The 138,036-nt window shown below is 37.9% G+C and overlaps 4 protein-coding genes across 4 annotated transcripts; 2 read left to right on the top strand and 2 right to left on the bottom strand.

Moving 5' to 3' along the window:
* Positions 1–17,513: 17,513 nt before the first annotated feature.
* RPF1 (ribosome production factor 1 homolog) lies at positions 17,514–33,986 on the top strand. The gene is made up of 9 exons (XM_061411439.1): positions 17,514–17,780; positions 19,186–19,242; positions 21,320–21,400; positions 27,875–27,970; positions 28,536–28,689; positions 32,151–32,233; positions 32,667–32,848; positions 33,026–33,152; positions 33,696–33,986. Exons 1-9 carry the CDS (start codon positions 17,553–17,555, stop codon positions 33,735–33,737), a joined length of 1,050 nt encoding a protein of 349 aa, XP_061267423.1. The 5' UTR covers positions 17,514–17,552; the 3' UTR covers positions 33,738–33,986.
* Positions 33,987–34,666: 680 nt separating this feature from the next.
* On the bottom strand, positions 34,667–42,775 carry GNG5 (G protein subunit gamma 5). Its single transcript, XM_061411440.1, has 3 exons — positions 42,582–42,775; positions 38,483–38,627; positions 34,667–34,884 (listed from the first exon to the last, which is right to left on the bottom strand). Exons 1-2 carry the CDS (start codon positions 42,660–42,662, stop codon positions 38,502–38,504), a joined length of 207 nt encoding a protein of 68 aa, XP_061267424.1. The 5' UTR covers positions 42,663–42,775; the 3' UTR covers positions 34,667–34,884; positions 38,483–38,501.
* Positions 42,776–42,911: 136 nt separating this feature from the next.
* On the top strand, positions 42,912–113,072 carry SPATA1 (spermatogenesis associated 1). Its single transcript, XM_061411441.1, is given in 16 exon segments — positions 42,912–42,997; positions 47,983–48,162; positions 57,957–58,063; positions 60,049–60,166; positions 68,081–68,134; positions 68,227–68,458; positions 76,402–76,522; positions 77,366–77,426; positions 87,152–87,263; positions 88,158–88,283; positions 95,874–96,052; positions 99,168–99,266; positions 101,606–101,664; positions 101,666–101,693; positions 105,484–105,553; positions 113,055–113,072. Coding segments are annotated over 13 exon segments (1,332 nt in total). The 5' UTR covers positions 42,912–42,997; positions 47,983–48,126; the 3' UTR covers positions 105,484–105,553; positions 113,055–113,072.
* Positions 103,575–118,560, bottom strand: CTBS (chitobiase). The gene is given in 8 exon segments (XM_061411442.1): positions 103,575–104,852; positions 104,855–104,945; positions 110,206–110,352; positions 110,700–110,797; positions 113,052–113,223; positions 116,354–116,562; positions 117,043–117,181; positions 118,347–118,560. Coding segments are annotated over 8 exon segments (1,131 nt in total). The 5' UTR covers positions 118,524–118,560; the 3' UTR covers positions 103,575–104,754.
* Between the last annotated feature and the right edge of the window lie 19,476 nt (positions 118,561–138,036).

Raw genomic sequence — 138,036 nt, 5'->3', positions numbered from 1 at the left:
GTCCTACCAGAATACTAGTGCAGCAGCGAGACCCAGAGATCAAAGGCTGCCTGCTGTGTCTCGGCTGGGAGAGCACAACAACCTAAGTACAAAACTTTCAGATAAAGTCCGTCAGGTCAGGTCAGGTCAGTCGCTCAGTCGTGTCCGACTCTTTGCGACCCCATGAACTGCAGCACGGCAGGCCTCCCTGTCCATCACCAACTCCCGGAGTTGGTAGCTAAAGGTAAAGCATATCATTCCCACAGGTGATGTATAAATTAAGGTTTTTAGCTTGGCAGCATATTGTACCTGGTTTGAGCAAGAAAAGAATGTATTACCTTAAAAGTGGAATTTATTGGAAGGTTATAGGGAAGTTCAGGCTTTCCAGATGGTGCTAGTGGTAAAGAACCTGCCTGCCAATGCAGGAGAATGAGAGATGTGGCTTCAATTCCTGGGTTGGGAAGATCTGGAGGAGGGCATGGCAACCCACTCCGGTATTCTTGCCTGGAGAATCCCACGGACAGAGGAGTCTGGCAGGCCACAGTCCATAGGGTCACAAACAGTCCGACATGACTGAACCGACTTAGCATGTACGCATGCACAGAGGGAAGTTCAAGGAACCAAAAGCAATTTGGGAAGATCTAGCTTCAGAAGGGGAAGATTGAAGTAATTTTGATAACCTGAGTAACAGGAAGTACGGGCTTCCTTCAGGGTGTTGACACCAAGTTCATCAGCTACAATTTTTTCCCATCCTGAGTCACTCCTCACAAAATTTAAATTCCAGGAAAAGCTGGATGAAACTTCCTTAGATCCCTTTTCAGCTAAAGAGGGTAGAATAACTTGTCTGATACTTGCAGGAGATGGTAGGTATTGGAAGCGTTAATTCCTGAAAGGAAAATTTAACTGCTATTACAAAACATGACAGAAAGAATGGATGCTGGACAGGCATAAATAATACATGCCAACTATAGGTGCCAACTTTATATATACATAAATCTCATATGGTTGATCACTTTTTTAAAAAAGTATTTATTTATTTGATTGTACTTGGTCTTAGCCAGGGCATGAAGGATCTAATTCCCTGACCAGGGATGGAAACTGGGCCCCCTGTGCTGGGAGTGTGGAGTCTCAGACACTGGACCACCAGCAAAGTCCCCTGGTTGATTACTTTTTGATACACTGTTCATGTGTAATAATCAACTGGAAGAAGTTGAGGTTCAATTTTTTTGAGTATTCATCATGTCACTCTCCTGTTTACAACTATTCACTGATCCTTCATTCTTTCCAATTCCTTTATATTCTTCCAGTCCTTGCCTATCCCTCCAGCTTCGTCCTCAGGCCCCTTCCTTCAGCACTGTACATTCCCATTATACTAAGGGACATGCAGTTCCTTGAATACATTATCTTAATATTCACAAGTTTTTACACATGCTACTCCCATTGCTTGGAATGACCATCCCTATTCCTTGTCTGCCTGCAGAATCCTCTCACCCAAATCAAACACTTCCTCTTTAGGATATCTTTTTCTCCCTAATATCCTTTCCCCATCACTTCTCTTCATCATGGTTCAGTTCAGTTCAGTTGCTCAGTCATGTCCGACTCTTTACGACCCCATGAATTGCAGCACGCCAGGCCTCCCTGTCCATCACCAACTCCCAGAGTTCACTCAGACTCACGTCCATCGAGTCAGTGATGCCATCCAGCCATCTCATCCTTTGTCGTCCCCTTCTCCTCCTGCCTCCAATCCCTCCCAGCATCAGAGTCTTTTCCAGTGAGTCAACTCTTCGCATGAGGTGGCCAAACATCATCATGGTATCCCCAAATAAATTCATTTTTCTATTACAATTATTTGCTCATATATTTGCCTCACCTATAGATACATGAGCTTTTAGGAGTAGTTTCTGAATATATAGTTGTTGAATTGGGACTTCCTTGGTGGTCCAGTGGTTAAGACTTCGCCTTCCAATGCAGGGGACTCGGGTTCAATACCTGGCTGGGGAGCTAAGATCCCACATGCTTCAGGGTCAAAAAACCAAAACACAAAACAGAAGCAATATTGTAACAAATTCAACAAAGCCTTTAAAAAAAATGATCCACACACCAAAAAAATCTTTAAAAAAAACTTGTTGAATATATTAGTGAAATTTTCCAATTATATACCACTATTCACCCAGGGCTCACTCTGCTTGGAGTTATACACAGGAGATACAGTAGGGATTCATACAGAACATTTACTACCACATTAATTCCCTGTTAGGGGTATGCAGTGGGGAAGGAAAAGTGTTCTAGGAAAGACATAGGTTTTCATTAGAATCTCTTAATATTCACTATTCCTTAATTCCCATGTCTACTTGCAAGCACAATGCACCATTTCCTGCCTATTTTATTTGCTGATATTACTTTTGCAAATTTTATTTGTCTTCATTTCATTTCTGAAATGGTAAAGTTCATACTTCAAATTATTTATAAATTACTAATGAAATACTGGTTTTACATTCCACTGTACAGCACTGTCCCCTAAGAGCATGCATGCAGGAGCCACATGGCCTGGGTGTGCATCCTGGCACTGGTCAGGTGACTCTGGGCCAGAATATTCGAACTCTGTGCCTCAGGCACCTAACTGATAAAAGTAAGGTCTGTAATAGCACCCAAAGCATTGAATCATTGAGAGGGTTAAATGGGTCACAGATGTAAAGCACTTAGAACACTGGTTGGCAGGTAAAAAGTGCTAAATAAATGTTAGCCACCATTCTTATTGAAATAAAATGTATACCCTACCACAGTATCACAATTTTTTGTCATGAAAATAATACAGTACATGAGAAGTATAATTACAGAAAGCATTCAGAAAACATGAATTTGTTTCTATCACAGTAGGATTCAGGTTCTTTGGTGTAATAATCAGGACACAAGAAACAGTTCAAAACCACTGTAATTTAAAACCACCCTTAGGAGCTAATGAATGAATGGGGGAAATAGGATAATATGCGGACATGCTAATTCACCTCAGCCGTGTCTGACTCTTTGTGATCCCATGGGTTGTAGCCTGCCAGGCTCCTCTGTCCATGGGATTCTCCAGACAAGAATACTGCAGTGAGTTACCATGCCCGCCTTCAGGGGATCTTCCCGACCCAGGAATCGAACCCGCGTCTCCTGCGGCTCCTGCATTGGCAGGCAGGTTCTTTACCACTAGCGCCATCTGGGAAGCCCAAAATAGGGTAAACAGAAATCCAAACCCACTCAGGGATGCTTTCTCACACAAGAGCTTAGTAACTGGGAAATAACCAAATAGGAGCCCAATGAGATTATTTAATCTGAAGTGGCTAAGAGAGGAAGGGGATTGCCTCTAGTTGGGAGAATTTACTATGAAACTGACCTTTGATAAAGGAAATTTAAATAACTTATCTACTCACTGTAAGTCCAGTTGAAATGAAGTTGGTACCATATAAAACTGGCTTTCCTAGTTTTCTAAACATGCTGGTCACTCAGTAAGATTTATGTAATAAAATATGTTGTAATCTTGTTCAGGAGTTTCCAAATTGTCACACTATTTATATGACAAGATGCTTGGAAAGACAAACATTTCTGTAGTTTGTGCTTACTACAAATTGATTAAGGACACTGCATGTTTTTATAGTCATGAAAATAAGCATTGGCCCTAATGTCCAGGATTAAAGCCAATTGATCTTAAGGACAGACAAGCTTTAAGACAACTTAAATCACTAAAATACCTTCCCTCCTCCCTAATCTCTCAGAGTTTATCTTTTGATGGGATGTGTATTAATGAGTCAAATCAGATTACTGGCTAGGGAAAAATAACTGTGCTATTTTGGCATGTTTGGAATAACATGAGGATGACTTACTCGGTGAGTAAGATACCTTACTCTGTAAATTATAGTATAGAATGAATAGTATTCTATAGTATATCTATAGTATTCTATATTATTTATGGAATGAATGAATGAATGAGTACTAGAACAATCTTAATAAGATTGTTAATAAGTAATAATCTTAATTAATCTTACTTAATAGTTTATATGGACTGAATGTACTATATTCATTAAACACATTTCTAAGTTTAGGAAGACTTCCATTTTTAATAAAGATGCCTAAGAATCAATGCCATGACTCCTATTTAAGTGTTTGATATGACAATACAATCATCCTCTGGAAAAGACAACACACTGTATTTTCTCATCTAGAACATCAAACCTGAGCAATCTATGTTAGATGTTAGTTTCAAAACAATTGTAGCAACGTTTCTGTTAATTTGAAAGTGTAAGTGTGAAAGCGTTATTCGATCAGTCACGTCCAACTCTTTGTGATCCTGTGGATTGTAGCCTGCCAGGCTCCTCTGTCCATAGAATTCTCCAGGCAAGAATACTGGAGTGGGTTGCCATTTCCTCCTCCAGGGGATCTTCCTGACCCAGGGATGGAACCTGCATCTCCTGCACTGGCAGACAGATTCTTTACCACCAGGAAAGCCATGTTAATTTGAAATAAAATATTAAATAGATGATAACTTTTATTAGCTATGTACAGTACATTAGGTGCATCTTCATCTTGTACAATGCAAGAAGGCACTAAATCTCCCCATAAATGGTGTGAAAGTAAAATCATATTCAGGCATTTAAAAAAATAATTTTATTTATTTATTTTTGGCTACGCTGGGTCTTCGGTGCTGCACGGACTTTTTTCTAGTTGCGAAGTGTGGGAGCTCCTGTCTAGTTGTGGTGCTCCACAGGCTTCTCTTTGCAGTGGCTTCTCTTGTTGTGCAGCATGGGCTCCAGGGCACTCCAGTTTCAGCAGGTGCCGCACATTAACTCAGTCGTCGTGGCTCCCGGCTTCCATAGCTGTGGTGCATGGGCTTCTTAGTTGCTTTACTGCCATGTGGGATCTTCCCAGACCAGAAATCGAACCTGTGTCTCCTTCACTGGCAGGCAGATTCTTTACCACTGAGCCACCAGAGAAACCCCTTATTCAGGTATTTGAAAACTATTTTGTTCCTGAGAAAGAAATCTGGAAGAGAATTTTTCCTGGCTTCTGACCAACAATTTTGTTATTGTGTCAACCAAATAATTTTCAATTTATTATGTCAGGAAATCATAAAGATAATTCTTTCCCACTTTTTACAACTGGGAACCCCTGAGGTTAAATCTCTTTTTAGTTATAGATATGGGAAAGTGAAAGGGAAATCACTTAGTCGTGTCCGACTCTTTGTGACCCCATGGACTGTAGCCTACGTCTCCTCAGTCTATGGAATTTTCCAGGCAAAATACTGGAGTGGGTTGCCATTTCCTTCTCCAGGGGATTGTCCTGACCCAGGGATCGAACCTGGTCTCCCGCATTGCAGGCAGATGTTTTACGATCTGAACCACCAGGGAAGATATGGCAAACAAATACATCAAATATATATACATATATATATACATATGTATATATATATACATATATATATATATGTATATCACCTCCACAAGAAAAAACATGGTTTGAAATAATTAAATGAAAAACAAATATTGTTTCAAACTTCATGCATCTGTCTCTATTACAGGATCCACATTTGACTTCATCAAGGGCTTTGTTCCTGAGAATTCACTGCAGTCAAGAAAAGAAAATGAGTTATATGCAGCTGTATGGGGTTGTGTTCAGTTAATCATTTACTCTAAGTCGTATGGACCGAAAGGCATGACCCATGGTAAATTAAAAGAGCAATGGACTAATAATTCATAGCTTAATCTGAACGCTGTTTTAAATCTCTTTGAATTTCCATTTTCCCACTGGAAAAATGGTGAAAATGCCTGCCTTGCAGGAATTTTAGGAGGACTGAGATGCTATAACAGAAATACTTTGAGACTATCTAAGGTTAGTTGTATCATGCTGTTGCTATGTCGCTTTAGTCGTGTCTGACTCTGCGTGACCCCATAGATGGCAGCCCACCAGGCTCCACAGTCCCTGTGATTCTCCAGGCAAGGATACTGGAGTGGGTTGCCATTTCCTTCTCCAATGTATGGAAGTTGTATCATAATTCCAAGTATTTTTAAACAGCTTTGGTTTTTTATTTTATATAGATACTAGTAAGGAAGACTGGGGAGATGATGAATGGTTCCTTCTACTGCAAACCTTTTTTAGAATTTCTTAACACATATCAGCGACCAGAACAAGATAATATTTGTGATCCTTGATTACTTTAAAAAACAAAACACAATTTTAAAAAAGCACAAAAGTTAAGACTGGTAACTTTCCGTTCAGCTCAAAATTTATTTTAGAAATGATAACTTCACAACGAACTATTCACCTTCAGTCTTAAGCGTATTTCATAGGGATGATTTAAATTTCTGATATTCTGGTTCCCACTGATGAATTCTCCATTTTCACAAGTTTTGATGAAGTCTATTCACTCTAGACAATTTATGCAAACCTAACTTGAATAGCTGATTTTTACTTTATCCCCTTGAGTTCCTAGAACTGCCCTGATTAAATTTTAAAATATAATTACAGGTAGCACATTGAGTCAGTCAGTTAGTCAGAGAAATCTGAGCTCTGAAAGCCTACTTCCTGCACCACACTGCATTAAGTGCTCTGGAGGAGGGCGGGGGTGGATGGGAACAGTCATCATGAAATGATTTAAGGATTATTATTAACACAACAGATCACCAAGCACAAAGTACTCAAGTGGAAACTCTATACACAAAAGTTCAAGAAATGGAGGATAAAAGCAGCACCTTTCCAGCTTTAACTGTTTGTCCTATATATTTAGTAAATGTGTTTTATAACTGCTAGTACTTTGCTGGCATCCCAACAAAATAAACAACATTGGTCTACTTAACAAATGGGCAGTCTGGGTTGGTGGAGAGCAGTTCTTTAATTTATTTCACTTGGTAATACTGCTACCGCTTTACTAAGTAAAGGGTCAGGGAGACATTTTTTTTAAAAAACAAAACTTTTTATTCTGGAATAATGTTCAGTCAGTTCAGTTCAGTCACTCAGTCGTGTCCGACTCTTTGCAACCCCAGGAATCGCAGCACGCCAGGCCTCCCTGTCCATCACCAACTCCCGGAATTCACCCAGACTCACATCCATCGAGTCAGTGATGCCATCCAGCCATCTCATCCTCGTCGTCCCCTTCTCCTCTTGCCCCCAATCCCTCCCAGCATCAGAGTCTTTTCCAATGAGTCAACTCTTTGCATGAGGTGGCCAAAGTACTGGAGTTTCAGCTTTAGCATCATTCCTTCCAAAGAAATCCCAGGGCTGATCTCCTTCAGAATGGACTGGTTGGATCTCCTTGCAGTCCAAGGGACTCTCAGAAATGTTGCAAAAATAATACAGAGTGTTCCAATACACCATTACCCAGTTTCCCTTAATGTTAATATTCTACATTGCCATAGGACGTTTTTCAAAACTAAGAATCAACATTGGAATGTTACTATTGACTAAACTCTGGAATTTATTCTAATTTCATTTATTTACACTAATACCTTTTTCTATTTCAGGATTCAGTCCTTACACCCTACATTGTATTTCATAGGAGTGTCTAATGTCTTACTGCTGAAATTTAAAAAATCAACTGTTTCTGGGCAATGAGGCTAATCAGTCAAAATACTAATGTGGAACAGTAATAAAAATAAATTGAGTGTTCAAGAGCCACCTGGGCACACCATAGTATCAGATTCTTAACCTTAGCAAAAAGTATGTATGATTTTGTAGGTAGTCATTAACCTCTTTTATTTACCTAAAGATGATTGTATCAAGACAAGTTCTACCATCATTTCTAGAGGGCTCTTGGTCATTGTTGTTTGGTTTTTGTTTGGGGTGTTTTTTTTTTTTTTTTGTATATCCATGAGAATGTTTTGATAAGATTACTCTTTTGCTATCACCTACTGTAGACACCTAGATTTTCCAAAGACATGAGAAGAGGCTCACTTGGGTCCCAGTTAAGGAAACTTACCTTAGATACTAGAGAAACAAAACCTTAAGTAGTCTGCTAAACATGTATCAGGGGGCTTCCCTGATGGCTCAGTGGTAAAGAATCCTCTTGCCAATGCAAGAGACATGGGTTTGATCCCTGGGTAGGGAAGATCCCCTGGAGGAGAATCCCCTGGAGGTGGTTGCCACCCACTCCAGTATTCTTGCCTGGGAGAATCCCATAGACAGAGGAGCCTAGCGGGCTACAGTCCAGGAAGCCTCAAAGAGTTGTATACAACTTAGCAACTGAACAAAAACGGAACGTGTATTAGAAGATAATTATGAGTCAAGACCAATGGGTTTCCAACTTGGGCATGCACAAGGATTACCAGAGGGCTTGTTAAAATACAGATTTCTGAGTTCCATCCCCAGAGTGTCCAACTTAGAGGGTCTGGGCTAGCCCAGGTATTTGCATACTAACAAGTTCACAGGTGATGTGGATGCTGCTGGTCCTGGTACTACACTTTGGGAATTACTTTTGTTGATAGTTGCATGAAAGAAAAATAAAGCCATTTTGTTCTGATGAGGTTAAGTATAATCACAGGTCTCTGGATTTATCTGCTGCCTACCAGTTTGATAAGGGATCTGTTAAATCTCATTTCATGTCTGTGCGAGGGCTAAGTTAGAAAAATAAAACAAAGATATGAGCTTTCCACAGCAGTTCTCACAAGTCTATCTTCCCTTCAATCAATTCAATCATTTTTAAAATATTTGTTGACAATAAATTATTATAAACCAATCATAAATTTTTGGCCTGAAACAAGGCCTCTGATCAATGAAACTTAATAGGGTTGGGGGATTAAACACACATCTTCGGCAGTGTTTCTGAAACTCTGCTGTGTTTATGGATCACCTAAGGATCTTTCAGGTGGTCTAGGTGTGGACCCTGAGATTCTGCATTTCTATCAAGCTTCCAGATGATGCATTGCTGCTGGGTCATGGATCATACTTCAGGTTAGGTATATGCCTTTTGATGATTTTATCAAATACAAGATGTTCTAGCATCTAGTACTCTCTGGAGAATCTTGGAACTTCCTAGTAATGCTCTGTCATAGAAATAGTTCTTTGGGTGCCTGATTCACTTTGCTGTACAGCAGAAAGTAACACAACAATGTAAAGCGCCTACGCTGCTGCTGCTGCTGCTGCTAAGTCGCTTCAGTCATGTCCGACTCTGGGTGACCCCATAGACGGCAGCCCACCAGGCTCCCCCATCCCTGGGATTCTCTGGGCAAGAACACTGGAGTGGGTTGCCATTTCCTTCTCCAAAGCATGAAAGTGAAAAGTGAAAGTGAAGTCGCTCAGTTGTGTCTGAGTCTTAGCGACCCCATAGACTGCAGCCTACCAGGCTCCTCCATCCATGGGATTTTCCAGGCAAGAGTACTGGAGTGTGGTGCCATTGCCTTCTCCACCTATACTCTAATTTAAAAAGAAAGAAAGAGAGAAAAAACCAACAAACAAAAAAAGAAATAATGCCTTTGACTAAGGCAAGTTTCGGAATATACAAATCTGCATCCTGAACCCAAGTCTTTAGAATAAAAGGATAATTGTAGGGAAACTAAGTCAACAAAATCTCCCTAGAGTGCACTGGTACACGGTGGAAACTTCTTGAATCTGGTCACTTACTGAGGGATCTTTTATCTTTAATCTCTACTTTTTTACCCTAGTTAATCTACTAAGTAGGAGTGACCTAGGGAAAAAATACACAGAGTATAATCCAGTTCTGCAGTTTCTGCCCAGGTCACTGCCATGAATGCTCATCTCATGAACATGTCTTCAGTTCCTGAGACTGTTCTTCCATCTCCTTAACTGTCTCTGTCTCAGAGGTCCTCCTGGCTCTTATGATGGAATTTCCAGGAAAGCTACTGACTTTTGTTATTCCCCCTAAATGAAGTTTTAGCCAATGACCAACAATATATAAGAACTTATCAGACCTTATCCATCCCTGTTAGAATGTAAAGGGATAAAGGATAAGGAGTCTTTTATATCTATTTCATCTGGTTGCTACAGAGGGAAAAAAAAGGAAGCTTCAGAAAAATTGAAAAGGTTTGCTGATTGCCTCAAGACGAGGAGGACTGGCTATGAAAATGCATTCTTTTCCATAGTGGGTTGGAAGAGAAACCTTACTCAGAATCAACTAATAGTATAAACTGTGGGTCTCCCAAGATGCTGCCTGAGGATCCATCACAGCTGGGATGGTAGCATGCATCCTGAATAGGGTAGAAGGACCCCCACAAAGCCCCCCTCAGACTGCCTCTATAACTAGACTCCCAGAATATATTCAGGTGAATGAAAAGGTGTCTCTAGCTAACTAATGGTGGCAATGGAAAAGTCAGGCAACTTTCAGGGGTCCACAGATGAAAAAAGGTAACAGTGAGATGGCCTAGCCCTGGGTGGTATACATCAACAAAAGGCCCTCACTACTCACAAGTCTAATTCCCTGCTTCTATCCCTGCATTGCATTATGGGCACTACCATCAGTAACCTGGAGCCAAAAGAAACCCCTATTCAAAAAAAGCAGAACTTCAGAAAACTATTCACTACTGTAAGCTTGACAACTTATTAGTACCAGAGGACTTCTCTGATGAAACTAGTAGTGATTTCAACATTGTGATTTTTTTTGATACTGTATAAAGAGTGTGTCAACGTATAGAAGAAATGCATAACTCAGTGAACCAATATTTTTCAGATGACCAATGAATGCATGATGTTACAAAATCATGCATCAGTAAAAGATCCATTCAAAATGCAAAACAGACCAATGGATTTTAAGGTAACAGAACATAAAGAGCTTGTTGATATGATTTTAGATTATACGGTGCAATTAATCTTTAAAATTCAGGATTTTCTTGATAGCTCAGTGGGTAAAGAATCCTCCTGCAATGCAGGAGACCCTGGTTCCATTCCTGGGTTGGGAAGATCGCTGGAGTAGGGATAGGCTACCCACACTGGTATTCTTGGGCTTCCCTTGTGGCTCAGCTGGTACAGAATCCACCTGCAATGTGGGAGACCTGGGTTTGATCCTTGGGTTGGGAAGATCCCCTGGAGATGGGAAAGGCTACCCACTCCAGTACTCTTGCCTAGAAAATTCCATGGACTACACAGTCCATGGGGTCACAAAGAGTTGGACACAACTGAGGGACTTACATTCACTTTCAATCTTTAAAAAACTTACTAGTCAAATATTAATGTAATATCAAAAAGAACATCTTTGGCTATCTGCTAAAGTTCTTAAACACTCCTCCCTTTTCCAATCACAGACCTGTTGGAGGCCAGATTTTTCATTATATTCTTTAGCCAAAATGGTATGCCACAATATGTTAAACACAGACATTAGATACAAATGCAGTATCTCCCATTAAGTCAGACATAAAAGAGATTTGCAGAGCATGTAAAATGTCACTTCTCATTGGCCTTTTTGTTTGGAAAAATATATTTATTTTCATAAAGTGTGTATATTACACATAATTGGTTTATTGTTATCATTTTTAAATAAATTTTTTCTAAGAAAATTGAAGGAATTAAAATTTTCTACATGGTAAATATTGATAGATATAAAGCATATAAACAAATGTTCTTTGGAGTCCCCAATAATTCTTTTAAGCTTTTTATTTAAAAAAATTTTTTCCAATAATTTTCAAGGATAAAAACTTAAAAACTGCTAGCCTAAGCTATGGGTTTCCCTTGTGGCTCAGCTGGTAAAGAATCCGCCTACAATGCGGGAGACCTGGGTTTGATTCCTGGGTTGGGAAGATCCCCTGGAGAAGGGAAAGACTAACCACTTCAGTATTCTGGCCTGAAGAATTCCATGGACTGTATAGTCCATGGGGTAGCAAGGAGTCAGACACAACTGTGACTTTCACTCCACTTCACTTCAGCCCAAGCTAAGGACTACGCTTCTATCAGCTTTCATTTTTGTGTCTGATAATTATACAGAATGCTTGCTATATTTTGTTTGTGAAATGGTAACAGTAGAATATATTTTACATCACATTGTAATTCTATGATAATGGAAAATTAGAACATAAACGTGGCGGAAAATAAACAGTATTGGTTGTAAACAACTGATATTTGTATCTCTGCTTTGGGTGATCTAATCACAACACATGGGTTAACAGATATGGAAAATATATTCTGAGCTACCACAAGTAAGTGAAGTAATGAAGCGAAGTTGCTCAGTTGTGTCCGATTCTTTGCGACCCCAGGGACTGTAGCCTAACAGGCTCCTCCATTCCTGGGATTTTCCAGGCAAGAATACTGGAGTGGGTTGCCATTTCCTTGTCCAGGAGATCTTCCCAACCCAGGAATTGAACCCAGGTCTCCCGCGTTGTAGACAGATGCTTTACCATCTAAGCCACAAGTGACTTACAAATACACCTAATCTGGTTCTTTGAAGAAGATGTGAGAAGAAATTTGGTCTTGATTATAAAACATGGTAATGGTCATAGAACCTCTCATACTCTGGGGATTTGATTCTGTACTTGGGCTCTCCCCATTGGAATTCTTTGAGGACAGGGAGTTGCTTTTTGTTTTTTAATTCTATGAATACATATATTAAAAAAGCCAGAGGATCTGGCATTAAGTATGACTTAATAAATATTTGTTGAACAAATCAATCAACAGAATACTAAATACTCAGATATACAAAAGTCATGCCAGGCTGATTTCTAAATTATATTTATGCTTGTTCCATAGTCAGAAATATCATCCAGAAGCACTGAATACCTTACAAAAATATAAATAAAAGCTTTTGTGATGAACTCAAAAAACAAGAAATCACTTTGCTGCTAAGTCAATTCAGACGTGTCCGACTCTGTGCGACCCCACAGACGGCAGCCCACCAGGCTCCCCCGTCCCTGGGACTCTCCAGGCAAGAACACTGGAGTGGGTTGCCATTTCCTTCTCCATACTAGCGTGTGAGATGAGTGCAATTGTGCGGTAGAAATCACTTTAGGAGATGATATTTTAGTGAAACTGGATTTCTATTGTGGTGTTACTTTTCTTGTTAAGGATCAGAAATGTGTATCAACATTTCTGATATGGTGGAACTACATGCACTCTGCAAATATTAGCAGGCAGAAAAAAGAAAAAAAAAAACCCTGTTTATGCAAACAGCCCACCTTGAAAGTGAAAGTGAAGTCGCTCAGTCATGTCCGACTCTTTGCGACCCCATGGTCTGCAGCCTGCCAGGCTCCCCTGTCCATGGGATTTTCCAGGCAACCATACTGGAGTGGGCTGCCATTTCCTTCTCCAGGGGATCTTCCCAACCCAGGGATCAAACCTAGGTCTCCCGCATTGTAGGCAGATGCTTTTACCATCTGAGTCACCAAGGAATGCTAAGGATAAGACTACTCAGAACATAAAGTGAGGACTGTCCTTCCATCCAACACCATCATGGCCAAGTTTAGTGTCTACTGAAAAAACGTTAAAAGTCTCAAGGAAATTATTACAATCTATAAAGACTTCTGGAAGAAAACTGTTGGTTTCCTAATATATTTCTGGTTTCTGGAAAGGCCAGGATATGCATTATGTCTATTTCATAGTGTGGAGTACATAGAGATGACAGTATTAACCATACAGTTAATCTGCAGGTTTTCAGTATTTGAGAAGTCATCGTATTTGAGTCATTCTAATTCAGTTTTGGGTAGGAGTGTGTGTGGCTCTAATATCGCCTCACAAAACTGTATTCATTCTACTCATTGACTTTTTTAACTTCTTTCAAAGGAGAGCTGACATCCTGAGAATTGTACTGACACTGTGAATTCTTGTAATAACTTCTCTACCATCTTCATTAGTCACTAAGACAATTTAAGGTATACAATAAACAAAAAAGAGGCTTCTCAAACTTCTATGAGATAAGTAATTTAATTGCCAAAAACAGGTCTTAGATACCAGGGAAATATTCACAAATGAGAAACTAGCTCTGTAATAGTTCTACTGTCCTGTCAAAAGAAAATTTGGAGAGCTTTACTTGATATACGCATTTTATTGAGCAAGAAACACTGCTCAAAACAGGGCAATTTTGAGCTGAAATGTGGTTAGAAGCTCAGCATGCAGCAGTGACAGCTGAGTTTAAAAAGCATGAATGAGGGAGCACATTTGTGTGTGTGTGTTGTGTGTGTGACTGGTTACTAGAAACTTACAGTCTTTATATGGTAGCAGCACTGTGTAAGCTTAACTGTCTATAGCAATTCGCTGGGAAGCTATAAGGTCATATTGACCTGAAAAAAGCTGTTTTAGTTTTAGAGCAGAGTCAGACTTTAGGCAAATCTGGACCGTTTAAAAGTTTTAGTTATATGAGTGTTTGGTCTAAAAGTATATTCAAAATGAGGTCTCTATTTTGGTTTTTCTTTAACCATTAACAAACTGAATGACATAATTCAAGCTCAGAGAGCATTAATTTATTACTTTGTGTTTCTTAAATAGTTATAGCACATTGTAAACAAAAAAATTTTTATCCCTAAACCTTGTATTTCTTTTTCCTCATTCAATAGACTAATATTTTGTACTTTTGGAATGGTTTCTGTTATGTAAAGAGCTTAAGTCATACTGTAAACACAGATCAAATTTTCTCAGCAGAATCTTAGGTTATATTTGTTTGGATCACTGAACTCATCTGGTGTCCATGTGTTGTATTCCAGGGTATTCTGGAATATCATGTATATTTGTATTCTCACATATCAAGTAAAAAAAGTTATTAACTATCAAAATTAAGTGTGTTATTTTAAAATAATGTATACTCTATTAGGAGTAGGCCCTGCAAATAATAAACAATAAGGCAGTTACTGAAAAGAAGTGCATGGAAGAAATGGACCTCAAACTAAGGAGCACTCAACATCGAACACTACTGAATACTTACACTAGAATTCTGTTTTATCTTCTTCCAAACTGTAAGCTACTTGAGGGCAAGCATGATGTCTTTTTTCCTCAACAATGTTTAGTTTAGCCTCTAGATCTAGAAGTAATAAAAATAATTAGTTAGCATTTATTGCATGTGTATGTTTCTTTAATGCACGTTATCCAAAGAAACTATGTGGTAATATTAGCCCAGTTAACAGATGAAGAAAATGAGGCTCAGAGAGATTATTGATTTAACTGAGACTTTACAGCATCTACGTGACTGAATCAAAATCTAAACACAGATCTGAACGCAGAGCCCACTGTTTCCATCACACTTGCTCTCCCTATTCATTTGAGTAGTATTAAACACACTTTTGCTGAATTGGTCAACACTTTTGTGATTTCTTCCAGATAAGAATTCTATTCTGATCATAGAAATCATTTTATTCAACTCATACAACCATCATTATCAACAAGTAAGGAAGGCAATAAGCAATGAAGGCAGCCTCTATAAACAGCTCATGTATGGCACCTCTAAATAAATAAAGACAGTTATCCACTTCAGGATTATTTTATTTTTACAAGGAAAGAATGTACTATATGTAGAGAGACAGAAAATATTAAGACTAGAAGAGACTTCCAAAATATTTCAGTCTGTTTTTTAAATAAAGGTTGGTCTGTCTCCTCCTGCTGCCCCACCCCCACCTCAATTACAATCTGATTATTCCTTTTTAAACAAGTCAAGTAATATTTTCATGACTACTTGAAGCTAAACCTGTAGGCTAGTGACTTTTTAGCTCCACACTACTTTTTCCTTTTTATTGTACTGTATAATTCAAATCCAGTTTTGGATCTAAACAGACAGGTTTTGTTTTCTAATCACAATTCTAGACTTGTAGCTTGGTAGAAGGTTTTGGTGGGGCTTGTATTCTAAAATACAGTTTTGGTATCTTTAATATCCTGTTTGAAAGAACTTGAAAAGGTGAAAATGAAGGATGGAAACCAAAATATTAGACTATCAAAACACCCAATGTCAATATTGAAACATACAACTTGAAATTATGGTAATTTCTTGAAAATCAACTGCTGACAGTAAACCAAAAAGATTGTTTGGAGGTCATTTTCCTAAAATTAGAATGAGGAATATAGCAAAATTTAATCACTGGGAAAACACGTTTGCTTTCATGACACGCTACTCTCTTGATTTTTCCTTCTCATTCTCCTTTACTAGGTCCTCCTTTTCTTTCTAGCTCTTCATGTGAGACTGCTTCAGGGTACAGTCCATCATTCTCTTCTCTATTTCAGTTCTTTATCTACACTCACTATAACAGTTTGAATTACTATCCATTAGCTGATGACTCCCCAGTTCTGATCTCCAGCCCATACCTCTCTCTCCAACCTTCCAGTCATTCAGTCAAAAATCTGGGAGTCATCTGTGACTCTTCTCTTTCACCTTTCATTCAATTGTCAGGAATTCTACCTCCTAAAACAATCTGTTCACCTCTTACCACCTCTATTAGAACCACTGGTTCAAGACATTCATTTCTCCCCTCCTGTCACTTTCCCTCCCCTACAGTCTACTCTCAGAAGAGTCTGAGTGATGCTTTTAAAATATGTCATCACACCATTCCTTTATTCAAAATCTTCCAAGAAATCTGCATCTCACATAAAAGCCAAAGTCCTTACAAAATCTTACACAATCTGTCACCCTAACCTCCCACGCCCACTCCTGCCCACCTTTACTCTCCTCTCTCATTGACCTCTGGCTTCAATGTTTTCTGAACAAGCCAGGCTCGCTACTGACTGAAGCCTTGGAGCTGAACGTTTCCTTGGCCTGGACAGCTTTTCTCCTAGATAAAAAGCTTTGCTTTTCTCATATTAACAGCTCTTCCCCCAGATAACTGCACTGTATACTCCATTTGTTGTTACTGTTCAGTCACTAAGTGGTGTTCCACTCTTTTCCGATTGCATGGACTGTAACGCACCAGGCTCTTCTGTCCATTTGAATTCTGGGGCAAGACTACTGGAGTGGGTTGCCATTTCCTTCTCCAGGGTATCTTCCGGACTCAGGGATGGAACCTGGGTCTCCTGCATTGCAGCCAGGTTCGTTACCCCTAAACCACCAGGGAAACCCATATGCCCTTCAAATCTCTGCTCAATAATTAAGACCACTCTCAGAATCCTATTTAAGAGCTGTAACCCATCCCTTTATCCCCTCAACACTATGCATATTTAATAGCTTACAACAGTAATTATTTGGGAGATCATTTTAGTTTCTAGTAGAATGTAAATTCTATATTGTTTTGTACTTAGGCCATAGGGGCTCAGTGGTAAAGAATCCGCCTGCAATGCAGGAGACCCAGGTTCTATCCCTGGGTGGGTAAGATCCTCTGGAGAAGGAAATAGCAATCCACTCCGGTATTCTCGCCTGTAGAATTCCATGGATAGGGGAGCTTGGCAGGCTACATACAGTCCATGAGGTCGCAAAGAGTCCGACAGGACTGAGCAACTAACACTTAGGTTTGAAGGGCTCTCACATTGATAACAGTCAATAATGCATTTCAGCAATTCATTTCACAGTTCACACGCCTGGGCAAGCTCCGTATACTCTCCTCAAGCCTAAATTTCAGCACCTCCTTAAACTGATAAAACTCAGCAAACATACACTTTCCTTTAAGAACTTCCCGACCCCGGAAATACTAGCTTAAGGACGGGGGTGGGAAGAGGAAGCTACTTCCGTTTCCGTACAGACCACAAGGAGCAAAAATACCATGGCGAAAGCCGGAGATAAGAGCGGCGGCAGCGGAAAGAAAGGCCTGAAACGCAAAGCCGCTACTGAAGAATCTCAGGAGGCTGCAGTCGGTGAGGATGGGACGACGGAAAGCGGGGTCCAACCCCCAAAGACGGCTGCCTTTCCTCCAGGATTTAGCATTTCGGAAATTAAGAACAAACAGCGGCGACACTTAATGTTCACGCGGTGGAAACAGCAACAGCGGAAGGTATGAGGCGGCGTAGTCGCCAGGGCGCGTGCGCCGTGTCGCTCTGGAGCCAGTGGGGTTGGGCGGGCTGGATGATGCACATGCGTGGTCACCCCTGCCCGGGTCGCAGGCGGCGCTTATTAATCCGGAAGGGGTAGGGGCCAAGCAACCTTGCCCTGGTTCCTGCACCCTCATTTTTACCACACTCTCGGCTCAGCTTTCCGTCTGAGCAGCAAGGATTGCTTTCCTTGTCAGCTCTGTTGTCCTCGGTTGCGAAAGAAAGCAAGAAGTCTTGCTCTCCTAGTATTAAAAATTACTTTCCTGCCTGGCTCCTCTGCCCCCCGCCCCCACCCGCCAGAGTTAAAAGGCAAAAATCATGGTCTCCGATTTACCTCGTCAACCTAACGTTGGTTAATGCCTAGAATCTGCAATACAGGCAGTACAAACATCCAAAATGATCCTTCTCTGATTGCTGTAGCCGCTCTTACCGAAGTTAGACTGTAAAGTTTATAGAAATTGGATTTACTCTTTCCCGCATTGTCCTACAAATCTAGGAGGTAAACATATAGAGATAAAGCCCAAAGTCACGGTGCTTACTTGTGGTTAAATTACGCTTTGAAGCAAGTTGCTTATTGCATATCGCGGAAATTCATACACAATATTCTTTTTACTTGCCTGCTGCCTCTTGCTAGACTTGTTAAGGCCCTGCATAGTGTCTTACTTGTCGTAGGTGACAAAGTGCTATTGGAGTACCTGGAAGGGACAAAAAATCCATTTTGGTGCGCACGTATGGGGCAAGGGTGTCTTAGATTTCTTGGGTCTGTAATTTCTAATCGGAGACCTGGTGGATTGAGGATCAACAGGCGCTAGGGAAAAGAAATTTTTTATATTGTGTGTCAAGCATCCTGTTCAGAGGTCCCCAGAAGTTACAGATTTACAGTACATCCTGCAGATTCTGAATAATAAAATAATATTTTGATTATAAAATGTTTGAATAGCTAATAATGGATTTATTGTAAACAGTGTGAAAATTCTCATTATCATTATTTTTAGCTCTTTTCAAGAGAAGCCACCAGATTAGCCGGAAGTTTCTTTAGGTTGCAACTTGTTAGGAATGCAAAATAACAAAAGCTTGTTAACTTGTTTAGTATACATTTTGCACTTTCACTTTATTTGAGGCTTTAGAGTAAAAGATAAAGCTAATGAAATTTTAAATATTCAAATTTGTCAATTTAGATTATTTTGAGGGAGCAAGATCATCTGGTTTACAATAACTTGGGTGTGAAAATCTAAATCTGGATGTTTATTTTAATACAGTTCTAAGACTGGTCAGTTTAAATATTCATAGTATTAGTAATTTCATTATGTGTTTGCTATGTAAATAGTAGTTTCTCAATATTGTTCTTTTCTTTTTTAAATCCTTTAGGAAAAATTGGCAGCTAAGAAAAAACTTAAAAAAGAGAGAGAGGCTCTTGGTGATAAGGTAAATAAAATTTTTAGTCCTCTGCTTTATATCTTGTATTAAGGAATGTTCCCTGATATTTACATTGAATCACTTTATTTTAAAGTTTATTATGAAATATTTTGAATGTTTAAAATGATGTAAAAACAATACAGCACACCCCTTTCTATCCTTTACTCAAGAAATTATGCATTAATAAATAGTGTTCAAGTGTCTAATGTGGTATTTTCTGATTGCTTTCCCCTCCAGAGACAACCACTCATTGGGACTTTCCTGGCAGTCCAGTGGTTAAGATTCCACACTTCCCCTGCAGGAGGCAAGGGTTTGATCCTCGATTGATTGGGGAACTAAAATCCCTTTGTCCCGAAGCAGGGTCAAAAAAAAGAATAAATCATGAAATTGCTTTTTATTATTCCCATGCACTTTCTTTGTTTCCTTTATTATGTTTGTGTGCATAAACAGTAAATACAGTAGTAGTAGTATTTTGCATGTTTTCAAAATTTCAAAATGGTGTATATACTTCCAGCTTGCTTATTTTACTTTATGTGTTTGAGAGGCAGAGACACATTATCCCTGACTGGGAATGGAGAAGATCCCCACCATAGGCCTGTAACTGGGGTTCTTCAGACTTGAAGCAAAGGCATTTTATTATGCTAGGCTGAAGAAAGGCATGGTAGGGCCTCTTCTGTTGTAGGGTTGGGATGTGTGAGAATGAGAGCTGACACAGAGGGTATAAACCTGTGAAGAGTGAGAATGGGGAGTAGGAGGAAGGTGAGACACCTGAGTGGATTGTGGCAAAGAAGAGAGCATCAAGAAAGGATTTAGCTATTTTTGTGATACTGACAAAAAATGAAATCTTTCTATTGAAAAATTTAAAAAGAACTATTGAATGCTTCTGCATTATTGCACAGCTAAGTTATTTTCATTTTATTTATAGTTCTAGGTTGCATTTTATACTTGAAAAATTTTTTAAATGTTCAATTCCCCCCTTCCTCCCATCTCTTAACTTAAGATGGAGTACCAAGTAATAATAAGCATTTGTGAGGAACGGAAAAATACAGACTATATACATATACTGTATACAAACTAAATACTACTTTTTCGTGAATTCTCTTGAATGGTATTAGATTAAATCACAGGAAATTCCAAAATTAAGACTGTTTTCACCTGCAAAATCCTATCAAGCAGTGTTAGTCTCTTTTTAATTCAGTAATCAGTTAGTTACAGCAAATTAATATGCTGATCACCATTTGAAAATATCACCATTCTTGTTTTTGGATTGATAGATGATCTAGAACTGCCTCTTTTTAAAAAATTACTTAAAACTTAATATTTATTTATTAAAATAATAAAGAATTCCTAAATAGTTTGTCAGGTCATATTCATCTCTGTTAGTGTACATGTATTTTAGATTAGTTTTAATCATGTATGGTTATGGTTTTGTGTTCTTGCTCCTTAGAATTTCATTTACACAATTTCTTGATCTAAGCGGAGTGTGTGTGATTGCTGATGCTAACGGTATTCCATTCAGTTGGCGATGCTGTAGTCATCATCTTGTTGTTGGACATTTGCCCTATTTACTGTTCATTTCCTCTAACCATAGTGATTATACATATTTCTTTGTATAAATTGCTCCCCTTTTCTTTCCTTACCAGAAATTCTCTAAACTAGAATTACTAGTTCAGCAGAAAGATACAGATTTGTAGCCTTTGTTAGATATTTCTGAATAGCTTTCTGAAAGTATTCGAACAAAGCTACCCAAATATGTACCTTTGTAATTTTTCTGTTATGTTTGATATTTTTCATCTTTGTGAATAATATTACATCTTGAATTCGGTTTTCTCTTTCTGCCACTTTTGCCTGGTTTTAAGCCATTTTATCCTGGCAGCAGTTCTTCCAGTAAGTGCATGTGTGTGCTCAGAGAGTTAAAAAGCCTCTTACTCAGTATTGTTACTAGGACTGATGTAGCAGTGGGCTGAATGAGAAACAGGTTGACTTTTTGCATTATTTGCAGATTTTTGTTATTCTTCCCCAAGCATAATGCAAAATTATTAACGTGAAATGTTTCCCACAGTTAACATTTTTTTCTTTTATTTAGGCTCCACCAAAGCCTGTACCCAAGACTATTGACAACCAGCGAGTGTATGATGAAACCATAGTAGATCCTAATGATGAAGAGGTAAATGTTAGAAGTCTTAAATAAATTTGGGTAATCACATTTGATAAATTATCTGTTCTTATGCCAGTGTTTAAAGTACTAGCTGGTGAAGTTGTATTAATGGATTGATTTAGCTATAATGCTGGCATGTTATCTTATTATTTGTTGAAGATCATTTCATAATTGGGTTTTCCAACAATGCTATAGAAAAAGTCAATAAATTATTTATTTTCTCAAAAGGTATTTTATGCTTAGATAAACTTGTCATTTAATCAATAACATTTCCAGTGTTTTTTAATGTCATTTGAAAAGCAGTCCTTGGTTTATAAATTTTTACTATAGATATGTGTAGTATTTGTTAGACATTTTGACAGCTAAGGTAATCTGATGCTATTTTTATGTGTGTCCATATAAAACTCTTGGTTTCAAGATAATTTTTCACTTTTCCCTTTAGTTTGCAACAGTACAGTGAAAGAGTCAAGGTTTTACAACACATTCAGGTACTTAATTATCAGAAACGGATTTCTCTTATTAGAGTGAGAAAGGAAATCAGTTTCTTTCTTCCACTCTTCCTTCTTTCTCCCTCTTACATAACCAGTTTCCCAGCACCATTTTTGAAGTAGTACAGCCTTTCTCATAGTAAATTTTAGTGCTGTGTGATATATTAGTTGTCCGTGTTTGCTGAGTCTTTTTTTTTTGGTAGCTTGTCACTGGATTGGTTCTTTAGTTTCTTAATTATTTAGCTTCATGGTAAGTTTTGATAGCTGTGAGGGAAAGATGCCCCTCGCCATTCCCATTCTCAAATCCCTCTCTTCAAGAGTGTTATCTTCCTGGATCTTTCATCTTCCATATAAAAGTATGAATCATACAAAATCAGATCAGTGTCAGAATCTAGGTAGTATTGGGTTGGCCAAAAAGTTCATGCGGGTTTTTCTGTGTCATCTTAACGGAATGTTTTACAGAACAAACTTCTTGTCCAACCGTATATGTGTGTGTGTATATATATATCCACTATATATATATATATATAGTATATATGCACATAGGTAGGTAGTGAAGTGGCTCAATTGTGTCCAACTCTTTGAGACCCCATTGACTCTAGACTACCAGGCTCCTCCATCCATGGGATTTTCCTGGCACGAGTCACTGAAGAGGGTTGCCATTTCCTTCTCCAGGAGATTTTCCCCAACCCAGGGATTGAACCCGCGTCTCCCACGTTGTAGGCAGATGCTCTACCGTCTGAACCACCAGGGAAGTCTTAGTATATATGTATGTATGTATATATATCTTGTTTCAGTTCAGTTCAATCATTCAGTCGTGTCTGACTCTTTGCGACCCCATGGACCGCAGCATGCCAGGCCTCTCTGTCCATCACTAACTTCCAGAGTTTACTCAACTCATGTCCATTAAGTCTGTGATGCCATCCAACCATCTCATCCTCTGTTGTCCCATTCTTCTCCCTCCTTTAGTCTTTCCCAGCATCAGGGTCTTTTCAGATGAGTCAGTTCTTCACATCAGGTGACCAAAGTATTGGAGTTTTAGCTTCAGCATCAGTCCTTGCAGTGAATATTCAGGACTTTTTTCCTTTGGATGGACTGGTTGAATCTCCTTTCTGTCCAAGGGACTCTCAAGAATCTTCTCCAACACCACAGTTAAAAAGCATCAATTCTTCAGTGTTCAGCTTTCTTTATAGTCCAACTCTCAGATCCATACATGACTATTAGAAAAACCATAGCTTTGGCTAGATAGACCTTTGTTGGCAGTACTATAATGTGTCTGCTTTTTAATAGGCTATCTAGGATGGTCATAGCTTTTCTTCCAGGGAGCAAGCATCTTTTAATTTCATTGCTGCCATCAGCATCTGCAGTGATTTTGGAGCCTCCCAAAATAGAGTCTGCCACTGTTTCCATTGTTTGCCCATCTATTTGCCATGAAGTGATGGGACCAGATGCCATGGTCTTAATTTTCTGAATGCTGAGTTTTAAGCCAGCTTTTTCACTCTCGTCTCTCACTTTCATCAAGAGGCTCTTTAGTTCTCCTTCACTTTCTCCCATAAGGGTGGTGTCATCTGCATATCTGAAGTTATTGATATTTCTCCTGGCAATCTTGATTCCAGCTTATGCTTCATCCACCCCAGTGTTTCTCATGATGTATTCTGCATATAAGTTAAATAAGTAGGGTGACATTATACAGCCTTGACGTACTCCTTTTCCTATTTGGAACCAGTCTGTTGTTCCATGTCCAGTTCTAACTGTTGCTTCTTAACCTGCATACAGATTTCTGAAGAGGCAGGTCATGTGGTCTGGTATTCCCATCTCTTTCAGAATTTTCCACATTTTGTCATGATCCACACAGTCAAAGGTTTTGGTGTAGTCAATAAAGCAAAAGTAGATGTTTTTCTGGAACTCTCTTACTTTTTCGATGATCCAGTGGATGTTGGCAGTTTGATCTCTGGTTCCTCTGCCTTTTCTAAATCCATCTTGAACATCTGGAAGTTCGTGGTCCACGGACTATTAAAGCCTGGCTTGGAGAATTTTGAGCATCACTTTGCTAGTGTATGAGATGAGTGCAATTGTGAGGTAGTTTGAGCATTCTTTGGCATTGCCTTTCTTTGGGATTAGAATGAAAACTGACCTTTTACAGTCCTGTGGCCAATGCTGAGTTTTTCAGATTTGCTGGCATATTGAGTGCAGCACTTTCACAGCATCATCTTTTAGGATTTGAAATAGCTCAACTGGAATTCCATCACCTCCAGTAGTTTTGTTCTTAGTGATGCTTCCTAATGCCCACTTGACTATGCATTCCAGAATGTCTGGCTCTAGGTGAGTGACCACACCATTGTGATTATCTGGGTTGTGAAAATCTTTTTTGTATAGATCTTGTGTGTATTCTTGCCACCTCTTCTTAATATCTTCTGCATCTGTTAGGTCCATACCATTTCTGTTTTTTATTGTGCCCATCTTAGCATGAAATGTTTGCTTGGTACCTCTAATTTTGCTTCACGGGGCCTTTAAATACTGAAAATGTATTTCAGTGAATATCATTGTTTTCTTCATACAAGTTATACACATAAATCTTGTTAGAACTATTCCTGGGTATCATATTTTTTTCTTATTAGTATAAATCACATCTCTCTGAAAACTATTTGATTTGCTGATTTACAAAAATGAGATTGATTTTTGAATCATGATCTTTTAATCAGAATTCGCTAATAATTTTTCTGAATGGTTTCATTTGATGTTTAGGTAATCATTTCTGCAAATATGTTTTTGTTTCTTTCAAACCATTAACAATTTCTTTTGTGCTTACTAGAACTGCACCATAATGTCAAATAAATTTTAAAAAGCAGTATTATCCTCTCTGCCGTTAGTAATTTTAAAGAATACTTCCAGTGAATCATCATTAATGCATGTGTCATTAGTGGTAGATTTTCCTTATGAGTTATGGAAATTCCATTCTTTTTTTTGCTGCTTTGTTTGTTTAATGAATGAATTAGAAAGTTAGATGTCTTTCCTGCAAATATTAAGATAATTTATGCACTTTTCTGCAAATATTGAGATGAATATCCAGTTTTCTCCTTTATTCAGTAATTTAATAAATGAAATGGACTTTCTAGTGTTAAACCTGTTCTATTCATGGGGTAAATCCAATTTAGTTAAGGTGTTTTATCTTCTTAAAATTTTGTTTTGGTTTGTTAAATGCATTGTTTAGAATATGCTCATGAGTGAGACTGAAGTAATACCATTTTCATTCCTAAACTTGTTTATTTGAGCTTTCACCAGAGACATACCTGTTTTGTTATTCTTTTCAAGTTACTATTTTATTTCTCTATTAAATGTTTTCTAATTCACTTATATCTCCTCTTACCTTTATTATTTCTTCTATACTCTGAGTTTATTCTATTTTTGTTTATTTGATTAACTCATTTTCATCTTTTTATGATGAGCAGTTATGGTCATAAAATTCACATTTGCTATAGCCCACAAGTTTTAAGATGCATTTCTTTCATCATCTATATCTGAGTACCTCTTCTAATGAAAGATGATTTCTTCTTGCTTGCTGTATTTTTTTAGTTCATTGCCCCCCTCCCCCCAATCCTTATTTTTTCTTTCTTTCTACTCACTTGGGGTTTTAGTTGCTCTAGCTTCCTAAGATGGAAGCTTAGATTATTGATTTTATTTTTTCTTTCTAATATAAGCATATAAAACTCTGGTGTTCGCCCAAGCACTGCTTTAACCACCTTCCATACATTTTAGTGTGTTTGTGGTGTTTTCATTTTCATTCTGTAGAAGATATTTTCTGATTTCTCTGGTGATTTCTTCTTTGGCTTACAATTTTCAAGAAGTATATTGTTTAATTTCCAAATATTTGAGGATTTCCCGATTTCTGCTGCTGATTTCTAATTCAATTTTATCGTGGTCTGGGACATATTTTGTTTCATTTCAGTCCTTTTCAATTGAATAAATGTCCTAGCATAAGGTCTATTCTGGAGAATGATTTATCACAATCTACTTCTAGTAAATACTTACACAATTCTGGTAAAATACAGCAAGTTTGCACCGGTATAGCTTTGTGACCTCCACTCTTACTCATGCTGTTAATTGTCAGCTCATGTTGTTATGTATCTGTCTATGTTATAAACCCAGTGTTGTAATTACTGCTTTAAACATCCTCATATTAAAAAAAAAAAAATTAAAGAGTTTACACACAAAACACACCTGCAAAGTCTCATGTTTACCTTCAGCATTACCTGTTTACAGTCCTCTTCTTTCCTCCCTCTGGGTCATCCAGTATTGTTCTCTTTCAGCTTGCAGGATTTTCTTAAGCCTTTGTTTTTATAGCAGGTCTGAGATCTAATTATCTCAGTTTTTGTCTTTTTAAAAGCGTTTATTTTGCCTTTTTTTTTTTTTAAATTTTGTGGGACATAGAATCCTTGGTTGACCTGTTTTTTTCTTTGAACTTGTTCCCTTGAATTTTGACCTTCACTATTTCTTTTGAGAAACCAGTCATTACATTTTTCCCCTGCACATGATTTATTAAAGTTTTCTGGGTTTTTTTGGCTTTTACCGTCTGACACTGGTGTGTTTAGGTATTGTTCTTTTTTTTAATTCTACTTAATGTTTGTTGAGTTTGGACCTGTCAGTTAAGTTTTTAATCCATTATTTCTTGAAATTTTTTTTTTCTGCCATCTTCTGTCCCTGAGGGATTTCCTTTTAACACACTGTTGAAATGGTTAACATTATCCTAAAAATTTCTGCAGCTTTGCTCTTTTTGCTATGATTGTGTTCTCCGTCCTTCAGATTGGATCGTTAGTAATCTGTTTTCAAGATTATTGATTTTTCTGCATCTTAGATCTATTTTACAATATTTTTACAGGCTAAAAAAGCCTGTATTTTTCCTTAATTCCTTGGATATATTTGTTATGACGGCTTTGAAATTGTCACTAAATTCACCATCTGGACCCATTCGGTCAGTTTTTATTGACTTCTCTTCCTGATTATACATCATACTTTTCTGTTTCTTTGTCTATCTAATATCTTGGTTGAAAATTGGACACTTTTGGAAAACATTGCAGTAACTCTGGATTATTTTTATTTTCTTTTACAGGTTATTGATTTTTTTGTTGTTGTTTTAGTAACTTGTCTGGACTTAAACTGGAATCTCTCTGACAGTAGCATTACACTACTGCTTAATTCGTGTTATTTTTAACCTTCCTTCCTAGAGATTTTTCCCTGTGTTTGTGTGACTCAATGGTCAGCCACTGATCTGGGTAGAGGTTGCATTGTGAAACCTTGGGCCCCCAAGACATACATACCCTCTGCCAACTGCGGTGCGTGTGGATTGAGGAATGCATTCAAAGTTGCAGCCTTTCTCACGTCTCCCTTGTCTTTCATGTGCACTGGATTCTCAGGTCTCTCTTATGTGTAGCTTAGTTGTCAGTCAAGGATTTGGGGAGAGATTATGTCAGTTTGTCTACGATTTTTTCACTTCCAGAGCTCTCATTTAAATTTCTGGCAGAATCACACCTACCCTGAACTAGGCCTGTAACCTTGGACTGGCGAAGCCAAGTTCACCTGCCCATCCTCGATTCTGGTCTACCACCTCTGGATCCAGGATTGCTGGTTCTCGCTTACTATTAGTCCTGAAGTTGATAAAGTTACTGTTTTCACCACCCAGGTTGATACGGGAAATGGAATAGCTCTAGGCAAGATTCTTGATGTTACTTGCCCACAAATGGATCCATTTTTCTAGAATGAATGCATCTCAATTTCTTGAAATTATTTTTGACAGTTTTTTTTTTTCCAGTTTTATATTAGTATTCTTCATCTAGAAAATTATCCAACCTCTTCATGTTGCCATTAACCTGACCTTCCTGGGCCCTCTTTAAATCACGAGTCAGCTAGATACCCAGTGTTATAGAATCCTACTAGAATTGCTTGTAAAATGCTGGCCCAGTAGTGTTTGATGTAAAGTTATCTCTCTTTCTATTTTCAGGTTGCTTATGATGAAGCTACAGATGAATTTGCTTCTTACTTCAACAGACAGACTTCTCCCAAGATTCTTATCACTACATCAGATAGACCTCATGGGGTAAACATATCAATTACTATAGTTCTTGAATTCTTAATTTTCTTACATAGGTTATTTAAAATAACTTCGTTCAGAAGAGTTAAATTTTTAGTAATTGCCTTAGGTAATGTCTGTAAATAAGCTAAATGTATCGGTGATGTGATGTAGGTTCACCAAGTGTGATTCTTCATGATAGGCTTTCTCAGCCTCAGCACTGTGTAAACATTTTGGGCTGGATTTTTTTATTGTTCAGATTGTCCTGTTCATTATAGGTTGTTTAGCAGCATTTCTGGCCTCTATCCACTAGATACCCATAACAGCCAACTTCTACCACTACCATCAGTCATGACCACCAAAAATGTTTCCAGATATTTCCAAACATCCCTTGATGACAAAATTGTCCTTAGTGGAGAATGACTGCTTTAGGTAGATCAGCCTTTGATGGAGGATGAAACTGGATTTCATTCTTCCCTAGCCTTGCTCTCTATTAATAACACTATAATGATTACTTCTTTCCTTATAAATATATGCCACTTAGATTTTTATTCTTTTTCATTTTTGAGGATTTTGTTATTTTGTTTTATAGAGAACAGTACGACTCTGTGAACAGCTCTCTACAGTTATACCAAATTCGCATGTTTATTACAGAAGAGGACTGGCTCTGAAAAAAATTATTCCACAGTGCATCTCAAGAGATTTCACAGACCTGATTGTTATTAATGAAGATCGTAAAATACCAAGTATCCTTTGTTCTTTTTAAGGCGTTTTCTTGTCTCCCCTTCACCCCCTTTTAAGATATATTTAAAAGGATAAGAAAAGCTTTTAGAACATAATTTTTTCAACCAGAGAATTATAGATCTCTATTCCAGACTCCGAACTGATTTTTCCTTTTCACTCTGCAAGCATTTGTTAAGGACATGCTATAAGCAAGACATTATTTGTTAGTAAAAGATAAACAAGAGAAAGTCAGCTTCAGGGAATTGATAATCTAGTAGGATAAAATAGATATGTAAACAAACAAAAATATTGTGTAGATAGTACAATTACAGAGGGAAATAGAGTATACAGTACAAACTTTGGTAAAAATCTGCCCTGGGGACATTAGGGAAGAAGTACTTGACAGAAAAAGACGCCTAAACCCTGTCTAGGTGGATATGGGTGAATGAGGTAAGGCAGAGGAAGAATACCTATTGCAAAAATATAACTGTTTGAAAAGATAGAGGCATGAAGGTGCTCTCCCAGTTGGGGATCTGCAACTATTTTGATATGGCTAGATTTTGTGTTGCCAGAAGTGGTGTCACAATATTGCATTTTTGAAGTAGGTATTTGGGCCCATATTATGTATTTCAGATACCAAGAATAATCTGTCCTTTTACTGTGATTCTCAGATCCAAGGTGAATGTGTTACCTCAACCCTAGGTATTTCTTCCTATTTTGAGATAAGAGATCATACAAAGGATGCCTAGATTTGTTTTTGTCATTGATGTTGTTTTACTTACTCATTGCCTGTGAACTCAGTAACTTTAAAGATGGCCAACTGAATGTCAAAATTATTAAAATTACTAAGGATTTATAAACAATGGGGATAGTACTTCCATGCTGCCAGGATAACATTTTTAAAAAATCAACGAATACTGCTTTTTAAAAAATAATGGTCCACAATCTATTTTTTTCCATCTAAATAACTTTTATGGTGTTTATTGTTTTCAGTATAAGTTAATTAAAGACATCCACTTGATCAGTCGTGTCCGACTCTTTGCGACCCCATGGACTGTAGCCCATCAGGCTTCTATGTCCATGGGACTTTTCAGGCAAGAATACTGGAGTGGGTAGCCATTTCCTTCTCTAAGTATCCCCTTGTACCAGTTGCTTTTCAGAGACTTTTAAGACTGAACTAGCTTTGTATTGTTAGTCATTTTATAATTTGGCTGGATTGTGAGTTTAGAAAAAAAGTCTCTTGAATACTTAATCTATTCCAGAAGAGATCTGCTTTGAAGATAGTAATCCCTTCCCTTTTAAAACATGTTGTCCCCACCTCCACCCCGCAATGAGGTTTCAAGACCTTTGTTCCTCTGTTTGGGGCAGTACTTCCTCACTTTCACTTTTTTCCTCTTCCTTATTTCTAAATGGAAATTTGACGTAGAGAGCAGCTTATATAGGGTGTTTTACATTCCTGGCCTTTGAGTCGGTCATAACAAAGTAACTTTCACATCACTGGTGACAAAATGCCTCTATGTATTTCTGGCTGCAAATTACCAGCTAAGGTCTAGGACTCAGGTGTAATCCCACCCCAGTTTAGATACGCCGTGTAGCACTTGAATGAATCTTCCTGACCCTTCTCAAACTCTTCATTGCTAAAATCATTACTGAAAATCGGGATGAGTCCTGTGTGGCATGGTTTGTGTTAGAGATTAGGAATAACATAAGTAACGCCTTTTGTACAGTGCAGGTACTTAGGAATTGATACATTTGGATTTTGTACTTTCTTTTGACACAAACCACAACTTAGTGGAAATTTCTAGAAAAGATTCAAGCCTTGATTTAGGTTAAATGACTTCTACTTCTCTTAATCCCCTTAAGATTTTATGATTTTTTTTTTGTAGTACAAATGATACAGAAATACTTTTGGCTGTACCTCATGAGTATAGCCAAACCTTGAAGCGAAGGGAAGTATTCAAATATTTACTAATAATCTGCTGTGTAGTAGGCATAGTATCTGTCAGAAGTAGATCTTAGAGTTAATGGATTCATTGGGAAGAAAGGCATTTGCGTAATTGTAACTCAAATGACAAGTGCTATAGTAACAGAGCTGAGAATATTTAGAGCTTAATTTTGACTGTAAAAAGAGATGGCATTTGAAGCAGGCCTTAATTGATGAGTAAAATATTGTAGATACTTGAAATAGCATAAGCAAAAAGCACACGATAGGATTAATGTTTATGGTGTATTAGAGAGACTGTCGGTGTCTACCAGTTATGAAACGATGTAGAGATAGGTTATTAATAAAAGGGTAGTGCAGAGCCGCAGTTTGAGTGCTATGCTGATGTTTTTATAGATGAGTCTGTTGAGAGTAGTTTCAAACTACCTATAGCTGGCAAAACTATCAAGGCATCTAGTTTTTCACTTAGCACATAAGAAGCTATGAGAAACCACAAATAAAATGGCACAGCCGAGTCCCATAGCTTATTACTTACAGAACCAAGGCCTAAATCCAACTTGATTAGCCTATATTAGGAGACAGATGTTCTTGAAGTGGTGAAAGAAGTCAGACCAAGCAGAATAGTGTTTTCCTAAGCTGGGTGGAAAAATCTCAAGGACCTCAAATAAGACAGTAACACCTGGGGTAAAAGAGGCAGCTATAGAAGTGAGGAATTTATGAAGGTAAAAGCAATAAATGGGATCTGGTGGTGGGAGAGGAAGAAGTTGAAGATGATAACCACCATAGTTTCTAATTTAATAAATGGAGAATGTTGATGTCTTTTAAAGATGGCAACATCTGTTTTATAAAACTTACATTGTGTGCAGATACTTGTAAGTCTAGTTCTGACCTCCTTTTAAGGTTAAGTATTTGAAAGAATCAAGTTGTGCTACAAAGGCTTAAGCTGCATTCCAAACTTTTAAAGCCCTTGGGCAGCTAGCCTTGATTGTAGGTAGTTATATTTCATTTGTAATTTACAGTTTATAGCCTAATTCTGTTTGTGGTAGGGTCAGTAAGTGGTTAATTAATTGGTTGATTTTAAACTGTAGTACAGTAGTCCCAAGAATTAAGACCTTGTCTCTTGAGAACACTAATAACCTTGATTTCCAGAAGATGTATCTGGACTTAGGGGATATTCAAAACTGCATATCCTGGCCTTACAAATGTATGAAAGGTATATACAGACTATATTCCATTTGTGGTGCTACAGTTATGCTAGAATCTTATCCTTATTCCTGTATTATAGTAGTGGATTTTAGCTCTTTTCGTTTACTTCAGTGCTTAACATAATCTGTCTTTCTGAAAGATTCGGGTTGATTTATGTGTTTTGAGTTTTGGGTATGGTGTGAAAATCAAGTCAAAGGAATACATGCACCCACTTATTCACCTGATAGGTGAATTACCTACAGATTTTAGGAGCCTTCGGGCATACAAAGGACTAGTTATTTAAACAGCTTAAAGTTTAGATTACAGAGTTCAGTGTGTCCTTAGCTTTTTGAACAGATGGATTAATTCTGAGTCACCTGCCCAACGGCCCAACTGCTCACTTTAAAATGAGCAGTGTTCGTTTGCGTAAAGAAATTAAGGTGAGTTTTATGCATTCCTTGACTGGCACCGGTCTCCTCACAGTATGATTAGTATATGCTGTAATCTGTAGATTAATTGATTTAATTTGGGGGTGGGGCTGCTTGGTTTTGTGATGCCGTGTGGTGAGTGGGAGCTTCTCTGGTTGTGGTGCACTGGCTTCTTGCAGTGGCTTCTCTCCTTGTGCAGCATGGGCTCTAGGCACGCAGGCTTAAGTAGTTGTGACTCAAGGGCTCTAGAGCACAGGCTCTGTAATTGCGCATGGGCTTAGCCACTCCACGCTGCATGTGGGATCTTCCCAGATCAGAGAGGCTATCTATAGTAATTTGTCATTAAGATAACTAAAATGTTTCAATGTCATGTAAATTCTAAAACTTCAAACTGCAATGAGATGTATTTTTGCTACTTTCTTGTGACTTTTCATCATTTTTCTAGAGAAGAGGCAAAGACCCAACAGAACACATACCAGAAATAATTTTGAACAATTTTACAACACGACTGGGTCATTCTATTGGACGTATGTTTGCATCTCTCTTTCCCCATAATCCTCAGTTTATTGGAAGGCAGGTTGCCACATTCCACAATCAACGGGATTATATCTTCTTCAGATTTCACAGGTGAGTACAGTGCTTTAACTCCTTGGACTTTGACTTCAATTATGAAACACGTTTGCTATATAAACCTGTTTCCCAATGTATTCTGACAAGTACTGTAGATGAGAAATTAAAACTGACATATTAAAGAAGAATAGTTGGGTTCATTCAGACTGACTTCCTTAACTCTTTTTCTTTAAGATACATATTCAAGAGCGAAAAGAAAGTGGGAATTCAGGAACTTGGACCACGTTTTACCTTAAAATTAAGATCTCTTCAGAAAGGAACCTTTGATTCTAAATATGGAGAATATGAATGGGTCCATAAGGTATGTGCTTACTCTATGAAAAGCCATTTAGGCAATTTTAAAAAGGATGGAATGAGAATAAAACCATGCACTTTAAGTTTTGAGTATTTATACCTTAAATTATGCTTGTGCATTTATTCCCATGAGTTAAAACTAATCTGATATAGCATTCTGGTCTAGAGATTAATCTTTGTTCACCTAAAACATCCCTAAAGATCAGTGGTTTGAAAGGTGGACCAGTAGCATCACCTAAGAACTTGTTACAAAGGCAAACTGTTGGGCCATAGACCTGCTCAATCACTAGCTTGGGGAGTGGGCCAGCAGTCTGTTTATAAACCTGTTATAATGATTCTGCTGCATGCTTGAGAATTATTGCTACAGAGAAGTTTGGAGATCATTTTAAATCATAAATGAAAATGATACTTTAAAAATACATAGGCCTGACTTTAAAATTATATATATATGCACACACAGACCTGAAGATTTAAATTCAGTCTCAGAGACAAACCAAGAATGTTTGGCACTATTACCTATGAATGTTAACTTTTTTTTCCCCCTCCCCAGCCCCGGGAAATGGATACAAGTAGAAGAAAATTCCATTTATAAAGGACTGAGAGGATGGTATTAAACTGTGCTGAACAGGCCTGGAGTTTATGAAACAAGACTTCTCAAAATGGCAGTTACTGATTTTATAAAGGGTCTTTCATATCTGAACAAAGTATCAAGTGCCATGAATTACCACTATTTATGTAGCAAATAAAAAGGTCATTTTGTTAAGAGTTTGTAAGTTTCCTAAAATCTAATTCTCTTATTTTTAGGTAACTGTGAATAAACTGGAATCAAGATTCAAACTAACATTCCCATTTGTACTTTCATGGAACATGTGGGCTGCTGAGAAATACAGTGCTTTGGTAGATACTGTGTAACCTAACCTACTGGTTTTCTATCAGACTAGTATTCATAGTTTCAATTCTGTTTCCTGAAAACACATATTTTGGGCCAGGTGTCTAAGATGTTTTAATTTCTTTAAGCCTTTCAAGAAGGATAAAAAGTTTTAACGCAAGATGGCTTCCTAAGGACTTAGAACAAAAGTTACAAATTACTGATGCTTACTTTTTTGGTTCCTTTTTTCCTTGGTACTTCTTTACCTCATTACATTGTACTCTAGGGCTCCATTCAGGAATTAACTCAGGCTCTGAAATTTTTCTCACATCTTAAAATGGAATTATGTCTAGTCTTTACTATCCTTATTAGGAGAGCCACCTAATATGAAGTAACACCCAACAAAGGAGTTTATTAAAAAGTTAACCATGTAAATAACTCATGAACAGAAACTAGTATTATTAGCAGCCTTCTCCTGACCTTAAAAAAATAACTTTGCAGTCTTTAATTCTCTAGTAATCTTGTAAATACATGGCATAAAGTTATGAGATGAATGGTTAGAACCATTTAACCACTTAAAATTTTAACCACTTAAAAGTATGATGGGGAAATTTTCATTTTTTAAGTGTTCAAAACAAATTAATACATAAAACTTTTATACTAAGTATTTTATTGTATGTTGCCATCAGTGTATATAAAATAATTACCCTTGTGAAACAGAAAATTATGAATATTCAGAGAGGTAGACATTAAGGACTGACAAAAGTAGAAGTTTGTATAGTATGGCACGTTACAGAGAGGCTTTTGTACAGGCTTCAAATTTAGCTTTCCTTTGAATATTCACTGGTTTATGAAACGTGGTTTGGAAAACCTGAAAAGGAAAAAGGGAAAAAGGGAATTAGGGTAAAGTATCATAAGAACAATAGCTTTTTTTTTATGAGTACCAGTACATCTTACAGTACATCACTTTTAGGGTATTTATTTGAATGTCAACTTATAAAGTGCTTTCAATTAAACTGAGCCTGTTTTTTTTTTTTCCTTAAAAAAAAAAAAAAAAAAGACATCCCAGTTGGTTTTTTTTGGTGGGGTAGGGGGGAGCAGTGGATAGGAAATGAGAAACCGGATAGAACATGCCTGAATGAAAGGACCTAAAGAGTAACTTACCAATACATCAAAAAAAAAAAAAACACTCTGGGGATTCTAATTTTTAAAAAGGTTAATATAAAAATCTCTTACGATGGGAGATATCTGAATACCTCTAGAAAATGAGCAACAACTGAAAACAGCAAGATGCAGTCACTTCTATATACCCACATAAATCTATACACAAAAATATACACACAGATATTGACTATAGCAGGAGAAGGAAGTGGCAACCTACTCCAGTATTTTGCCTGGAGAATCCCAGGGACAGGAACCTGGTGGGCTGCCGTCTATGGGGTCACACAGAGTTGGACATGATTGAAGCGACGCAGCAGCAGCAGCAGTGTTTTAATAGCAAAGAACTGCAAATAGCCTAAATGCAACTCAATAGGACAATGAATAAATAAACTAAGGTTTATAAACATGATGGAATACAACAATTAAAATGACTAAACAATCTGTGGATTAACACAAATCTCAAAAATAATGCACTAATAATTATTCCTTAAAAAATAACAGCTGGGTTTTAGAACTATAAAACAATAAATACACAGGCATAACAATGCCAGAGTAGGTTATTTATATGGAAAGGTAGAAAAAGTATCTTTTACTTCTTTATAAACATTAAAGGTTGGGAATTCCCTTGTGGTCCAATAGTTAGGACTCTGGTCTTTCACTACCAAGGGACCAGGTTCACTCCCTGGCTGAGGAACTAAGATCCCATAAGCTGCACAGCTTAGAACTAACAAGGTAAACCATTTAGTTCAGACAGTAGATAATTGGTTTTTTATACTGATTTAAAATTTTCTGTTACTTCATTACAAAAAGTTTTATAAGAAGCATAAACAGAATCAGTGGTGAAAATGTTTAACCTCAAGTTTTGCAAATTACAAAACCGAGATAGGCAGGAAATAGTAGCAAACAATCTGAGATCTGTTTGGCAGGGGCCCAGCCAGAAGTACTCTTAAGCTCCAGGTGGAAGAGCAAAGTTTAATTTGGCAATATTTTCAAGGTTATTAAATTTTAAATGTCATTTCTTACTGAATAACTTTACTTCCAGAAGTTTATTTTAAAGAAATGGGTAGAGTATACTTATAGGTACCAAGATGTTCACCTCAGTGTAGCCTCAAATTTGGAAACCTCAATATTTGATGAAGTATAATTTAAGTTATGGTACAACCACAGAAAAATCTCATTTACAAAAACTATTAAATGAGAGCACCAAAGCCTAAGCACCAGTCAACCAGGGAATTTACAGACTATTAAATGAAACAAAATTCAACTTCAAAAAAAACAAAACTACATACTATAATCACTTTTCAATGATTTTTATTTTTTTTGTCTTTAAAGGAAACATCTGTTAACAGTGGTTATTTCTAGGTGTGCAAATCATGGTAACTTCTATTTTAATACTTTGGACTATTTGTTGCTAAAATATCTATGCTTTAAATTACACATGTATTTTTAAAAGTTATCAGTGTGAAGACTTAAATACAGATTTAAATATAGATGTTTTGCATCCATGCCACTCAGTGTGCCAAGGACCACCAACATCAGTATAATATCCCAGACCTATTGTTTTAGAATCTGTTTTAACACAGTGATTTGTAGCTACATTCAAGTTTGAGAAGGAATGCTTTTACATCCAAATACTTTTCCTAGCCAAAAGTGCTTCAAATCATAATATTCATAAACCTGTGGGTTTTATTATACTGCCAGGATTAATAGCCATTATTTTACTTTGAAATCAGGATTCTTATCCCAACCAGAGTCAAGTTAATTAGGCACTGATCTGTATTCTATGAAATGAAACTGAACAGCCAGTTAAGAAGCCACACTTACCAGTATGTTAAATTAAAATAAACTTATGAAGAAAATACAAGAGGAACCATAACAATTTTGGAATTTCTCAAAATTGCCACAAGCAAAAAAACTTTTTAACTATTAAATATGAAGGTGCTTGAATGTTGAATTACTTCCTTAAAGGTGTTTTTTTTTCCCTCTGTGTTTGGAACCTTAACCAATTCAACCAATCATGGTATTTACTAGAGACATGTTTTTACTTATACAGACTTCCTGGACACTCCCAAGTCTGCTGCTGCTGCTGCTAAGTCGCTTCAGTCGTGTCCGACTTTGTGCGACCCCATAGACAGCAGCCCACCAGGCTCCCCCATCCCTGGGATTCTCCAGGCAAGAACACTGGAGTGGGTTGCCATTTCCTTCTCCAGTGCATCAAAGTGAAAGTGAAGTCGCTCAGTCGTGTCCGACTCTTCGTGACCCCATGGACTGCAGCCTACTAAGCTCCTCTGTCCATGGGATTCTCCAGGCAAGAGTACTGGAGTGGGGTGCCATTGCCTTCTCCGACTCCCAAGTCTACTAAATTTAATTAGGGAGGGCACAACTATGCAACATGGTATTTTAGGAACCAGCTTCTGCACTGTGAGGAGTCAGAATATTTGCAGAGGGTGTGCAACATATACAGAGTTGTCTTTATAACAAGTAAATGCTCTGACTAAAGTCCTATGACTTCATGAAGGCAGTACCGTTAGATTCCATTTTCAATTAACCACACACCATGTTGTCTGGCCACCTCTCTTGTGGATTAACATTATACATTTTTGGACACATTGTCATCTGTTCTGCAAGGTACAGGTTAACATATAGAAGTATGCTTTAAACCCACCCTAATTTTATTTTCTTAATCCTCTGAAAAGCAACCCACTGTCTCCCACCATAAACTTATATACTTCATTTCCCTCTCATGTAATCTTTACCTAAAAAGAATAAAGTTAAAACCTTTTGTCTCCAACTCCAAATGCTTACACTACGTCAGCTTATGCAGCTATCTCCTCTGTTGGCACTCACTACTTCAATTCTTTTCTATGCTATTCTAGTAGATCATAATTAATCCAAATCCAATGACAATATTTTAAAAGTCACCACCATGAACACAGTAGATTTCTTTAAATGTCTTAATATTTTCTAGGTACAAAAAAATTAGTATTTGGGAACACCAAAGTACACCATTAGGCAATACTATAAAGGGTAACATGGCTTATCACAATAGTGAAATTTTCTAGGAACCCCTATATCCTCTTATGGTTATTAAATTCTCTACTTAACCCTCTGATAAAATAGAAACAACTAGTCTTCATGACTACTAAATCAGCGAATTTCATCAATCTTCACAAAACAAAAAAGACTGGAAAATCCAAGTGCAAAACAAAAGTATGCTAAGACCCTGCTCAACTTATAAAGTGCTACAAAGAAAGAAACCTGACTAGTTATCCCTACTAATTTTGTTGTTTTAATTTAAGGAAACTTACCTTGTCAAGATTCGTCTTACTACAAAAAGGAACAGACTTTCTGGGGCCTGAAGGGATTTGTACTTGAAGATACTCCAGTCAGCAGAGGGTCATGTTGAGCATTCTGCAGACAGAACTGTTTCAAATCTGCAGCTGCCTGGGAAACCTGTATATAACAAGCAGTGGGGGAAAAGGGTAGGAGGTGATGACAATGTTTTAATTGAAGTTTCTCAAATCTTTAATAAAAATATCTTCCAATAAACACTTAAAAAATATATACACTAATTGAAGATCAACAGTCGTACTGTTGTTTGGTGGCTAAATTGTGTCTGACTAAATCATGTCTGACTTTTGCGACCCCATCAACTGTAGCCCACCAGGCTCCTCTGTCCATGTCCAGGCAAGAATATTGGACTGGGTTGCCATTTCCTTCTCCAAGGGATCTTCCCGACCCAGGGATCAAACCTGCATCTCCTGCTTGGCAAGTGGATTCTCTGCCACTGAGCCACCAGGAAGCTCATCAACAGTCATATACTGTCAACATACACATATGTTTGATATACAGTCATATACAGTCAAAACACTCCATGTAAATAAAACAAGCACAAACAGTACAACTCCGTTTTATCTGCAAAGCATAGCACATCTTGCTAGTTTACTAATAAACAGGATGTTCTAGTGTAACCATGAAGGTACTCAAAATTTTTTTTATTAAAAGCAGTACACAGGATATTATAGGATAAAGATAAATTAAAATGCTAGTAAACTATCACTCTGTCTTGAAAGCAGTATACTGAGAAAATGCTGTAAGTGTCTTGGTATTGCATACCATCAGCTGTTCTATGTTATAAAATTGGACAATGACAGTTTCTGCTCAGTGACATGTGACTCAAAGGCTGATTATTAGCAAACTTCAGTTTAAGAACTTTATTGAGCAGCCTGCCTTTAAGAAACTGTTTGCCTTAAATGTGACTTAATAAATTCATATATATACAAAACCATTCAAACATGACTTACAGAACTTCTGTGGTTTCACAGTTAAAACAACTTTATACCAACTTCAACATCTACTATTTGTATATATTCTGTTAAGGAGTGGTGCAGGACACCAAAACAATAAACTGAATAGTTCAGATATATAACATGAATGACTAAAGGATGCCTCATTTATAGTATCCTAACTCTTGAATTGTGGTTTAGGAAGATGGGGAAGGCAATCATTTATTGTATTCTGTTTTAACTATCCACAAGAAGGATAAGAACGGTGTCCAATCTGGCTGGGTAATATTTAGCCTCTGAAAGGGAGCTAAGGGCATCACAAGTGCTCTCTATACAAAGAATTTCTGCAGATGACAGCTTCTGGTAAACAGATCCATCACCATGAGATGAATCTAAACTCTTCTTGGAATCTACTTATATGTTTGGTTTCTACACCAGCCCAGGATAAAGAGTTTGATGAATTTATTTAGCAACTGTATAAGTAGTTTAGGGTTCCAAGTACTACAAGAAATGGGCACCCTGCTCCCCCTCAAGGGTGTAGCTCCAGTGGGGGAAGGGTGGTATCATTTTTCACTATCTTAAAACATGGTTTCATTCATTCACATTAACCAGCAGTGAAGAATCTACTGCGCTTCCCCTGTGGCTCAGCGGTAAAGAACCCGCATGTCAATGCAGGAGATATATAAGAGATGTGGGTTTGATCCCTGAGTCTGGAAAGATTCCCTGGAGAAGGGCATGGCAACCCACTCAGTATTCTTGCTGGGAAAATCCCATGGACAGAGGAGTCTTGTGGGCTGTAGCCCATAGGGTCACAAAGGGTTGTGAGTTTACGCTAAGGACATGACTGAGCATAAACATGATAAAGAATCTGTTAATTTTCTGCCAAAAATGTAGGCAGACTCCAACTTAAAAACTTCTCATCACCTCTATGTGCCAAATATAATTCTAGGCTCTGAGAATATGTAAGAACAACCAGGTCCCTGTTACAGAGCTAACAGTTCAGATGAAGAGAGACAAGATGATCTGCAGAAAAAAAAAAAAAGAATGTTAGATCAGGACCTGTGGCAAAGTGTTTTCAAGGAGGTGACATTTAAATTGAGATCTCAGTGACAAGAGATCCAGCCAAGGAACCAGCAGTGAGAAAATAACCAGCGAGAATTCCAATCAATGGGGAGAGTGGAGACGAAGGCAAACAAACTGCTAGGTCCTAAGGCACTCTAATAATAACCATCAGAGAGGCTGAAACCCTATAATCCTGGCATAATTATCAGTGCCCTCTTTCACTCTAAAAACTGCCCTGGGTTGGGAACAAAGTGTATGGTCACCAACCTGGGGAAGTTTGTCAAGCATTTGTCATAATTTCTATCAACTACTCAAACAAAGGCTTTTTAAACATAAACTCGTGCTAATTCAAAAGTAAAATGTCACTACAAAAGCATCTATAAAAGTCATGGGTAAAACAGAAGCACAAAATGAAATCTAACTCACCACATTTTGCAACATGTCCAAAAAAAAGTTCATTTAAATTCCTCCAAGGTGAGGTGCTTTCCTCCTTGCTACACACAGCCCTGGCATTTAGACTTGAGATTTCTATAACCAAACCCCGGTGATGGCTTTAATGATTCCAACCAAAACCTTTCGTACTGGAGGAAGGCACCTCGCTGGAGAGTTATTCCAGGGGCTAGGGTTTTTAAGGTAAAGCCCTCAGAGTACACTCATTTTCTTTGGAGACTGGAACTAAATACCCCTACTTAACACTTCTGCTTTCAATAAGCCTTTTTTTTGCGGCCCTTCCCATTTTTTTCCTTTCTTGGGCCACTCCAACCTCAGATGAAGGCACACCTGAATAATAACAATGATTTCAGAGTTAAATCCAGGCAAGGCTCACCATTAATCACTGGGATGAGGTAAGAATCTGGAAATTAGAGAAATGGATTCAACACAGCAATGGAGTTTATAGCACTTTAAGGACAGGAAGGGAGGGGAATCCCATCCCAAGACTGATGGGAATTTCCCTTCCCTCCAGCGATGACCACAACTGGGTAAACTAGGTTCCTGGCATTTCTACATAAGGAAATAGGTAAAGGGAGAGCGTCTTACAACACAAAACACTTCAGGGGGAAGTAAAAACTAGTGTGATGAGTAAAGAATCAAATCATCTTGGAAACTGGCTGTTTCTTTCAACAGAGTGCATGGTTTATATTCTTCCCTGTTTCTTTTCTAATTACAGTGTTTCACATGTAAACTGAGTGCACCAGAAAGAAGCCAATCCACGCAGGATTTAAAAAATCAAGAAACTTGAATAGCACTTAACGTCAGCTTGTCATATCAACACACACACACACGACTTTTTCCCCAAAGCAAAAACCCCAGGACAAGGTCAATGCTACTAACCAGACGCCAAAATAAATAACACTGGTCCACCCTAATTACTTTTTCGAGTATGCAGACCAGGAGATATGCCCAAGGTCAGATCACAGCAAAGTGCAAAACAGATATGAAATGCACGCTTTGTCCGAGGTTGCGCAGGGCACCAGTGGTAATCTTAGACACTGTAAACGTTTCCAAAACAGGCTTCTTTAACCTACAATTAAAGTTATGCAAGAATTCGTTTTCAAGTGTGTGTTCGGTGAATAAGTGGAGCTGGAAGTAAAACTCGACTACTAAAGGGAGTGGATTGGGGAAAGTTCTGACATGAAAAAATACTTCTGTTCTGAATCAAAAGGCGGATAAAACTCCGTCCGGTGACCAAGAAACGGGGGAAACGGTCGCAAGGGCCGGGAAGGGCGCGGGCGGAGGCGCAGCTCTTGGGGAGCCCTGCCGCGGAGTCACTGCCGAGGGAGGGAGAGAGACAGGGACGAGGGCCGGAATGCGGAAAGCGGCCGCTCAACACAGGGCCAGCCCTCCTTAAACCGTCTTGGGGCGTAAGGGTGCATTAACCGGCCCCCCAAACCACAGCGCCGACCCGTGCCGCTACTGCTCTAAAGCTGGCCGAGATCGCGGCCGCGGAGCCGGCGTCCTTCCCAGGGGCGAGTCGCGGCCGCCGCGTCAGCTCGCCTGCAGTATCCCACCCGCCACCTCCCCGCCTTCCCCTCCCCCTCGGCCACCCGCCCCCGCTCACCTTCACCCGATTGAGCCCGGCCTCCAGCCGGAGCTGTTGAACCACTTTTTTCATAGCCGCGACGCTGGATGAACCAGACATGGCGCACTCGAAAGGATGGCAGATCCGCGGGCCGTCGGCAGGTCTGCGGTGGGTCCGCTGGGCCAGTCGGCGGGGCTGGGGGTGAGGCTCGGAACTTTGTCTCTTAAGTTTCCGGTCCTTTACCCAGCGGCTCCACCCTCAACGCGCATGCGCGCTCTCCTTCGCCCGCCGTTTTGGCTCCACACCCGAAAGGGAGCGCGAGCCTCCGAGGGTGAGGGGCGAGTTGGGAGCTAGAAGGGGCGGAGCGGACGGTGGGCGCGGCAGCTACGGGACGCCGACTGGAACGGACGCCCCTCCTCTCCGTCCTCCCTCTCCCGAGAGCAGAGTTGGGAGAGGTAAGGAAAGAGATCGTAGTTATCCTGCGAGACCCGAAAGGGACTCCGAAGAGGATCGGTGAGGGAAGTCAGTTGTTGAGAGACTTTGTAACAGTCATGGTGGCGGGCCAACGAGGCGGTTCCAGTGTCCCTGGCGGAGTTGGCGGCAGAGATGGAGGAAAGGGAAGGGAGAGCCTCACTGAGGCGTAGGAGCTAGAAGTATGGGCTTGAGTCGCTGCCACCTTGTCCCCTTAGGGACGCGTCCCTAAATGACCCGTTTTTGTCCAACGGGCGGCCCTTCCGCAGATGGCTTCCCACCGACAGACCCCCGAGGCCGAAGGAGGGCGCGAGGTCTCTGTAATCGACCGAGAGGAGCCGGGCGGCGGGCAGCGAGGGCGCTGGTTCGCCAGAGAAAAGGGGATCTTCACAGGTTTGGCTTCTGGCGCCTCTTACCTCTCATTTTTCTAGAAACGATTGTGAAGAAGCCAAGGTGCTGACCAGAAATTATATTTATCTCTTCTTGTCCATTTCATTTGGTGGATAAACGTTTATTTTACTTTAAGAAATAAAAACTTTCTGTTGTGAGAAAGTTTGCTCTTTTATGTTTCAGTTGTAGCTTATTACCTGATGCTTGAAATTGACCTTCAGAGGAGCTTTCAGGAGAAATAGTAGGATGGAACTAAGCAAAGGAGGCTCAGCCACTGCATGTTTCACCCATGGGAACGTATGCCACGCACTTAGGGCAGATGTTTCTTGTTCTGCTGGTATAGTCCGTCTATGAATACACTAATATTTTCTAAACTCATAAGAACCATGAAATGTCAGTGCCAGAAGGGATTTCAGGGAGTATGTCGTCCAATCCTTTCTTCTTAGTTTTTATCTAGTGTCTGTCTAATAAAGAACTTAATTCAGTATAGGAGAGAAGAAAAAAAAAGTTCATTTTAAGTTCATTACCATCTGAAGTGATTACCCATAAATGCAGCTTGTGAGTCACCAATCTCTCCTGAGCCAGCCATGTTCTTTGAATTTCCACAACAATTTAAAGTAGTTCAAACACCTTATCAACCTTACAGACATAAAAGTTTATTTTTCAGATAGTTAAAGACAGGCTTGTTGTAAAAACAGTTTGATAAACCAAGAGAATCCTTATAATTGTGATAAGAAAGCACAACCAAGAAATCTGTCAAACCCACAGTTCACTAGGTACTCTTTCCTACTGAGGCCCATTGTGACCTTTGGATCCTTTTTCAGTAATTCACTGTTGTGTACCCAAAACCTGTTGATGGGATTTAATATGTAAGATAAAGCAAATTTTCCATTCCTGGCGGGGGTGGCGAGGGATCATAAAGCAAAAGGATGCAATAAATGAAAGATTAGTGTTCTATTATCATTTGGTTATCCACTGTCTTTTTTTTAGTTGGATTGACATTATTTTGTTCATTAGCTAATTAATAATAGGTAAATAATTTGAAAACCCCAGAGACTATGTTAGGAGTTAACTATGTGAAATGTGATTTGGTTAAGATCAACTGCGAATTCTAAGCATACCTAAAGAAGCTAATGAAGCCTTTGATAGAAAACATTTACTCAAGTTACCTCAAGCAATGAAGAGATAATTGTAAAGATCAACATAGAGTAGTGGAGACAGTTATCCCATAGAAATTAAAAACAAAAAACACAAACTGTTGCATTGATAGGCCAAACTGGGAGCAGATACAAGTTAGGGACCTCAAAGGCAAAAAAAATTTTTACTCTTCTCTAGAGCTTAGCTATAAACATGAATCACCTATGTATCTCTTCGTTGGCATCTCACTACCAGTTCAATTAGTCATTGTCTCTAGACTTGATCTCTTTTCCTATTGTGCTTTACAAATAATTACAGCTTTCTCATAACATAGGCTTGCCTCATGAATATGATACTACTTCAGGACTTCCCTTTCTACATTCTTTTTGCTTCAGTATCTACTAACTATATACTTGAATCTTGAGCACTTCTCCCAGTTCTAATTCCTAAAGGGTTCATCATTTCATATCAGGTCACTTTGTCTCTGGCAGCCAAGATTTGTCTTTAGTGTTGATCCAGTCAGAAATGACAGAGGAAATTGTAGCTCAACACATGACTTGTTTGCTGTTCCTTTAGAAGGGATATTACAGTAGGGCAGTTTACCTTAGGATAATATTAATAGTAAAGCAGGTCTTGATTGCTCTGTCTTGAGTTCAATTAATCAAAAATTAGTTCTGAATTAAAATATCAAAATTTTAATGCATCCACTAAAAATGAAAGTTCTAGTCTCCCAATTGGCATACTAGTTAATGAATACCCATGTGCTGTATTTATTATAAATTATTACCATTAATTCTTAACTGATAAATTTCCACGTGTGTGTGTGTGTGTGTGTGTGTGTGTATGTGTGTATAGTTTAGTCACTAAGTTGTGTCCCACTCTTTTGCAAGCCTATAGACTGTAACCCACCAGGCTCCTCTGTCCATGCAATTTCCCAGGCAAGAATACTGGAGTACTGGGTTTCCATTTCCTTCTTTAGGGGATCTTCCCAACCCAGAAACTGAACCTGTGTCTCCTGCATTGCAGGTGGATTCTTTATTGCTGAGCCACAGGGAAAGCCTCATACACCTATAAACTGTATGGACCTAACAGAAGCAGAAGGTACTAAGAAAAGGTGGCAACAATACAGAGAAGGACCATACAAAAAAGATCTTAATGACCCAGATAACCATGGTGGTGTGATCACTCACCGAGAGCCAGACATCCTAGAATGTGACGTTAAGTGGACCTTAGGAAGCATCACTACAAACAAAGTTAGTGCAGGTGATGGAATTCCAGCTGAGTTATTTTAAATCCTAAAAGATGATACTGTGAAACTGCTGCCTCAATATGCCAGCAAATTTGGAAAATTCAGCCATGGCCACAGAACTGGAAATGGTCAGTTTTCATTCCAATTCCAAAGAAAGGCAATGCCAAAGAATGTTCAAACTACCACACAGTTGCACTCATCTCAAAATGCTAAATGCTCCAAGCTAAGCTTCAACAGTACGTGAACTCTGAAATTCCAAATGTTCAAGCTGGTTTTAGAAAAGGCAGAGGAACCAGAGATCAAATTGCCAACATCCGTTGGATCATTGAAAAAGCAAGAGAGTTCCAGAAAAACATCTACTTATGCTTTATTGACTACACCAAAGCCTTTGACTGTGTGGATCACAACAAAGTGTGGAAAATTCTTAAAGAGATGACAATACCAGATCACCTTACCTGCCTCCTGAGAAATCTGTATGCAGGTCAAGAAGCAACAGTTAGAACCATATATGGAACAACAGACTGGTTCCAAATTGGGAAAGGAATACGTCAAGGCTGTATATTGCTACCCTGTTTATTTAACTTATATGCAGAGTGAAAGTGAAAGTTGCTCAGTTGTGTCTGACTCTTTGTGACCCCAAGGACTTTGCAGTTCATGGAATTCTCTAGGCCAGAGTACTGGAATGGGTAGCCTTTTCATTCTCCAGGGGATCTTCCCAACCCAGGGATCACACCTAGGTCTCCCGCACTGCAGGCGGATTCTTTACTAGCTGAGCCACGAGGGAAGCCCCTATATGCAGAGTACATCATTCGAAATGCTGGGCTTGATGAAGCAAAAGCTGGAATCAAGATTGCCCGGAGAAATATTAATAACCTCAGATATGCAACTGTCACCACCCTTATGGCAGAAAGTGAAGAGGAACTAAATAGCCTATTGATGAAAGTGAAAGAGGAGGGTGAAAAAATCTGGCTTTAAAAAAAAAAAAAACTGAGATCCTGGCATCCACTCCCATCACTTCATGGCAAATAGATGGGGAAATAATGGAAATAGTGACAGACTTTATTTTGGAGGACTCCAAAATCATTGCAGATAGTGACTGCAGCTATGATATTAAAAGACACTTGCTCCTTGGAAGAAAAGCTATGACAAATCTAGACAGCATATTAAAAAGCAGAGACATTACTTTGCCAGCAAAGGTCCATATAGTCAAAGCTTTGGTTTTTCCAGTAGTCATGTATGGATGTGAGAGTTGGACCATGAAGAAAGCTGAGGACCAAAGAATTGATGCTTTTAAACTGTGGTGTTAGAGAAGACTCTTGAGATTCCCTTGGACTGAAAGGAGATCAAACCAGTCAATCCTCAAGGAAATCAGTCCTAACATTCATTGGAAGGACAGATGCTGAAGCTGAAGCTCCAGTACTTTGGCCACCTGATGCAAAGAACTGACTCATTAGAAAAGACCCTGACACTGGGAAAGATGGAAGGCAGGAGGAGAAGGGGATGACAGAGGACGAGGTGGTTAGATGTCATCACCGACTCGATGGACATGAGTTTGAGAAAGCTCTGGGAGTTGGTGTTAGACATGGAAGCATACTGTGCTGCAGTCCATGGGGTTGCAAAGAGTCAGACACGACTGAGCGACTGAACAGCTGCTGCTACTGCTGCTAACTCACGTCGGTCGTGTCTGACTCTGTGCGACCCCATAGACGGCAGCCCACCAGGCTCCCCCATCCCTGGGTTTCTCCAGGCAAGAATACTGGAGTGGGTTTCCATTTCCTTCTCCAATGCATGAAAGTGAAAAGTGAAAGTGAAGTCTCTCAGTTGTGTCTGACTCTTCGCGGCAGCCATTTTTATAGTTTTAGTCCTTCTACTTTCAAAAGTGTATTTCTACTTTATGTAAAAAGCTATATATATTTAACCTTAATTTTTGACCGAGAGAAATGAATTATTTAGTAAAAAGAGTTCTAGTCACAAGTCTACTGTATTAATAATTTACCACTTAGTTGTATGGGATATATGATTTTCTTTGCATTTACCAGCCCTACTTATCAGTAGTATATCGTTTTAAATTATTATTATAAGATTGCATACTTATCTAAGTTTTCATTTTGACTCTATTCAAAGTTTTCATTTTGACTCTATTCAAATTTAAAGCCTTTTTGTTTTTCTGTTTACTTTTTGAACGAATCAAAGACCAGAAATGAGTGGAATGCTATAACTTAAGCAAGCCAAACCAAAAATCTGTTATAACCTTTATTAAATACTAAATGAAGAAAAAATTTTAAAAAACCCTACAAAATTCCAACTGATAATTACCCTATTCAGACATTGGTGAATATGTCCCTCAATCCAAGTCGACCTTCTTCATCAGAGGTAAGAGAATCTTTTTGTACTAAAATATAAGAAACACTTACCTACCATTGGTTTTTAAAAGTTTTGATAAAGCAAAAATATGGATTATATAAAGTATTAGATACTAACTCCACTGTGAACCCAATTTTCTGTATCCCATTATTTGATTACAGATCTTGTATCTCTAAGGACCCCAATTATACTGGTACCTCCAGTGCATTGACCCTATAATCTTTTTTTGTTTGTTTGTTTCTCTTCTCAGGATACCCTCTCTGGCTGTCTTAAATATCATGCAACATTCTTGATCATTCTTGCACATAATTTTGACTCATTACCCCCTCTCATTTCAATGTACTCCTTGATAAAACAAAAACCCTGGTTAATCTTCATCTGTTCCTCATGTATACCTACACTGGCACATGGCTGGAGAAAAATATACCAGCATAAGGACTATTCTCACTTTAATGAGCTTGAATCTCAAGTGGAACTTTTTGCTAGGAGGCAACAAGACTACCTCCCACTTATTCTCTGTTCCACTATTTTAGACAACTATTTAATACCTCCTCAAACCCCAATACCTTCTTCCCATTTTTTTCTTTAAATTAACTCCAAACAAGTTTTCACTCCTCTATTCCACCAAAACCGACTGCCCTGTTCGCCTTTACATTGCTAAAGCTATTGTTTAATTCTTATCTCACATACACTTGATCTGTATGTGCACAATAATTGACACCATTGATCACTCTCTTCTTTGACATAATTCCTTGTTATTCATTCTCAGTTCAGTTCAGTTCAGTCGCTCAGTCATGTCCGACTCTTTGCGACCCCATGAATCGCAGCATGCCAGGCCTCCCTTTCCATCATCAACTCTCGGAGTTCACTCAGACTCACGTCCATCGAGTCAGTGATGCCATCCAGCCATCTCATCCTCTGTCGTCCCCTTTTCCTCCTGCCCCCAATCCCTCCCAGCATCAGAGTCTTTTCCAATGAGTCAACTCTTCGCATGAGTTGGCCAAATTACTGGAGTTTCAGCTTTAGCATCATTCTTTCCAAAGAAATCCCAGGGCTGATCTCTTTCAGAATGGACTGGTTGGATCTCCTTGCAGTCCAAGGGACTCTCAAGAGTCTTCTCCAATACCACAGTTCAAAAGCATCAATTCTTTGGTGCTCAGCCTTCTTCACAGTCCAACTCTCACATCCATACATGACCACAGGAAAAACCATAGCCTTGACTAGACGGACCTTTGTTGGCAAAGTAATATCTCTGCTTTTGAATATGCTATCTAGCTTGGTCATAACTTTCCTTCCAAGGAGTAAGCGTCTTTTAATTTCATGGCTGCAGTCACCATCTGCAGTGATTTTGGAGCCCAGAAAAATAAAGTCTGACACTGTTTCCAGTGTTTCCCCATCTATTTCCCATGAAGTGATGGGACCAAATGACATGATCTTCGTTTTCTGAACGTTGAGCTTTAAGCCAACTTTTTCACTCTCCACTTTCACTTTCATCAAGAGGCTTTTGAGTTCCTCTTCATTTTCTGCCATAAGGGTGGTGTCATCTGCATATCTGAGGTTATTGATATTTCTCCTGGCAATCTTGATTCCAGCTTGTGTTTCTTCCAGTCCAGCATTTCTCATTATGTACTCTGCATATAAGTTAAATAAGCAGAGTGACAATATACAGCCTTGATGTACTCCTTTTCCTATTTGGAACCAGTCTGTTGTTCCATGTCCAGTTCTAACTGTTGCTTCCTGACCTGCATACATATTTCTCAAGAGGCAGGTCAGGTGGTCTGGTATTCCCATCTCTTTCAGAATTGTCCACAGTTTATTGTGATCCACACAGTCAAAGGCTTTGGCATAGTCAATAAAGCAGAAATAGATGTTTTTCTGGAACTCACTTGCTTTTTCCATGATCCAGCAGGTGTTGGCAATTTGATCTCTATTCCTCTGCCTTTTCTAAAACCAGCTTGAACATCAGGAATTTCATAGTTCATGTATTGCTGAAGCCTGGCTTGGAGAATTTTGAGCATTACTTTACTAGCATGTGAGATGAGTGCAATTGTGCGGTAGTTTGAGCATTCTTTGGCATTGCCTTTCTTTGGGATTGGAATGAAAACTGACCTTTTCCAGTCCTGTGGCCACTGCTGAGTTTTCCAAATTTGCTGGCATATTGAGTGCAGCACTTTCACAGCATCATTTCAGGATTTGGAATAGCTCAATTGGAATTCCATCACCTCCACTAGCTTTGTTCGTAGTGATACTTTCTAAGGCCCACTTGACTTCACATTCCAGGATGTCTGGCTCTAGGTGAGTGATCACACCATCGTGATTATCTGGGTCGTGAAGATCTTTTTTGTACAGGTCTTCTGTGTATTCTTGCCACGTCTTCTTAATATCTTCTGCTTCTGTTAGGTCCATACCATTTCTGTCCTTTATCGAGCCCATCTTTGCATAAAATGTTCCCTGGTATTTCTAATTTTCTTGAAGAGATCTCTAGTCTTTCCCATTCTGTTATTTTCCTCTATTTCTTTGCATTGATCGCTGAAGAAGGCTTTCTTATCTCTTCTTGCTATTCTTTGGAACTACATTCAGATGCTTATATCTTTCCTTTTCTCTTTTGCTTTTTGCTTCTCTTCTTTTCACAGCTATTTGTAAGGCCTCCCCAGACAGCCATTTTGGTTTTTTGCATTTCTTTTCCACAGGGATTCTCTTGATCCCTGTCTCCTATACAATGTCACGAACCTCAGTCCATAGTTCATCAGGCACTCTATCTATCAGATCTAGGCCCTTAAATCTATTTCTCATTTCTGCTGTATAATCATAAGGGATTTGAATTAGGTCATACCTGAATGGTCTAGTGGTTTTCCCTACTTTTTTCAATTTAAGTCTAAATTTGGCAATAAGGAGTTCATGATCTGAGCCACAGTTAGCTCTTGGTCTTGTTTTTGTTGACTGTATAGAGCTTCTCCATCTTTGGCTGCAAAGAATATAATAAATCTAATTTCAGTATTGACCATCTGGTGATGTCCATGTGTAGAGTCTTGTGTTGTTGGAAGAGGTTATTTGCTATGACCAGTGCATTTTCTTGGCAAAACTCTATTAGCCTTTGCCCTGCTTCATTCTGTATTCCAAGGCCAAATTTGCCTGTTATTCCAGGTGTTTCTTGACTTCCTACTTTTGCATTCCAGTCCCCTATAATGAAAAGGACATCTTTTTTGGGTGTTAGTTCTAAAAGGTCTTGCAGGTCTTCATAGAACCGTTCAGCTTCTTCAGCGTTATTGGTTGAGGCATAGACTTGAATTACTGTGATATTGAATGGTTTGCCTTGGAAACGAACAGAGATCATTCTGTCGTTTTTGAGATTGCATCCAAGTACGCATTTCGGACTCTTTTGTTGACCATGATGGCTACTCGATTTCTTCTGAGGGATTCCTGCCTGCAGTAGCAGATATAATGGTCATCTGAGTTAAATTCACCCATTCCAGTCCATTTGAGTTCACTGTTTCCTAGAATGTCGACATTCACTCTTGCCATCTCTTGTTTGACCACTTCCAATTTGCCTTGATTCGTGGACCTGACATTCCAGGTTCCTATGCAATATTGCTCTTTACAGCAATATTTAATCTCAGTCTTCTTTTAAAAAATATTTATATATTTGGCTGCATCGAGTCTTAGTTGCAGCACATGGGATCTGTACTTTAGGCATGCAGGATCTTCAGTTGCAGCATATGGGATCTATTTCCCTGACTAGAGATCGAACCCGGGCCCCCTGCATTGGTAGAACAGAGTCTTAGTACTAGACTACCAAGGAAGTCCCTGTTCTGTCTTCTCTTTTAGGTGTTTTTGTTCTTCCTGATCTCTTGATACTGGAGAATTTCAGGAGTGAGCTTTTTGTTCTCTTCTCTGTTTACACTCATTGTGATCTTTATCCAATCTAGTAGTTTTAAATACCAACATTATGCTACGTATTCACAAATTTATATCCCCATCCCAACCCTCTTTCCCAGACTCCAGACTGATGTTGTCAACTGCCTACTTGAAATCTCCACTTGGATGACCAATAGACAACAGAAACTCAACATGTTTGAAACAACTATACTTCTCCCTGCAACCCAAACCTGTACTAACCATGACCTTACTCGTTTCAGTTTATGGCAAATCCATCTTTCTAATATCTGAGGCCAAACACCTTGGAGTCATACTTAATGCCTTACCAAACTTCACTTCTTGGATGCTCAGTTCAGTTCAGTCACTCAGTCGTGTCTAACTCTTTGCGACCCCATGGACTGCAGCATACCAGGCCTCCCTGTCTATCACCAGCTCCTGGAGTTCACTCAGACTCACATCCATCAAGTCAGTGATGCCATCCAGCCATCTCATCCTCTGTCATCCCCTTCTCCTCCTGCCTTCAATCTTTCCCAGCATCAGGATCTTTTTAAATGAGTCAGCTCTTCACATCAGGTGGCCAAAATATTGGAGTTTCATCTTCAACATCAGTCCTTCCAATGAATATTCAGGACTGATTTCCTTAGGATGGACTGGTTGGATCTCCTTGCAGTCCAAGGGACTCTCAAGAGTCTTCTCCAACACTGCAGTTCAGCTTTGATTAGACAGACCCTTGTTGGTAAAGTAATGTCCCTGCTTTTTTATATGCTGTCTAGTTTGGTTATAGCTTTTCTTCCAAGGAGCAAGTGTCTTTTTATTTCATGGCTGCCGTCACCATCTGCAGAGATTTTGGAGCCCCTAAAAATAAAGTCTGCCACTGCTTCCATTGTTTTCCCATCTATTTGCCATGAAGTGATGGGACCAGATGCCATGATCTTTGTTTTCTGAATGTTGAGTTTTAAGCCAACTTTTTCACTTTCCTCTTTCACTTTCATCAAGAGGCTCTTTAGTTCTTCTTTGCTTTCTGCCATAGAGTGGCAGAGTGGTGTTATCTGTATATCTGAGGTTATTGATATTTCTCCCAGCTTGTGATTTCAGCTTGTGCTTCATCCAGCCCAGCATTTCTCATGATGTACTCTGCATATAAGTTAAATAAGCAGGGTGACAATATATAGCCTTGACCATACACCTTTCTTGATTTGGAGCCAGTCTGTTGTTCCATGTTCAGTTCTAACTGTTGCTTCTTGACCTGCGTACAGATTTCTCAAGAGGCAGGTCAGGTGGTCTGGTATTCCAGTCTCTTTCAGAATTGTCCACACTTTGTTGTGATCCACACAGTCAAAGGCTTTGGCATAGTCAATAAAGCAGAAGTAGATGTTTTTCTGGAATTCTCTTACTTTTTCAGTGATCCAGCGGATGTTGGCAATTTGATCTCTGGTTCCTCTGCCTTTTCTAAATCCAGCTTGAACATCTGGAAGTTCACGATTCACGTACTGTTGAAGCCTGGCTTGGAGAACTTTGAGCATTACTTTGCTAGCATGTGAGATGAATTTAATCTGAAAGAAAATAGCTGAATCACTTTGCTGTATACCTGAAACTAACACAAAATTATTTCAATTAAAATAAAAAAGATACGACAATCAAATGCATATGTTATCCTTGATTGGATTCTAGATTGAAAGACCATTCTAAGGACAGTTGGACAATAGGGGAAATTTGAATATGGACTAGATATCAGTTGACATTAAGGAACTGTTAGTTTTCTTAGATGTGTATTTGGATTATTCCATTTAAAACTGAAAATTACTCCCTCTTTTATATTCCCTTTTTTTTTTTTTTTTTGCCCTGCTCTACTTATTCTTTTTGACCAGGGATGTTCACTTTCTAATTTTCTATATCACTTACCAGTGTTTTATACTTAATGTTTATTGTCTGTGTCCCTCACAAGGCTGAGACTAGTCTGAGGCAAAGGAGTCAGTTGTCTTTGGTGCAAAACTTAAAAAGGCACCCCCAAAATTAAGTAATTAAAATAAATAATAAAAGATTTCTAAAATGAAAAGTTAATGGAAAAACCAATGATGAACAAGATATCAACATTTTAAATAGAAACAGGATCCAATAATTCTATGCCTAGCCATTTTGGAGCCAGAGGCAAAAGGCAAAATATATATCCCTCTGTATATCTTTTAATGTATTTTTACTTTACATATTTATTTATTGTAGAATAGTTATTTTTATTTTCACTTATTTAAAAAAATTTTTAATCATAGTGATATACAATATAGTATAAGTTTAAGATGGGCTTCCCAGGTGGCTCAGTGTTAAAGGGTCTGCCTGCCAGTGCGAGAGATGCAGGTTTGATCCCTGGGTCAGGAAGAAACCCTGGAATAGGAGATGGCAAATCACTCCAGTATTCTTGCCTGAGAAATTTTGTGGACAGAGAACCCTGACAGGCCACACAGTCCATGGGGTCCCAAAGAGTTGGACACGACTCAGCAACTGAGCACTCCACAGGTAAGTTTTAGGTATGAAAGTGAAAGTCACTCAGCCGTGTCCAGCTCTTTTCAACCCCATGTACTATACAGTCCATGGAATTCTCCAGACCAGAATACTGGAGTGGTTAGCTGTTCCTTTCTCCAGGGGATCTTCTGAACCCAGGGATGGAACCTAGGTCTCCTGCATTGCAGGCAGATTCATTACCCTCTGAGTCATCAGGGAAGCCACAGCACAGCAATTCAGTTATACATGTGTGTATATATATATTCTTTTTCAGATTCTTTTCCCTTATAAGTTATTACATATTCAGTATAGTTTCCTGTGCTATAATGTATTTTTAAATAGTTAATAGTTTTAATGAGAATATTATTGATAAGTTTACTTCCATTAAAGCCAGGAAAGTAAAATTACAATAAAGTTGAGTTTTTATATAAATAGAATGTTTAACCTTAAAGTAATGTCCTGAGTTTTAATACAGGCTTGCAAAATTTTCAATATTTTTTCAAATATGTTCTGGAAAAAGTTAGCCATTAAGAAATGTATTTTTTTAAAAGCCTGTATATAGCAGTTCGCTTTGTTTTTTTCTACTCAGGCTATAATAGTACCATTCTATCTTTAAATTTATAATATTTTGTTAATCATGAATTGTTTGCATTGAATAGATCTTTAAATATTATTTACCTCGATGATTGAGGCTTTGGTGCCACTTTAAATTTTGTACCTGAGGTGAGTGCTTCACTTGCCTCACCCTTCTTGTCCTGATACCTCATTAAAATATCAGCTGCATGCAGGCATGGATCTTTGTTTTACTCACTACATACTCAGTGCCTAGAACAGTACTTCCACATAGTAGGTATGTTTGTTGAATGAATGAATAAATTAAAATTCTCCATAAATTAATTTACTTCACAAAATGTTTCAAAGGCCAGGAAATGTTTTATTATTATAATTACTTTTTCTTTATGTTGCCTCCTCATTCAATTATGGAATGAAAGTATATACAAACACTTTGAATTATAATTCATGAATTGTTATAAAAATATTGAAGTAATTACTTGGTTTATGAAAGTGGAATAAAATGTTTAGTTCAAGAAATATTTTTCTCCTATAAAATATTGATATATTCATATAAATGATAAGGCCATATTTACTTTAGATTTCTGAAAGTTTTATAAGTATTTATTAGTATAGCTTCAATATTTACTATTGTAGTATTAGTACATAGTATAGCTTTTAGCTGTTAATAGGATGGTATAACCAGAGAGTAATCTTTTATTTATTTATTTTTAAATTAATTTATTTATTTTACTTTACAGTATTGTATTGGTTTTGCCATACATTGACTTGAATCCGCCATGAGTATACATGTGTTCCCCATCCTGAATCCCCCTCCTGCCTCCCTCCGCATCCCATCCCTTTGGGTCATCCCAGTGCACCAGCCCCAAGCACCCTGTATCATGCATCAAACCTGGACTGGCGATTCGTTTCACATATGATATTTTACATGTTTCAGTGCCATTCTCCCATATCATCTTGTCCTCGCCCTCTCCCACAGAGTCCAAAAGACTGTTCAATACATCTGTGTCTCTTCTACTGTCTCACATGCAGGGTTATTGTTACCTTCTTTCTAAATTCCATATGTATGCGTTAGTGTACTGTATTGGTGTTTTTCTTTGTGGCTTACTTCTCTCTCTATAATAGGCTCCAGTTTCATCTACCTCATTAGAACTGATTCAAATGTATTCTTTTTAACAGCTGAGTAATATTCCATTGTGTATATGTACCACAGCTTTCTTTATCCATTCATCTGCTGATGGACATCTAGGTTGCTTCCATGTCCTGGCTATTAAAAACAGTGCTGCGATGAACACTGGGGTATATGTGTCTCATTCAGTTCTGGTTTCCTCAGTGCGTATGCTCAGCAGTGGGATTGCTGGGCCGTATGGCAGTTCTATTTCCAGTTTTTTAAGGAATCTCCACACTGTTCTCCATAGTGGCTGTACTAGTTTGCATTCCCACCAACAGTGTAAGAGGGTTCCCTTTTCTCCACACCCTCTCCAGCATTTATTGCTTGTAGACTTTTGGATAGCAGCCATTCTGACTGGCGTGAAATGATACCTCATTGTGGTTTTGATTTGCATTTCTCTGATAATGAGTGATGTTGAGCATCTTTTCATGTGTTTGTTAGCCATCTGTATGTCATCTTTGGAGAAATGTCTGTTTAGTTCTTTGGCCCACTTTTTGATTGGGTCTTTTATTTTTCTGGAATTGAGCTGCAGTAGTTGCTTGTATATTTTTGAGATTAATTCTTTGTCTGTTGCTTCGTTTGCTGAGAGTAATCTTTTAAATGCCCTGAAATTCAAAATACAGCATATAGGAAACTTCACTATTCAATCTATGCAGACATATTAAACTGTCAATTAATATTCTGACATCAGAATATGCAGATAATATGCTTGGTCTATAAAAACAACTTGGGCAAATTACTCATTCAAGAGCCATTTTCATTTCCTATAAGAATCACTAATATTAATGTGAGGTCATATTTAGTTCAAATTTAAAAAAACATTTTTTCAGATACATTATACTGTAGTATATAATCATTTAAATGCTTTGACTCTTAATATGGATGAGTAGCAAACTTTCATTGAAGTAAAAGTCTTTATTTGCTATAACTGTTTTGTGGAAATCTAAATATTCTTCTCAGTGGATGAATTCTAATTGAGGTCATAAAACAATAGAAAAGATGATAATACATATAAGCACAGACAACATATAAACACAATCTAAGCTTACAGACCTGCCCTATGTGGAAACAACCATTCCTTTTCCATCACTGGTCAGGAATAGGTTCTTCCTCAAATTCTGGTAAACAAAAATATTGCCCAAACCCCTGTATTCACACTTCAGCAGGTTAGAACTAGCAATCATCACAGCTGTGTTAGGGAGACTATACACACACACACACACACACACACACACATATATATAAAATAAGGATCCTATATATATATAGAATAAGGACTATATATATATATATATATATAGAATAAGAATTCCACAAAATCACACAAATTAAACTATATAGGTAGAGGTCAGGGAAAGGGGCATTGGTTGGTAATAGGAAATCTGATCTTGGCAATCTAGTGTCCTTACTGCAAGCCACAAATGTTTTGTGTGTCATATATATGTTAAGGAAATCTAGCACCACATCTAGGACGTTGTTTCCAACGGAAAATGTGCTCCAGTGCCTAGTAGCCAACTTAGCGTATTTCAGGCTCTTTGTTTTATTTTTTGGTATGTGTTTGTTCAGAAGGATACATATATACCTTGTTTATTTCAATGATGTTTATTAAACTCAAATTCTATAGGACATTAATTGATTTTTCTCACTTTAAAATGATTTTAACTGACTTTATTCTCAATTTATTCAGTTGGTGGAACTTCATGTTTTTTATGTCCCTGAAGGATCATGGAATTATAAATTAAATACCATTTCAATAGAAGTTGTTAACAAATTCATTTCAGCTGGCTTTATAAGGCAAGTATTTTGTAGTCACATTACAATGTGTCTGAAAAAGAGATCTTTTTTTTCTGCAGAGAAAAATGCTTTGTGGAAATTCAAAAATTGTAAGTGAAAAATATCTTGTTCGTGTGATGGATCCAGTCCCTGCCTTAATGAATACTATCAATGAATAGCACTATGTAACTGTTAAAAAGTGCCATAGGAACAGCTGTCACTTAGCCATAGCACTGCCACCTAGAAAACAGAGTATAACCAATCTGTGTAGTAACCAGGCTATACACAAAGAGAATTAAGACCGTATTTACCTGAAATTAGAAACCTACTGAAGAGCTGTGAATAGTGGTTAAACCAGTATATCTACAATGACTTTTTCACTTAACTATTTAAAAATAAAAACACAATATATATATATATATATATATATACACACACACATATAACATATATATGGGCTTCCCAGGTGGCGCTAGTGGTAAAGAACCCGCCTGCCAATGCAGGAGACGTAAGGCACGCGGATTTGATTCCTCGGTCGGGAAGATCCCCTGCAGGAGGGCAGGGCAACCCACTCCAGTATTCATGCCTGGAGAATCACACGGACAGAGGAGCCTGATGGGCCGTTGTCAACTGGGATGCAAAGAGTTGGATACGACTGAAGCCACTGAGCACACACACAACATATATATATTTTCACATGCATAGAAACACACATGATACTATGTGTTATAACTGCCTGTTGTTATTTCTCTTGAGGACACCTCAGTCTTCCTAATCTTCCCCATCATTTTTTTCAAGCACACGAACTTCCTTTGTGTTCTGAAACACATTAGACATAGCCCTACCTCAGAACTCTTGTACTTGCTGTTTCTTTTGTCTAAAATGCTCTTTGTGCCTTTACATATGCTATCTTATCTCCTTCATTCTTTTCTCCAGTATTACTTTTTTGTTTATATTTTCTCTCATCAGAATACTCATCCTTACCTGCTTTACGTTTCTCTATAGTACTGGGCTTCCCTGGTAGCTCAGCGATAAAGAATCTGCCTGCCAATGCAGGAGACATGGGTTCGATCCCTGCATTGGAAAGATTCCCTAGAGAAATAAATGGCAACCCACTCTAGTGTTCTTGCCTGGAGAATCCCATGGACAGAGGAGCCTGGCAGTCTGTGGTCCATGCTGTCATAAACAATCAGCTAGGACTGAGCGACTAAACAACAACAACAACAACAACAAATAGTACTTAGCAGTGTCTTACATATTAAATTTTTTCTTACTTTGTTAATTTTTTCACTTCCACCATTAGATTGTAAGGTCTATAAGGGCGAAAGTATTTGTTTTGTTGATTGCCTTATTCTCAACCCTACACAATATTTGACACAAGAGGAACTCAATATATATTTGTTAATTGAATGAGTTAATTATATTATATTCCCCTAAAAGTCTAGAAAAATAAGAACTCAGAACAAGAGCTTTAAATTTTAGATGTTGAGGAATGAAGCGTTCCCAATAAGCAAAGATGTATAGTCTGATGACATTCGATCATCAAAGAAAGTCTTAAGCACTAGCTAACACTGTCAGACTTCCAAAATAAATATCTGTGGCTAAATCCTTCTTTAAGATACATATAATATTATATAAATATCATTGCATGGTTTTATTTTAATAAAAAAACTGAAGGTAGATGAGAAAAGTGAAACTGAAGGTAGATGAGAAAAGAAAATAAGTCCTTTTCAGTACAGAAAGGACTTTTATAAACTGTACATTTGGATAATTTAAAATTTTAATGATTTTATTGATTAAGTGACTTTTAACCATTTTGTAAAAAAAAAATTTACAGCCTTCAAGCCTACAAAGTTCCAAGCAATGTAGAAACACAATATATTAAGTTATATATGATATGTTAAATTAGTATTTGGACTGGAGATAAAATACTAAAGCTCTTGAATCTTTATTATAGCTGAAACCCATTTTATTTTACATTATAAGGCAATGTCATGATATTTCAGAGTATCTCCTCACCTAACTTTACAAGACCTGAGGGAGCGTCTCAGTGAGTTCCTTGGTGAAGAAGCTGTCACAGAGAAATTTTTATTTCTCAAATGCATTGGAAATAATCTAGCTGTAGTAAGTTTTCTTAATTTTTCCTTTTGATTAAAGAAAAGCATACTTTAACAAATTTTCTTTCTTAAATGCTTATCAACTCAACTCCTTAATATACTATGCAATATGTAATCTCAATCATAACAAAATGGAAATATCATTTAGCACACAAATCATCAAGAAAAGATGGGCCTTTCTGGTATATTACTGTGCATTAAAATATGGGGCCCTGGGATTTCTTTGGAAAGAATGATGCTAAAGCTAAAACTCCAGTACTTTGGCCACCTTATGTGAAGAGATGACTCATTGGAAAAGACTCTGATGCTTGGAGGGATTGGGGACAGGAGGAGAAGGGGACGACAGAGGATGAGATGGCTGGATGGCATCACTGACTCGATGGACGTGAGTCTGAGTGAACTCTGGGAGTTGGTGATGGACAGGTGAACTCCTGGCGTGCTGCGATTCATAGGGTCTCAGAGAGTTGGACACGACTGAGCAACTGAACTGGTGTGTAAATTTCCCTGGGGAGAAAATAAAGGCAAATTTTAAATGTGATTATATATTTTTAAATTTAATAGCATTAGAAGATTTTTAAATGAGCACTTGTGGGGAAAAAAATGGATTCTCATTTGTTAGGCCACAGCTAGCCTTCTTTGATGTGGAATGACTCCAATATACTGTATTTGATGGGGCAGGAATCAGCTATTCTCAATTGAACACTCCTATTTGTAGCTTCAGGGGCAGGATTTTCTAAATAGAGAGTTTTCCTAGCTGAAATCTCAGTCCAGCAAACCATTAGATCTCAAAGTTTCTGGTTTCTCATATTTATGTAAGGTTTATTTCTCTAATCAAGACTTTCCCTATTTAAACTCTTAAGTAGACAAGAATCCCTTAGAAGAAATGGAATAGGCCTCACAGTCAACAAGAGTCAGAAATGCAGTACTTGGGTGCAATCTCAAAAACAAAAGGATGATCTCTTTTCATTTTCAAGGGAAACCAATATCACAGCAATCCAAGTCTATGCCCCAACCACTAATGCTGAAGGAGCTGAAGTTGGATGGTTCTATGATGACCTAAAAACCTTATTGAACTAACACCCAAAAAAAGGTCTTTTTCATCATAGGCAACTAGAGTGAAAAAGTAGGAAGTCAAGAGGTACGTAGAGTAACAGGCAAATCTGGCTTTGGAGTACAAAATGAAGCAGGGCAAAGGCTGACAGAGTTTTGCCAAGAGAACGCACAAGTCATAGCAAACACCCTCTTCCAACAACACAGAAGACGATACTACACATGGACATCCCTAGACGGTCAATACCGAAATCAGGTTGATTATGTTCTTTGCAGCCAAAGATGGAGAAGCTCTATACAGTCAGCAAAAACAAGACCTGGAGCTGACTATGGTTCAGATCATGAGCTCCTTATTACCAAATTCAGACTGAAACTGAAGAAAGTAGGGAAAACCACTAGACCATTCAGGTATGACCTAAATCAAATCCCTTACAATTATACAATGGAAGTGACAAATGGATTAAAGGGATTAGATCTGATAGAGTGCCTGAAGAACTATGGACAGAGGTTTGTAACATTGTAAGAAGGTGGTGATCAAAACCATCCCCAAGAAAAAAAAATACAAAAAGGTAAGAGTTGTCTGAGGAGGCCTTAAAAATAGCTGAGAAGAGAAGGGAAAGCAAAGGATAAAAGGAAAGATATACCCATCTGAATTCAGAGTTCCAAAGAATAGCAAGGATAAGATAAGATAAGAAAGCCCTCCTAAGTGATCAATGTAAAAAAATAGAGGAAAACAATAGGATGGGAAAGACTAGCGCTCTCTTCAAGAAAATTAGAGATACCAAGGCAACATTTCATGCAAAGATGGGCTCAATAAAGGACAGAAATGTTATGGACCTAACAGAAGCAGAAGATATTAAAAAGGGGTGGCAAGATTACACAAAATATACAAAAAAAGATCTTAATGATGCAGATAACCATGATGGTGTGATCACTTGCCCAGCGCGAGACATACTGGAGTGTGAAGTCAAGTGGGCCTTAAGAAGCATTACCACGAACAAAGTTAATGGAGGTGATGGAATTTCAGCTGAGTTATTTCAAATCCTAAAAGATGCTGTTGAAGTGCTGCATTCAATATACTGGCAAATTTGGAAAATTCAGCACTGGTCACACGACTGGAAAAAGTCAGTTTTCATTCCAATCCCAAAGAAAGGCAATGATAAAAATTGTTAAAACTACCACACAGTTGCATTCATCTCACATATTAGCAAAGTAATGCTCAAAATGCTCCAAGCTAGGCCTCAACAGTACGTGAACCAAGAGCTTCCAGATGTTCAAGCAGGATTTAGAAAAGGCAGAGGAACCCGAGATTAAATTGCCAACATACATTGGATAATAGAAAGAGCAAAAGAATTCCAGAAAAACATCTACTTCTGTTTCACTAACTAGCTAAAGCCTTTGACTGTTGTGGATCACAACAAAATGTGGAAAATTCTCAAAGAGATGGGAATACCAGACCACCTAACCTGCCTCCTGAGAAATCTGTATGCAGATCAAGAAGCAACAGTTAGAACCTGACATGTAACAACAAACTGGTTCCAAATTGGGAAAGGAGTATGTCAAGGCTGTATGTTGTCACCCTGCTTATTTAACTTATATGCTAAGTACTTCATGTGAAATGCAGGGCTGGATGAAGCACAAGTGGGAATCAAGTTTGCCCAGAGAAATAGCAATAATCTCAGATACACATATAACACCACCCTTATGGCAGAAAGCAAGGAGGAATTAAACAGCCTCTGATGAAGGTGAAAGAGGAGAGTGAAAAAGCTGGCTTAAAACTCAGCATTCAAAAAATAAAGATCATGGCATACAGTCCATCACTTCACGTCAAGTAGATGGGGAAACAACAGAAACAGTGACGGACTTTATTTTCTTGGACACCAAAATCACTACTGATGGTGTCTGCAGCCTTGACATTAAAAGAAGCTTGCTCCTTGGAAGAAAAGTTATGACCAACCTAGACTGCATATTTAAAAGCAGAGACATTACTTTGCCAACAAAGGTCCATCTAGTCAAAGCTATGGTTTTTCCAGTAGTCATGTATGGATGTGAGAGTTGGACCATAAAGAAAGCTGAGCACTGAAGAATTGATGCTTTTGAACTGTGGTGTTGGAGAAGACTCTTGAGAGTCCCTTGGACTGCAAGGAGATCAAACCAGTCAATCCTAAAGGAAATCATTCCTGCATATTCATTTGGAAGGACTGATGATAAAGCTTAAGCTCCAATACTTTGGCCACCTGATGTGAAAAACTGACTCTTTAGAAAAGACTCTAATGCTGGGAAGAGATTGAAGGCAGTAGAAGGGGATGGCAGAGGATGAGATGGTTGGATGGCATCACCAACGTGATGGATGTGAGTTTGAACAAGCTCTGGGAGTTGGTGATGGACATGGAAGTCTGGTGTGCTGCAGTCTGTGGGGTCGCAAATAGTTGGACAGGACTGAATGACTGAACTGAATTGAAACTCTAAAATGCAGTTTATTCCTATTCTACTCTAGTTTAAACATATCATTATTATGTATTTGTTTATGTGGTTATTTGTTTAACATTTAACTCTGCCTAGACTGTAGCTCCCTGTGAGCAAAGACCTTATTCACTATTTTATTTATGAGTGCCTAACAAGGGTTTTAGCACTTACAGGCATTTAAATGTTTACTGAAAAAAATTAAATAATGAGTGATAATGGAAAAAATAAACATCCCCCCAAAGTAGTACTGTAGAGGAATTTGCTATTGGAATTCTTGGGCTTATCTACTAGATTTGAACATTTTGTCATAGAGTTCTGTTCCATACACAGAATATTAATTTACTGATCATTAAGTTAGTTTCCCTTAATCTTGGAAGAAAAAGAATTACTTTTGTTCTTTTTCATGATATTTAAAATTACTAAATATCAACTACAGAATCCTAAATTGGAAGTGATCTAACAATAATTAAAATCAAATTCTAAACTGTTTCTAATAATTTATTATTTTCAACAAATAGTTATTGATGTTTTTCTCTATACAAAATGAGAGAATAAAAAGAATTGGACATAGATTTTTCCCTTAAAGAATATTCAGTGTAGTGGGAAGACAAAATACACAAATAATTAAAACAGCATATTCTATATATTTCGATGATCCAACGGATGTCGACAGTTTGATCTCTGGTTCCTCTGCCTTTTCTAAATCCAGCTTGAACATCTGGAAGTTCACGGTTCACGTACTATTGAGGCCTGGCTTGGAGAATTTTGAGCATTATTTTGCTAGTGTCTCAGATGAATGCAATTGTGAGGTAGTCTGAGCGTCCTCTGGCATTGCCTTTCTTTGGGATTGGAATGAAACTGACCTTTCCCAGTCCTGTGGTCACTGCTGAGTTTTCCAAATTTGCTGGCATATTTAGTGCAGCAATTTCACAGCATCATCTTTTAGGATTTGAAATAGCTCAACTGGAATTCCATCACCTTCACTAGCTTTGTTCATAGTGATGCTTCCTAAGGCCCACTTGACTTTGCATTCCAGGATGTCTGCCTCTAGGTGAGTGATCACACAATCGTGATTATCTGGGTCATGAAGATCTTTTTTGTACAGTTCTGTGTATTCTTGCCACCTCTCTAATATCCTCTGATTCTGTTGGGTCCATACCATTTCTGTCCTTTATTGTGCTCATCTTTGCATGAAATGTTCCCTTGGTGTCTCTAATTTTCTTGAAGAGATCTCTAGTCTTTCCCATTCTTTTGTTTTCCTCTATTTGCATTGATCACTGAGGAAGGCTTTCTTATCTCTCCTTGCTATTCTTCAGGCTCTCTATCAGATCTAATCCCTTGAATCTATTTCTCACTTCCACTGTATAATTATAAGGGATTTGATTTAGGTCATACTTGAATGGTCTAGTGGTTTTCCCTACTTTCTTCAATTTCAATCTGAATTTGGCAATAAGGAGTTCATGATCTGAGCCACAGTCAGCTCCCAGTCTTGTTTTTGCTGACTGTATTGAGAGCTTCTCCATCTTTGGTTGCAAAGAATATAATAAATCCGATTTCAGTTATGGCCATCTGGTGATGTCCATGTGTAGAGTCTTCTCATATGTTGTTGGAAGAAGGTGTTTGTTATGACCAGTGTGTTCTCTTGGCAAAACTCTAGAAGCAAGAGAGTTCCACAAAAACATCTACTTCTGTTTTATTGACTATGCCAAAGCCTTTGACTGTGTAGATCACAACAAAGTGTGGAAAATTCTTAAAGAGATGGGAATACCAGACCACCTGACTTGCCCCTTGAGAAATCTGTATGCAGGTGGAAGCAACAGTTAGAACTGAACATGGAACAAAAGACTGGTTCCAAATCGGGAAAGGAGTATGTCAAGGCTGTATATTGTCACCCTGCTTATTTAACTTATATGCAGAGTACATCATGAGAAATGCTGGGCTGGATGAAGCACAAACTGAAATCACAAGCTGGGAGAAATATCAATAACCTCAGATATACAGATGACACCACCCTTATGGTTGAAAGCAAAGAGGAACTAAACAGCCTCTTGATGAAAGTGACAGAGGAGAGTAAAAATGTTGGCGTAAAACTCAATACTCAGAAAACTAAGTTCATGGCATCTGGTCCCATCACTTCATGGCAAATAGATAGTGAAACAGTGAAAACAGTGACAGGCTTTATTTTGGGGGGCTCCAAAATCACTGCAGATGGTGACTGCAGCCTTGAAATTAAAGGATACTTGCTCCTTGGAAGAAAAGTTATGACCTACCTAGACAGCATATTAAAAAGCAGAGATGTTACTTTGCCAACAAAGGTCCATCTAGTCAAAGCTATGGTTTTTCCAATAGACATATATGGATGTGAGAGTGGACCATAAAGAAAGCTGAATGCCAAAGAATTGATGCTTTTGAACTGCGGTGTTGGAGAAGATTCTTGAGAGTCCCTTGGAATGCAAAGAGGTCCAACCAGTCCATCCTAAAGGAAAAAAGAAAGACAAAGAAAGTGAAGTCAGTCAGTTGTGTCCCACTCTTTGCGACCCCATGCCTGTAGCTCACCAGGGTCCTCTGTCCATGGAATTCTGCAGGCAAGAATACTGGAGCGGGTTGTCATTTCCTTATCCGGGGATCTTCCTAACCCAGGGATCGAACATGGATCTCTCCTGCATTGCAGGCAGATGCTTTAACATCTGAGCCACCATGAAAGCCCCAGATCAGTCCTGAATATTCATTGGAGGAACTGATGCTGCAGCTGACACTCCAATACTTTGGTCACCTGATGTGAAGTGACTCATCTGAAAAAACCCTGAAGCTGGGAAAGATTAAAGGTGGAAGTAGAAGGGGACCACAGAGGATGAGATGGTTGGTTGGCATCACTGACTCAATGGACATGAGTTTGAGTAAACTCTGGGAGTTGGTGATGGACAGGGAGGTCTGGCATGTTGCAGTCCATGGGGTCAAAAAGAGTGGGACACGACTGAGCGACTGAACTGAACTGAACTGATTCTCTGTATTTAGAAGAAAAAGAGATTGCTTCCAGAAAGAGAAGAGGTGAAATGGATAACTTTAGGAAAGAAGTGGTCATCAGTTTGGATTTTGACAGATAAATATTTGATCTTGCAAAAATGTTGGGTGGGAGAAGCTTTCTGAGTAGAGAAAGCAGAATGAGCTTGGAAGTGGCTAAGCAGGCAACTACAGAAAAGTGAGTGGTTCAGTTTTTACTGGAGCATTGATTGTGTGAGAGGGAATAGTAGACAATTGTAAAGGTACGTTGTTGAAGGTCTTGAATGCCAGGTTAATGAATTTGGATTTTTTTTTTTTTTTCCTGAAACTTTGTAGTTTTTGAGCAGAAGATAACATGATGAGAGCCTTAAGAAACCAGAGACAGGAATTGTAACCAGGAGTCTTACAGTGGCTATGCAAAAGAAAAGAAGAGTCTCAGGAACAGGCTGGCTCTCAGATTTCATCTACTAGTATTTTCTTCTTGGTTCTACATTTTAGCCACAAAAATCTTCCTTTGGTCCTCACATGAAGCCAAACTCACATCTATTTCATCATCTTTGTACCTGCCTGGAAATCACTTCTCCAGATTTTCAAATAGATTGCTTCTTTTTTTCATAATTCAGTTCTCAGTTCAATTATTGTATTTTATTTTTTTTTTAAAAAGGCCTTCCCTGACCACCTAATTTTCAGATATTCTTTCTCTGAACTACTCTGTATTACATCACTCCATTTTATTTTCATAAAACACATATCACTACCTTAAATCATGTTTATTTTAACATCTGCTCTCCAAGTAGAATATAAGCTACATGAGAGCAGGGATTTCACATTGTTTACCATCCCCTGTAGAACACTACCTGACACACAGTATGCCTTCCGTAATTGTTGAATGAATAAACAAGTAACAAATTAACTCTGTGGGTCTAACATTTAAGAAGTAAAGTTTACAAAGTTAGATTTTGGAACTAGATTACCTGGTTTTGCCTCCCAACTTGGAAACTTCCTATTTCTAAAATCTTAGGCAAGATACTTAACCTCTCTTTGCCTCATTCTCATCTGTGCCTCGTACAGACAATATGTATGCCTATCACATGGAACTGTGAGGATTAACTGAGCTTTATATGTAAGTGTAAAGCATTTAGAATAGGGCCTGGCACATAGTAAGTCCATGCAAGTGAGAGCCATAATTACTGTTGTTAAATAACATAGAGTTTCAATTATGTTTAGTACACTGAACAGAAGTAGGATATATTCTAACCTTTTCTAGAATCTAGCTTAGTTACCAGCTTTAGTACCAACTGTTTGATGTGACTTTTATATCACAGATATATAACTTTTGCAAAACAGGTTAAAAGTAACTGGAAAATGCTACAAAAGCTTCAATTATTTTTTCATTTGTTTTTAGGTGAGGACAAAGCAAGAATCAGAACTGAAACTCAAATCATTTGTTCCTCCATATGTGTGTAATTTGACATTTTAAATTTATGCTAATTTTTTAACTTATTGCTTTTTAAACTATAAACTAATTTTTAAATTTCCTGTATGTTTTAGGCTCTTCAACCAGAATTATACTTGCTTCCTATAATGGATCATTTAGGAAATATTTATTCAGCATCAGCAGCAGTTTCTTTAGATGAACAGCAGACTAATAATGGTGTTGCTGAGCCTGATGGAATAATACACAGACCACGTAGTGTAACTCTGTCAAAGGAAGAACCTGGAACAGATCCTAGTGTTTTAGAAAATGCTTTGAAAGAACTTCTTGACAAGAATCAGGAAGAAGGTGATTTAAACTGGAATGAAGTTGTTATAGTACATTTTAATAGTCAAGTCTGGGCAAACTCTGGGCAAATCTAGCCTTACAAATACAGGCAATATAATAGGAAAGCTCCAATTCAATTTGGGGATTTTTAAAAATAGTTGTACGAGTTGGGAGGAAAAAAAAAAGACTAATCTAAATACTATGCTAAAATAAAAATAAAATCAAAATACAACACAAAGTCTACCACCTTTTATAATTTCAGATAAAGTTAAGGCTAAAGGAGAAGAGAAGGGAAGTGATTGTTACATAAAACCTTATTGTTATAAGTTCAGAAGTATCTTATCCAGGCAAACAGTATCAGGCCAAAGCAAAATAACTTTAATATTGGGAGACATTTGGATTTCAAAGATTAAAATTTTTGTATGATTACACATACCAACTTACTGGTAATTTAGTTCTCAAAAAGTGGTAGGTTTTTAAAAACTCAAACTTATATAAATTAAGCTGGTACTACACTCTAAGAATATATTGAAATAAGTTAGTTGGATTTTTTTTACCTGGCTGCATACAGCAAATAAATTGTGATGGAAAACCAAATATACTAAAAATTTATGAATTAAATGAAACCCCCTCAATTAATGACAACACTCTTTACAGCTACAAAATACACTTATTCTTAATTAGTTGCATTTTTCTTCATCTTCAATAATAACAATTATTGCATTCTGTATTCTAAGTTTATACTATGCCTAGTGATATTCCAAACTTAGCCTCTTCTTGTGTGTGTGTGTGTGTGTGCTTAACCTTAGGTACATTTAACATGGGCTTCCCAAGTGGCACAGTGATAAAGAATCACCTGCCAATTCAGGAGACACAAGCTACACGGGTTCTATCCCTGGATTGGAAAGGCCCCTGGAGGAGGAAATGGCAGCCTGCTCTAGTATTCTTGCCTGGAAAATCCCAAGGACAGAGGAGCCTGAGGCTACAGTCCGTGGGGTCTCAAAAGAATCAGAAACGACTGAGCATACACACATTTAATGTGATCAGTGAGAGTCTTTACCTTATTTTTTTTATCTAGGTATATCCCTGCAGTTATATATATGGCTTTCCAGTTATGGTATCAATTAGAGGTTAAATGAAAAAACACCTGGGAAAAAAGTTAATTGTGGAATTCCAGTAGTCCTGAAAAGTACAAGATCAAGTAACTAATGAAGTAGGCAATTACCCTACATAAAGTTATGAGTAGTATCATATTTTACACCCTAGGCTACTGGCCAAGTCCCTGAACTATGCTACTTTCACAAAACCCCCAAAAAGTATTTGACTGAGAATATTTAATCTTATGAATTTTGTGTAATTGTAATTTTTAAATAGTATTAATTTCTTGGTGCTTCACATCAAAAAAATTAACTATAATTTAACTGAGAGCCTAGTGTATGCTCATTTTTAAAAGTTCTAGAAACATCAATAACTATTAAGAAGAAAATAAGGATTAACAATAGTTTCACCATCCAGAGATAGCTGTTGTAAAGTGAAAGTGAAAATTGCTGTGTCGTGTTTGACTCTTTGCAACCCCTTGGAATTCTCCAAGCCAGAATACTGGAGTGGGTTGCCTTTCCCTTCTCCAGGGGATCTTCCTACCCAGGGATCGAACCCAGGTCTCCCACACTGCAGGCAGTTTCTTTACCAGCAAGGGAAGCCCATAGCTATTAGTATCTGTTAGTATTTTGGTGTATATTCTTCCAATTTTTTTTTAGTTCATATAAATATGTTTTAACTTTTGAAAAATGAGGACACATACAAACTCTTTTAAATCCTCTTCTTTTAGAAAATGTCACAGACATGTCATGCCAATAAATATAGATCTACATCATTATAGACTTCTCTTGTGGTATATTTGTTTATATAACCTTGATTTAATATTCTTGCTATTATGAATGATGCTATAAGCAACATTTTTCTAAATACAATGCATATATTCTAAATAAATTCTAAATTTATGCATTCTAAATACATGCATTTATCCTACTATCTTCTTAGAAGTTTAATGGCTGTTTCTCAGGGAATGTGTTTTGTTTGTTTGTTATTCTTATATTCATCTGTTTTATTTTTTAGATTCCATGTATAAATGATAACATATAGTATTTGTCTTTCTCTGACTGGTATATTTCACTATGCTTCTTAAAAGAGCTTTCCAACCTTGTGTGCCTCTTTGTGGTCACTCTTCCTCCTTCCCCAATAAAAAGAGTGCTCTGATTTTTTTTTAATTATATATTTTTTGCAGTGCTGAGTCTTGGTTACTGTGTGCGGGCTTTCTCTAGTTGCAGTTAGCAGGGGTTACTCTCTAGTCACAGTGCACGGTCTTCTTATTGTGGTAGCTTCTCTTGTTGCAGAGCACTGGCTCTAGGGTGTGTGGGCTTCAGTAGTTGTGGTGCATAGGCTTGGATGCCTCGTGGAATGTGAATCTTCCCAGACCAGGGATCAAGCCCATGTCCCCTGCATTGGTTGGTGGATTCCAAACCAGTGACCACCAGGGAAGTCCTACTTGATTTTTTGAGATAATTATTTTCTTACTTTTTTAATAGTTTTATTACAACCTCAATGTGTATTCCTTAATAATAATTTAGTTTTGTCTCTTTTGAATTTTATTTATAATCATATTGAAACTTTTTTCTTTTACTTGACATTATAACTGAAAGATTCAACAATGTTGTCATGTATAATACTATTTCATTTCTTTTTACTGTTGTATAATATTTTATTGTATGATCATATCATGATTTATTTACCTATTCTGCTGACAGACAGTTGGTTTCCAATTTGGGGCTATTACAAATATGCTATTTTGTACATTCTTGTACATGAGTCCTAAATGCATATGTGCAAAAGAATCTCAAAAAAGTATACCTAGAATTAGCATTGTATGTATATGTTCAACTTTACTAAATAATTTCCATGTGTTTTCCAAAGTGACTGTACCCAGTAACAAAAAGTTGTTTCTAAAAGTTGTATCAAAAGTTCCCGTTGAACCATAATCTTGCTGTCAGACTACATTCTGGATAATTTGTTCACCTCTTTCTTCCAAATCTACCTTACCAATTCTCTTTTTAGCTATGTCTAATCAGCTATTAAACCCTTACACTGAATTTATAATTCCAAATATTCTATTTCTCTTTTCTAGTCATTCTCTTTGCTTAAACATTTCTTCATATGTTTCATGGCCATTTGGATTTGTCTTCATTCAAGTGTTTTGCCTATTTTATGTTCTCTTAAATATTGATTCATTTTGTTGTTGTTGTTCAGTCAGTCGCTCAGTCATATCTGACTCTGCAGCTGCATGGACTGCAGCATACCAGGCCTCTCTGTCCTTCACCATCACCCACAGCCTACTCAAACTCATGTCCATTAAGTCAGAGATGCCATCCAACCATCTCATCCTCTGTTGTCCCCTTCTCCTGCCTTCAATCTTTCCCGGCATCAGGGTCTTTTCTAATGAGTCAGTTCTTCACATCAGGTGACCAAAGTATTGGAGTTTCGGCTTCAGCATCAGTCCTTCCAATGAATATTCAGGACTGATTTTATTTAGGATGGACTGGTTGGATCTCCGTGCAGTCTAAGGGACTCTCAAGAGTCTTCTCCAACACCACAGTTCAAAAGCATCAATTCTTTGGCACTCAGCTTTCTTTATGGTCCAACTCTCACATCCATACATGACTACTGGAAAAACCATAGCTTTGACTAGATGGACCTTTGTTGGCAAAGTAATGTCTCTGCTTTTAAATATGCAGTCTAGGTTGGTCATAACTTTTCTTCCAAGGAGCAAGCGTCTTTTAATTTCAAGGCTGCAGTCACCATCTGCAGTGATTTTGGTGCCCAAAAAATAAAGTCTGACACTGTTTCCATTGTTTCCCCATCTATTTGCCATGAAGTGATGGGACTGGATGCCATGATCTTAGTTTTCTGAATATTGAGTTTTAAGCCAACTTTTTCGCTCTCCTCTTTCACTTTCATCAAGGGGCTCTTTAGTTCCTCTTTGCTTTCTGCCATAAGGGTGGTGTCATCTGCATATCTAAGGTTATTGATATTTCTCCTGGCAATCTTGGTTTCCAGCTTGTGCTTCATCCAGCCCAGCATTTCTCATGATGTACTTTGCATATAAGTTATTAAAGCAGGGTGACAATATGTACAGATATTTTTCCAGCAGTTGTTTGTATGTGTATGTGTGTGTGTGTATATTTCTATATAATTCACTCTAGATTTTAGTTTGTGGCTTGTCTTTTTATTCTCTTTAGATTCTTTTGAGGAAAGGAATTCTTAAATCTTGTCAGCATGTTTTCACAATTACAGAGATGAGTGTTGATATTTTCAGCTCTGTTTTGTTTTGTGCATTTTGAAGCTCCTTTATGAGATGTATGCACAATTTAGGATTGTTATGTTTTCTTGAAAAAAATTGAATTCTATGTTATTATGTAATGTTTCTCTTTATCTCTGGTAATGGTCTTCAATTTGAAATTCACTTTGATATTAATATAATCACTCTAGCTTTCTTTTGATTAGTTTTTTGATGGTATATCTTTTTCTATTTAACTTTTATCTGACTTTATATTCCAAATGGGTTTCCTATAAACAACATATATATATACCTTACCTTTTAATCCAGTTTGACCAACTATGCCTTTTATTAATATTAGGCGTGTTTAGACCATTTACATTTAATGTAATTACTGATGTGGTTGGTTTTAAATGTACCATTTTATTATTTATTTTCTATTTGTCTCATCTGTTTTCTGTTTCTTCCTTGGCTTTTTTTTTTGTTGAGTAGTTTTTTTTTATTCAATTTTATCTCCACCATTGGCTCATTAGTTATTCCTCATTTTAAAAAGCATTTAGTGGTTACTGTAGGTTGATGGTCAGAAAACACCTTTTTTTAAATTTAAATCCATGCCCTACGGCTTGTTTTTTTATAAATAAACTTACTTGAACACAGCCATACCCTTTCATTTACATATTGTCAATGACTGTTTTTGCACTGCAATGATAGAGTTGAGTAGTTGTGACAAAGACCATGGTCTACTAGCCTGAAATATTTGCTGTCTGTATCTTAAGAAGTGTCTCCAGGATATACATTATATATACCTTTAATTTGAAGTATACTTTCAGTTATATACAACTTCATACATAGTATAAGAACCTTACAGCAATATACTTCTCTTCCCTCCCTCAAATCTTCTGTGCTATTGTTGTTATACATCTTACCCCTATATGTGTTACAAACTCCATAATACATTTTTATTGTTTTTGCTCTTAGTGTGCATTATCTTTTTTTTTTTTTTTTTTTTGTGCATTATCTTTTAAAGAAATTAAAAATAAGAGGTAAATGACTTTTTTAAATTTAGGAGAGAATTTCTTTCCCCTAACCTAGTAGTAGTAAACCAATGCTTTGTATGTTTGTGATCCTGGGCCCAAGATGATCCTGCCAGCTTTGCTTCTTTCCTTCCTTTAGGCTTTATCTAAGACTAGGGGTGGAAAGGTTTCCTATACCCTCCTCAGTAATAAAAATTTATTTATTTTTTGGCCATGCTAGGTCTTCATTGCTCTGTGGACTATTCTCTAGTTATGGCAAGCAGGGGCTACTCTCTAGTGGTGTGTGGGTTTCTCACTGCGGTGGCTTCTCTTGTTGTGGAGCACAGGCTGTAGAGCACAGACAGGTTCAATAGTTGTGGTGCATAGGCTTAGTTGCACCATGGTATGAGGCATCTTCCTGGATCAGGGATTAAACTCGTGTCTCCTGCATTGGCAGATGGATTTTTTACCACTGGGCCACAAGGAAGCCTCCTTTTTACTTCTTCAAACAATGACAATTACTTCCTCCAATGCTCTGCCAAAAATGAAACATCTTATTTTCTCCTTGGAGGAAATTAGAATCTGATTTCTTATAAACTTAACTCTGATGAGTTCAGTTATTATTTTATAGATGGTGTTTTTCTCCTTGTTCGGGTGGGAGCAGTTTTGTCTTTCTATATCCTCAGCAAAAGTGGAGCTGCAGTTCTTTAGTCAAGTTTGTCAGCATTTTCTTTCATGATAAGTGCTTCCTCTGTATTAAGATGTCTTCTTTAAAAAATCCCTTTGCTGTGAGGATATGGCCCTGTATTATATTACAAATATTTTATGGTTAGCTTTTCACATTTAGTTCATTAATATACCAGGAATTTATTTTTATGTGTGATGTGAGATGAAGTTCCTTAATTTTTATCATATGTGCACTATCATTTATTGATGATAGTTGTACAGTGTCTTAAAATTGTCAGATTACTCTTTAGTGGTGCTTGAGAATACAAAATATCTGAGCTCTAACATTGTGATATTATCAAAATATAACTGGTAAAAATATGCACAGCATATTTCATTGGTTCTTTAATGAAGGAGAAAAGATGTATTTCTTATTTTTTCATATTAGAATGGATAGTCATTTCTATTAGTTATCTTTTAGTCTTTTCCAGCACTACACATCTCTACATTTTTTGACATGCCTCAACTTTATCATGTTTAATCTTTGATTGTTGTTGCCCCCAAGCCAGTACACTTTCTTATTTCTTTCGTTCCATCATTCTTCCAGTTGTTCAAACTTAAAGCTTTGAAAATTTCCTTATTGTAAAATGATAGATTCTTAGTTTAAAGGAAACTTAAAAACCATCTTGAGTGGCCTTCTTGCTTATATCTCCTTTCTAGTCTATCTTCTAGACTGCCATCGGCATCATTCTTGTTACAAGTTGGATTATTTATCTTCCTATTTAAAAACCCTTGAAAGAGTCACTGATTAAGCCCCCTTAAAAAGGCATAGAGAACTATTCATATTCTTAACTTCAAATCCGGATTACAAATGTTGGGCCATGCAGCCCAATTCCAAAAAGCTTTCTTCACATAGATTATGATATGAATGGAGCTTTCAGGCTTTGTTTAATGTGGTAGTTGGTTCAATAATTTTTACCTGGTATTAGTAATAATACTATTATTATTGCCTGGAAAATTCCATGGACAGAGAAGCCTGGCAGGCTATATATAGTCCATGGGGTGGCAAAGAGTTAAACACAACTAAGCAACTGAGTACACACACACACACTGTTATTATTATAGTTTGGTGGTAGGAAAGGGAGGAAGAAGCACCATGTAGTACAACTGGAGGTAGGTAGGGATTTAGCTGCAAAATCCTTGTTTGCAAAGCTACAAAGTTTTGCAGGTAATGGAAAGCCATTTAAAGTTTTTAACAGGAACGGTGTAATTGGATTTCAGTTCCAGAAAAACAATGTGGGAGACAATATGGAGACTAGACTGAGGTGATAAAGACCTGAACTAGGAAATGCTATGGAATGGAAATCGAACTTGAAGTCTAAAGCCTTCTAATGATTGCATACTGTGCAGAAAGTGTTTTATATGCACTATTGCCATTTTAGAGCTAAGGAAACTGAAGTGAGAAATAACTTACCTGAGGTCACACATGCTGTGATAATGCCCGGACGGGAACACTTATATGTTTGTGTATGTAAAATAACAAATGACATATGCTCTGTATTTATACCCTGTGCTTCCCAGAGGAGGATCCTCAGAATACTATTTTAAAACATACTTTTGGCAAAAGCTTTTTAGAGACAACTAGATTTGAATAAAACCCAACTTACCTCACCTTGTATATATTGTACATAAAAACAGAGAAATCCTACAATAGGTGTGTGTCTTTATGGGATTTGTGTTCCTGTTAGGATTGCTTTTATCCAATTTTCCGCAAACTGAATTTACCAAAGAATTCTCCTTTTGCAAAAACTAAAGGTTTCATGAAATTCAGTTTGGAAATAATAAAGTTCATGGAGATACTGAAACATGGATAAGAATATATAGTATATACATGTAAATATTATTTTAGTATTTTCTTAATATTGTAAACTTTCTTTGCTATGGGTGGATATCAGCATCAGCTGGGGGAAAAGCTACTCCAAATGAGAATCAGTTCGGAAATAATCAAACTGGAAATCCTGAATTGCCAGGATCACAGGAAGATTCAGATAATGATTATTTTAGCGACAGTACAAGGTAATTAGTATGAATGTTGATTCTACATGTCATAATCTATAAGAGTGAGATAGCCAGGGTACTGTCTTAGAATCTTCTAATTAAAACAAGGACCAAGTGAAGTTAATGACATTTTTAGCTAAAACCACCTTGATTCTGATGTTTACTGTTGTATACTAGTATTTCCCTCCAATATAATGGGGGATAATGTATTGCTTAAATTTATTCTATTGTTATTATTTTGTCATCAGGGGCAACCTAAATGGCAAAAAAGTTTCTGTCCTCGTTTTTGTTTCCTAGAATTAATTTTTCTGGCTCTTTTACATTCCTGGTTATGGTAAACTAATCATTATGCTTGTGTTTCACATTGGTATAATTTCAGTCAAAATTATAGTACTTAAACCACAGTTTGCATACAGCCTTTTGCAATTAAGGTAAGAAATTTTATAAATAATTATTCTCAAAATAACTATAAATAAAGTATGTTTATTAAATTTCCAGTTAGTTTACCTTGCTATCAACATTGGACTGTGATTTGAATTTAGCTATAATGGACGAGTCTGAGCAAACTCCGAAAGATAGAGGACAGGGAAACCTGGTGCACTGCAGTCCATGGGGTCACAAGGAATCAGACATAGCGACTGAACAACAACATAATGAAATATTATCTTATAACTCATGCTAAATGTAGTTTATGTTAATCATTAATGAGTTTGAAAGATAAAATAATAGTTTTGAGATGACTTTAAAATTTTTTAATGTTATATTTGTGTTTATGGAATGTTAAACAATTAAAAACATGAAAAGCTAATATTCATGGAATCATTTTTAATATGACTTTCAATTTTATCATTCCTTTTTAAGTCAGTTTCTTTGGAAAAATGAAGATGATAGAGCTAATATCATTAGAAGAGAGGATAATCCGGTATGATTTCTAAATTTTTCTTAAATGTGAATATTGTACCATATTTATACTGAAATTGAAATGAAACTGCAGATTAAAATGCCTAAGTCTTCTACCTTATACATTAGAGACGGGGGAGACAAACCTCAAGAAAATTCAGGAGCCTGCCAATTCAGTGAAATTTCTGGGGGTTTTATGGTCTGGGAGATATGCTGAGATATGCCCTTTAAAGTAAAAAACCAGGTATTTGAACCTTGCCCCAGCTACCATTGAAAATGAGTCACTCGATATAGAGTCATTCGACCTCTTTCAAATTTGGAGATTTATTGCATTCAAATGTGTGGCTCCAATATTTCCTTTTTTTTTTTTTTTTTAAATCAAGTAATCTAAAAGACTACCAACTTTGGGCAGAAACAACTCACAAAATGATCCAAGAGACACAGCAAACAGTGTGGCCAGTTGTGTGCTAACATTAATCTAGTCCATTGATACTTGATATGTAATAGGTTGGAATGCTGAATGGAGTCTGAGACAAGTCCTAGTAGAAGAATCACAGCTCGGAGCCTTTGAGTTTTGGAGTAAAGGCACGCCATCTGCAGCAAATAATTATTTTGTTGTTGCTAGATATTACTAAAACATGCTATCTTCACACTTAAAAATGAAATTTTTCCACCTGGTGGGTACTGAATGCTATTTCACTATGGCCTGAATTTTAATTTCCCAGGTTACCCATACAGTTGGTTTGATCCTGTTTATATAGTTTATGGGCTCCATTTTAATAACTTTTTTGAAGAACTACCTTTTCAAGTAGTTGAAGTATTTTTCTCTTATTGCAAATCAAGATACTAACTTCTCACTTCTTCTTGTTTACATCTATTTGGTATACCCCATCTTCCTCCTCTACTTTTTCCCCCAACTTTTCTGGATTGCATTGTTTTAGGTACCTCTTTATAGGCATCATAAACTTGGGTTTCATTTTGTAAACAGTCTGAAAGGCATTTTCATTTAGTAGATGAGTTATCTCCTTCTATGTTACGATGGGATTGATATATTTGACCTCAAATTTGTCATTTTACTTTGCTATAATTACTATGTGGCTTATTTGCACTTTCCCCCTTCCTCGAATGTAGGAAGGTTGAATCTTATTCTAGTGTTTACCTTTATACTAATACAAGTTTTTGTTAGTATTCCTCACCCTCCTTTTTCCTTTTTTAAAATTTATGCTTCTTCAAAAATTTGAAATTTTTGATTCGTTACCTCTAAAATTATCCTCTGACTCCTACCTTACATTCAAGGTGATTAAAAAGTCATCCCCCTCTCTTTTCTTCCCTCATATACTTTTAGTTGTATCATTTCTACTTTGTCAAAGAACAGAACATTTATGGGCTGTGCTTCTTGTCTTCTCCTCACCCTTGTTTTAGTCTCAGATCTATAATTAAATACGTTCAACACTTACTGCCAGTTCTTTTGCACAAGATTTTTCAATCATTTCCTGGCTGGGTTAAGCTCCACTTATTTAAAAAAAAAAGCTCCTACATACAATATTCGTTTACTTCTTCCATATTTAAATCTGTCTAGAGCAGGAATAGACAAACAAGGCTCAAAGCCAGTTTAGTGAAGCAAATGGGACCTAAAAAAATTTTTTTTTTAAGTTGGAAAAAGAAGAATTATGACAGATACCATTTGTGGCCTGCAAAACCTAAATTATTTATTCTGAGGCCTTTTACAGAAGAAGTTTGCTCATCCTTGCTTTGAGCCTTGATACTTGATGGATAGCTTGATTGTCTGTAACATCCTCGGCTTATGCAATTTTTCCTTGAATTTATTTAAATGTTCCCCTATTGATGTCTTATTTTATTTGTTACTATTAAGAAGTGTGATGCCAAATTGATTTCATTTTCCTTGTAAATTGGTTTGGGTATTTTCTTCTGGAAGGCCAGAGTATTCTTTTAATATGTAGTAGTTTTATCAGGCTGTACTTCAGTTGAGAGTTCTAGGTCTGGTTTTTATGAGTACCTAGTGGTTCCATTGGAGAAGGCAATGGCACCCCACTCCAGTACTCTTGCCTGGAAAACCCCATGGATGGAGGAGCCTGGTAGGCTACAGTCCATGGGGTCCCTAGGAGTCGGACATGACTGAGCGACTTCACTTTCACTTTTCACTTTCATGCTTTGGAGAAGGAAATGGCAACCCACTCCAGTATTCCTGCCTGGACAATCCCAGGGATGGGGGAGCCTGGTGGGCTGCCATCTATGGGGTCACACAGAGTCGGACATGACTGAAGTGACTTAGCAGCAGCAGCAGCAGAGGCTCCTTTTAGGGCTTCCCCGGTGGCTCAGCTGGTAAAGAATTCAGCTGCAATGTGGGAGACCTGGGTTAAATCCCTGGGTTGGGAAGATCCTCTGAAGAAGGGAACAGTTACCCACTCCAGTATTCTGGTCTGGAGAATTCCATGGACTGGGGAATCCAGTCCGTGGGGTCGCAAAAAGCCGGACATGACTGAGCAACTTTCACTAGTGGGCCCTTTCTGTATGAAGATCAAGCCTTCTTTTATTTCAACAAATTATAGTTCTAGAAAACAATATAAATAGCAGATCCATTCAATGTTTATTTTTCAGGGACCCCAGTTTGTCTTTATTAGTTCTTCTTTACCTTCTATTTCTATTACTTTCTCTCTGATCAAGTTTACCATTTCTTTTTTTTTTTTTTAATTTTTAAAATTAATGTATTTATTTTAATTGGAGGCTAGTTACTTTACAATATTGTAGTGTTTTTTGCCAAACATCGACATAAATCAGCCATGGGCACACATGTTTTCCCATCCAGAACTCCCCTCCCACCTCCCTCCCCACCCCATTCCCCAGGGTCATCCCAGTGCACCAGCCCTGAGCACCCTGTCTCATGTATCAAACCTGAACCGGCGATCTGCTTCATATATAATATACATGTATCAACGCTACCCTCTCAAATCATCCCACCCTCACCTTCTCCCACAGAGTCCAAAGACTGTTCTTTACATCTGTGTCTCTTTTGCTATCTCACATATAGGGTCGTTACCATCTTTCTAAATTCCATATATATGTGTGTTAGTGTACTGTATTGGTGTTTTCCTTTCTGACTTACTTCACTCTGTATAATAGGCTCCAGTTTCATCCACCTCATTAGAACTGATTCACATGCATTCTTTTTAATGGCTGAGTAATATTCCATTGTGTATACGTACCATGGCTTTCTTATCCATTCATCTGCCATTGGACATCTAGATTGCTTCCATGTCCTAGCTATTGTAAACAGTGCTGTGGTGAACATTGGGGTACACATGTCTCTCTCCATTCTGGTTTCCTCAGTGTGTATGCCCAGCAATGGGATTGCTGAGTAGTATGGCAGTTCTATTTCCAGTTTTTTAAAGAATCTCCACACTGTTCTCTATAGTGGCCATACTAGTTTGCATTCCCACCAACAATGTAAGAGGGTTCCTTTTTCTCCACACCCTCTCCAGCATTTATTGTTTGTAGACTTTTTAATAGCAGCCATTCTCACTGGTGTGAGATGGTACCTCATTGTGGTTTTGATTTGCATTTCTCTGATAATAAGTGATGTTGAGCATCTTTTCATGTATTTGTTAGCCATCTGTATGTCTTCCTTGGAGAAATGTCTGTTTAGTTCTTTGACCCATTTTTTGATTGGGTCATTTATTTTTCTGGAATTGAGCTGCAGGAGCTGCTTGTATATTTTTGAGATTAATTCTTTGTCAGTTGTTTTGTTTGCTATTATTTTCTCCCATTCTGAAGGCTGTCTTTTCACCTTGCTTATAGTTTCCTTCATTGTGCAAATGGTTTTAAGTTTAATTAGGTCCCATTGTTTATTTTTGCTTTTATTTCCATTATTTTGGGAGCTGGGTCATAGAGGATCCTGCTGTGATTTATGTCAGAGAGTGTTTTGCCTATATTTTCCTCTAGGAGTTTTATAGTTTCTGGTCTTATGTTTGGACCTTTAATCCATTTTGAATTTATTTTTGTGTATGGTTTTAGAAAGTGTTCTAGTTCATTCTTTTACAGGCGGTTGACCAGTTTTCCCAGCACCACTTGTTAAAGAGATTGTCTTTAATCCATTGTATATTCTTGCCGCCTTTGTCAAAGATAAAGTGTCCATAGGTGCATGGATTTATCTCTGGGCTTTTTATTTTGTTCCATTGATCTATATTTCTGTCTTTTTGCCAGTACCTTTGTAGTATCATCTGAAGCCAGGCAGGTTGATTCCTCCAGTTCCATTCTTCTTTCTCAAGATTGCTTTGGCTATTCGAGGTTTTTTGTATTTCCATACAAATTGTGAAAATTATTTGTTCTAGTTCTCTGAAAAATACTGTTGGTAGCTTGATAGGGATTGCATTAAATCTATAGATTGCTTTGGGTAGTATACTCATTTTCACTATATTGATTCTTCTGATCCATGAACATGGTTTATTTCTCCATCTATTTGTGTTATCTTTGATTTCTTTCATCAGTGTTTTATAGTTTCCTATATATAGGTCTTTTGTTTCTTTAGATGGATTTATTCCTAAGTATTTTATTCTTTTCACTGCAATGGTGAATGGAATTCTTTCCTTAATTTCTCTTTCTGTTTTCTCATTATTAGTGTATAGGAATGCAAGGGATTTCTGTGTGTTAATTTTATATCCTGCAACTTTACTATATTCATTGATTACCTCTAGTAATGTTCTGGTGGAGTCTTTAGGGTTTTCTATGTAGAGGATCAAGTCATCTGCCAACAGTGAGAGTTTTACTTCTTCTTTTCCAATCTGGATTCCTTTTATTCTTTTTCTTCTCTGATTGCTGTGGCCAAAACTTCCAAAACTATGTTGAATAGTAGTGGTGAGAATGGACACCCTTGTTTTGTTCCTGACTTTAGGGGAAATGTTTTCAATTTTTCACCATTGAGGATAATGTTTGCTGTGGGTTTATCATACATGGCTTTTATTATGTTGAGGTATGTTCCTTCTATTTCTGCTTTCTGGAGGATTTTTATCATAAATGGGTGTTGAATTTTGTCAAAGGCTTTCTTTGCATTTATTGAGATAATCATGGTTTTTATCTTTCAATTTGTTAATGTGGTGTATCACATTGATTGATTTGCAGATATCAAAGAATCCTTGCATCCCTGGGATAAAGCCCACTTGGTCATGATGTATGATCTTTTTAATATGTTGTTGCATCCTTTTTGGTAGAGTTTTGTTAGGATTTTTGCATCTATGTTCATCAGTGATATTGGCCTGTAGTTTTCTTTTTTGGGGGGGAGGGGTCATCTTTGTCTGGTTTTGGTATTAGGGTGATGGTGGCCTCATAGAATGAGTTTGGAAGTTTACCTTCCTCTGCAATTTTCTGGAAGAGTTTGAGTAGGATACGTGTTGCTGCTGCTAAGTCGCTTCTATCGTGTCCAACTCTGTGCGACCCCATAGACGGCAGCCCACCAGGCTCCCCTGTCCCTGGGATTCTCCAGGCAAGAACACTGGAGTGGGTTGCCATTTCCTTCTCCAATGCATAAAAGTGAAGATTGAAAGTGAAGTCATTCAGTCTTGTCCAACTCTTAGCAACCCAATGGACTGCAGCCTACCAGGCTCCTCCGTCCATGGGATTTTCCAGGCAAGAGTACTGGATAGGTGTTAGCTCTTCTTTAAATTTTTGGTAGAATTCAGCTGTGAAGCCGTCTGGTCCTTGGCTTTTGTTTGCTGGAAGATTTCTGATAACCGTTTCGATTTCCATGCTTGTGATGAGTCTGTTAAGATTTTCTATTTCTTCCTGATTCAGTTTTGGAAAGTTATACTTTTCTAAGAATTTGTCCATTTCTTCCAAGTTGTCCATTTTATTATCATATAGTTGCTGATAGTAGTCTCTTATGATCCTTTGTATTTCTGTGTTGTCTGTTGTGATTTCTCCATTTTCATTTCTAATTTTGCTGATTTGATTCTTCTCCCTTTCTTTCTTGATAAGTCTGGCTAATGGTTTGTCTATTTTATTTATCTTCTCAAAGAGCCAACTTTTAGCTTTGTTGATTTTTGCTATGGTCTCCTTTGTTTCTTTTTCATTTATTTCAGCCCTAATTTTTTATTATTTCTTTCCTACTAACCCTGGGGCTCTTCATTTCTTCCTTTTCTAGTTGCTTTAGGTGTAGAATTAGGTTATTTAATTGACTTTTATCTTGTTTCTTGAGATAAGCTTGTATTGCTATGAACCTTCCCCTCAGCACTGCTTTACTGAGTCCCGTAGGTTTGGGGTTGTTGTGTTTTCATTTTCATTCATTTCTATGCATATTTTTATTTCTTTTGTGATTTGTTGGTTATTCAGAAGTGTGTTGTTTAGCCTCCATATGTTTATACTTTTAATAGTTTTTTTCCCCCTGTAGTTGACATCTAATCTTACCAGACTGTGATCAGAAAAGATGCTTGAAATTATTTCATTTTTTTTGAATTTACCAAGGCTAGATTTATGGCCCTGGATGTGATCTATCCTGGAGAAGGTTCCATGTGCACTTGAGAAAAAGGTGAAATTCATTGTTTTGGGGTGAAATGGCCTATAGATGTCAATTAGGTCTAAATGGTCCATTGTATTATTTAAAGTTTGTGTTTCCTTGCTAATTTTCTGTTTAGCTGATCTATCCATAGGTGTGAGTGGGGCATTAAAGTCTCCCACTATTACTGTGTTACTGTTCATTTCCCCTTTCATGCTTGTTAGCATTTGCCTTACATATTGTGGTGGTCCTATGTTGGATGCATATATATTTATAATTGTTATATCTTCTAGATCAAAGGCTTGACCCTTTGGTCATTATGTAGTATCCTTCTTTGTCTCTTTTCATGGTCTTTATGTCAAAGTCTATTTTATCTGATATGAGTATTGCTACTCCTGCTTTCTTTTGGTCTGCATTTGCATGAAACATCTTTTTACCAGCCCTTCACTTTCAGTCTGTATGTGTCCCTTGTTTTGAGGTGGGTCTCTTGTAGACAGCATATATAGGGGTCTTGTTTTTGTATCCATTTAGCCAGTCTTTGTCTTTTGGTTGGGGCTTTCAACCCATTTACATTTAAGGTAATTATTGATAAGTATGATCCTGTGCCATTTACTTTGTTGTTTTAGGTTCGAGTTTATACACCTTTTCTGTGTTTCCTGTCTTGAGAAGATCCTTTAGCATTTGTTGAAGAGCTGGTTTGGTGGTGCTGAATTCTCTCAGCTTTTGCTTGTCTGTAAAGCTTTTGATTTCTCCTTCATATTTGAATGAGATCCTTGCTGGGTACAGTAATTTGGATTGTAGGTTTTTCTCTTTCATCACTTTAAGTATGTCCTGCCAGTCCTTTCTGGCCTGAAGAGTTTCTATTGAAAGATCAGCTGTTATCCTTATGGGAATCCCCTTATGTGTTATTTGTTGTTTTTCCCTTGCTGCTTTTAATATCTGTTCTTTGTGTTTGAGCTTCGTTAATTTGATTAATATGTGTCTTGGGTGTTTCATCTTGGGTTTATCCTGTTTGGGACTCTCTGGGTTTCTTAGACTTGGGTGGCTATTTCCTTCCCCATTTTAGGGAATTTTTCAGCTATTATCTCCTCAGGTATTTTCTCATGGCCTTTCTTTTTGTCTTCTTCTTCTGGGACTCCTATGATTCGAATGTTGGGGCATTTGACCTTGTCCCAGAGGTCTCTGAGGTTGTCAGCATTTATTTTAATTCTTTTTTCTTTTTTCCTCTCTGCTTCATTGGTTTCCACCATTCTATCTTCCACCTCACTCATCCTATCTTCTGCCTCAGTTATTATACTGTTGTTTCCCTCCAGAGTGTTTTTGATCTCAGTTATTGCATTATTCATTATTGATTAACTTCTTTTTATTTCTTCTAGGTCAAGTTTACCATTTCTTTATGTTCAATTTTCTTTGCTCCTTTTATTTCTGTTCTCTATTATGCTTACTCTATTTTTTTTTTTGGTCGTATCTGTTCCTGTTTGGATATCTGTTATTCATTTCTGAGACAGTTTGTTTTTTTCTTTAATTTCTTGCTTCAATTTGGTCAATTTCCATTTTACATCTTCCTGGGTTTTTGTTTTTCCATTTTTATTCTGAATGTCTAAATTTGTGATTTATGGTGTTCATTAATACCTAAAATGCTTTGAATTCATTTAATACAATCTATGTTGGGATATTGTTAATTTTTTCTGCCTCTTGGCTGCTGGTTTTGTTTTGTTTTAGTTCTCAATTTTGAGGGTTTTCAAAAAGTAACTTAGCATGAATGTTACATTATTTTGTAGATGTTGTCTTTGCTTACTTGTGTTGGATTTTTCAGAATCAGTAGTAGGTGTTCTTACAGAGGAACAGGGAGTAGTGTTCTGGTGGTTTAGTTTAGCTTGTAGATTAGGAGTGCCCTCTTCTGTTGTTATAATAAAATGCAGTTGTTTATTTTTAAATAAATGGGACATTTGGGGGAAATGGTCTTTTTTCTTTGTATACTTTCTTACTGATTTAATTCAGCAGAACTCTTAACTAACTTGACCACCTTTCTTTCTCTTACTACCTTGCTTAACAGAACATCTCTTGCTTCTGAAGCATTTTCCTCTCACCTAGTAACTATGTTTTCCCATAATTACCACCTCTGGTCCTCTACATTTTAAAAGCCCCTTTCTTTTAGATTCCTCATAGAAAGAGCTCTGATTTACCAGTTCATACCCTATCTCTCAATATTTCTCCACCACATGTAGGACCCTTTCCTTTAAGACTGAATTGTGGTTAATGTTCACTGTGTTATCTGTGTATTGTCTCTCTAATGCATAGTCCCCATCTGACTCTGCTTAGATGTGAGCTCCTAAGCACACACAGCTGGCCTAGAGTGTTTATTTCTCCACTTACATGTAAATTAAAGTATATGTAAATTAGAGGATTCTGTGTCCTACTTACACTGCAGACATAAGTTATGGGTGATTATATTTGCTTTCTTTTTATAGTAGTTGAGAGCATGTGTGGAGAGATTCTAATTTAGGTGGTTGCTATTATCCTGTGGGAATCTGACCTTATAAGTTAACAAAATAAAATGCAATAAACTAGAAAAAATAATAAAACAAAGTAGGGATAAGGGTTTCTTAATGAAGATAAAAGTAGAAACTAATAAGTTACAGAAGTAAACAGCCTAGTAGAATTGAAAAGAGTTCAAGATCTATAAATTGGTAGTGGCAGAAACATCAACATCAGTAAGGCTTGAGATAGTTTATCAAAAAAGGGTAGAGACACAAAAATTAGGTGAGATGAAGGCAATGTAACACAAATACAGAGGTGATAAAATATATGAGAATATAATGTATGCTAAAATTTGAAAATGTGCTAGGATGTCCAATTTTCTAAGCAAATATAAGTGATCAAAATTGGCTCAAGAAAAAAAAATTCAATAGCCATCCGAGAAACATTTAAAAGTTGTCATAACAAATAATTGAAATCAGAAATCTTGGAAGGAAATCATGCTTAGAAAGGAATATGGATTCTTTTATTTTTCTTCTTTGTAAATTTTTAGTTTGAAGCACCTGTGATATAACATCCAAGTAATAGAGGAATGGAGAAAATAGAGCACTAGAGAGGGTCTATAGTTACAAAGATAGATTTTGGAGTTCATCACCTTATAAGTAAAAAACTGCATTACTGTTGGCATTATCAGATGCTTACAAATAGGTGAAAAATAATGTGTCGCCCTACCAGATCTTACTGATTTTCATGTTTGCTTACAGCTAGGTAAAACAGAGTACATCCCCCTACCAGATCTTATTGATTTTCCTTCACTTCCTTGTCAACCTGCTCTTTCTCCAGGAATAACTGATATACCTTTATCACAGACTGAGAGTAAGTATGATGATACTATAAGTACAGATGATTCTATGAGGTAAAGTTAAATAATGTTAATGAGGAGTTAATTGTTTAATGTGTACAGTTTTAGTTTGGAAAGATAAAGTTTTGGAGATGAAGGGGTGGTGATGCTTGCAAAATATTATGAATGCACACAGTGCCATTAAACTGTACATTTGAATATGATTAAAATGGTAAATTATGTATATTTTACCACAAAAAGTTAAATTATTTTAAAGTATATGATTGTTATGTTGATTACTGCATATGTGTGTCACTAGTATTATTTCTACATTTTAAAAAATATATTCTAAAATATACATTTTTCTATGTAAGATTTAAGTACAATAACTTTGGACCCAAGATAAATTTACTTAAAGAATTAAATCAAGGGATATAACTACACAGCTTTACCTAGTTCCTATGTGAAGTTGCTCAGTCGTGTCCGACTCTTTGCAACCCCATGGACTGTAGCCTACCAGGCTTCTCCGTCCATGGGATTTTTCAGGCAAGAGTACTAGAATGGGTTGCATTTCCTTCTCCAGGGGATCTTCCCGACCCGGAGATCGAATCCAGGTCTCCTGCATTGTAGGCAGACGCTTTACCCTCTGAGCCACCAGGGAAGCCTACCTAGTTTCTATACGTATATATATAAATGCAAAAGAAACATACTGTATTGTTTACATATATATAAATCTCCTATAAATACTGAAATGACTCCTTAGTGTTTTCCACAGTGGCAAATCACTGTACTACAGGTAGAAAAACAGAGTTTGGGGTAAAATTTATACTTGCTGTTTTAAGCATTTTTTAGTTTTATATTCTATATTTTAGGACTTGACCCATCTTTTAGCTTTTAGGTATTTATGAGTATGGCTTATAATCTATTAGGGGACAAGATTATTGAACAAATGAAACAAATAGAGGAAGAAAGAAGATATCTGGAAAGAATTAGAAAAGAACTAATGAAAAAAGCTGAAAGGCTATTGGAACAAGGCAAATTAAAGCGCTATCATGGTAAAATTTATTACATCTTTTATCACTATAAAGGAAACTCAAGGTTTACAGAATTTATCCCTGTAAATTCTGTGCCTGTGATTTATTTTACAAAATAAATCACAAAATGATATTTACTGTTATACTGTTATAGTCTAAATAGTACACTATTGATATAGATTCACTATAGGAAAGATGAAATCATTGTTTGACTATTTTATACACTAAATGCAACATGCTTTTTATTAAAATTCAATTATTTTTTATTTTAATTTATTTTTTTATTGAAGGATAACTGCTTTACCGAACTTCATTGTTTTCTGTCAGATCTCAACATGAATCAGCCATAGGTGTACATATATCACCTCCCTTTTGAACCTCCCTCCCATCTCCCTGCCCCATAGGTTGAGAGCCCCTACTTGAGTTTCCTGAGCCCATCCAGGAGTCCAAAGTCAAGTGGACCTTAAAAAGTATCACTCCAAACAAAGCTAGTGGAGGAGGTGATGGAATTCCAGCTGAGCTATTTCAAATCCTAAAAGATGAGGCTGTGAAAGTGCTGCATTCAATATGCCAGCACATTTGGAAAACTCAGCAGTGGCCACAGGACTGGAAAAGGTCAGTTTTCATTCCAATCCCTAAGAAAGGAAATGCCAAAGAATGCTCAAACTACCTTACATTTGCACGCATCTCACACACTAGCAAAGTAATGCTGAAAATTCTCCAAGCTAAACTTCAACAGTATATGAACCAAGAACTTCCAGATGTTCAAGCTGGATTTAGAAAAGGCAGAGAAACCAAGAGATCAAATTGCCAACATCCATTAGATCATAGAAAAGGCAAGAGAGTTCCAGAAAAACATGTACCTCTGCTTCATTGACTGTGGCAAAGCCTTTGACTGTGTGGATCACAACAAACTGTGGAAAATTCTTAAAGAGATGGGAATACCACCTGACCTGCCTCCTGAGAAATCTGTGTGCAGGTCAAGAAGCAACAGTTAGAACTGTACATGGAACAATGGACTGGTTCCAGATTGGGAAAAGAGTAAGTCAAGGCTGTATATTGACACCCTGCTAATTTAACTTACACGCAGAGTATATCATGCAAAATGCCAGGCTGGATGAAGCACAAGCTGGAATCAAGATTACAGGGAGAAATATCAATAATATTATATATGCAGATGATACCACCCTTATGGCAGAAAGCAAAGAGGGATAAATAGCCTCTTGATGAAAGTGAAAGAGGAGAGTGAAAAAACTGGCTTAAAACTCAACATTCGGAAAACTAAGATCATGGCATCCAGTCCCATCACTTCATGGCAAATAGATGGGGAAACAATGGAAACAGTGACAGACTATTTTGGGGGGCTCCAAAATCACTGCAGATGATGACTGCGACCATGAAATTAAGACATTTGCTCCTTGAAAGAAAACCTATGTCCAACCTAGACAGCATATTAAAAAGCAGAGACATTACTTTGTCAACAAAAGTCCATCTAGCCAAAGCTATGGTTTTTTCAGTAGTCATGTATGGATGTGAAAGTTGGACTGTAAAGAAAGCTGAGCACCGAAGAATCAATGTTTTTGAACTATGGTGTTGGACAAGATTCTTGAGAGTCCCTTGGACTGCAAGGAGATCAAACCAGTCAATGCTAAAGGAAGTCAATCCTGAACATTCATTGGAAGGATTGATGCTAAAGCTGAAGCTCCAATACTTTGGCCACCTGATGGGAAGAACTGACTCACTGGAAAAGACCCTGATGCTGGGAAAGATTGAAGGCAAGAGGAAAAGGGGACAACAGAGGATGAGATAGTTGGATGGCATCACTGATTCGATGGACATGAGTTTGAACAAGCTCCAGGAGTCAGTGATGGACAGGGAAGCTTGGCATGCTGCAGTCCATGGGGTGGCAAACATTCGGACATGACTGAGTGACTGAACTGAACTGAAAGGCAGTTAATTCCATATATACCTTTTACCCTTTCTATCTTCTAATACAACCCAAAATGTAAGCCTCTTGAATTATTTAACATCTCTCAAATCATTATCCTATGCTTCCTCCACCCTTTCTCATTTTTTTCATTTCTATAAGTTCTAACAAATCTGTTTCTAATTATTGCAAGGAAACTATTTTTCTTACCTCATTTCTCTCATTCATTCACCCATTCATTCAATTTAGCAAAGCAAACAGACACACATACCAAAAAAATTGAGCATCTAGGGGAGACTAAGGGACTCAAAGAAGGCTTCAAGAATGATATCTAAGCTGAGATTGAATGATTAGTAGGAAATAACCAGGAACTCTGAAGAAAGGAGTAGAAGGAGAAGATAAGATTTAGATGGCAGAGGGAAAAGACTGAAGGCATGGAGCCAAGAGGAGGCACACTTCAGATTCTAGTATGGTGGGTGGTGGTTTAGCCGCTAAGTCATGTCTGACTCTTGTGATCTCATAAACTGTAGCCTGGCAGGCTCCGCTGTCCATGGGATTGTTCCAGCAAGAATACTGGAGTGGATTGCCATTTCCTTCTCCAGGGGATCTTCCTGACCCAAGGATCAAATGGCAAATTCTTTAATGACTGAGCCACCAGGGAAGCTCAGATTCCAGTACATCTACCACTTTTCCTGGAAGCCTTTCTTGATCTCTTCCATTTGATTTAGGTGTTTTTAATCTGTACTCCCATGCGTAGAATCTGTAATTCCTTTATCATAGTAGTTACCAGGATGTATCACTACTGCTTAACTTGATCATCATACCTCCACTGGACCATAAACACTTTGAGGGCAGGGACAAGATTATGTTGGCTTATTACTATCTCCCCAGCCCCTAGAACAGTGACTAAGCTCAGTAGGCACTTAATAAACACTTATTTAATACATGACTGTGAAAATTAATAAATGTCAGCTTTTAAAAATAATTGAATTTTTAATGCTCTTGCACTGTTGGTGGGAATATAGATCGATACAGCCACTGTGGAAGATGGTATGGAGATTCCTTTAAAAACTAGGAATAAAACCACCATATGACCTAGCAATCCCACTCCTAGGCATATGCCCTGAGGAAATGCGGGTTGAAAAAGACACATGTATCCCATTGTTCACTGCAGCACTATTTACAATAGCTAGAACACTGAAGCAACCTTGATGCCCATCAACAGATGAATGGATAAAGAAGTTGTGGTAATATACACAATGGAATATTACTCGGCCATAAAAAGGAACACATTTGAGTCAGTTCTGACGAGGTAGATGAACCTAGCACCTATTATACAGAGTGAAATGTGTTAGAAAGAGAAAGATAAATATTATATTCTAGTGCACACATATGGAATCTACAAAAAAGGTTCTGAAGAATTTATTTACAGGGCAGCAATGGAGAAACAGACATAGAGAATAGACTTATGGACATGCGGAGAGGGGAGAAGAGGGTGAGATGTATGGAAAGAGTAACATGGAAACTTATATTACCATATGTAAAATAAGTAGCCAAAAGGAATTTGGGATATGGCTCTCAGTGAGTGATCACACCATCATGGTTATCTGGGTCATTAAGATCTTTTTTGTATAGTTCTTCTGTGTATTCTTGCCACCTCTTCTTAATATCTTCTGCTTCCATTAGGTCCATATTGTTTCTGTCCCTTATTGTGCCCATCTTTGCATGAAATGTTCCCTTGGTGTCTCTAATTTTCTTGAAGAGATCTCTAGTCTTTCCCATTCTATTGTTTTCTTCTATTTCTTTGCATTGATCAACTTAGGAAGGCTTTCTTATCTCTCCTTGCTATTCTTTGGAACTCTGCATTCAGATGGATATATTGTTCCTTTTCTCCTTTGCCTATCCCTTCTCTTCTTAGCTATTTCTAAGACCTCCTCAGACAACCATTTTGCCTTTCTTTTTCTTGGGAATGGTTTTAATCACTGCCTCCTGTACAGTGATAGTTCTTCAGGTGCTTTGTGTATCAGATCTAATCCCTTGAATCTCTCAGTTTACAGCAAAATTATTGCTCTAGTACTAGATCTGACTGAAGGTTACAGACAATGTCAGGAGGTACTTCTGAATGTTTTACCTCATAATATTAAAGTGTTACCCCGGAAGAGGTGGCAATGATTTGGCCATGTTATAGTGAAAAAAGAGCAATTTTATCAGACAGATTTGAGCAATGAATTAGAAATCATAGGACCAGGACCTGATACCAGAATAATCATTTACTTACACAAGTTATTTCTCCTCTTTGGGCCTCACTCTATTTATAAAATGAGAATTATCACTTACTTTCTATTTCAACAGGAATGTTTCAAGATAAAATGTATCTATCAGCCATCAAATATTTGATTGAACCTACTATGCACCTCAGTTCTCAGCATTGTTTTAAATACTGAGGTTACAGCAGTAAACAAGACAAACATGACCCTGCCCTCAAGGGGTTGCCTCTAATTGGAGGATACAGACAATAAACAAATAGCTGGTGGTCTCATCAGCTACTGATGAGAGCTAAAAAGTAAATTAAAAGAGTAAAGTAAAGAGTGGTGGAGCAGGAGAGATGGTTTAGCTAGACTTTTCAAGGAAGGCTTCTTTGAGGAGATATCATTAAGGTTTGATTAATAAAATGATAAACATGTGAAGGAGCTTCCCTGATGGCTCAGTGGTAAAGAATCCACCTGCCAATGCAGGAGACACAGGTTCGATTCTTGGGTTGGGAAGATCTCCTGGAGAAGAAAATGGCAACCCAACCCCCTCCAGTATTCTTGCCTGGGAAATCCCATGGACAGAGGAGCATGGTGGCCTACGGTTCATGGGATGGCAAAAAGAGTTGGACATGACTTGGCAGCTAAACAACAACAAGCATGTAAAAAGATAGGGGGAAAAGAGTCCAAACAGGAGGAACACTAAAAGTCAAGATATAGAGATAGAAATAAGCTTTCAGAATTAAGGACCTGAACCAAGACCAGTGTGGCTGAAGTGTGATCAGTAAGAAAGAATGTAGAGGGAGAAAATCAAAAGGTCAGCAAGGAACAGATAGGCCAGTTCCAGAAGTTGGATTTTGTTACAAGTAATATGGGGAGACATCAGAGGATTTTTAACCTTTGGATTTAGGTGATTTAAAGTATTTTAAAGATGTTTTCAGAGAAGGCAATGGCAACCTACTCCAGTGCTCTTGCCTGGAAAATCCCACGGAAGGAGGAGCCTGGAAGGCTGCAGTCCATGGGGTGGCTAAGAGTCGGGCATGACTGAGCGACTTTACTTTCACTTTTCACTTTCATGCATTGGAGAAGGAAATGGCAACCCACTCCAGTGTTCTTGCCTGGAGAATCCCAGGGACAGAAAAGCCTGCTGGGCTGCCGTCTATGGGGTCGCACAGAGTCGGACACGACTGAAGCGACTTAGCAGCAGCAGCAGCAAACGTGTTTTAGAAAGATGGAATAGCCTGTAGAGGGGCAAGAATGGAAGCAGAGAGGCCATTAGAAAGATAATACATCTTTCAAAAGATGATAGCGGATTGCCTAGGAATGCAGCACTGAAGAGGGGAGAATGTGGGAGATGCACAAAGGATTTTGGGAGTGGTACCAGTAGAACTTGCTGTGGGGTTAGATATAGGGCTGAGATAAATTGTTAAAATCTTGAGTTAAAGTTCCATGTAGTTTTTTATTTTTAATTAAATCACCTTATAATATAGAATTTTAAGGTGTTTTCATGATAATCTTAAAAAAGGAAATATAAACATATTCTGGTATACTAGCATGCAGTTTGTGTTCCAATTAAGTTTATATTTTGAATCTCATTAGTGTCAAAGCGATTCCTTAAACTGACAGAGTTTAATTTCTAATTTTCTCAACCAGAAGTCATGTTTAAGAAATTCTGCCCTACATAGGCAAAAAACTCTCTGACATACATCACAGCAGGATCCTCTATGACCCACCTCCCAGAATATTGGAAATAAAAGCAAAAATAAACAAATGGGACTTAATTAAACTTAAAAGCTTCTGCACATCAAAGGAAACTATTAGCAAGGTGAAAAGACAGCCTTCAGAATGGGAGAGAATAATAGCAAATGAAGCAACTGACAAACAACTAATCTCAAAAATATACAAGCAACTCCTACAGCTCAACTCCAGAAAAATAAATGACCCAATCAAAAAATGGGCCAAAGAACTAAATAGACATTTCTCCAAAGAAGACATACAGATGGCTAACAAATACATGAAAAGATGCTCAACATCACTCATTATCAGAGAAATGCAAATCAAAACCACTATGAGGTACCATTTCACACCAGTCAGAATGGCGGCGATCCAAAAGTCTACAAGTAATAAATGCTGGAGAGGGTGTGGAGAAAAGGGAACCTTCTTACACTGTTGGTGGGAATGCAAACTAGTACAGCCACTATGGAGAACAGTGTGGAGATTCCTTAAAAAACTGGAAATAGAACTGCCTTATGATCCAGCAATCCCACTGCTGGGCATACACACTGAGGAAACCAGAAGGGAAAGAGACACATGTACCCCAGTGTACATCGCAGCACTGTTTATAATAGCCAGGACATGGAAGCAACCTAGATGTCCATCATCAGATGAATGGATAAGAAAGCTGTGGTACATATACACAATGGAGTATTACTCAGCCATTAAAAAGAATACATTTGAATCAGTTCTAATGAGGTGGATGAAACTGAAGCCTATTATACAGAGTGAAGTAAGCCAGAAAGAAAAACACCAATACAGTATACTAACGCATATATATGGAGTTTAGAAAGATGGTAACAATAACCCTGCGTATGAGACAGCAAAAGAGACACTGATGTATAGAACAGTCTTATGGACTCTGTGGGAGAGGGAGAGGGTGGGAAGATTTGGTAGAATGGCATTGAAACATGTATAATATCATGTATGAAACGGGTTGCCAGTCCAGGTTCGATGCACGATACTGGATGCTTGGGGCTAATGCACTGGGATGACCCAGAGGGATGGTATGGGGAGGGAGGAGGGAGGAGGGTTCAGGATGGGGAACACATGTATACCTGTGGTGGATTCATTTTGATATTTGGCAAAACTAATACAATTTTGTAAAGTTTAAAAATAAAATAAAATTTAAAAAAAAATTTAAAAAAAGAATAGCAAAAAAAAAAAAAAAGAAAGAAATTCTGCCCTACAGCAGTTTGGGGATATATTGGGAATAATTTTGATAAATGATGAATTAGAATCAACTGATTTCATAAAACAAGTCATTTTCGGGCTGAAAAATAAGGAAAATCTGAAAATATATATTTTGCCTTTTTGTTTTATATTTTTAATTATATAAATACTGAATTCAAATCAGATTATGGATAAAAGTAATCAAAATAAAAGTATACATATTTTGTTATAGGTAGTATTTTGAAGAAAGATTTTCTAAAAAAGTACAAGCATGAAGAACTTGATTTTGGTCCCTGGATTTAAGAGTATTGTACTATATATGTAGGCCTTTTAATTCAATAAACATTTTTCTCTTAACTCTAATTTCCTCAGCATATGAGAGAGGAATGATTTGAATTAACTCCAGGGTCCTTTCCAGATTGAAAAGTTTAATCAAACTATAGCATTTGCGTTTTTTTGTTGTTGTTGGTTTGTTTTTTTTTTTTTAAGCCTGTGGTGGTTGGAAAAAAAAGTGCTTTGAAACAAAGAAAGTTACAGCATCATTGGAGGAAGTTTTAACAAAACTTCGAGAAGATGTGGAACTTCACTATAAAAAATTGCTCATGCAACTTAAAGCCAGGGAGATCAAGATGAGACCAAAGAATCTTGCAAACATCACAGACTCTAAGGTACTATTAAATATGTTCACATTCTGTTGAGTGTGCCTGCTAAGTCACTTCAGTCATGCCTGACTCTTTGCAAAACCCTATGGACTGTAACCTGCCAGGTTCCTCTGTCCGTGGGGATTCTCTAGGCAAGAATACTGGAGTGGATGGCCATTCCCTTCTCCTGGGGGTCTTCCCACCCAGGGATCGAACCCAGGTCTCCTGCATTTCAGGAAGATTCTCTACTGTCTGAGCCTCCAGGAAAGCCCCTGTGCTGTATATTACATCCCTAGAACTTGTAGATCTTATATCTACAAGTTTGTAACTTTTGACCACTGTTACCCATTTCTCCCAACCCGCACCTCCTGCTTCCACCAACCACCAATCTACTCTGTTTCTATGAGTAAAAGTTTACCATTTTAGGTCATTTTAATATAAAATCCAAATAGTTTTAAATAAAGTTTTCTCCATATTAGCTGATACTTTTTTTAAGCATCACTGAAACTTTTTATCTTACTGTTTTCTCAAGTTGAATATATGATAATGTCCTTTTCATGAAAGCAGCTTAAATTCTTTCTTTCCAGACAGTTACACCTCACAAAGAATAGCAAGGAGAGATAAGAAAGCCTTCCTCAGTGATCAGTGCAAAGAAACAAGAGGAAAACAATAGAATGGGAAAGACTAGGGATCTCTTCAAGAAAATTAGAGATACCAAGGGAACAATTCATGCAAAGATGGGTACATTAAAGGACAGAAATAGTATGGACCCAACAGAAGCAGAATATATTAAGAAGAGGTGGCAAGAATACACAGAAGAACTATACAAAAAAGATCTTAATGACCAAGATAATCACGATGGTGTGATCATTCACCTAGAGCCAGACATCCTGGAGTGAGAAGTCAAGTGGGCCTTAAGAAGCATCACTACAAACAAAGCTAGTGGAGGAGGTGATGGAATTCCAGCTGAGCTATTTCAAATCCTAAAAGATGATGCTGTAAAAGTGCTGCACTCAATATGCCAGCAAATTTGGAAAACTCAGCAGTTACCACAGGACTGGAAAAGGTCAGTTTTCATTCCAATCCCAAAAAAAGGCAATGCCAAAGAATGCTCAAACTACTGTACAATTGCACTCATCTCACACACTAGCAAAGTAATGGTCAAAATTCTCCAAGCTAGGCTTCAACAGTATGTGAGAATTTCCAGAAAATCCAGTTTGAAAATCCAGTTCAAGCTGGATTTAGAAAAGGCAGAGGAACCAGAGATCAAATTGCCAACACCCACTGGATCAGAGAAAAAGCAAGAAAGTTCCAGAAAAACATCTACGTCTGCTTTATTGACTATGGCAAAGCCTTTGACTGTGGATCACAACAAAGTGGAAATTTCTTAAAGAGAAGGGAATACCAGACCACCTTACCTGCCTCCTGAGAAATCTGTATGCAGGTCAAGAAGCAAGTTAGAACCAAAGCACTGGTTCCAAATTGGGAAAGGGGTACGTCAAGGCTGTATATGGTCACCCCACTTATTTAACTTATATGCAGATGACATGCAAAATACCAGGCTGGATGAAGCACAAGCTGGAATCAAGATTGCTGGGAGAAATATCAATAACCTCAGATATGCAGATGATACCTCCCTTATGGCAGAAAGCCAAGAGGAACTAAAGAGCCTTTTGATAAAGGTGAAAAAGGAGAGTGAAAACGCTGGCTTAAAACTCAACATTCAGAAAACTAAGTTCATGGCATCTAGTCCCATCACTTCATGGCAAATAGATGGGGAAACAATGGAAACAGTGACAGCCTTTATTTTCTTGGGCTCCAAAATCACTGCAGACTGTGACTGCAGCCATGAAATTAAAAAACACGTACTCCTTGGAAGAAAAGCTATGACAAACGTATAGAGCATATTTAAAAGCAGAGACATTACTTTGCCAACAAAGGTCTGTATAATCAGAGATACGGTTTTCCTCTCGTAGCTCAGTTGGCAAAGAATCTACTTGCAACCCAGGAGACCTGGGTTTGATTCCTGTGTCAGGAAGATCCCCTGGGGAAGGAAATGGCAACTCACTCCAGTATTCTTGCCTGGAGAATCCCATGGACAGAGGAGCCTGGCAGGCGACATTCCATGGGGTTGCAAGATTTGGACATGACTTAGTGACTAAACCATCTCATGGTTTTTCCAGTAGTCATGTATGGATGTGAGAGTTGGACCATGGAGAAGGCTGAGCGCTGAAGAATTGATGTTTCTGAACTGTCATGTTGGTGAAGATTCTTGAGAGTCCCTTGGACTGAAAGGAGATCAAACCAGTCCATCCTAAAGGAAATCAATCCTGAATATTCATTGGTAGGACCGATGATGAAGCTGAAGCTCCAATGCTATGGCCACCTGATGGGAAGAACCAACTCATTGGAAAAGACCCTTATACTGGGAAAGATTGACAGCAGGAGAAGGGGACGACAAGGACTAGATGGTTGAATGGCATCACCGACTTAACGGACATGAGTTTGAGCAAGCTCCAGGAGATGGTGAAGGACAGGGAAGCCTGGCATGCTACAGCCCATGGGGTCATAAAGAATCAGACACAACTAACAACTGAACAATGAACAATAGCAACTCACAAACTTTGCTGAACAAAAGTAACCAAAAGGTTACTTAAGTAATCTTTACTTAACTAAAATAGGTTTTTTCATATTAACAGATTTTCTTATAAAATAAAATATTTCATTATTAAATATTTTAATGTGATTCTATTATGATTCCACTGATAAACCATTATGCCAATTTCTGAAGTCATGCTAAGTATCTTAAACCTAGTATATTAATCTTATAGTAATAGTTGTTGGATTCTATGGTGCTAATTTAATGGTAAATTTTACAAATACCTATTTATTTTTATAATACATTAAAATGGTAGTAGAACATAAAGGAAAGTGGTCCCTAAAGCATAAGAAATTAACAACTCAATAATTTAAACAACTCAATAATTTACTGCAAAGCAACAAGCTTATTTTATGGAATAGGTTATTTTCATGATATGCTCTTTTGATATTTGATCTTTTTGTTGTTCATATTGACAAAGAATTAAAAATTTAAAAGGTAGATGTTATACTAAACAAAGACATCTTTATATGTCCCATACAGAATTACCTTATCATCCAGATCACTGAAGTACAACATGCTATTGATCAACTTAAGAGAAAACTGGATACTGACAAAATGAAACTCATAATAGAAATTAAGGTACTTTGTATTTCCCCTAATAAGATTATAACATTTATCTTGAAATAAACTACTTTGGTGTTTTAACTTTGCTTGTTAATAGTGTAAAGGCAGTAAGGACTGTCTTAAAATTGTTACCTTAACAAAAAAGCATGAGTGAAAAAAGTACAAGAATAATAATGAAATCCTGTGAAAAGATTCCTAACAAGGCCAAAGCAAAACTTAGTAAAATTTCACTAAGAAATAAAGTAAAAGAACCTTGTGAATCAGTATCCCATCCATTCATCATATGCTCAGTCCTGTCCGACTCTTTGTGATCCCATGGACTGTAGCTCGCCATGCTCCTCTGTCCATGGGATTTTCCAGGCAAGGATACTGGAGTGGGTTGCCATTTCCTTCTCCAGCAGATCTTCATGACCCAGGGATCAGACCCATGTCTCCTGTCAGAACCAGGAGACATTGCAGGCAGATTCTTTATCTCTTGAGCCATCAGGGAAGCTCATGAATCAGTACAGAGTTTCCATAAAATATTTTTAAAGAAGTAATTTTCATACATTAGCATCATTCATACCTAAGTCGGACAAACCACTGAACTCTCTGAGCTCCCATTTAATTTTAATATTTTCTCCTCTCGGGTAATTATCTCATTTACTCTGGTTGTTTTCATATATATATATATATACACACACATATATATACAATGTTATATGAGTGCTCTCTTTATCAGAAATAGCTTTATGACAGAGAATAATGACCCCTGTCGAGAATTAGCACTGTCCAATACAACTTTCTGTGGTGGTGGAAATGTTTAAGACCTGCACTGTCTGATAAGGTAGCCACTAGCCACATAAGGATGTTGAACACTTGATATATAGATTGTTGTGTGACTGAGGAATTGAATTTTAGATTTAATTTTAGTTACTTTCAGGTTAAATAGTTACATGTGGCAAGTGGCTACTCTATTGGACAGCACTGTTCTAGATTCTTTTCACTAGCAGCATTCTCCAGACTAAACTCTGGCTCAGCACTGAGAAGCTTAAAACTACAGGAAAGGAAAAAGGTAAAGGACAATTTTAAATAACAAAAAAAAACAAGTTATTTGACATTTTTATACAGTATACACTCAAAAAAAAATAGTACATTCAGTGAATGAAAACTCCTGTGTATTCAGAAAAAGGAGAGAAATCAAGCGTAAAACTTGTCCACTTAAGGATAGTTGAATGGGTAGAAGACCCACCAAGGCCTTCAATTACAACTTCCTCATGCCCTTTTCTTCTGGAAAGCATACACATTAGTTCTTACCATTTTTTGTATATTTTAGCCTTATAAATATTACATATAAATGGTTTGAACCCAAATTAGAATTATAGTGAAAAAACAGGAAAGACATGTAAAAAAGAGAACCATGTTTTCAGCTTACAGGCTGCAGGTGAAAAAAATCCTACATTAACCATAGGACCTAACTGTCACATAGAAGACATTATAAGATACATTATAAGAATTTATGTATCTACACATAAGATACAGCTCTAAGGAGCAGAAAACCTATTTTGACTGTTGCAATCATATTCAAATAATATAACACAATCTGCTTCTCAAAGTTCAATGTTGTATCACCTGGAGATCCTGTTAAAACTAGCAGGATCTGATTCAATAGATCTCTGGGGGAAGCCTGAAAATCTTCAGCACTAACAGACTCCCAGGTGATGCTGATGCTGCTGGTCCACAGACAATACTCAGAATGGCAAGTTCTGGTAGCAGATGGTCTAAGTTTGAATTCTGGCTGTGCCACTTTCTGGTTTTATACCTTAGCAATTTACTTAACTCTAGGCATTTCAGTTTTCTTAGCTGTAAAATGAGGAGGAATAACAGTATCTGCTTCAATTAAATTTCTGGAAGAATCTAAGGGGTTAATGCACTTAAAAGAGTGCTTACCACACTATTATATTTCTTAAGTACTTGCTCGGTTTCTAAGGTCAGGAAATTAAGTTTTTTTGTAATTTCTTTAGGAGTCAGAGGTTTTTTGCTTTTACCATTTTCTTTACACATTGAGAAGATACTGAAATAAATGAAAGATAAAATTCTTTCTCACTCTAGTTTTTTAGAACCATTTATTTTTTTAACATGCTTATATACTAATAAGTGAAATTATTTGGTAGCATAACTAGCAGTAGATAAGCATGCTTACTCAAAGGGACTTATGAATGATACATTTACCATAGTAATCCAGTGCAAGCAAAGGGACTGAAGGCAAATGAGAGAAGACATGAAAGCTATTTCAAAAACCCTTATTTATATGACAATTATATAATTCTAGAAAAGATGGAAGTTCATTTTTGAAAGACAATTCTTTTTTATAGATGAGAAAACAAGCAATTTCAGATTTACGCACATTGAAAGCTGAACTGGCACAGAAGAAACTTAATACAACTTTTCAATCTCAATTAGGTATGTTAATTTAAAACTTTTATTGGTCAAAATCCAGTGATTAAGACTCTGCACTTCCATTACAGGGAGTGCAGGTTCAATCTCTGGTATAGGAATTAAGATCCCACATGCATTGTGGTGTGGCCAAAAAAAAAATTTTATTTACTTACTTGAACGTATTTATTTAACCATTGTTCTCCTTGTTTCATATAAATTATAAGTTTTACATCTTTTCACTTTTCTTGTGGCTATTATACAGTGTTTCAGGAAATATAGGTGTAAAAAAGCAAAATGGTGGTTATTTGGCTATTTTTTAAGGTTTCAAATGTATTACATTTTATTTTACAGTACTATATTTTATCATTTTCACTTTTAAGTAGTCTTAAAATATAATACCTAGTATGACTGTAAAATGAAAAATTATTTATTTTAATAAATATGAGTCTTCACTCTGTGTAATAGGCTCCAGTTTCATCCACCTCATTAGAACTGATTCAAATGTATTCTTTTTAATGGCTGAGTAATACTCCATTGTGTATATGTACCACAGCTTTCTTATCCATTCATCTGATGATGGACATCTAGGTTGCTTCCATGTCCTGGCTATTATAAACAGTGCTGCGATGAACATTGGGGTACACGTGTCTCTTTCAATTCTGGTTTCCTCGGTGTGTATGCCCAGCAGTGGGATTGCTGGGTCGTATGGCAGTTCTATTTCCAGTTTTTTAAGGAATCTCCACACTGTTCTCCATAGTGGCTGTACTAGTTTGCATTCCCACCAACAGTGTAAGAGGGTTCCCTTTTCTCCACACCCTCTCCAGCATTTATTGCTTGTAGACTTTTGGATCGCAGCCATTCTGGCTGGCGTGAAATGGTACCTCATTGTGGCTTTGATTTGCATTTCTCTGATAATGAGTGGTGTTGAGCATCTTTTCATGTATTTGTTAGCCATCTGTATGTCTTCTTTGGAGAAATGTCTATTTAGTTCTTTGGCCTATTTTTTGATTGGGTCGTTTATTTTTCTGGAATTGAGCTGTAGGAGTTGCTTGTATATTTTTGAGATTAGTTGTTTATTAGTTGCTTCATTTGCTGTTATTTTCTCCCATTCTGAAGGCTGTCTTTTCACCTTGCTTATAGTTTCTTTTGCTGTGCAGAAGCTTTTAATTTTAATTATGCAGAGTTAAGTAAGCCAGAAAGAAAAACACCAATACAGTATACTAACGCATATATATGGAATTTAGAAAGATGGTAACGACAACCCTGTATGCAAGACAGCAAAAGAGACACAGATGTATAGAACAGTATTTTGGACTCTGTGGGAGAGGGAGGGGGGGATGATTTGGGAGAATGGCATTAAAACATGTATAATATCATATAACAAATGAATCGCCAGTCCAGGTTCGATACAGGATACAGAAGCTTGGGGCTGGTGCACTGGGATGACCCAGAGGGATGATATGGGGAGGGAGGTGGGAGGGGGTTCAGGATTGGGAACACGTGTACACCCGTGGCGGATGCATGTTGATGTATGGCAAAACCAATGCAATATTGTAAAGTAAAATAATAATAATTAAATAATTTTTAAAAAAAGAAGCCCAAAAAGGAAAAATGAGAAAAACAGCATAAATAAAAAATACACAAAAAGATGACAGATAAGAGTAACAGAAACTTGTAACGGTAATAGTAACTTGTAACAGAAAAAATAGAGGTATAATTTCTGTATTTAATGAGAACATACAATTGAATTAAAAATCTGTTTGATCTAAAAAAAATAAAAAATAAAAAAATGAGTCTAACTTGCATTCACAGCTATAAGAGATTAGTACTGAGAATTTAAATCTTTTAAATTTATTTTAAAAATACAAAGACAATAGTAATCAGCAAATACTATGGAAAATGATTGGTTTTACTTTGCCATAAATAATCATACAAGTAGGAAATGAATTATTCTCATAACAGAAGACTCAACCATCATTTATCCCAATTTGAAGAGGACAGAATGCACAGGGAAGGCAGGATTTATGTAAATCCAGAGTTTAAGAGTGCAGATTTTTAATCTAAGAATTTATAGGAATTAATATAAATGCAACACAATATTCTAAATTGGCTTGAGAAAGGAAACATAGACCCTTGTACATTTATTTGCACAAAATTTCTCTTTTAGGAAGAAAACAACAGTTAAGAAACTAATATCTTTAGATAATCAAAACACAGATGTAGAAATTGAAAAAATTTAACTATGCAAACAAAACTAACCAGGATATACAGATGTCCATCAGTGAAGGAATATTAATAATTTGGGAGGGTAAATGACAATGAACAGAACTGGGTTCAACATCAAGTTTTTTGTAAACATTTCAGATACAACCTCAAAAAAAATTTAGTTGGTAAATATAATATATATCTAACGTACTAATTCAAAAATTACTATTAAGTTACCTTCTTGTATTTTCTAAGTATTTTGATCTTTTATATTCATTTTTTCCCCCTTTGGAGACTTAAGTGAGTTTCATTCAAGTGACTCCAAGAACATGAGTGTTATAAGAAATCGGGAAGCAGAAAAATTATTTGCATCAATTTGATGAACCTAAAGACACAAAATTGCAGGTTTAAAATTTATTGAAAAAAGTATAAAACAGATTCCCAGACTAAATTTTTAAAAATCTATCCCTAGGCAAACAATTTCCACTTCAAATTATACATATTTATAAATTGTCACTGATTTGTAAGTATATATTTTATCATTTATTATCATTTAAAATTTTAGCATAATAAAATTCTGAAAGCAATTGTTCCCAACTATAGTATTAAACTTCTTACAGGGGAATATTTGACATGGTAAGTTGACTTGCTTCTTACCTTTACCTTTATGTTGTTGTACACAGAAGATATACATAGGTATTTTTCAATTTCAAACAAAGCATTTCTTTGTTCTTTATCTGTTTTTGAGAATACTAATAACTAAAACATATAAGAACATGAAAAAAGGTTTAAATTTTTTAATCTCTTCCAGAAACTAGATAGATTTAAACGGATCATTTTTCTAAATCTTCATAGTTTAACACAAGATGTTCATCTCTGGTCACAGGTTTGGGTTTAAGGCTTTCCACATTTCTTCAGTTTGCTGTTTTGCTATAGCATCTCCAGAGTAGTCAAGGCAGTTTGCATGCCACATGCCATGCCGAGTATGCCACGTTTTTGTACATATGATGCCTTTAGAGAAATGCTCTGAGGGTCATCATACCACACTTGATGGAAATGGCCAGCCTGATCCTGTACAAATAAATTAAAATGTAACTTGAAAATAGTCTGCACAATAAGAGGAAAAAGTGTTTCTTAAATCCAATGATTCAAATAGGGTACAATTGAAATAATAAAACTTTCAGGACATGCATAATACAGTCCATCATTCTATATGTGATACTTTCTAGATATCATTGCCTGTAGTACTTTTATAACAATAGAGATTACACAAATGAGCCTCCCAATATATCCTATTTAAAATCCTCCTCATGTCCTAAGATTCCTTCCTTGCTCTGATTTGGTGATTATCAACCAAGATGTGCTGTTCACATCTGAATCACTTGTGAGGACTTTTAAAAACAGATTCCTAGGACCCACACCACATGAAAACTATTGAATCAAAATCTTCCAGGGCTAGTGCTATAACATATATTTGTTTCTTTGTGTTATGTTTTAATGTTCCATTAGGTGATTCTGATATGTAGTCAAGATTAAGGAGGATCACTGCTTTTGCCTTCTAAAACCAACTTATACACATTTTGTTTTGTTTTTTTGCATTCACTTACAGTTCCTGGGAATGTACCTAGTTAGAAGCTCAACAGGTGTCTTTGTTTATGATGAAACAGTCAGATCAAAAGGTAATGGCAATGGATGAAGAAAATATCTCTTTTTCTAGGTCTTACAGAATTGAGTCTAAGAGCCTGTGGGTCTGGACCCCATGGGTGACGTAGGCACACACCTGATTAAGAACCACAAACTAGAAATTGGTCTTATGCTTACTTTCCTTAAAAGTCCTTTTCCCCACTACCACTTGCCTCTATCTAGCACTAACCGTAGTCTCTTTTAGAAGGTATATAAGCTATGGATAAAGGATAAAAGAAAGAGGAAAGGAGCAGAATTAAGCAAAAGGGTAAAGGAAGGAGGAAAGATAGGAAGTAAAAAATAGAACAATCTGCGATTTAAAATAATTTACTAATTTTTATATACATCTGGGGAACTCTTTAAAGGCAATTCTCAATGAATGTCAGTAATATTTTTATTTATGCTAGCACCATGAGAATTAGAATCATCTCATAAGATGACTGCTTTAAAGGATAGTAGTCACTTGGTAAATGAATAAGCTGTGGATATATAAGTATAGCTGATTCATTACATATAAGTGTAGCAGATTCATTACTATATCTTATATCCTATTATATAAATTGTTTAGAAAAAGGCATACATGCTCTAGTATCAATTGTGATTCGATATTAAAAGACAACTTGCAAACATTGTCCCTAAATATAGAAAGATTTATTTTGTTAGAGGCAGGGGCAAAGACATATTGCCCCAAAGACATATCCCTTTGAATTTTGTCATCATTCTATTGGGTTGGCCAAAAAGTTCGTTTAGCTTTTTTCCATACTAGCTTACAAAATTAGGATGAAATTTCTGGCCAACCCAATAGTACTTTGAGTCTTTCTGACATACTAAAAATTTCAAATACCTCAAATAGTGAAGGATCAAAGGATGAAAAACTGGATATTTGTAAGTTTGACATATGCCTGGTTAAGGAATATATGCCTCCAAGAATATTGACTGCAACAGGAAGCTGCTATTGCTGAGACAGCTTTAGAAAGCACAATGATTCTCTTCAGTAAAAACAGAAACTTGATTTGGGTTGCTATGGAATTTTACAAAGAATGAAGGAGAACAAATTGGTTATAACTAGATGGCTGTCTGAAGTGCCATGAAATGAATAGTTTTCAAGGTTCATCAAGATGTTTCCTCAGTTCTAAAATCTTAAAGAATATGTCTTATTATGCATTAAGGGAAAAAAAAGGAATTACAAAAAAACAGTACATAATAGGGTAAACTATTTATTTTAAAATATGTATTTCCAAACTATATATAATTGGTTAAATAAGCCATTTACCAAACTGATGTCCATGAAAAACTGTTCCCCTGCAAGTTTCTAAGAGTGTTGGGAAACAGGGTTCTATGTCAAACAATTAAATTACTTTATGTACTGTGCTGCTGCTGCTAAGTCGCTTCAGTCATGTCCAACTCTTTGTGACCCCATAGACGGCAGTCCACCAGGCTCCCCCGTCCCTGGGATTCTCTAGGCAAGAACACTGGAGTGGGTTGCCATTTTCCTTCTCCAATGCATGAAAGTGAAAAGTGAAAGTGAAGTCACTCAGTCGTGTCCGACTTATAGTGACCCCATGGACTATAGCCTCCCGGGCTCCTCCATCCATGGGATTTTCCAGGCAAGAGTATTGGAGTGGGTTGCCATTGCCTTCTCCGTATGTACTATAGTTAGTTCAGTTGCTCAGTCATGTCCGATTCTTTGTGACCCCATGAATTGCAGCACGCCAGGCCTCCCTGTCCAACCCCTGGAGTTCACCCAGACTCAGGTCCATCGAGTCAGTGATGCCATCCAGCTATCTCATCCTCTGTCGTCCCCTTCTCCTCCTGCCCCCAATCCCTCCCAGCATCAGAGTCTTTTCCAATGAGTCAACTCTTCGCCTGAGGTGGCCAAACTACTAGAGTTTCAGATTTAGCATCATTCCTTCCAAAGAAATCCCAGGGCTGATCTCCTTCAGAATGGACTGGTTGGATCTCCTTGCAGTCCAAGGGACTCTCAAGAGTCTTCTCCAACACCACAGTTCAAAAGCATCAATTCTTCGGCGCTCAGCCTTCTTCACAGTCCAACTCTCACATCCATACGTGACCACAGGAAAAACCATAGCCTTGACTAGATGAACCTTTGTTGGCAAAGTAATGTCTCTGCTTTTGAATATGCTATCTAGGTTGGTCATAACCTTCCTTCCAAGGAGTAAGCATCTTTTAATTTCATGACTGTAGTCACCATCTGTGGTGATTTTGGAGCCCAGAAAAATTAAGTCTGACACTGTTTCCACTGTTTCCCCATCTATTTCCCATGAAGTGATGGGACCAGATGCCATGATCTTGTTTTCTGAAATTTGAGCTTTAAGCCAACTTTTTCACTCTCCACTTTCACTTTCATCCAGAGGCTTTTTAGTTCTTCTTCACTTTCTGCCATAAGGGTGGTGTCATCTGCGTATCTGAGGTTATTGATATTTCTCCCAGTAATCTTGATTCCAGCTTGTGCTTCATCCAGCCCAGCATTTCTCATAATGTACTCTGCATATAAGTTAAATAAGCAGGGTGACAATATACAGCCTTGACATAGTCCTTTTCCTATTTGGAACCAGTCTGTTGTTCCATGTCCAGTTCTAACTGTTGCTTCCTGACCTGCATGCAGATTTCTCAAGAGGCAGATCAGGTGGTCTGGTATTCCCATCTCTTTCAGAACTGTCCACAGTTTATTGTGATCCACACAGTCAAAGGCTTTGGCATAGTCAATAAAGCAGAAATAGATGTTTTTCTGGAACTCTCTTGCTTTTTCCATGATCCAGCAGATGTTGGCAATTTGATCTCTGGTTCCTCTGCCTTTTCTAAAACCAGCTTGAACATCAGGAAGTTCACGGTTCACATACTGCTGAAGCCTGGCTTGGAGAATTTTGAGCATTACTTTACTAGCGTGTGAGATGAGTGCAATTGTGCAGTAGTTTGAGCATTCTTTGGCATTGCCTTTCTTTGGGATCGGAATGAAAACGGACCTTTTCCAGTCCTGTGGCCACTGCTGAGTTTTCCAAATTTACATCTCAAATCCTTGAATATTATGTTATACATTATAAATTTTCAAGAGAGACTTACAGTATGTAGTGTTTTCCAGATATATTTGGCTATGGCGTGTATGTGTATTTGTGTGTGTGTGTGTGGTTTTTTTTAGTAAATTCTTTTAGAATTTAATTTGACCTTTAAAATTTAAAATTACACAATTTTGAAGGTTACTTTCCAATATTGGCTATTTTCCTTGTGCCATACAATATATCCTTGAGCCTATCTTATACCCAAAAGTTTGTTCCTCCCACTTCCCCACCTTCTATATTGCCCTCTCCCTGCTCTTCCCACTAGTAACCACTCGAGTGTGTGTATGTGTGTATGTGTGTGTGTCTATGTATTATTAACAGTTCCCAGAACAAAATTCTATAAATACGGTTTGGTAAAGACAGGATCACAATATTCAGTTCAGTTCAGTTGTTCAGTCATGTCCGACTCTCTGCGACCCCATGAACCGTAGCACGCCAGACCTCCCTGTCCAATACCAACTCCCGGAGTCCACCCAAACCCATGTCGGTGATGCCATCCAACCATCTCATCCTTCTCCTTAAGGAGGAGAAGGATCACAATATACCCAAGTTTAATTAATAAGTTTATACTTTAGAGTCTAGATTCTAAAGTTTAAAAAGCTCTACACTAAAACTTTCTACATAAATGATATACAGGCATGTACATGTACATCAATTATAATTTATTAAATATGTATATATGTAGTCATTTATATATATATGTATATATATACATATATACATATGTATATATATAGTCTGATATCAGACTATCAGAAAAATATATATACATTCTTGCTGGAATTAACATTCATCATATCATTTTAGGGTTCCTTTAATAGTTAACATAATCTAAGGCAAATTCAAAGATGGTTTGTATTTAAAAATTTTTGAGGTGTGGAAAAGTTTTTATTATGCTAAAGGTAAACTATGGATAATATAACTTTTTTTATCCCTTCAGTATGGCAATTCCTGTTTATCAAAAACTACCTGACAGAATTATTAGTCATTTACTCTGTTTCTTCAAGTTTCTGTTTGTAATATTTTTCAGTCTCTAATTTTTAATATTGTTTATAATTTATTTAATATCACAGTTTGAACTGTGGGATAAATTTGGAATGATACAATTTTCCATTGTAAAGTGCATGATGATGCATCTTCTAGTCTCAGTCTCATTTCTTCCAATATAACGGCCTCATAAGAATCGTGAGACTGCTTTGAAAAATGGAGATTTTCAGAGCAAGTAACCTATTTTGGTCCAAAGTCCTTTCAAAAGCCACAGGCATCATTTAAAATTGTCAACTCCTAAGAAAATTGTTTGTGATATACATGTTTTTACTATATCATCTAAAATGACAAGTGGCCCATGCAGATCTATCTGTTCCACTATTAGCATAACTTGAATTGCTCACAAGGGAAGTCAAGTTCCTGATTACTCAGGTTCAAACACAAGTCTACTCATGTAAACAGCGGTCTGTATGTTGTATCCTATAAGAAAACTGATAGAAGAAAATCTTACTATCAAATATGTAATTATGAAAACATGCAATCATGAAAACTAATAAAGATTTGTAACTTGTGGATAGTCTTACTTTATAGTGATAATAAGGAGACTGCTGATTTTTATCCCACAGTCTTCCAGAAGTAGAACTATTTACTTGCTTCATAATTTTTTGATATGTCACTTGATGATGTACAGCATCTCTACAAGGGTATTTTGCAGTGGTACAAACATGATCCTATAAACGCAAAAATGTTCATGTTATAGATTATCAATTAAACAAATCTTCAGAGTCAAATCAAAAATTATAAAAAATTATTATACATGAAATATAAACTATAAGTAGATAATCTGACTATACAAATTGAAGTTAAATTTTAATATTAAATAGATATATAGAAATATTCACACACTTGTATGGGATTTAATTATTTATTTAGTCCCAAACTAAAGAAGTTCTCTATAAAGTATATGTATTCTATAGAGAGAAGTTTCTAAACTCTAAATAAAGTAAAGTTTATATAGAGGAAACAAACCAAGCTCTAGAAAGAGAAAAAAATTACATAAGAAATGATTTGTTCTTACCACTGATAGATTTTGGCAGGTAAAATCATAACCATACCAGGGAATACCCATTACAAGTTTCTTAGGGTTAATTCCAATCTTGATGAAGTCATCATATCCTGATCAAATAGGAACAGAAAAATCATATTATTTTTCTCTTCATATATCTACTAATGTGTTCATACAAGCTATGTAACCACTCAGAATCCAAGTTTGTAAAAACAGGTACATTTATTCAAGACACTACAGTGTTTCTCTAATATACTATAAAAGTCATCTCTTAAAGTCTATAAATTTTGTATCACTTTCTAAGTCATTTGTTTTATAAAATATTTATTTATTTGGCTGCACTGAGTCTTCATTGGTATGCAGGATCATTAGTTGTGGCATGTTACAGAATCTTTTATTTTCGGCATGCAGCTCTTTTAGTTGCAGCATGCAAATTAATAGAAAACATTCGAAATAATCAAAATCAAATTGAAGCAAAAAATTCACAAAATTTATTTTAAGAACACTGGCACATTTCAGGAAAGCATGTTAATTGTGTCTATTAACTACTAAGGCACAGATTTGATATCCTAGATTCTAAAGCTTTAAAAAAGTTATATAAGTCAAACTTTCTGGCAGGGGTCTCAAAACTGCTTCTTGAATGCACAAGTGTTTCATATTTTATCAGTATCCTAAAGGAGATCAGTCCTGGGTGTTCATTGGAAGGACTGATGTTGAAGCTGAAACTCCAATACTTTGGCCACCTGATGCAAAGAGCTGACTCATTTGAAAAGACCCTGATGCTGGGAAGGATTGAGGGCAGGAGGAGAAGGGGACAACAGAGGATGAGATGGTTGGATGGCATCACCAACTCAATGGACATGGGTTTGGGTAGACTCCAGCAGTTGGTGATGGACAGGGAGGCCTGGCGTGCTGCGGTTCATGGGGTCGCCAAGAGTCAGACACGACTGAGACACTGAACTGAACTATACACATGAATTACAGCTACCTTATCTTACTCGGTAGCAGATAATCTATAGATAGGAAACAGAGAAAAATGAATAAATCCATGGTCCTATCAATTCCTTTCTTACCCATGCTGCAAAATACAAAGACATGTTCCAAGATTAGCTAGGATGAGTTGAGTAATTTGCCGTTTTTCTGAGTCTTTAAAGTTACCATGTACTGTTCAATATCCAAGAGAGGGATGGAGTATGCATCATTTCCCAAACATACATGATAATGAATCTTTTACTGATATACATAATTATCATATCTTTCATAAACGCAGCTTGCAAACACTGGATTAAATAATTATTTTGTATTATAACACATTTTTTCAAATTTTAAATAGGATATGCTTTTGATCAAACTAGTCTATTCAGAAAATTTGTTGTTGTTTAGTCACTAAGTAATGTCTAACTCTTTGCAACCCCACTGACTATAGCCCTCCTGGCTCCTCTGTCCATGAGATTTCCCAGGAAAGAATACTGTAGTGGGTTGCCATTTCCTTCTCCAGGGGATCTTCCTGACCCAGGGACTGAACTAGGGTCTCCTGCATTGGCAGGTGGATTCTTTAACACTGAGCCACCTGGGAAACCCATCCAGACAATTAGGACATGATAAAAAAGATCAAGTCAGGTTCTATGATTTTACCTCTATATGAAATATAAAGGGGTTTTTATTTATTATTTAATAGTTAAATCAGTGTCAACTATGCCAGAAAACCTCACTTAAGTCCAAAAGTTAACAAGCAATCTTTTATTCAATCGGTTGATGGCATACAAACCAACGCAAACTTCAGAAAGGATAATGCAAAGTCCATGTCATATGAATGACATACCAGAAGTACTCTTAATAGGAATGTAATTGTCAATGTAGCATGGGTACTAAACATAAATGTCAAATAAGGTAAAAACAATACTATCAATCATGTACAATAGTTACATTGTAGCTACCTTTGCTATTAAATTATTTAACATTGGTTATTTCCACAAAAAAATTCTGTCAAATTCTAAATAAGCAAATATCTTCTTTGCGTAACTTTCTGAAAAGAGCTGTGACCTGAAGTTAGAACACCTGCTTGAATCCCAACCATACACTACCTAATAGCCATGCAATCATGAGATCTTAACACCCTTCATCTCATCTATAATGGAGAGTTAATTTATTACGCCTATCTGACAAGACTTTTAGAAGAAGTAATTGAAAATGTTAAAACTTTTTATAAAATTTAAAGCTCTCAAATTAAGAGGTGTTTATGTTTTAAGAAAGTGTTACAAATGGAAAACATATACAAATGACTTAGAAATACTAAAACATATCTTAATGTTTGAGGTTATAGAATTACTGTTACTGATAAATGATCACTTTGTGATTTCTTACCAGTTAGTGTCTGAATATAGGGAGAATTGGCTCCTGCAATACATTGTGAACAGGCCAGACATCGTTCGTCGTAAGACATCACAAAGAGAAAGTCACAGGCATCTGCAATTCCGGTATAGTTATAGCACCTTGCACCTACGCAGTTTGGACCCCAAGGTACATCAAAGGTTACCTGTAGAAAAACCATTTTATGTAACATGATCAAATATGCATATTATGGCAGGTGTTTTGTTGATTATATATTCTCTTGCGTCATATTATCCCCCAAAAAGAACCACTTAGGTGTATGAACATAGAGTTTGACATGTATAGAATGAGAACAATTCTAAGAAATGTATTTTTTGCCTGCATGGACTGACCCAGACATGTGTTTTGGACAATATTTTGGACATATATAGATATAGATAATGGACATATATTTGGACCAGGAAATATTTGGACTTGTACAATGACCAGGAGTGGGCACACTGTAGAAGAGGAGTTTTAAACTCAAATGCCTACAGACTGGCAACTCAACTGATTAAAGAAAATTCATGTAATCACAGTAGGGTATGGTAGGGTCTATAAGCAACTAGAGAGTAAAACACATGGAAAGAATTCAAATTTTAAAATTCTTTAAAATATCGTGCAAGTTACATAGGTCATCTCTTGGCACAAGCTGACTGGACTGTGTTGGGAGTTTGAGCTCCTGATTCCTTTTATGCTACCTGGTAGGTTTAGTCCAATATTATAATTAAAGAGTAGTGGTATTTTATGGCTACTAGTATATAGTAATCAACTCAAAATGTTATACAAGCCACTTAAAAGGTTGATTTTATGGAAATATTCAAATAAAACTTGAGTGATAAATTATCTTTCATTTTGAATATGAGCCAGTCCTCGGTAAGGACAAGCCTCTTAAGATTTATTGCTTTAATTGAGTATTATGCTGCTGCTGCTGCTGCTGCTAAGTCACATCAGTCGTGTCCGACTCTGTGCGACCCCATAGACGGCAGCCCACCAGGCTCCTCTGTCCCTGGGATTCTCCAGGCAAGAACACTGGAGTGGGTTGCCATTTCCTTCTCCAAAATTGAGTATTATATATGCCTGCAAATGTTCTGAAGCTTCATTAAAAGTTTTCTTCTTAATTAGGCTCTCAATAAATATACTGATTAATATTACAAAAAGTTGAGGTATTTTAGTTAAATTTTTACACTTTGGCCAATTTATTCTACTTAACTCTTCTTAGGACTTTCTCAAAATTCTCTCTATAACTCTCTCATTATTAACACTAAAGAAAGCTCTGTTTTGTAAGTACAGGCTTTCCCCAAATCTCTCCAGCAAAATAGGTTATAAAGTGAAATTTTTACATATTGGACTTCATTTTTTCACTCTCTCCTCTTACAAAATGGAAGTATAATAAGGTGATAGAGAAAGTGACTGCCTCTAAGCAGGTAAATTTTAAATTCATTTTGCAAGTCCTTGCCTCTCTTCTGAGCAGTGAGTTTCACTGGGTTTCCTGTCATGGTTAATCTCACACTGTTTTTAGCAGGTAGTGTTAGTGTATTAGAAAAGAAATCAAAAGACTGATTCTTATGTTGGCTCTCATATAACTAGATTATTTCATTTTAAATACGTGGTCTGTTTTCCAACTATAACAGTGACAGTGTAGAAAGAATTCTTCAAGAGCCCTTCTAGTTGTTTAATTCTGTAAGGACAAATTCTATAATCCTAAATTATCATCTTTTCCCCAAAATTCATTTCTCTTTCCAGGGGCTCTTTTTTTTTTTTTTTTTCTGCTCACCGGTTTAAGGACTTTGGGGCTTTTTCTGACTCTCTTTCTCTCTCATCCTATAGCTAATCTCACATTTTCTTTTAGGTAGCTTCTAACAATTGTTCTGCCCCTTCCTTTTCTTTTATCCACTAATTCAATGAACACTTTCTGAGCATTAGGGTTATGCTGCTGCTGCTGCTGCTAAGTTGCTTCAGTCATGTCCGACTCTGTGCGACCCCAGAGACGGAGGCCCACCAGGCTCCCCTATCCCTGGGATTCTCCAGGCAAGAACACTGAAGTGGATTGCCATTTCCTTCTCCAATGCATGAAAGTGAAAAGTGAAAGTGAAGTTGTTCAGTCATGTCTGACTCTTAGCGATCCCATGGAGTACAGCCTACCAGGCTCCGCCGTCCATGGTTTTTCCAGGCAAGAGTACTGGAGTGGGGTGCCATTGCCTTCTCCTGTTAGGGTTATGCCATCATTCCTATTCAAACCATAAATTCTAAGTTATTGGATTACTGGGTTCCTTATAAGTCTCCTCTAGACAATTTTACGTACTACCATAAATAATCTTCCCCAGATACTTTCTACACACTTTACCCATTACATATAGAATCAAATGCATACTCTTCAGTGTGACATCCTGGATGTTCTGTGTGACAATCTGGCTCAGCTTGACAACCGTACTTCCCACCACCTTACCTAACATGAACTTGACATAGTAGCCCAAATTGTTCTACTTGCCCATGGAAATAGATACTCATACTGCCAAGTCTTTGCTCAGTCTCTTCCTCTTTGTTCTTTCACTATAGTTTAGTCAGGACCAGCAAATAAGTTCCCACACATTAATTCTACCCTATTAACAAAGCAATCTAGAGAATGAAGGAAAAGTTTCTGAGGCCAAAATCTGTGAGAAGAGTACGGTGACCTGCATGCCAGGTATTTGCTATTCTTGATCTAAAGTGTACTTGTCTGGAAAATTGAATTCCACACTGACAAACCTTCCCTACTTGCATGCAGTCACAGAGATATCAATTTTTATGTTGTCTATTATTTTTCTAGTGCTTCTCAAATTCATGTTGACCAACTAGACCAGAATCACCCACCTATCACTCTTGATAAAAATACAGTTCCTAGAATTAGGGTTTGAGTCTCACTGGGCCATGGGTGCTTTGCAAAGTAATTCAGAGTCTATGGAGCAAGTGAGACACTTCTCCAGGACTATCTCTACTCTTAGGCAAAAGCTGTTTCTGTCCTGAACTGATGAAAGCAGGGCCTGGCCAACTGAGTGCTTCCTCTGCCTTTCTACTATATCTAGCCATGCTGCAAGGCAAGCAGGTAGGGCAGTTCCAGTGTTGTAGCCTTATGTGAATAAAGAACAGGTTTGGCACCTTAAAATTTTATAAAACTCTTTTAGTTAAGAACCTCAAAAGTTCCAGAAAATTTTTTAGGATGTGCTGAAACTTCCTACTCAGTAAAACTGAGATTCTACCTTAATGATTGAGAGGAAAAACAAGGGGTTTCCAAAAAACAGCAGATGAATTTTCACCTGTGATCCTTTAATTTCATGATGGAAAGAGTCTGTGGTTTCTTTGACTAAAGCAGTTAATGCATAATATTCAGGTGATGAATGAGCAACATCTTGTTCTATGTCTAGATTAATTCCATCCATATATTGTGTTTTGGCCAGCTTAACTTGTTGAGCTATCCAGGATGCTCTGAAAGTAGCATTAATGATATCCTTTACAGGTACATCTCCTATGGAAGAAATAGACATCTTTTGTACATACATGCTTTCCACATTTTAATAAAATATATTTCACAAACCCATTCCAAAGAGATCCAAATATCTTTAAAACATCTCATAATTTTTGAATGCTCAGCCTCAAATTTAAGTTTTCCAAATGAAGAAATAATACATCAAAATCACAGAAAATGTCACTGATCTCTAAATAACCATTATGAATAATTAGTAATATTCTCAGATTAAAAACAGAGATTGTGAGCTATGGCTAGCTAAGGGTCATCATGCTAATTAGGACTCAGTATTTTGCCCAGATCATATGGTGGTTGACTTGATGCTTTAAAAATCTCTCTACCTGAAAAATGAATTAAACAGTAAGATTAATTTTAGGATGCTAAACATATAAACATGAACATTTTTGGAAATTGAGATAGCAGATGATGCAACTAAACTTACCAATTGGCTAGACACATCTGGTTAAAGTTGTACCTTACCTTTTAACACTACTCTGGCTCCTTTTGCATGAGCATGGCACATAAGTTCTGGGTCATAATTTGAGAAAAGTACCACAGTTGTAATCTGTGACCAGTCATAATATTTCCAAGTTTTATGTCCAACATCAAATACAAAGACCTGCCAAAACAACAGGAATAAGCACCCTCACTTAAACCAGGAAGAATACCATTCTGACCACCCAAAGAAATATTAATTAATCATCGATCATATGCCAGGCACTGGTAGACACTGAGAGTACAAGAATGAATTAGATATGCTGCTGCTGCTACTGCTAAGTCACTTCAGTTGTGTCAGACTCTGTGCGACCCCATAGATGGCAGCCCACCAGGCTCCTCTGTCCATGGGATTCTCCAGGCAAGAACACTGGAGTGGGTTGCCATTTCCTCCTCCAATGCACAAAAGTGAAAAGTCAAAGTGAAGTTGCTCAGTAGTGTCAGACTCCTAGCGACCCCATGGACTGCAGCCTACCAGGCTCCTCCATCCATGGGATTTTCCAGGCAAGAGTACTGGAGTGGGGTGCCATTGCCTTCTCCAATTAGATATACGGGTCCCAATTAATTGGTGGCAGAGGAAATTAGCAGGGTCTGGAAAGCAGGGGAGGGTAAGCTAGGAAGAAATAGTGGCAAGTGCCTGGAGGCACAGAGAGCCCAGTGTTATGTTCGGCTGACACCTAGAATTTGGAGGAAGACAATAATGAACCAGAGAGAGGTAGTCAGGGTTAAATCATGAAAGGACTTGAAGCCCTTTTGAGAAATTATCCCGAGGGAAAGGATTTTAAGAAGAAAATATATATATTTTAGGTATGCATTTTAGAAAATTAAAGACCTATTTTTATCCCCCTTCTTGGGTGCCGGGTATAGAAAAGCAGAGTAAGGAGCACGTTCAGTCTTTCACTGGACCGCGCCGCAGTGCTGATTCTCTCAAACTCATCCTCATCCTCTTGGAAACCAATAGGTCTTGCTACTTAGGGAGTTGTTTCCTTACAGGCCTGCTTGTTTGGCCAGAGTACCTCAGGAGAAACACAGCAGGCTGATGCAAGGGTCTTGGATTCAGGCCTAGGTTGGAATACTTAACTGTGAGACCTGGGAGGAGTTACTCAACCTCTCTGATCCCAAATTTCCTCAAGGAAATTCGTGAACAGAAAGGTCCTCCGCGAGCAAAGTTAGTTCCGCCCCCCTACCCCCCAACACCTCTTTTTCCGGCTCCGTTCTTCTACTCAAAGTCTTTTGGGGGCCCTGTGAGAACCAGACCCGGAGGGTCAGGGGAGAGGGATGCCACTGACCTCGAAGTCGGGGCGGTGGGTGATGGGACGGCACAGCGCTGGGACCTTGCACGGGCAGTCCGCCCTTGCCCCATCGGGCAGCGCCAGCAGCAGCGGCAGCAGCAGCGGAGCGAGTCTGGGCGCCCGGCGGGGCAAGGGAACCAGGCGCCGGCTCCCTGCTAGCTGCAGCCGTGCCATACTAGCGGCTCACCAGGCAACGGTACCTTCGGGTTCCCAGCTGGGGCCTGCTTTATGGAGGGGAGAGGGGAGGCGGGGCGGGGCGGGGCGGGGTGGGGAGGCTGCGGTCTCCAAGCCCTGGGGATCTGGGCTGTCGGAAGGAGGCACTGAAGTTTATGAGCCTCTGGCGCCTTGCAGACCGACTTGGGCAAACTCAGGGAGATGTTGAGCGTGAGGGACAGAGAGGCCTGGCGTGCTGCAGTCCATGGGGTCTCAAAGAGTCGGACACTACTGAGCGACTGAACAACAACAAGAGCCTCGTGAAGGAAATTAAAAAGCAAGTAGTCTGGGCAGGCTTTAGAAGCAGGAGAGGTTTCTGACTGCCTTCTAACCCTGCCTGGGCTAGGTGTTTGTCTCAAACACACGAACTCGTATCAGCCAGTCAAGGGACAGTGCTTTAGATAAGAGAGGGAGTGGATCTTCGATTTCCTCGGAGCCTCTGGAGACCTCGTCAGACCCCCTGGTATCTGGAAAATCTTATGACTTAAAAGGTGGAAAAAAAAAAAACAAAAAAACAGCATTGCAAACATTAAAGTAAAACCAGAGCTGTATTTTTTGAGTGTAAACTGATGACGATTTGAGTTTGTGACCTGGGATTATGAGCGGGAGTTCCCAAAACTACAATCTGAAGTTTCAACCGTGGGGTGGACCCATTGCCCAGGACTTTTTCCCAATTGGGGCTCCAGATTGCTGTTAATAAGGGATTTCCTAGCACTGTTTAATCTGGAAGTTGGTCAGGCCAATTTGGTGATGGATGTACTGTTGTTTTAGTTGCTAGTTTGTGTCCGACTCTTTCCGACACCATGGACTGTAGCCCACCAGGCTTCTCTGTCCATGGGATTTCCCAGAGGATGTGCTGTTACTTTTTCTGTTTCTCTTTTTTAATGACTGTATATTGAAATCGCATCAAATATTCTTCTATTAAATATGGAAAGTGTTTATTGTGTGTGATGAGTGGTTTCTTTTGTTAATGAATACTTCAAAACTTACACAGATGTAAAACTCTGGCAAAACACACACCGAGCCCAGGCAGCCAGGACCCTGGTGCCCGGCAGAGCATTGGCTCAAATGTATATCGCCTACCATTTTTGTGTGTCATGGTTGTATATATCTTCCTTGTGGAGTCTAAAACTATTGGGAGCCCTCAAAATGGAGAAGTAGGGTGCCTTGGAAGGGATGACTGTAGTACCTGGTGGAAATGGCCCAAAGATTTTAAAGATATGGGTATCTGTTGAATTAAGATGGTGGTTTGAATATGGACTCTAATTTCGCTTCCTTCCATGCTTAAACTCCAGTAAAAAGCTGAACCCCAAAGGGCAGGGAGCTAACAGCAACATTTTGGAAGCTTGAAAGCACAAGTATGAGGCCTAGGTACCCCAACTCCCGACAGTGCAGAAACCTGAGCAACAACCTAATTCATAGAATCTTCAAAAGTTCTCAGGGAAACAATTTGGGTGTTGTTTCTGGGGCTCCAAAGGGCTCTGGTACCATAATTCTTTATTCTCAGTGCAGAAAAGAATTCATCGAGAGGCAAAGTGATAGATAAGAAGTGATTTATTAGAATAAGATGCTTGTGATGTTTTCAAGTGGGTGGGCAAGGGGGTGCTACACTCCCAAGAACTTACTGGACTACAGTTTTATAATCAAAGGAAAAGTAGGGAGGAGAAGAATTTCTTTGTCTTTCCTGAGTAGATGTCCTGCTTCCTTCAGCTCCTCTTCCAGGTTGAGCAGGGGAGTTTTTTCACCCCTAAATAGTCAAGCTAGGTCCCTAAATTATCATTTGTGTGTATGTGTGCAGAGAGCATGTGCAGGGATCGTTAATTTACTGAGCTCACTGCGCAGGTCTCATGCCACCATTGTTTTATTGTTTTGGGGTGTGTCTCATGTGTCTGTTGCATGGTTTTGTTGCTAAGCAAGGCTGCTTGGTTTTGTGGTTAAGCAAACCTGCTCTCTTGAGTAATCATTAACTTAACAAGGGTTTCCCATATTTTTCTACTTACAATCCCCTAGTGGCGTTAACTGTTTAATCATCTACTTTGTCCTTTCACTCTGTCCCTATCACTGGAACTGCAAGAGGTGCCTCAGAAATTAGGGATGAAGGGGGGATGGAGGTTACGATGTCAGAAAATGCAGGGAATTAGGTGAGAGTCTCTTGAGAAGCAGATCTATAGATCCTTTCTCCAGCCTTATGTCTGGGCAACTGCCCTTCTCCCACCCAGGCTGAAGTTTGGAGGTTTAATTCTCTGGGAGGGTGAATTCTCTGGTAGATGCTTGGGCACCACTAACCCTACTGCTGCTGCCGCTAAGTCACTTCAGTCGTGTCCGACTCTGTGCAACCCCATAGATGGCAGCCCACCAGGCTCCCCCGTCCCTGGGATTCTCCAGGCAAGAACACTGGAGTGGGTTGCCATTTCCTTCTCCAATGCATGAAAGTGAAAAGTGAAAGTGAAGTCACTCAGTCGTGTCCAACTCTTAGCGACCCCATGGATTGCAGCCTAACAGGCTCCTCCGTCCATGGGATTTTTCAAGCAAGAGTACTGGAGTGGGCCACTAACCCTAAGCCTCATCTAAAAAGGATATAACTAACTTTGTGCCTGACCGAAGATATTAGAAATGCCCTGAGATCATCCTTTTGAAATTCAAAGTCAAAAATACCAGTCACTCACTCAGAGCTCCCTCTCTTTTTACTTCTTATCTCTTACTTTTAATCACCTAGAACAAATAAAACAATTAAATAATATAAAACAAACAACAGAAAAAGGAGTATGGAGGAAACAAGCATTGTTCGGAGGATACTTAAAAAAAAAAAAAAAGACACCTCTCAGTAATATCCCCAGAAAGGTAAAAGAAGATGAAAACTGCAACAGGATGCTATTTTTTTTAAGGGGCATGGGAATAGAGTTCGTGGAAATTAGAAAAATCACAGAAATTAGGAAAAAATCAGAATGTCTGAGCAAAGTACAAAAATACTCTTCAAAAAAAAAAAAAAAAAGAATATTGAAAGAGTAGTCCAGATGTGAAGAAATCATCAACTCCAAGAATGAAGGATAGGGGTTTTCAGAAGGGCAAGATACAGATCCTATGAGCTTCCAGAGAGAAAGTCACAAAGTATCAAGAATCAGAAGCTCCTCAGATTTCTCAGTAGCAACACAAAGCTCAAAGACAGTGAAACACTGCATTTGAAATTCTGAAGGAAGATGATTTCTGCTTAAAATTCTGCCAAATTATCAATCAAATGGAAAAGTCATGTATGTAACATTTCAAAATATTGACATACATTTCAAATGGAGTATCCTAGGCCCTGCACCCAGAATTTCTGCTTTACTGAGTCTGTATGGAGGCCATGAATATGAATTTTGAAACAACAGCCCCACGTGATTATAATGTAGGTTGTAACATGTAATTTGAGAGTCACTGCCATGATTAGTGATTTTATAGTCTAAAATAAACCTTTTTTATTTTACATCTCACCCCTATTTCAGAAACCTTCTCCATTTAGTAGGGAAATACTTATTATGGGAGTATTTCTTATTATGGGAGTTCACAGTTCTGTTTTGGTTTTGAGGATCTGTGAATAGCTATGAACTCTCTCTCCAGAAAAGAGCATATACATAGTCATACAAATTATGTGAACCTTTTTTAGTTTATCTGTGGACCACTAGGTTGCTCTTGGGTATAAGGCTCAGAAGTGATTATTCGTATTTACATTCCTGGAATGGCATTTGTAATATTTCTTCCCCTGCCACCGTTCACTCAAGCCCATTTTCCAAAACCTCCTCAATTCAGTTCCTTCCCGTTCTCCTTACGCTGCTATCTAGTCACTCTCATTGATAACTATATATGTGAAAATATTTCATTTTCCTGAACCAAAACTCAAGAGGGATTTCATATGAGTCATGTCACTTGATACCAAGGACAGAAAACTCAACCTGAACACAAAGTAGGAATTTATCATGTGAAGGAAGTAAATGCTTCTGGGGAGATCTTCAGGACCCAGAGATGTAAATCATATCAATAGTTCTCAGTCTCATTCTCCATTTCTTGCCTCTGCTTTTCTCTGAGTTTGTTCTGTTATCAGGTAGTGCTGGTGGTGGTTTAGTCACTAAGTCATGTCCAACTCTTGCGACACCATGGACTGCATCCCGCCAGGCTCCTCTGTCCATGGGATTCTCCAGACAAGAGTACTGGAGTGGGCTGCCATTTCCTTCTCCGGTTATAAGGTAGATTTTCTCCTTATGGTGGAAAGATGGTTTCCAACTGCACAGGCCTCCTGACATCTCCAGAGCCTCCCCTAACGTTTGCAGGCCCCAGGGCAAGGGCATAAATGGAAATCCACACACATGAAGTCTAATTTCTTTTTCTAGAAATTTTATTTTCCAACAGGAAGTCAAATGAAATGAGGGCAAAACTAAAAGACTGAAATTCTCAATATAGATTTTTCCACTGATCAGGATCTCATTTTTTCCCTCCAAAATTAAGGACATTAAATTTTAATTCACAAGTTGCTAGGAGGATACAATCTGACAGTTCATATCAATCTTTTGGTAGTGTTAGTAAATGCTTGGCATTCCTGTTATTAGTAATACAATATTTTTGCATTCTTATTATTAACACATTTGTCATAGAATATTATGGAGGTAACATTCTGAGAAGTCAAAGAATATTCAAATTTTTATGATGTGCTTGGTGAAAAATTAAAGAACACATTGCTTAATGTTATCCATAATTTTGGAGAGGGGGCCTATGCCTTAAATTAACAACTTCCATATGAGAATTCACATTATCTCAGTTCAGGTTAGTCACTCAGGCATGTTCGACTCTTTGCAACCCCATGAACTGCAGCACACCAGGCCTCCCTGTCCATCACCAACTTCCGGAGTTCACTCAAACTCATGTCCATTGAGTCCGTGATGCCATCCAACCATCTCATCCTCTGTCGTCCCCTTCTCCTCCCACCTGCAATCTTCCCCAACATCAGAGTCTCTTCCAATGAGTCAGTTCTTCCCATCAGGTGGCCAAAGTATTGGAGTTTCAGCTTCAGCATCAGTCCTTCCAATGAATATTCAGGACTGATTTCCTTTAGGATTGACTGGTTGGATCTTGCAGTCCAAGGGACCCTCAAGAGTCTTCTCTAATACCGTAGTTCAAAAGCATCAATTCTTTGGTGCTCAGCTTTCTTTATGGTCCAACTCTAACATCCATACATGACTACCGGAAAAACCATAGCTTTGACTAGATGGACCTTTGTTGGCAAAGTAATGTCTCTGCTTTTTAATATGCTGTCTAGGTTGGTCATAACTTTCCTTCCAAGGAGCAAGCATCTTTTAATTTCATGGCTGTAGTCACCATCTGCAGTGATTTTGGAGCCCCCCAAAAATAAAGTCTGCCACTGTTTCCATTGTCTCCCCATCTACTTGCCATGAAGTGATGGGACCAGATGCCATGATCTTAGTTTTCTGAATGTTGAGCTTTAAGCCAACTTTTCACTCTCCTCTTTGACTTTCATCAAGAGGCTCTTTAGTTCTTCTTCACTTTCTGCCATAAGGGTGGTGTCATCTGCATATCTGAGGTTATTGATATTTCTCCCAGCAATCTTGATTCCAGCTTGTGCTTCATCCAGCCCAGCATTTCTCATGATGTACTCTGCATATAAGTTAAACAAGTAGGGTGACCACATACAGCCTTGACGGACTCCTTTCCCTATTTGGAATCAGTCTGTTGTTCCATGTCCAGTTCTAACTGCTGCTTCCTGACCTGCATACAGATTTCTCAGGAGGCAGGTCAGGTGGTCTGGTATTCCCATCTCTTTAAGAATTTTCCACAGTTTGTTATGATCCACACAGTCAAAGACTTTGGCATAGTCAATAAAGCAGAAGTAGATGCTTTTCTGGAATTCTTGTTCAAGTTATTTTGGCACACAGAATTTTTTGTTCGTTTGTTTTTAACCACAGTAATTGTGGCTCCCAAACTGATCACAAGAGACTTCATTTACTCTTGTGTTGTTATGAGGTGAAGACGTATGAAGCCCCAACTTTGCATGTTAGGCTGGCTGCAGTTTTGAATAGTATGAAATGACTAAATTTCTCAGTTATTTGGCTTGAAAAAAATACAATTCAAATATTGTAAGAATGAGACTCCTCAGTGAACCCTCCAAGTAAGGAAAATAGTTTGTGTATTTCTAAATGGAAATTCCCTATCGCCAGACCACATTGATGATCTGACATATAAGCTGACTTCCATTACACTACTGAGCTGGAGTGTGCTTTAGAGTCAGGTGTCTGGGTAAAGAAGTTTAGCTCAGTGGCTTGTGCAACAAAAATCCCCAAATCTAGAGCACTGTTGTAAAGTTGCTAGAAATAGCTTTCTTGAAATAGCAGATGGGGAGAAAAAATTGGAAAATTTAAAGCTCAAAGTCTTTTGCCTAAGCAGACTTTGTAACATTTCTGCCCATATCTCATTTAGAAGCCAGTTAAAGAAACAGGGGTGGGAATAGAACCACACCATCTGCTTTTACAGGAGGTGCATCCTAGAGTCACACACACACAATTCATTTGGCCTGCATTTTAAAACTTTGGGAAATGCCATATTAGAGAGAAAATCCAGATTTCTGGCTTCTCTTATGAAATGGAACCTTTGGCTACAGTGGGCCTACATTCAACTGGGGAAAAGCAGGGTGGATTTGAGAATCTGCTCAAATCATCTCTTTACACGTTCCCTATGATTTCCCATTCCTTCCCATACTGAACGTCTTACCTGTTCACTTTGCCTGCCTCATGCCAGAGGCATGAGATTCCTGCAGTTTATGAAATGAATGCAACAGGTCTTTTTTTTTTTTTTAATGGGCACATCTGTTAAAGCAAGTGGGTGGGGGGAACCAGTGGCTAGTTTTGCCTCCTAACAGTCCTAAATCTGCTGTTTTTCAACGATTTGACTCCAACTTACTTTTTACAAATGGCCTAAAGTATGAAACTAAATGTCAGTATTATTTCAAAGGATGGGGCCTGATGCAGCTCTATATAGCAAGCCAGCCATGTGTGACTTTGGGTGAGCCCATTAAGCTCTCTTGGCCAAGAGTGATGGAAGGTCATAAACGGACTTAATACCTCTTCTGAATACTTCACAGAGCTGATACACAGCACAGATTTTAAAAGTACTCCTAATCATTTATAAAGCACAAAACGCCCCCTAGCACAAGCTCCTGTTACGGAGTGCCACACCCCGCTTTTACAAATTGGGTTCCTGGAATCAGCTTCAGCTCCGCGCTGTCCTACCACCCACGCGAGCCCAAGAGGGTTCTCAGGGAAGAAGCTCTGGAAAACCTGCCAAGAAAGGCAGCGAAAATGCCCTTGGCTGAAGGGAGGGGAAGGAAGATGCTGGTGGCATTTTTAAGCCCACAGAATGGTATACCAACTCCTGGCTGAAATGACAGTCCCCGCCGCACAGCCAGTGCAAAATCCTGTCACCAGCCTCCATCTAGCTCCAAGCCAAGACCCCAAAAGCCACGCCTGAACCTTTCTGTCCACCTCAGATCTGGATTCAGACCTCACCCTCCAAGTCTAAATATTCTAAACTTCAGCCAAGGTGACAAGCTGTTCTCTACCTTGAAAAATACATTTCAGAGTGATTAAATAAATGTATCTATGTATATGAGTGTGTGTGTGTGTGTAAGATTGTAGTTTTTAATGACTGAATATCAAGAAACTGTTGAGATGATTGCACTTAATTATTATTACAAAGATACTAATGATTTGTTTGGATTTTCTGGGATTTTTTATTATTCCATTAAATTTATCTTATCTTTATTTCAGCAGAGTCATGCTGTTATAATCAAGATTTTTCACATAATTTCTGTTCTGTTGAGAAGAATAATCTTCAAGATTCAAAAATAAATGTAGTAAGTCATACTCAGAACACATGAAATATATATACATATATACACATATATGCACACACACACACACACATATATCCTTGGAGGAGGAAATGGTAACCCACTCCAGTATTCTTGCCTGGAGAATTCCATGAACAGAGGAGCCTGGTGGGCTACGGTGCATACAGTCTCATAGTCAGACACAACTGAAGCGATTTAGCACATATACATACAAATGTGTATATGTAGAGAGAGAGGTTGTGCTAGTGGTAAAGAACCTGCCCTCCCATACAGGAGACATGGATTTGATCCCTTGGTCGGGAAGATCCCCTGGAGGAGGTCATGGCAACCCACTCCAGTATTTTTGCCTGGAGAATCCCATGCACAGAGGAGCCTAGTGGGCTACCATCCATAAGATCACAAAGAGTAGGACACGACTGAAGTGACATAGCACGCATGACTATATTTTTCAGTTCAGTTCAATTCAGTCTCTCAGTCATGTCTGACTCTTTGCGACCCCATGGACTGCAGCATACCAGGCCTCCCTGTCTATCACCAACTCCTGGAGTTTACTCAAAGTCATGTCCATTGAGTCGGTGATGTCATCCGACCATCTCATCTTCAGTTATCCCCTTCTCCTCTCCCCTTCAATCTTTCCCAGCATCAGGGTCTTTTCAAATGAGTCAGTTCTTCATATCAGGTGGCCAAAGTATTGGAGCATCAGTTCTTCCAATGAATATTCAGCACTGATTTCCTTTAGGGTGGACTGGTTGGATCTCCCTGCAGTCCAAGGGACCCTCAAGAGTCTTCTCCAACACCATGGTTCAAAAGCATCAATTCTTTGGTGCTCAGCTTTCTTTATAGTCCAACTCTCACATCCATACATGGCTACTGGAAAAACCATAGCTTTGACTAGATGGACATTTGTCAAAGTAATGTCTCTGCTTTTTAATATACTGTCTACATTGGTCATAACTTTTCTTCCCAGGAGCAAGTGTCTTTTAATTTCATGGCTGTAGTCACCATCTGCAGTGATTTTGGAGCCCAATAAAATAAAGCCTATCACTGTTTCCCCATCTATTTGCCATGAAGTGATGGGAAAGATCCCATGATCTTAGTTTTCTGAATGTTGAGTTTTAAGCCAACTTTTTCACTCTCCTCTTTCACTTTCATTAAGAGATTCTTTGGCTCTTCTTCAAAATTCTCCAAGCCAGGCTTCAACAGTATGTGAACTGTGAACTTCCATATGTTCAAACTGGATTTAGAAAAGGCAGAGGAACCAGAGATCAAATTGCCAACATCATTGGATGATGAGAGTCCAGAAAAATATCTGCTTCTGCTTTATTGACTATGCCAAAGCCTTTGATTGTGTGGATCACAACAAACTGGAAAATTCTTAAAGAGATGGGAATACCAGACCACCTGACCTGCCTCTTAAGAAATCTGTATGCAGGTCAGGAAGCAACAGTTAGAACTGGACATAGAACAACAGACTGGTTCCAAACAGGGAAAGGAGTCCGTCAAGGCTGTATATGGTTGCCCTGCTTATTTAACTTATATGCAGAGTACATCATGAGAAATGCTGGGCTGGATGAAGCACAAGCTGGAATCAAGATTGCTGGGAGAAATATCAATAACCTCAGATACGCAGATGACACCACCCTTATGGCAGAAAGTGAAGAAGAACTAAAGAGCCTATATTTTTAAAAGTAGATTAAAGCCATTGTTAAAATTTTTAATTATTTTTGTTCCTAAAGTTTTTATTCTAAAGTACTCATTTTATGTTAAAAAATAAAAGCAAAATACAAAACATTTAATGAATATAACACTTCTAGAGCAGGTTTATGTTTGCAGAAAATTTGAACAGAAAGTACTAAGGTCTGCATAACCTCCTTCCCCTACACATGCATAATCTCCAAATATCAACATCCTATACCAGAGATACCAGACTGGTACATTTGTTACAATCACTGAACCTAAGCTACATTAACACATCATTATCACCCAACTTACATTAGGGTTTATTCTTGGTACTATACATTCTATGGGTTTTCGCAATTATAATGACCCACATCTCCTGCATTGGCAGAGGGATTGTTTATCACTGAGCCACCAGGGGCTTCCCTCAGACTCAGGTTTGATTCCTGGGTCAGGAAGATCCCCTGGAGAAGGAAGTAGCAACACACTTCAGTATCCTTGCCTGGGAAATCCCATGGACAGAGGAGCCTGATGGGGTTCTGTTGCCAAAGAGTCAGATGTGGCTTCATGACTAAACAACAGCAAGTAAAAAATGAAGTAAGTTTAAAGTCAGTGGCCCAATCATCTGAACTTGGAGGTTAGAGCTTCATGTAGAGCACTGCATTTTACTACAGAAACATGATGTGTAAGGATCAATAGTTTCCACCAGATCCTCACCCTTGTGGTCTAGATTACTTTATATAGGTACCTTATGCTATAAGTATAAGAAGAAAAGAACATTCGGAATACTATTTTGTGTCTTAGGGATTCTCCTTTTTAAACATCAATAGACATACAAATTCTCTTTATGACTATGAAGAAAATCAAACACTACAAAGCTCATAATAACAATTAAAACACTAATTAAAGCATATGAATTTAAATTTATTTCAAACTCCCTGGATGCCAGTAAAACTGAAAATTATGCAAAGTCCTTTTCCAGAAACAAAATATTAGCAAAAAGATTATCTCAATCCAGCTCTCTCAAAAGAGGACAATACTCTAGCTAATTAGAAGCAGAAATAAAAGAATATATATCTACTTTGCATGGATTTGGAAAGCTTAGTTTGAAATATTGTTTCTGAAAGGAAATCAGATTTATTTTCCTCACCTTGAAGTCCCTTTGTGATTCTTGGTACTGTGAAATCATTCTTTCTTTCTTGTGGACTCAAAGCTATGAGAGGATTTGTCTGTTTCACATTTCCTCTCTATTATGTGTTACCAAGCTAATTCAAATCATCACTGTTAGATCATAGTAATGGTCAAGTAAGACAGGGGTGATTCTCAGCCCCATTTTACAGATGATAAAACTAAGACATATAGATTGACTTGCCCAAAAAACAATTTATTGTAAGAAATAAAGCCAAGGTTCAGTTCCTGGCTGTCTGGCCATCTGATTGCAGTACGCTCTAATAGCTACATCATTCTACCTTCAAACTTACAGCTGCAACCTCCATTCCAGGCTTTTCTTCCTTAAATTCACCTAGACTCACCTTTCTAATACTGTAGATTGAAAGAAAAATGCAGAACATAGAGATGTGAATTTAAGTTTTGTTCAGTCTTACCAAGGACAATATCCCAGATGACAACCAAAGCTCTGAGAAAATTGCCCCAAAGGCATACGGGTGAAGCTTTTTGGCTTGGGGGAACATACAGTCAGTCTTTTACATGATAAAAGATTACTGCCAGTCACAAGGAATAGATATCTCAGTTAATGATTTCAGGGTTTTTCCATGTATTTATGGGAAAGTGCAAAAAACCTGGGCCTGTCAAAATTCTTCCTGAGATATATATCTAATTATGGAAGAGGTCTGTCTTGGTTCTTAATTCTCAGGATCAGCAAATGCAGGGGCTAGGGATAATCACTGTAAAACTGGATGTGGGTTAACATTCTTTGTTTTATAATACCCTGAAGCCATTTGTCCTTTTCCTGCTTCAGAGATAGCATGGACTCCTGAATCAAGTCCAGATTTCTCTGCTAACTACCAAATTTATCCATGATCTTACTATTCTGGACTAGCTGATATTTCCCTTTTATCTGCCCTTCTTTCTGGCCAGGTGGTCACTACTTGTCCCACATGTGAGCCTCTGCTTACAAGACTCCCTCTCCATTCAGCCTCCTGGCTTCACTGCATTTCATGAATTCACTTCAATTGCATTCATCTTTGCATTCTTTTCTCTTGCTCCACTCAATCAGCAGCACACAATCTGGGAGACATAAAGTGATCTGTAATTATATCATATGTGTCAGTCTCAGGTCTTCCAAAAGGGAACCAGAGCTTAGAGAGCAATGGTTTCCAAAGTGTGGTTGATGCATCAGCATCACCTGGGAACCAGTTAGAAATGCACATTCTTGGGCCTCATCTTAGATCTACTGAATTGAAACTCAAACTTTAGTGGGCATCAAATCACCTGTAGGACTTATTAACAAGATCACTGGACCCACACTTAGAATCCCTGATTACATAGGTCCAAGGTGGGGCCAGCAAATTTGCATTTCTAAAAGGTTCCCAGGTGCAATGAACTGAAAGTGTCTTTCCAAAAGTGTGTGGTAGGTAGAGGAGGAGCTAAGATGGCGGAGGAGTAGGACGGGGAGAACACTTTCTCCCCCACAAATTCATCAAAAGAACATTTAAACGCCGAGTAAATTCCACAAAACAACTTCTGAAAGCCGGCAGAGGACATCAGGCACCCAGAAAAGCAACCCAAGTCTTCGAAAGGAGAGAGAAGAAATACAGCTCCACTCACCAGAACACCGACACAAGCTTCCCTAACCAAGAAACCTTGACAAGCCACCTGTACAAACCCACACAGAGCGAGGAAACGCCACAATAAAGAGAACTCCACAAACTGCCAGAATACAGAAAGGACACCCCAAACTCAGCAATTTAAACAAGATGAAGAGACAGAGGAATACCCAGCAGATAAAGGAACAGGATAAAAGCCCACCAAACCAAACTAAAGAGGAAGAGATAGGGTATAAAGATAAAGATAAAGAATTGCGAATAATGATAGTGAAATTGATCCAAAATCTTGAAATCAAAATGGAATCACAGATAAATAGCTTGGAGACTAAGATCGAGAAGATGCAAGAAAGGTTTAACAAGGACCAAAAGTGTGTGTTAGTCACTCAGTCATGTTTGACTCTTTGTGACCTCGTGGACTGTGGCCCACCAGGCTCCTCGTCCATGGTATTCTCCAGGCAAGAATGCTGGAGTGGGTTGCCATTTCCTTCTCCATCTCTCTCCAGAAAGTCATAAGTTGAATCTTAACACACAATGTGATATCAGGACCTTAGGAAGCAATTAGGTCATGAGGGTGGAGCCCTCATGAATGGAATTAGTGCCCTTATAGAAAGGACTCCAGAAAGCTCTCTCATTTTCCTTCTGCCATATGAGGACACAATGAGAAGATGGCTCTCTATGAACCAAGAAGTGGGTCCTCAAGACTGCATCTGCCAGTGCCTTGATCTTGGATTTTCCAGTCTCCAGAACCATAAGAAATAAATGTTGTTTAAGCAATCCAGGAAGAAGGAAATGGCAACCCACTCCAAAATTCTTGCCTGGAGAATCCCATGGACAGAGGAACCTGGTTGGCTACAGTCTATAGGGTTGCACAGAGTCAGAAATGACTGAAGCAACTTAGCATGCATGCAAGTCATCCAGTCCATGTAGCTTTTGTGATAGCACACCAAATGGACTTAGGCGCCAGAAGATGCTAATGCAGCTAATCTAGGGACCACACTTTGAGAACTACTACTATAGAGCTTAGCTTGAAGCTTGCCTCAGTAGATACTTTTAATTGGAACTTGAGCACTTAGGTGGTTTTTCATCTAAAATCTGATTTATTTTTCAAGGATCAATTATAGTTTGGTGAGATGACACCTCAGGTTTGAATATAGTTGGCATTTCCGTGTTTTAAAACCATTTTAGAGACTAGTTGGAGTAAACATCTTAATACAGATGTCAGCCTGGGGGCAAATAGGTTAAAATTGAAATATAAAATAGATAGCAGTGGACCCTGTTTAAAGTACGTAACATCTCTTTGCTTATTTAATTTCCACAACAATTTATGAGATAGGTTCAACTACTGTCTTCTGTAGTTTATAGACAAAGGAGCATAAGAGATTAACTAATAGATTCATACAGCTAGTAAGGCATGGAGCTAGGATTTGAACTTAGTGTAGCTCCAATATCCACAATATCTGACAATTATGTTGTGCCGTCTCCGTCTTACAACTGGGAAGAACAAAGCTCAGGTTGATGAGGTGTCTGCGAGCCCCATCCCTCACTACCTTTGAGCAAGATCCATCAGTTTAGATGTAGAAACACAGCATCCTGGGGTCATTTTCAGCAACTACCAGCAATACTATTTTGGTCAACGGTAATTTAAATTAGCAATTTTGTAGGTGGTTTGGGGGGAATGGAGAAGACAGTCACCATTAGGGTGGCATAGCCTAGGATGCCAACTCAAGAGTTAGCAGGCTGGGCCAGATGGTTTCCTGAATTTCCACCCACAGGCCATCCTGACCACACTCTTGAATAGCAGGTCTCAAAGTCCCACATTGCATCCATCTGCCCTCGTATAGGAAGTGGTGCTCAGCCTTTGCTTGGATGTTCCAGTAAAACAAGCTTATCAGTCCCCTAAATAGCCCATCCTATCTTAAAGACATAATTACACATGGTTTCTCAATCTTGAGCTGAAAATCGTCTACCATTACCCTAATTGGTACTGGTTCTTTCTCTTGGGAACCTTCAGAACAACTATGATTCTTTTTTCATATGGTACCCTTTATGTATTTGAAGATTGACAACCAATATTTCTTCCTCCTCTGCATCTCCAAATTTCCTTTTCTACATTAAATTAACCAAGTTCCATCAACTGTTCATATAACATCTTTTTTTTTACGACCCCACCCACTGTTGTTTTTTTTTTTTTAATGAGATTTACAGATGTGATACAAAGCTAATCTGTATATTCCAGTTCAGGCAGAATCTGGCCAGTTTTGCATAGAGCAGAAATATTTCCTCCTGTGAGCTGGAATGACAAGGCTCTCTGGATGTTAGTGATTTCTTAACTTTCTGGACAGTGGTATCCCTCTTGGCTCATAATAAATTCATGATCAATTAAAACCCCTTGCTATGTCTGTTTGACAAAAAGCATCTTCAACCAGATGTCCTCTGTCTTTACCCATGCAGTCAATTTGTTCAATTGAGAAAGGACTTCATATTCATCCCTAGAAATTGTATCTTATTTGAGACAGTCCATCCTGAATACAAAGACTCAGAGGCAATGTGTCCTGATGTTCTCCAGTTCAGGAGATTTAGAAAACAAATTGATAATCTGTAAACATAGCTTTTGTCTGCATGCATGGACAACCACTGAAAATGTGCTCACTTCCCAGCTACCAGGTATGGAGACCAACAGAGGCTGAGTGGCCTTGTGTCAACACACCAGAGGTTGCACTGAGAAGCAAGGCGAGGCCATCTTTGCATGGTCTATGGATATCTCAGCTTTATGAATTTTTGCTGAAGCCCACATATTGGAGAGACAAACACAATATTTCACTTGGCGTCTGTATTCATTTGTTAAGGCTGCCAAAACAAAATACCACAAACCAAGTGGCTTAAACAGCAGAAATTACTTTTCTCATAGTTGTAGAGGCCAGGAGTCTGAAATCAAGGTATTGGCAGGATGGTTCCTGCTGAGGGGCTGTGAGAAAAATATCTCTTCCTGGCCTCTCTTCTTGGCTTACAGGTGGTCATCTTTATATTCTAATGGGGTTCTCCCTGTGTGCCAGTCTGTCTCCAAATGTCCCCATTTTATGAGGACATCAATCACATTGGATTAGAACCAAGGCTAATGATTTCATTTTAAGCTGTTAAGGACTCTCCAAATATGGTCTCCTTCTGAGGTACTGGGATTTAGGACTTCAAACTCTGAATATCAAGGGAACACAATTCAACTCATAACTATACTGATGCACCTTACCATGGCCATTTCCACTATGGAGCTCCAGATACAGAATGGGACTCTGCTATATTGTGGTTGGTTTTTAAATATCAGAAATTTTCTTTAATGGTCATATAGACTGTAATGATGGTGATGGTGATGGTGACCACGGTGGGACTGGTAGTGGTGGTGGCAATTTTACTAAGAAAAACTGCATTTCAGTACTCTGAACACAATAGTATGCTACTGCTAAGTCACTTCAGTCATGTCCGACTCTGTGCAACCCCATAGACGGCAGCCCACCAGGCTCCCCTGTCCCTGGGATTCTCCAGGCAAGAATACTGGAGTGGGTTGCCATTTCCTTCTCCAATGCATGAAAGTGAAAAGTCAAAGTGAAGTCGCTCAGTCGTGTTCTACCCTCAGCGACCCCATGGACTACAGCCTACCAGGCTCCTCCATCCATGGGATTTTCCAGGCAAGAGTACTGGAGTGGGGTGCCATTGCCTTCTCTGATGACCAAAAAAACTGTGATGCTTCAATATGCTCCACATGTTTCTATAGCCAGAAACATTTATGGTTCCCATAAATCAGGACCAGACAAACAACACTTCATTTTGTAGGGGGTTACTGCATCCTTCTGATTACAATTCCGGTCCTTAGCGTATTGAACCTGGCCACCACTATGATTCCACTGGTATCAATGCTGGCTTTTCAGAACTTTTTATTTCAGACAGCATCAAAAGCCCCAACTTCTATTCCCAGGCCTATGTCTTTACCAGTTACGCAGCCCTAGGTGCTTCACTTATCTTCACTGCTAGTGAAAGGTAGACAGAAAGAAAAAGTGCATACTGTAGATTATGCCTTAGTCATTCCTGGATTTACTTTGCAGGAGTTGGTCCCTCTGAAGCTGTTAATTGGAGTAGCTAAAGAAGTCAGGCTGAGGCATCAGCAAGGCCAAGGCCAGCGTTGGGGCAGTAGCCACTTGCCTGCCAACTCTGCCCCTACATGAGAGTAAGTAGAGGTCCCTTGCTAGTACTGACCCCAAGTGTCCAGGGAGATTTTTAAAGATCACAAGACTTGAGGCAGCCTACTGTACCCATCTCACTACAAGGATGCTTGTTCTCTCTCTCAGTGTGTGTTTTCTGTAAATTGATGGTGCCCCCTTTTCAACTGAATTATGCTGGAGACATCTTGTCAGTGTGTGAGACAGTTTTCATGAGTTCATAGTAATAAATAAAGGGCCTTGTTATATTAGCTAAACTAATGTTACTCAGGAAAGTTGATTTTCTCTTAGTATAAAAGTTGGTTTGGGGAATATTGGCAACTCAAGGTTGAAAACATTCATGCTAACATTTATGACTGAGCAAAACTCTGCATCTTTAGCTATTGTGGATTTGGAATATGATTTGTCTTTTCAGCATCAGAATTTACACATACTATGGATTTTTCCAGTCATTCAAAAAGATAGTTAGATCTTTGTTTTTAATAAAAGACAAAGGAAAGAATATTATTCTGCATTTTTAACAAGCAGTTGTAATAATGATAAGACTTAATCATATTGGTAATGGTAATAGACTTGGCATGTTCTTCCACAATGAAAAAGTTCAATGACATAATCATGGGCTGTTAGAATGAGACTATTTTTCTCATGTTTTCAACCAGTACATTGGGCTCTATAATAAAGAAGAAAAATAGTTTAACTAGAAAAATTGGACTCTAATATTCCCTGTTATGTCTTTATTATGTTAAGAAACAGCAGATATTTTAAAATGTTTTCAGTGCTGAAAAAATAAAATTTGAAAGCTACCGGGCCACTTAGCCTTGAAAAACCATCTCTTATTTTTAAAACCAATTGACATGTTATATTTTATAAACTGAAGGTGTGACCATGTTATTTTGATACATATGTATTATAATATGATTGTCATTGAAGCAGTATTTATGACATTACATCATAATAGCACAATATTGTTATCTATATTCAGGATACTCTGCATTAGATCTCAGTTGCTTGTTTATTACTCATTAAGAGTTTGTATCCTTATGTTGGTAGGAATGTAAGTTTGACAAACCACCTTTTTAACCCTTGGTACTGTTAAAGGGTCTTTCACTCAAATGCCACCTGCATATCTTTGTTGGACAAAGGTACACTCTCAGCTTCCCCCACCTTGCCGCCCTAGAGGATACGCTTTCACTGCTTGCTTGGCTGGTGCTGTGGTGGGTGAGTGTGCTTGGCTGTGGGGGCTGCTGTCAGGGTGGCTACTGCTGCTCCTGTCAGAGCCTGAGGTATCACTGCAGCTGCTGCTGCTTTTGCTACTGTTGCAACTACTGCTTTTGCCTCTCTCCTTGCTTTCCAGGGCTTTCATTTTTGAATCCTGAAGCAAACAGGGTAAATTTGAAAAAAGACTATAGGACACAAAATCTTTTACAAAAATTCTTCTGACAGTCTGCAAATATTTCTCTGACACAGTTTATGTGTACACGTGGGAGTTGTTATTTAGCTGCTCAGTTGTGTCCGACTCTCTGAGACCCCATGGACTGCAACACGACAGGCTTCCATGTCCTCCACTATCTTCTGGAGTTTGCTCAAATTCATGTCCATTGAGTCATTGATACCATCTAACCATCTCATCCTCTGTTGCCTCCTTCTCTTTTTGCCTTCGATCTTTCCCAGCATCAAGGTCTTTTCTAATGAGTTGGCTCTTCCCATTAGGTGGCCAAAGTATTGATGCTTCAGCATCAGTTCTTCCAATGAATATTCAGGATGATTTCCTTCAAAATTGACTGATTTGATCTCCTTGCTGCCCAAGGGACTCTAAAGAGCCTTCTCCACAGTTCAAAAGCATCAATTTTTCAGCGCTCAGCCTTCTTTATGGTCCAACTCTTACATCTGTACATGACTACTGGAAAAACCATAGCTTTGACTATATAAACCTTTGTTGGGAAAGTGATATCTCTGCTTTTTAATATGCTGTCTAGGTTTGTTGTAGCTTTTCTTCCAAGGAGCAAGCATCTTTTAATTTCATGGCTGTAGTCACCATCTGCAGTGACTTTGGAGCCCAAGAAAATAAAATCTTTTCACTGTTTGCACTTTTCCCCCATATTTGCCATGAAGTGATGGGACTAGATGCTATGATCTTAGTTTTCTGAATGTTGAGTTTTAAGCCAGCTTTTTCACTCTCCTCTTTCACCTTCATCAAGAGGCTGTTTAGTTTGTCTTCACTTTCTGCCGTTAGAGTACATATCTGCATATCTGAAATTGCTGACATTTCTCCCAGCAATCTTGATTCCAGCTTGTGATTCATCCAGACTGGCATTTTGCATGATGTACTCTGCATAGAAGTTAAATAAAGAGGTTGACAATATACAGCCTTGATGTACATGTTGGGGAAGTGGTTGTTTTTAAAACTTTGAGCATGTTATCCCTTATTTTGAATGAAGACTTACTCCTTGAAAATAATTTACCTGTTATAAGATCAAACCTTAAGAAAACAGCTTATAATTCATGGTTGACCTTTGTTGTTGTTTAGCTGCTAAGTTGTGTCTGACTCTTTTGTGATCCCCTGAACTGTAGCCCACCAGTCTCCTCTGTCCATGGGATTTCCCAGCCAAGAATACTGGAGTGGTTGCCATTTCCTTCTCCAGGGGATCTTCCTGACTCAGGGATTGAGCCTTCGTCTCCTGCATTGGCAGGCAGATTTCTCACCACCAAGTTACCAGGGAAGCCCAGTTGCCCTTTAGTAGGCAATAAAAATATTTTCTAATGTTATATCATACTGGTTTTGTTTCAAAACCAATTTTAAGGTTATTTTTACTACTTGAAAATTCAGAATAAAATAATTCATCCAATCCTGACTTGCAGCTGTTTTTTTCCTCTTCATATTCCTTTCCAGAATAAGAAAAAAGTTCCATGTG

Source organism: Bos javanicus, chromosome 3 (genome assembly GCF_032452875.1).
Source record: "Bos javanicus breed banteng chromosome 3, ARS-OSU_banteng_1.0, whole genome shotgun sequence".
NCBI classification, from domain to species: domain Eukaryota; kingdom Metazoa; phylum Chordata; class Mammalia; order Artiodactyla; family Bovidae; genus Bos; species Bos javanicus.
The sequence above is the reverse complement of the archived record's forward strand: the minus strand, read 5'-3'. Positions and strand labels throughout refer to the sequence as shown.

Bases quoted from the DNA above. Each gene is read 5' to 3' on its own strand.
- RPF1 (XM_061411439.1), top strand. From the start codon at position 17,553: ATGGCGAAAGCCGGAGATAAGAGCGGCGGCAGCGGAAAGAAAGGCCTG. The intron at 21,401-27,874 runs GTAAATGTTAGA...TTCTATTTTCAG, and splicing joins TAGATCCTAATGATGAAGAG to GTTGCTTATGATGAAGCTAC. The intron at 27,971-28,535 runs GTAAACATATCA...TTTGTTTTATAG, and splicing joins CATCAGATAGACCTCATGGG to AGAACAGTACGACTCTGTGA.
- GNG5 (XM_061411440.1), bottom strand. From the start codon at position 42,662: ATGTCTGGTTCATCCAGCGTCGCGGCTATGAAAAAAGTGGTTCAACAG. The intron at 38,628-42,581 runs GTGAGCGGGGGC...TGTTATATACAG, and splicing joins CCGGGCTCAATCGGGTGAAG to GTTTCCCAGGCAGCTGCAGA.